The following is a 144,179-nucleotide window of genomic DNA, read 5'->3' as shown; positions in this document are numbered from 1 at the left end:
TATTGCTGACATAGGACATTGTCACCTTCTGGGGACAGACTGCCTGCTTTGACTGAGAGTTTGGACTTTGGACATTATGTTTGCAACTTCTTTTGACCATCTGGATAAGTCCCTCGATTTTGGAATATCCGTGTGTATTTGTTCCTTCATTGTTGTTTGGAACTTTTAGAACTTTTTTTAGAATTGGCCTCATTCCACATTGTCATTAATACTTGAGTAAAGTGCTGGCCTTATTTTGTCTTGAAAATTGGATTATGTTGCTTGACCTTCATTTCTCACTATTGACCATCTAATAATTTCTAAGGGGGTAATTCATAGAATTCAGTGCACAAGTGGCGCATGCGACAGTCTGCGCCAGCCGCGTGCGCCAAAATCCATTTCCGCGCACAGCGTATTCATGGATTTTAACATCCATTACCAGCCGCGGCGCAGAGTGGTGCAGCGACCCTGCAGCAGCGCCAGTTACGCCCCCAACCCCTCCCAGTGCGCCATGTACAGCGCACAAATCCCGTACATGGCGCACAGGCCCCCAACCACGAAAACGCCTGTAAAACTCCCCGTGCACCCCTCCAAATACACGTACCCCGCTGCGCGGGAAGTTTCACACGCGATTGGTCCTGTGCGAGCAGTGTACGTGCATTTCGGGGGGTGCGTGGGAAGTTTCACACGCGATTGGCCCTGTGCGAGCGGGGTACGTGTATTACTGGGGTGCGCGTGAAGTCTCACACGTGATTAGCCCTGTGCGAGCAGGGTACGTGCATTTCAGGGGTGCGCGGGAAGTTTCACACGCGATTGGCCCTGTGCGAGCGGGGTACATGCATTTTGGGGGTGCACAGGAAGTTTCACACGCGTTTGGCCCTCTGCGAGCGGGGTACGTGTATTACTGGGGTGCACGGGAAGTCTCACATGAGATTGGCCCTGTGCGAGCAGGGTACGTGCATTTAGGGGGTGCGCAGCAAGTTTCACACGCGATTGGCTCTGCGTGAGTGTGGTACATGCATTACTGGAGTGCGCGGCAAGTTTCACACGTGAATGGCCCTGTGCGAGCGGGGTATGTGTATTACTGGGGTACGTGGGAAATATCACACGTGATTTCACTGTCAGGGCGGGTACGTGTATCCAGTGGGGTGCGCGGGGAGTCCCACACGTGAATTGGCAGTGTGGGTCCTCCCAGGTGTGCCCTCTACACCCTCCACGGCCCCTGCAGGCAACCCACACCACAGGGGACTACCATGCACCCCTGGTCATGTCCCGCACGCAGCCCATCCACCATGGGCATGCCCCCCAGCCAGCCCACATGTCACCTTCCACTAGTGATCACCAACCCATGTCCCCCAGCACCCCCAACCCCAGCCAGCAGTGATGGGCACCTGCCAGCAGGCCCCGACTCATGTCCCCCAGCACCCCCACCCCCCAGCAGTGATGGGCACAGGCCAGCAGGCCCCGATTCATGTCCCCCAGCACCCCCACCCCCTAGCAGTGAGCCTCAGGCCCCGACTCATGTCCCCAGCACCCCCACCCCCCAGCAGTGAGGGGCACCAGCCAGCAGGCCTGACTCATGTCCCCCAGCACCCCCACCCTCCAGCAGTGAGCCTCAGGCCCCGACTCATGTCCCCCAGCACCCCGACCCCACAGCAGTGAGCCTCAGGCCCAGACTCATGTCCCCCAGCACCCCCAGCCCCCAGCAGTGAGGGGCACCTGCCAGCAGGCCCCGACTCATGTCCCGCAGCAACCCCACCCCCCAGCAGTGAGCCTCAGGCCCAGACTTATGTCCCAACAAACAACATGTCCTAACAAAACAGACCCATGTCCCGAAAGCCAACCCTAATCCCCCTTGCCCCCCAATCCAAGCATGCAACCATCCACAGAACCCACTCCCAAATTACCCATGTCATGATAGATGAAATGAACCAACACACCCATGCAGGAATGCACAACGTAGCCACACAGTGGCAACACGTGACTGAGGAAATTTTCAATGAGACATGCACAAAACCAATTACAAAACACAACACCAATTATGAGGTAATAAAAAATGTATTGAAACATAAAGAACTGACTTTGAGGAATAGTGAACTGAAAATTAATGTACAATGACCGAAGTAGAAAGAAAGTTAAAAAAAAGAAAAATCACGTAGAATAAAAAAGTGGTCCATTGCCAATGTCCATAATAAAAACATAATCCAAATTTTAAAAAAAAAACATTGATCCATGGGAATATAGAAAAAGAAAGTATGTACAAGTCTGCAACTATATACAATGTAAGTCCATATGGTCCATGATCCACAAACAAAAGGAAATCTACAAAAAAGTCCTAGGAAGAAAAAACTATATACACACGAAGTGGAGCAATGTCCATTAACTCCAAATTAAAAGAAGAACAAAGGAAACCTAACACTATCTAACTATATAAAATGGCGGCGGGCAAGTCCTTCGGCTCACTCTGTGATGTCCCGGGCCAGGGCATCATCGAACTCCATGTTGATGTCCCGGAGGCGGGCCTCTGCCCTGAGGTCTCGTAGGGATGCACACATGGCCTCTTCTAACTCCCTGCGAGTTGCCTCGAGGCACTCTGCCCGTCTCAACGCCTGACGCATGGAGAACTCCGCCCTGACCATGGTCAGCCGTGCCTCTTCCGCCCGCCGCCGCTCCGCATCTATGCGCTGGCCCAACCGCAGGCACACGGAAGACACACCAATTGCAGGGTTCTCCTGCCCTCTGGGCGATGCCTGACCCTCTGAAGTCGATGGCCCCGAGCAATCATTGCTCCCACCTAGAGCCTGCTGCTGTTGCTGCTGTCCATGTGCCCTGTCCAATGCCTGCACATCCTCCATCTGCTGGACTCCAGTTGTTGGGGTGTCCACCCCTGCTGAACCGCCGACTCCCGAATGTGGCAGGGATGGGATCTCCACCAAGATGGCTGTGTTGGTCAGGCCAGGTCCACATGGGGCCCTGGTGGAATCTGGTCCGGAAGACGGCAGGGAGAACGACTGGCGCATAGTCTCCACAAAGGAGGAGAGGTCCGCCAGAGTGCACAACACATGTAGGAACCCACCGACAAGGGCCCCTCCCAACAGTGCCACGTTGCGACGCTGCTGTTCATGATGGCGTGCGTGCTCCGCCCAGGAAGCACGCACGTCATCACGAATGTCACACGTGCGCAACGCGACTCCAACCAGGACGGAGCCCATACCGTCAAAGGACCCCTCGTCCGCAGGTAGTGGAGAGGCAGATGGCGTGGCACTCCCCCCTAACTGCGGATGGGCCTGGGATGGGGCATCCCTGCTGGTGCATGGTGGTCCAGTCACAGGGTCAAGGACACCGACATGCACAGGCCCCTCCGCGGTGACCTGCGCTGCCTCCTGACCCTGGCCCTGGACTGCACCACTTGCACCAGTGGTACTAACCCCACCAGGGCCCATGTGCGGCTCAGTAGCAAGCTCCTCCTCCTCTGTGGAGACCACCAACCTGGATGTCTCCACACCGTCTTCCGCCATTGCAAGCCCCTGTGGGGGCTCACCCGGCCCTTCCGCTACAGCCGTAGTGGCAGACGCAGCACCAGCCCCCTCGCTCCCAGATGTTGGCAATTCCTGGGAGGGTGGCTGGGCCTTGCGTAGCCGCCCGGTGGAGGCATCCCCGCCGCTTGGCTCCAGAGCGCCGTCTCTGCCCTCTTCTTCACTTGACGCTGCGTAGAGGGAGACATAAAACACAAGCATCAGGGTACAGTACAATATTCCCCTAGACAGGAAGCAATAACACATGAACGGCACTGTCAAATGTCACTTCCATCCTGTCCCTCCACAACAAATGGGTGAATGCCCGCAACACACATGCAGAAACAGTCCCGGCGCCTACAATCAACATCAGCATCCATGTACAAGGGCCACTGTTAACCAAAATGTTGCCTTCAAACTCACATGCATCATAGCTCACACTGGTCTCATGCACACACATCACCGGAGGGTCATGCATCATGGCTTGTACACCACAGACACAGTGGATAGACACAGTGGATACAACTGTGACCGCACTGCATGAGTGAATCTACACATCATCACGGACATGTGTCATGATATGATATGATATGGCATTAATAACACACATATACACAAGTGTTTCAAGGCACGACGAGGCAAGGGGGGAACAAAGGGAGGACAGATAACGATCTTACTAGGCCAGGTGTCATTCAGATCGTGCAAGTTAATGGGAAGGGGGAAAGGAAGAGTGCAAGTGGGGGAAAAAGAGAGGGGGAAGTGCAGTACATGGGAAGTGGAATAAATAAGATAAATAAAACACATTAAGAAAAAAACAGGCAAGTGCAGGAAGTGCGGACAAGTGCTGGAAAGGGGACTGAAGGGAAACAGAAACAGTCCCCAAGTGCAGGGGTTGCCAGGGAGGCAGTGCAGGTCGGCAGTTGACAGGGCCTGGGCCAGAGATCAGAGGGGTGTCCAGGTAACCAGTGCAATTTCAGTCAGGAGTTCAGCAAGGGAGGGGAGGAGAGAAAGCAGAAGCAAAGAGGAAGGTTTTGAGGTGTTTCCAGAACCGGAGGTGGTTCTCCTCGAGTTTCAGGGAGGCAGGAAGGCTGTTCCACATGTGCACCATACATGTACATGACAGCAGCACCCATCCCTCACCCCCCTCCATGTCCAAGAACAGAGACTGGCATGCATTCATGTGTGCATTCCGCATACAGCTCCCCATGTTGCATTGGAACACATGCACTATCTATGTGGTTCACACATTACTGGTCTGACATGCATGACCATGATGTCCCTGCACACACACATCCATACATGCCCTATGTCACACATACAGGCAAGTATCAGACTACCAGCACACTGCAACATGCCCTGTCTCACACATCAATGCTTGGCCACTTACCGCTCAACTACAGACGGGTCTGCCTCTGAAGGATCTGGGCGTGGAGTGCTGGGGCTACGTGTTCCAGGAACCTCATCTGGATGTTACTCATGCTGCCCCGGCCCCGCTCCGTGAGGCGCCGGGCCTTGTAGAGGGTCCTGGACTTCAGGTCCTCCCAGCGCTTCTTGACGTGCTTGATGTCGTGGGTTGCCACCTCCTCCGCGTTGATGGCAACCACTGCGTCCTCCCAGATCCTCTACCGTCCTTCCTTGTTGGCGCGTGATGTTCCGAAGAGGGCATCATAATGCCCCAGGACATGCTCCACCAGGACACCAACTTCCTGATCACTGAAGCTGGTGGCCCTCTGCCTCTCTGACTGGGGTCGCCAGTGGTCTCAGATGGTGTTTGCCCCGACATGGTGACCCCCGAGGCAGGCGTGGGTGGGCAACTGGGTCCTGGGGCTGGGCTGTGGAATGATGGTATCCCAGTCGGGAGTCTTTTGTTCCAGCAGAGGTGGACACAGCAACTGGACCCCTGCAGATGGATGATGTGCAGGCACCAAATAGCAGGGCACGTGGGCAGCAGGCAGGCAGCAGCAGATGGCTGGTGGGAGCGTGCTCGGGGCTCTTGGGGGCAGGAAAATGGCCTTTTGGGCAGGAGCGTGGTCTTCCGTGTATATTCGCGTGGCCAACTTGATACGGAGTGATTTGGCACGTGAAAAAATTCAGAGTGTAATTCGAGGAAAGGCCTTTAGTGATTAAGCGCGTCAGTGACGTTATGCGCGCAGTTGTTGCCCACAACACAGGTGCATAGTGAATCAGCATGTGAGAAAACTGCACGTTACTGTGCTATTGGAGGAAAGGGCCTTAGCGCGTAAGCGCGTAAGTGACGTTTCCCGTGTGGGCTGGCTTAAAAGATACGAGTATCACGCTATTTCCTTGTACGTGTTTTTTGTGGAGATCAAGCGGGTGTATCTTGTACTTCTTGTCGGTTCACACACGATTACTTCACAAAGTTTCCAGTTCGTACTCCCTGTTTCCTCAGACTGCGTTGTTTTCTTCTTTTGGCAGGGGTGTTGCCAACGCGCACACGTGCGTCTTTTTCACGTTCTTTTTCAAGGCAGACAGTGATCGTGCATGTATTTCCCAACTGTGGTTGCCCCCGTGTGTCGTGTACCCCTTCAGAGGTCATTGTAGGATGCGTGTAACACGCATACGCTTGTTTTTGTGCTTCTGGGTGCCACAGCGTAGTGCAGGTTTATTTTTCCACGCATGTGGTCTACCGGGGTTGTGTGCACGTGTGCTTTTGTTTTTGGAGTGCCTGTGCATTTGCGTGACCCGTGAACTTCCCCCAGGGGTCACATACAGCCTTGCCAGAGCACTAGGGCATGAATTCCATCTAGTACCCTACCCATTTCACCCCAATTGCCCAGGACAATTGTTTACTGCAACTTCCATACGCACAACAACATCAGTGCCATGGTTGGGAGGCGATCAAGCAGTAAGGGAGGCAAAGGTGGCCGACCTACAAAAGGGGGGCATGGTGGGCGCGTTAGGGGATGTGACCAGGATTTGCGGGGTGCCCCTAGAGCCCTGTGTGTGGAGGACCAATTGGGGACACCCATACCCCCCCAATGGTTTTGGGAAACGTATCTGACACCATCCCAGCTCAGCCCTTGTTGGACCGGCCCATTTTGGCACCTGAACCGGCACAGGATGACTCCCAGGCTGACTTCCGGGTCAGCAAGTCTAAGCCACGTGTGGTGGTGAAAGTTGCTGTCACCAGGCCACGTTGATCTGGGGCAGCAATGTCATCTTCTGCCCCAAGTAGCCAGGGTGGGGAGGCTGCAGGGGCAGCTGCAGCTCAATCCACCCCAGCTCAGAGTCTCCCAGCTGGGACAGTGTCGGTCTAGGTCCATCAAACCAATGCTGGCCCTGCCAACATCACCCTGCAGCCAATGCCTGCACCAAGACCTATGGTCATTGTGCCTTTACAGGCTTCAGTTACCCAGTCCAACTGTGCTTCTGCCCCTACTGACCCGAGCGGTTCAGGATCCGCACCACCTTGGAAGAAGAAGAAGGGTGCTCTGGCACTACAGGCTGAGACCCCAGACATGGCTACACACTCCGGCATGTCAAGGAAGCCTAGCTTTAATGACGCCGAACTTGATGCACTTGTCGCCTATGTGTCGGCACATAGCCGTGAAATGTTGGTGACTGCAGTGTGCAAGACCACACATGGTCAACGCAGGGCACACTGGCAGACCATCGCGGACCACATTAGTGCCCTTGGATTTGTGAGGCACACAGCTGATGATTGCTACAAGTGGAATGACCTGAAACGCAGAGCAAAGAACAAGCTGGCTTCCAATCATGCCTCTACTCTGGTGACTGGCGGTGGGTCTCCACCAGAGGACAACCAACTCACTGAATATGAGTCTGTTGCTGGAACCTTCGTCACAGAGGAACAGATCCAAGGCGTGGGAGACCTACCTGATTACGAAGGATTGTCCGGTGAGTGCCCATGCATGTGTGTGTAATCCATGTGTATGTTGCATGGGTGACGTGATCAGATTGAGTGCCAGGTGAGGGTGTGTAGTCCTGAGTGGTATGGGTCACCCATGTGCTTCCTCCAAAACATTCAGCGGCTTTGGATTTGGGTATGACAGTATCCCTTCTGACCACAGTAGCCAATTAGCGCAACATTACTGCAGTTGCCCTTGTACTGTTATCTTGCAACAACATTGCTCTGAATTTTTCTGTGTTCATTCAGCCTGATTGTTTCAATTCTCCCATTTTTCAAATGCATTTTTCAGCCCTAATGCCGCATAAATGACATGCTTCTGTCATTGATTACACCCCACATTGGGACACATGTATTACCTTGTTATGGGAATGATTAGACCATTCAGGCTGATTGAGTAAGGGCCTGCTCACAAACATTTTTGGGCCCTGTTTGAATGTGGAACATAATAGTCTTTTTGTGTCATGTTGAAGTGACCAACCATTGATGTATCCATCTGCATGCCATCACTGTATCATTGTACACTGGATGTGTTGCAGTGTGTGGCACATGCATATTTTGACAGAGTATTTTGAATTTTTCATCTCATCATGTCCATCTCACATGGATGGGTGACAGTACTCATTCACTGACATATGGCTGTACTTGTGATATGTACCATAGCTATGATACATGGCATCTATGTGCTGGCATGTGTCATGTATGTGTATTGGACATGCCACTCAAAGGCTAATGTGTGATGCCAGTGCTACCCAGCATGCAGCAAATGTGTTGCTTTTCCATCTTGGTGTCCTCAGTGTCTGCTTTTTGCCTCCCCTTCCAACTCATTGACAGTGCATGCATGCCAGGGTTATAGTCATGAGGGACATGTGTAATTCATGCACTGGATCTCTGGCTTGTCAGGCCTATGTGTGTGCTCTGGTGCTCATGCCTGTTTCCATTTGTTGTCTTGCATGTTTTTGCAGATGATGATGCACTTGATGCTGTTGAGGTGGAGGAGATGGTGCAGACCCAGGAGGAATCTCAGGGATGACCGGGCACCAGTGGAGGACGTGGTGTGGTGGTAGGTGAAAACCCAATCTTACTGCAGACCATACTGTCCAGGGGTGTCTCTGGTTGCACCTTCCCAGACCTCTATGATTCAGGTGCTGAATCGGATGATGAGACTTATGTGCTGTCGCAGGTGAGTGTTTCTGTTCTGTCCAACCCACCTGCACCAGGGGTAGAACACTCTATGGGGATGTCAGTGTTGGTAGGTCCGCCTTTGGTGGTTACGGATGCACTGTCACACTCCAGAACATCTGATCCTGGGCCAGCAGATCAGAGGGGGAATGCAGTCCTGCAGCCTCAGGCAGTGCCAGCACAGCAAGGTGCAGATCGCCTTGCCCCAAACAGGTGTGGTGCCCGCTGACACGGTGGCCGTATGCCACCAGGCAATACTGTATGGGAAAACTCCATGTACGGTACAGCAGCACAACAGGGAGCATCGGTTGAAATGATGGCTCAGGCAATGGAGAGGGTGGCCACATCCATTCTCCCCCCTGAAAGGCAGATGGAGCTCCAGCAGCAGGCAACAGACTCCATTTGCCAATCACACAGGGAAGACATGTTGGCATCCAACAGAGACCGACGGGCGGCACTGGAGACTCTGCGGGAAGCCATTTCTGTAAAGTCACAGGGCCGCAGCGATGCCCTGAGGTTAGATCTCCAGTTCCTCAGGCAGACTCTAAGCGAACTAGAGGCTTCCCGAAATTTAAGGTCAGAACAGGAGCTGGAGCAGCTCACACGTTCACTCTCAGCTGAGCTGCAGGCAACTCGGGAGGAGATCCGGGTATCACGCGAGGCCATGCGTGCACAAATTCAGGCAACACGTGAGGTGCTGCATGGGGATCTCCGCACTATCATCTTCCAGAATCGGACCTTCAACACCTGCATGCTTGCTGCCATGGAGGACCATACCAGGGCTTTGCGTGGGCTGCCTCCCATAGCACCACCACCTCCTGATGCAGCAGCAGAGGGTGAAGAGAGCGACAGCAGCAGTTCTCCCAAAATAGCATAGCCGTGCAGGCCATGAGCCCATGGAGGTTGTTTTTTTTTCGCAACATCCACGCAGGCGTGTGTTGGTGTGCACCCTGTCCTCGAACCTCCTGGGTGGCCTCCCCCTCTGGCCCTCACATGGCCATTTTTTATGTTTTTATTTTTTTGTTCACAGTGTGTTGCCTTGTGTGGCTCCCGTGGGCATCCACTGTGTATCCCAGCTGGGCACATGCAGGCGTGTCCTGTCTTTGGGTTAGATGCTTGGGTTCCTGACACACACACCCCTCCTGCTTCCCTTTCCATGGGCTTGCAAGGGGTGTGACCAATTCACAGTGACTTACACAGTGACATTGGGCTCCCATGAGCTGTGTGGGCAGTCTGTAGTCAAAACTGTGTGTACATCCCTAGTGGGGATTGTTGTTGTATTGAACACTGCATGGTATATTGATATGCGCTTGTGCATCCATGTCTTCCTCCTTATTCACAGGTACCTTCTTCATGTCTTCACAGGCCGTCTCCTTTGCAGATGCAGTTCATGTTGTATGCAGTACACTGACACATTTGTCTGACAGGAACACTCTGCAGTTGGAAGGGGTCGATGTGCTGGCTTATTGAGGTTGTAAGACTTGCACTACTTTGATTTGGTACTGTCATATTTTGGCAATGTTTCATCCTGTGTTGCTGTATTGTGTTGCTTGTAAGTATTTGGTCATGTGTGCTGTTTGTTATTGATTACTGGGAGCATATTGTCTGTGGCCTGTTTCCATTTGGGACAGTGCAGTTTGTGATACTTGTATCATGTGTTGTGCATTCCTTTGTTTGCTTTCACATTGCATGACATGCCATGGTGTGTTGGGTAGCGGAGATGGGGAGGGGTTGGGTGACATGGCGCTGTTTTCATGTTGTATTTTGCAAGGGGGTAGTCATTCATGCAGCATAAATGTTTGTCTTTTTGTGACACAGCATTGGTTGTCTTTCGGTAGGTAGGGATACACACAATGTAATACTTCCAGGTGACCAAACTCAGGCTGGTATGGTTGTGACATTTGACTGTCGATTATGTCATCATCATTGATTGTCAGCTGGTATGTGCCAGGGCTGTGTGCACTCCACAGGGTTGTGATTTTAGGTGAAGTAATTAGACACCAGCTGCGTACGGGCTGCCTCACCACGTACCCTTTCCCCTCCCATTCACAGCAGCCGTGCATGTGGTTGGGGATGTGGGGGCACCACCATGTCCACGGGCAGGCCCCGGTGGGCTGCAACCTTGTGCAGGACACATGCTGCCACTATGATCCTGCACACTACTGGGGGCGCGTACGTCCCTTTAACAAAGTTTTTTTTACTGAATTTCATAGGTTTTTAGTAGCACAACTTAACAATAATATCTCTGACTTTATGTACATGTAACATGGAACATACTGAACCCCCTCTACTGAATTTGATATCCGCAAACTCTTCTAATGTCCGCGGACAACAGTAACACTACCCAAAAAGTCTGGGGGGTATGTTTAATTGTTATATCATAACATATGAACATTGTACAAATTCACAAACTAGCAAACATACACATTATATGTAGCAATAAATAAGAAGTGTAACCCATATATATAACACATCAACCATTCATTTAAATACAATATGTTCTAAAATGGAATATACCAAAAGAAGAAAGATAGGCTTCCAACATGATTACCTCACAGAAACTCCACAATTAAAAGCAACAGCAGATCTACAGACCAGTAAGAACATACCTTACCAGAAGCCAGTAAGTGTAGTGCATTTTACTCATATATTTCTAAACTTTCTGTATTAGACACAAAAAAGTGATATTATTTGTTTTTCTCACAGAAATGTCTAGTACTCTGGAGTGGCTAGAGGAGCATTTCCCACGTGAGGAAATGTCTGAAGATAGTGAACCTAATGGTAGACACTTTTCAATATAAACCAATTAGTAAATATTATTTTATATACATTTAACATATACATTTGTTTTTGTACAGACCATACAAACATTGAAAATAGTAAGCAAAAAGAAATATTGGATAAGACTCTCCAGCACATGGAAGAAAAAATGAACCTACTCATGGAAAATTTCAACAATTTAAAAAACTTTGTGGAGGATCACTTGGAACAAACATCTAGATATCATTGTCCCACATGTACCTGTCCCCCCTCACCATATCCCAGTCAATTATCCCCAAACTCCCTCCATGAACCAAAACATTTTGATGAGACTTCCATCCCTTCTTCACCTCATATGAATCCTCTTGAAACCCCCAATTCTCCTGTGTTTGTCTCAGTGTCTGCTTCACCATCTCTGTCATAAATGTAACATCCATATATAATAAATTAAAATTATTATATTGTGTCCTAATTCATTTCTTGTTTTTTTTTTTTTGAAGCAGTTCAAATGTCCGTCGACAGCGCGGGTGTCTGGAATGTCCGTGAAAAAACAAAAATGGAGGTGTCCTAAGAAAACTATACCTGTGCGTACTGTTCCCTAGCAAGATGAAATTGTTCTAAGAACACACAAGATGTCCGGGATATCCACAATTAACCAAAATGGTGATGTTCTAAGAACATTATGCCTGTCTGTAATGTTCGAAAACAAGCCCAATCTGTTCTAAGAACACATTCGGTGTCTGAGATGTCCATAATCAAACTAACACACGCGGTGTCCTGAAAAGTTTGTAAATAAACAAAAAGGGGGTGTCCTGAGGACGCTAGACCTGTTTGTGCTGTTCGTAGGCAGGTTGAAACTGTTCTAAGAACACATCAAGTGTTCCGGAATGTTCGTAAATAAACAAAATGGGGGTGTCCTCAGGGCACTATGTCTGTCCGTATTGTTCACAGGCGAGTTGAAACTGTTCTAAGAACACAGGCAATATCCTGAAATGTTCGTAAATAAACAAAATGGGGGTGTCCTGAGGACGCTCTCTGTATTGTTCGCAGGCAAGTTGAAACTGTTCTAAGAACACAGGCAATATCCTGAAATGTTCGAAAATAAACAAAATGGCGGTGTCCTGAGGACACTGTCCGTATTGTTCGCAGGCGAGTTGAAACTGTTCTGAGAACACAAGCAATATCCTGAAATGTTCGTAAATAATCAAAGTGGGAGTGTCCTGAGGACGCTGTCCGTATTGTTTGCAAGCGAGTTGAAACTATTCTAAGAACACACGCGGTGTCCTGACATGTTCGTAAATAAACAACATTGGGGGTGTCCCGAGGACGCTATACCAGTCCGTATTGTTCGCTAGTGGATTGAAACTGTTCTAAGAACAAACACCTGTTTGTAACTATTCGTTTTGCTTGTGTCGCACTTTTAATTAGTTTCAGGACCCGAACAGTGTCCGGAGAACACCAACGTGCATGCGCAAAACAGTTCCCGTGCATTTGGTGTCCTGCGGACACCGGTTCCTTTCGCGGACATGTTCGCGAAGCTATCATGTGACCGTGCCCATGCTGAGCGTGTGTTCTGACTGCGGACACTGTTCGTGTCCCCGAACAATTTAAAACTACCTTTTCAGGCAATCCACAATGTTTTTCAATAATAAATCACCATAGCACAAGTCCCAGACAGTAATCATGACTTTCTACATACTTTTTGGGACTTTTTGAACCTTGTTTTGGTGTTCGATCTGTCTGCGGACAGCACGGGTGTCCGCAAACCACGCACAAGCACCCTTATAAAAGGCCACATCCCAGAGCTCAATCTCATTGTGTTTCTGCGTAGTAGGTTGACTTCCTCTACTACATCCTCTGTTTCCGATCCTGTCACCACAAGGAACACTCCTGTGGGACAGCGTATTCTTCCAGCTGCCTCACAGGCCATTCTCAATGCTGATGACCCTTACCTTTCGAGGGTCACAGTTGTGTGTATGTACTGTGACGCAGTACTCTGCATGGGGGAGAGACTTCGAAGTGCTTTTGAGACTATGGTCTCAGAGCACGAGAAGATCTGCTCACTACCTAAGTAAGACCCACCCTACATCTTCGTCTCTCCACCTGCCCTTTCTTACCCCTGTGGTTGGTGTCCCCCCTTATCCTCCTTTTCCCTCCTCTCCTAGTGTGTCGTGTGTAAAAAAACAAAAAGAAATATAAAAGAAAATAAATTTAAAAAAAGAGCCGCCTTTCACGGTTTAAAAATAGAAGTGGAAAATAAATGGAGCAGGGCCTTGTGTATTTTTTAGAAGTCCGCGGACAGTCCGTGAACATCTAAACTTTTGGGGTGCTGCCCTATCATAACCATTGCAGTTTTGTCTGGGAGGAAGTGGTGGCTCTAAAAAGAGCCTTTTGGTGGTGTTTGTTTGTGTTTGAAAAACTTGAAATGGTCAACACCTACTACAAAATGGAATCTGTAATTCCAAAAAAGGTCGCCAAGCATTTTGTACATTTCTCAGAAAAATCTGATTGCCAGCATAAGTAAGATGGACTCCATCTCTGCGAAAAATGTATGTACTACGAAACATAATATTTTCATTGTGAAAAGAGGACATGCCAACATCTCTTAGAAAGGCACAAACAGCCTTATTGACATTGCGCCTTGCTTTCTCCATTTGTGGACCAAATGAAGAAGAACACAGCCACATTTGTCTCTGTGCAATCCGAGAAAGAATTACTTGAGAATTCCCAAGTCCAAATTGCAAAGAAATTCCAGACACAAGTCCTAAACTGTTCCCGCCACAATCAATTACAATTATGTCTGGATGATGCTCTGTCTCCAAAGTAGCACAGAGAGGTAGCAAGTCCAACCACTTCATTCCACGTTCTCCATGCCAGTGCACTTCCACATGTGGGAATCCAAGATCTACAGCTACTCCACAGCTTTCTGCATGCACCTTCAACCAATGTATCCACGAGTCTCCCAAAATCCAAACAATCTGTTTTCTGAAACACACAGCCATAGCTATATGTTCTTCTCTCAGGAAAAAGAATATCAGACAAACTCTCTCCTGGCACAAAACACCCATTAAACTTTACTGACCAATCCCTTGCTCTGCTTACCTTGTTGTATCTGTGCAAGTTAAAATTAAAATAAAATAAAAAAGACACAATTATTAATTTATGTAACAGTCAGTTAGAGTAAGCCTCCTTCAGAAGGGGCAATATAACAGTAACACTCAAATACACTTCACAAATACACATTCTTAAAATGTCCCCAGCACCCTCGGGTGACTTCTATAGTTAGGGTGCTGGGGACATTAATATATCACTGTTGCATTTAGAATCAGATTTAGGAATCCATCAAAGGAAAAAAAGATTATGTAGAACAACACAAGAGATCACGCATATATTCCTAAGCAGGTAAGTACTTTTGGTAACCCCCAATGCAAAGTTAGTTAACCCCTTCCTGGAAGGAAGACACAACACCTGAGCAGAGGAGGTAAGAGTCATTCAGGGACCCAGGCCAGCCAATGTTAAGTTAGCAAAAGTCAAGGTGAACTGAAGCACTTCTTGCAGTTAAGTAAAAGTCGTGCACAATTTTTTTAGAGTCTTTGTAGAATAAGAAGAAATTCAAAGTAGGGCGACAAGCTGATTAGGCTTGTGAGGTAAAAGAGCTCTTTGCAACTCTACAGAGGCAACTAAGACAAGTCTCCAATGAGGACAAGCAAGGTGGCACAAGAGGTACTTTCTCTCAGACTTTGCAGTACCTTTAGGCTGAAGAAAATTGCAGCAAATGACTTCTGTTCCTGTGCAGCTCTGCAGATCCTGGTGTTCCTGGGCCTCAGTCATGGGGACAAGAGGAAGGACTTCTGGGAAATCCTGCACTGCAATGGAATGGTCATCGCTCGCAACGGGCAATCTTGAAACAAGAGGCACATCAGTGTTTCAGCTCCTTGCGTCTACCACAAATAGCAACACTGCGGTTCCTGGCCATCGAGATGAGCTTTCCTTGCATCTGGGGTCCTACACTCTGCTGAGGGGGCTTAGGCTCAGTCAGTCCTGCTTCCTGGGAGTCCGGAGGATCTTCCCGGAGCTCTTGGCTAGCTTAAAAGCAACGCACACAATCTGGTGTTCCTCTCCCTGGCTATTCGGTTCCAACAGTGACTGCAGTGGAAATTCAACCAGCTCCAAGAGGATGTCCAGGTGGCTTACTTTGGAGTTGATTGGTCCCACCAACTTAAAAGGAGAAGTCGTCTTCCCAGGGGAATCTCTGTCGATACGAATTTGGAGTTTCAGAACAGCAGCAGGGCTTCACCAGGTAAACCAACGGTCCAGGAGTTGCAGCAGGCATCCTCTTCAAATTCTTCTTTGGAATCCTTCATCCAGTGGTCAACTCTGCCTTCCAAGCCAAAAAGCCTCGCCCTTTATGCAGATTTTCCCATTCATTCCAGCCTAGCTGTCAGTCAGCCAGCAGGGTGGCTGTCCTTGCTAGACAGCCAGCTGGCCAATCACCGAAGAGTGCATTCCTGTCTCCTAAGAGACTAAGCACAGGGAGTTTCGGCACCTCCATCGCTTCCTGCCCCCGCCAGATACCCTGGAGCAAGAGGTGGGCTTCACGCATGAATCCCGCCAAAGGCAAAATGAACAAAGGGACCAAACCTGGTTTGGCGCTCAGAGTAAATCTCAAGAAGGACCTTTCCACAAAGAAATGGCAAAAAAAGAAGACTGGGAAATTTTGACAAAAATGGCACCCATGGGTGCTTTACTGCAGCTGCAAATGCAGCCCGCAGTAAATGCACACCACGTTAGTTAAAATTAAACCACTGCCACCAGCCATTCATTGAGGAAAGGGTAACATAAAATTGTTAAATGAGAAGTTAGACAAAGAAGATACTAAGTAAACCCTCCAGCACCATATTGTATGATAGTGTGTTGGGTCAATTTCACTTTACTGCTCTTGGAAACAGTAGTTTATCCAAGATACGTTATTTAAACCTTTGGGAATCTGAAAGACTTCCCTGTGCCACTGCACTGAAGGTGCTGTGTGACACAATGTAAAAGATGATGCCTATGGAGTTTGTCGGACTCCATAACCAAAAGAAACCCAGAGTTCAAAATTACATTAAAATACATGAGAGAGTGGGAAAAAGGTTCTCACTCTCTCCAAGTTAAAAATATAAGTCCTCAAAATCCAGCAAAGTTGCTGGAGGTCTCTAAGGTAGAGAGTAATTAGCACATTTCTGAGAATTCTCCCTAACAGGCGACACCTGAGATCCAACCACAAAGCAGCCGTTCTTAGGGTCATCCCCTTCAAACAGGGTAGTAGGTTGAGTTCCACTGCAGCATCCTCAACATCTGCTCCTGTCACCACAGCGGACAATCCTGTGGGGCAGCAGATCCCTGACTCAGCCTCACAGGCAATACGCACCACAGTAGATCCTTACCTTTCAAAGGTCACTGTTTTGTGTGTGTACTGCCATGTGGTACTCTGCAGGGGTGAGACGTTCCAGAGTGGTTTCGAGGCTGCGGCCCGAGACCACAAAGGTAAGTGTCCCCTACCTTGATGAGGCCCACCAAACATCATCCTCTCTCCATCTGCCCCTTCTTATACCTCTGGTTGGTGGCCCTTCCCTACTCTCTCTGCCCTCCCCTGTGTGTTGTGTTTGAAAAATCCCCAAAAATCACAAAACACAAAAATAAAATATAAAACAGCTCTTTTCAGAGCCACCATTCATAGTTTAAAAATAAAAGTGCCAATGAAATGGTGCAGGCCCCTGCGCAGTCCACAAAGTCTGTGGGCAATGCGGTAGTCCACAGAGTTCCAATGCTTGCGGGGGTTGGCAGCATGTAAACCATTGCATTATTTTCCAGGAGAAGAGCCTTTTTGTTTGTTTTTTTTCTTCTTGGAAGTTTTGAAGTGGCCAACACCTACTGCACAAATGCTTGCTATGCTTGCAAGAATGGCTGGAAAGTATTTTGGATATTGCACAAAAAAGGTGATTGCAAGCATCAGTAAAATGGTCGCCATCGTTGCGGAAAATGTTGGTGCTAGGAAATATAATGTTTTCATTGTGGAAGGAAGACATATGAACATCTCGCAAAAATGCGCAAACAGCCTTTTTGACATTGCAACTGTTTTTTGCCATTTGCGGACCAAATGATGAAGAGCGCAGCCACATCTGTCTTTGGGGAATGCACAAAAAAATTACTCGAGAGTTTGGAAAGATGTCCATGACCTTCTCAAGTGCCACCTTTATCAAAAACAGCAGAGAGATTCCAGTAATGTGCCTTAACTGTTCCCTCCATGGTGAACAATAATAATAGCTGGATGATTCTGCATCACCAAAGTGGCACAAAGGGGAAGTAAATCCAGCCACTTCATGCCATGCACTCCATACCAGTGCACATCCACATGAGGGAATCCAAGATGTGCAGCTACTCCACAGTGCTCTGCATACACCTGCAACCAATGTATCCAATAGTTTCTCAAAATCCAGACACTCTGCCTCCTGAAACACACAGCCATAGTCACATCCATCTGCAACAAAGCCTCTCCCACACTCTCTCCTTGCATATCACACCCAGGGTACCTTGTTGAACAATCCCCTGTCCTCCACAGTCCCATTTCCATGCCTGCCATCCTTAAAAGTCCTGAATGTGAAACGTGTGATCCGCAAACTACCGTGTAGTTTGCAGATCAATCGGCCAATTCCAGGGCGTGGGGAGAGCAATTTAACCCAGGGTAGGAGATTTCCTCTATTGTAGTGGCTCTGAAAAGAGCCTTTTTTAATTTCATTTTCTTAGGTGATACTGATCAAACACCTTTTTTTTGCCATACTTCAACCTCTGCAAAGCATCCCTTAGATTGTGAAAAAACGGAGTATTTCCAAGAATGGACAACAAAACGCCATCTGTGGTAAAATAGTGCACCCTAAGGTAGTCAATGTTGTCATTGGAGAAAACAGACATCTCATCACGTCACAAGACTATACCCATGCCTCTATTAACAAAGCACCTTCCAAAATTTTGCTAGGGATTAAAGACATTGGGGTTGTTCCATTGTGCTGTTGGTAGGATTTCCCCCCATAAAAACACCTTTGCTGTAGGGAAAAGCAGCAGTAGTTCTTCTACCAACAACTTCAATACAGGAACCACACTTGGAGCACTGATGTAGCCCAATGCTCTCCTCCACAGCGCACCACCAAAATCAGGACTACCAAAAGTAACCATGTTTGTGCAAAGAGCAAGCACTGCCTGAAAATTGTGGCCAGGCACACTGCATCATAAAGCCTCCAGGCCTTGTAAACCAAGATCAGCAGAAACACCTCTTGCCTTTGCATACCTCTCCAGATTACATACAAAGGAATCTCCCACTATCCATACAATAACTCCAGCCATCTTCACTACACAACCAACACAGCAATAAAAAAAAAGTATTACCCCCCCTTCCTGTAAAGCACACCCTTAACACCTGATTGGCTAGTCCCCCCAGTCCCATTTCCTTGCCAGGCATGCTGAGAAGCCTCGGATGTAGCACGTGTGATCCGCAAACTACAGCTGTGTTTGTGGATCTCGTAACACAGGGGCGGCCCTTCTTCCCTTTCCACTTCACTCTTTGCAGCACTCTCTCATTAGCTACTGGTAAGCAGTCCAGCAACCATTCACTAATCACATCCAAGATATCTACATCTAACTCTGTCAACTCAGTACAACACTGCAGATGTACTGCACAGGTGTCCTATGATTCCCAAGCACCTGCATCCAAAAGTACTGTAAAACTCTCCAAGATTTCTACTTCCAGATTCATCCACATCTACATCCATCAACACAAACCACAGGAATGCATATGTTTTGTGATGCACACAGAAAATTAAAACTGCATGTATGTTACCCAAGCATAGCAAGTACATAAATTGCATGCAAATGAACAGGGTACCTGCCACGTGCCCTGCATAACCTACTCAATTATTATACTTCAATTTGTCCCATCTCCTCACATCAACTGACAGTATCTTCAAATCATTGTGACCGTTCCTCAATCAGTATATAAAAGCCTAAGACAAATTAAAAATTTAAATATTACAAACCATGGACTCCTGTCCAGTTCGCAAATACACAAGACTACGAGGACATCCATTAGCCTACATTTCCAGGCCTGCTTGCAAAATCAACTTCCACTACATCAAAATGTTAGCAACACACCATTCTACTACACAAAATCTCATTCAGAGACTCTACTATGCAAAAAGTCCTGCTTCAGCACTGAAGCATATAAATCACATTCTCCTACACGGCACAGCCAAAGAACTCCTGGAAGAAATAGACCACATCCAAAGCAAATATTTTGGAAGTGAAGAGCACTTACAAGATCCAATAAATCCAGAGAGTAGTGACAACCTTGCAGATGGCAACCTTCTATTATACGCGTACAAAAAAGAAATAGCAAAGTTTAAAAGCACATCTGCTGAAGTATCAAACCAAGTATGTGTTGTTGCAGAACTTTTTATACAAAGAGCACCAAAACTGTAGATATAACATATAAAATAGAAGACAATGAGGAATCCCAATGGTTCCAATTAGCTTTCGACCTTATAGCAGAAAACAAATACGAAATTATTAACTCCTCAATACTTTGCACATACTACAATGGAAAACCTGTTAATAACCAAATGCCTTCACGGGATATCAATAATAACTTGGAAATATTCCCACTTCCAAAACCACTCCAACAGCTTAATTTGTATGAGAGCATTGTAATCCAAATAGCGCACCCATTTCAAGAGATAATACGCCTTCAACCGAAAAAAGCCAAGTCGCCTCCTTCTGAATGACTGCAAGGCATTTATGGCAAAGTAGTTTATTTGCCATTAGACCTTAAAGCAAATGTAGACAACGGCCAATAGATCAATCTTTGATTATCCTAGTGAATGGTGTACCTACAAAAGACAAAAAGATTTGGCAGCAACTAGTAGACTTAAACAAAGTCAGAGAAGCCCTGCATTATCTTAAAGTGTACAATGAATATACAAACAAATAAACATTGAAGAAAACCTGAGAGAAACCACTGAAATAATTCAGGATTCCTCATCAACTTGCCAATTTGAACTTCTAGATCCTACTATAGCCTCCAATATTTTAGACCAGTATACAATTCATCCACTGCACTCCAAAGACACCATAGATGATGCACCAGAAACATATCAAATGCGGCGAGCCAAAGGATCTCCAACCAGCATATGGGAAAAATGTGTAGAAGCACGGGCCTTTCCTGTACTCTTCCCTACTGGAAAAGGTGGAAGGTATGATGAAAGATGCACACAAATAACAGCATCAGAATACCACTCTTTACAAATGTATTCTGAAGATGTTATGAGGAATCATTTTAGATGGTCCCTGTGGCATAGATGGCGACAGATTGCTTCTCTATCCGTTTCCACTCCCAAGATGGCGGCTAATGTTCCATGTGCAATTCTAGTCTCCCAGATACTTCCTGGTCACTTGGCTCTGCCCCTAAATCTTCACTCGCTTCATCTATCGGCTTCCCAAGACTTTCTCCTACTGCTGTAAACCAACGCTCATAAGTTTGCTGACCTTTTCTAATCTATCGTTTCTCCTTTTTTGATCCCCCATCTTGTGTATGCTAACAAGCTGTCATTACAATTTAGAATGCGGGATTCACTACGTCCTAATTTAACAACACTCACATCGGTCCACACATCCAGGAAAGAGAGTTGTTTTACTCTGAACTCTCCCCGCCTTGAACTCTCCACGTCTTCGCTGGTGCTCTCCCGCTCTGTGCCTCCGCAGGGTAGGTCTAGCCCAGACACACATCCATCAACACACATCCTTAACTATTCTGTGATTTATAGGCTTCTGCTTTATTTTTCATGCTCAGCTCTCTCCCGCTACTTAACTCCTGCTCTATCGTCTGGTCGCCAATCACTTCCACACTGAATCCCCAAAGATCAGGTAACATTGGAGACCTATAGAATAATATTGGTAGCTAATGTGGGATATACGATTTACCACTATCCTCTTTCATTCCGTACCAGAGGCAGAGAGGGCAACCCGCACAACTCCTCTCCAGTGACAACATTCCTAGACCAGCAGAAATACACGAGGACCTCCTCAGTTGGAACATCCCAGGTTTTTTTCCCCAGAGGGTTTCCCGGGGCTCTCTGCCTTGGCCACCTTGTTATCAGGGTAGGAGGAGGTAGAGATACTCGGGAGATGTTCGCATTCTCCTAAAGTTCAGTCAGGATCCATGTTAGTGAAGGATCTTTGTTTACTTTGTATCGTTACTGTAAACTGTCTGACTTTATTATTGAAAATCAACATTATACCAGTGATATTAACAGAAGACCCCAGAATCAGACAAAACGTTGAATACATATTCCACCTCCTCTTTGAAAGTGAACTAGCAACTTTATGTTACAGAGTTCACCACACATTGAAAAGAGGTTCCAATTTTTTTAAACATGTCTGCTACACAGCTTATTCAAAAGGTGCATTCTTTCTTATTACGCATGGCAAACATGTGTGGAACGAATGAATACTGGTTCCAAAGTTATGCAGATGTATGGTGCGTGCACACAACCTTGGTCCACCCACATGGTTCATCACTTTAAGTGGTGCAGAGTATGCATGAGAAGACTTGCATGATTTCCTATGCATATCAAACGAAAACAAAGCAGGGATAGACATGAAAACACCATGAGCTCTCTTGACCCTGTAAATGTGTCAAGGTACTTCCATCATCGCTTTATTGTCATGCTGCACTTCCTCTGTAATAAAACAAATTCTCCCCTCAGAGAAGTTCAACACTTCTTTTGGAGAAAAGAATATCAATCCAGAGGAGCAACACACATCCACATGCTTTTGTGGATTCAATATGCTCCTAAATTTGGTCAGGACAGTGATGCCACTGTTTTGCAGTCCATTCACAAATATGTCACTTGCGGAATCCCTTAAGAAAGCGCACATAGTGATGTACATGCACACATTTTAGTGGTTTGAAAGGCACAAATGTGCATGTATTGTCGGCGCATAAATAAAAACAAAGACAAATACTACACTGAATGCCGCTTTGGTATTGGAAGTGATTTGAATCCGGCACCCACCCGAGTCAAGCCCAGCATGTAGTGCACAACTGACACCCTTATTTATTTGTATCTATACGTTCAATATTCTGAACGATATACCACCCATATTACACCCTTCTGCTGAGACCCCCCTGGTCACACTGAACCAGGAATCAGGCTGGTTTGCAAAGGTAAATATTTATTTGTTTATTTAAGATTTAATCACAGTATATTTTAATAGGTAAACAACAATCACCAACGGGGTGACAGAACACAGAATAATATTTTTTAATACACTAGGAATCAAGTAATGAGCACCAAAAACATATGCAGCACAGAAAAGAATACTTTTGTGTTGGTGTGGAAAGATGGCACTAGTTAGTGGTTCCCCCTGCAACACCCCTCAGTCCCCCAATATGCAATTAAATAGATGTGAGGAGAGAGCAGGTATTCAGGAATAGCATAAATAGACAGAATGTCAGTCCCACCTTCCACCTTCAAGCACAAGAGAAAAAGGGAATTGACTTTTCAGCTGGCAGTATGGCTTTTAAATTGTCTTTAGAATTGTCTGTGCAAAAACACCAACTGTGGACAAAAGTACTTAAATTGTCATAAATTCCTATGGGAGCCACTTTGAACAGTTGCACACAGTCATAAACAATGATTTAGTCCAGAGAAAGCATTTGAAATCTTAAAGTCCAAGTCGGAAACAAATTAAAGCTATTTCACACGTGTAATAATTTCTCAGAATTGTAATTCGCGGCAAACTTTTCCTTGCGTGATATTCGCGATAGTGGCAGAATCACACTGATTTGGATAACTAACGATATCAGGTATAAGTAGGAGTTGAAATTTAGTTTCTATAACAAAAACTGAGGGAGTTATACACGTTTTAGTAAAGGTTGTTTTTGTAAAGTAAGCACGATAATGGAAAACAGAAATGCACTTTGAAAATGAAATATGGGTTTGCTTACACTATATTATGACTATGAAAAAGAGAATGTCACACATGAATTTTTAAAGTTACGTAGCCAGCATAACCCTTCACGTGTGATACTCTAGTTTCCATTCTGGGATTTACTTTTCTTACTCAAAATCACTAATGACTTATGATTTCATAAAACAAATGAGAAAAATCAGCTCAAGAAAGGTACTGACAATACTATGATTCTGAATTTACAGATAGGATGAATTGAGATTGGGATAAGACTAGGCAGAGATATTAGGGTCACTTTTCTACCTATTAATACTTACAGTCCTTTGTAATTAAATGGGACCGTCAGTTCTGGTTATTGAATTGGGTCTGGTCTGGGACGGACAGCACTTCAGCGTGGTACTGGATCAGCTAGGCTGGTCTCCGGATTTTCACAGGATCTGCCCTCCTTGTTTGTGGATATTTCAATCAGCTGGATAGAGAGTTCCTCAGGCATTCCTAGTGGTGGCAGGCCAGAGAATTTCAGGATACTGGTTCACACCACACAGGGCTTCACTGGGTGGAGAGAATAAATTAGAGAATTTGGGCCTTGCTGAAATCAATAGTTCTCTATTGCTTGCAAGAGTTTTGGCATCTGGATCTGGAAGGATGTTAAAGCTGGATGTAGAATGCTGGATCAGAGTGCTTCGCCGGAATCAGGAGAGTGACTGGAAGTGTGAGTCCCTATGTGTTGTCAGCTGTCTCTATTTAAGCTTTAAAATGACATCACAAAGTGGCTGTATGGGCCGGCATAGCAAAGCTTGCCCCTGTGAGCTGGGATAGGATCAAAATTCATCTCCGCCTTGCAATTTGAGTGATTGGATCAAGGCCAGATGATGTCACATTTTATGGTTTTCTTTACAGTCCTCAGAGACCTCCCTTTAGCCACTGGTTTCAAAATCGGATTTGATACTAAATGTACATTTCTACATTGGTCACCTTTATACAAATCCCACCCAAAGATGCCATATTTTATGTAGCAGCTATTCCTCAAAACCCCGCAGCGGTGGGATCTTGTCTCAACTTTCTACAGAATTTTGTCCTTTTTGCTATGAACGCAATTTCCAAATTTTATGCAAGTTCCCCAAATGTTTGTGTTTAACTTAGGGATGTGTGTGTACATTTTCACAATTCTAACATTAATACATTTCGCATAAAACCACATATATTGCCATTCGAGTCCAGAACATGTCACACAGTTTTACCGCCTCTTCACACGTGCAGCCAAACACTAAATTAACAACTCTGTCCTTTTTATATTTTTATATTTTTCATCACTTTGAATAACAAGTTATGAGTCTTTTAAAAATTGTTCGTTGTTCATTCTTAACAGCAGATGGTCCACCCATTTTCGTCTCCCTGCAGTCCAGGAGCATCCCCATCCTTGTTTGTTCCTTCCAGGAGAGTTTACGACCACCTTCACACCTCCACTTCCTGGGCTGAAAGGCTTGTCATTGTTCCTTCTCTTTCTGTAGACAAGAGTCTTTTCCACCCCACAATTAACATCTCCCAGTGAGTTTCTGCTGAGAGGAAGGCCCTCTTCCTAGGAGAAAAACCTGCTTTTCCAGTTCTTGCAGCTCAGCCAGGCTTATTAACTTCTTAAATCCAGCAAAACCAAATGTGTTGCATCAAACATAAATACATTACTTTCTTAGCCTTCAAATCTGTGGGATCAAAACACAACTAAAATCTGTATTCCTTTTTGGCAACAATCCTTTTTATGTTTGATAATCCAGCAGATTTTTAGTTTTAGCTCACTTTAAAGTTTCATCAGTAACTCATCTGACAGCTGTCATTCAGATAGCCCACGGTACTGCACCCAGATGTTGGCATGGGCTGTCGGTTTTCAGACAATCCAGTTTGTCTGAAGAATGTTTTGCTCTTCACATTAGGACTCTGTATGTTTACAATACTTCATTAGATACATGAATCTTAGCACCAGGCAAGATTTGGAATGTTGAGAAGAGTTGTGTTATTGGCATTTTGGAGTTTTTAGCAACAAAGCAAATATCATTTGTAGGCACATTTTGGGGTTTCACTTGCAAAGTGCTGCTTCTCTCTCTGCACTCTGTTTGCTGGTCATGGAGCCCACTGGCACATTTTCTGCAGGGGGTTCTCTATTCCACTGCACATGCACCATGGGTGGCAGGTTGTGCATCCTTCTTTTTGATTGCTGAAGCACATAGTTTTTGTAGGTTTTTGTAGGTTTTTGGCATGCACACGGGTTTTGCCGCCATTGTTGCAATTTCTTTCACCATAACTGGCAGGGAGATGCCGCATAGCATAGTAGAGTGGGTCAATACATCCCACAGAGCCCCCCCTCCCAACTTGGTTTTGACCTCCCATCAAGGGAAAGTCGGGAGATTGGGATGTTCTTTTTCTGTCCATGTGGCGAACTTCAGTCGCTTCTCCTTCAATGCTGGAGGCGACCCGTTCTCCTCCCCAGTTCTGGTCAGGATTATTGCTGTTTCTGATTGGGTGTATTTGCTGGTTCTGGTTGGGAGTATTGAACGGCACTCCGGGCTCCTTGGCTCTTTCCTCCCGGTCCCCGAGTGGTCCTCCTTGGTAATCCTTTGGATGATTCTTAGTCCAGATGCTAGAAGATAGAAAATAACATGTTTATGGATATTTCCCACTACTGGGTCCACACGTTTTCTGGATATGTTAGCAGTTGGAAAGACACTTGTTTTGGTTATAATTGACAATATTTCCATTCTATGTTCATTAATGGTTTTAACAGGTGGATTCTGTAGGTGAGTCCTGGGATGGTCACCTTTCCTCCATTTCTGAAATCCCATTAATAACAAGGGTCCAAATTAATCTCAAGTTGGTTGAGGAGGTCCCGGCTCATATAAAAGGCCGAAGGAACACCTCGCACAACCCAACAAGTATCTATTATGCTTTTATCATTTCTAGACATTTTGATCATACAACTTCTAAGCAGAGGATGTTTGGAGCAGGGTGATTCCAGGTCCCTTACCCATTGCTGCACTGACTCTACGGCAGGTAGGGTCTGGTCTTTTGGCAATTTTTTGGAATAATGCTTCGCTGATGAAGCTTTCTTCGCTATTCAAGTCAACTCGGGCGAGGATAGACTCCTTCCCGTCATTTAACTGAATCGGGAGGAAGAGCTGTTCACTCTTTTTCAGAATGTCAGCTAAGTTCTGCGTTAGTTTGATATCAGTTTTGGCTATGGACTTAGGATTTTCGGATTGTATATCAGTAGAAAATGTCAATGTATCTCTCTCCAAGTTGGAATGCAGTTTGGTTTTCCCACGGCTATGACTGTGACGTTGGGTGTGTCATTGTTTTGAAAGTAGAACCTAATTAGGTCCGGTTTCTGTTCAACCATGTGGCATGTACCATTTAAACTAACATGGTTGATGCTTTGGTTTAATTTAATCAGCCTGTAAGTCTGGGTCCAGAGGACCTTGTTTACACAATCTATGAGGGGAGACAGCCTGCAGAGGATGTAATTCGCTAATAGACCGGTTGTTCCCTCTGGCACCACAACTAGGACCGGGTGCTTCATTTTGTGTCGCCCAGTTTTAATTTTCAGCTCTGCAGACCCTTCAACAGGAATTTCCTTCCCGTCAAATTTCTGGAGCTGTCCAGGAAGAGGGGTGAGAGGAATTTGGTATTTCTCCCCCTTCCCGAATTTAGCTGCTCAATGACTCTCTTTGACAACAAAGTTGCTTGGGATCCAGTGTCCACAAGTACTGGAATTGTGCATTGCCCTTGCACCGGATGGAGGCGTAGAATCTACCTTCCTTCTCCTCCAAGGGGCAAAGGTAATGGGTGCTCTGGGTAAGCTTGATGGTCAATTTGCTTATTTCTGACTCTGACACCGGGATAGTTGGGTCCAGAGATGGTATCGGAGTTGAAGAATCTAGCAGAGAATTTTGACACACCACTATTTGGGGAGTCTCGGGCTCCCCTTGTTCTGTTTCTGTGCTGCCCCCCCACTTTCTGGAGGCAGTCAACATAAGTGATTGGTGAGGTTTTTGTTTCCTCTTGGGCTGGTTCTGGGTTGCTCCCCCCTTCTAGGAGGCGGTCCCCAGAATGGAGTTGGATGGTTTGGGTATCCGAGCACACAGTTTCATACTCAGTGATTTGAGGAGTCTCAGGCTCCTCCCTTTCTGATAAGGGGCTGTCCCTCCCTTTTTGGAGAGAGTCCTCAGAAGGGCTTTGGGGAGCTAGGGACTCTTCTGCCTCTGGTTCTGTGCCACCCCCCCTTTTTGAAGGCAGTCCCCAGAATTGGTTTGAACAAGGTGATTTTCTTGCTGGTCATTCTGGGGTTTGATGATGGGCGGTTTTAACTCGGTCCCCAAATCTACCCAGTCTTGATCAGGATCACTTGGGACCCATTTTTCTTTGGGAGGAGACCCCCCATCCCTGAAGGAGAAGATCCTTTTCCCAGAATTCTCTGAGGACCCCTCTCCTTCAAATTGGAATATTCACACCTCCTCCACAAAATGGTCCTTTTTGGATCTTTATTTCTCCTACCCACCCTCTGTTCCTTAGGTTGCAGACTTTCAGGAGCAGGAGATTCTGGTTCCGGTTGCTGGGTTTCCAGTGGATTTTAACCATTGGGAAAGGAAGCTTGCTCTAAGGCTTTACACCCCACTTCCCCCTGTGCCTCCTTCCTGGGAACCAGTGGGTTGTCGGGGTTCTCTCCCGTCATTGCTCTTGAGCATCAGACCCTTGATCGGAGTTCTGAGTCACCATGTTCATTGGAGGGTTTTGCTGCGCCCTCAACCTGCGACCCAAAAAATCCTGTGGCAAGTTCTCGACCTGGCGCTCCAGTTGGTATACCCGCTCTGGCTGGTATGGGGTCCTCTGGTCTACCCTGGATCAATCACGGGAAGGTTAACTGTCCCTTCTCCCATAAGACCTTTGGTTGGGATAGTTTTGGTACCCCTCCACTCTTGGCCTCCCCTCTCCTGGATTGGGCTGTCTGAGCTCAGGAATGTGGGGAAAGAAAGAAGGGTTGTTTTGGGGGTTGAGGTTTGGTGGGTACTGGGGAAAGAAACTCAACACAGCATTTGGGGGATTACTGACCTCCTGGGGAAAGTGAGGAGGGAAGTTTCCTGGGTTGGCAGCTGCCTGGTTGGATCCCCCCCTTGGGCTGAAGGAGTCCACACATAGCCCAGGATGGGTCTGTTGCCCTTTTAACGGGGGCTGATGTAGTCAGGGGAGTTAGGGGTCACATTTGTGGGGTTACCTCCCTGACTCCCTGTTTGGGATTGGCATGAGGGCCTTCTGGGTCTTGGGTTAGTAGGATTCTGTGCAGGAATGTTTTTAGACCCCTCCATCTCCACATCTAAAATAGGGGCAACCTTCACCTCCGCCACCATAGCAGCAGCAGGGGTGTTGCTTGGTTTTAGGTTTTTATTAGCGCTTTTACTCTCTACTGGCTTCTGCACTTCATAAATGCGGGTTGTTGTTTCAATGACCCAGTCTAGTGATCTTTTCTCATGAAAGTCCCTCACCAGCTGGATCATAATGTATTTAGGGAGGGCGTGAAGAAGTTATTGATAAATTCCCTACTGTCTGTGCACACCCTCCTTGTGGTCTGCGCAAAGGCACGTTTCAGCTCTTGGACAAATTCTTGTGGGGCCTGGTCTTCCCCACATTGCATGTTGTAGGCTGCGTTGCGGGCCTCTTGAGGGTTTTTATCGATTGAAAAATGTGGGTGGTTCTGATCCTCCAGCCCTGCAAAGAAGCTGGAGTACTCAGGTGAAAATGTCCACTTGACATACTGAATACAGCTTTGGCTGTCCTTCAGGTGGAAAGTCTCCATCATTTGCTGAAACAGCTCAAGGTGCTCCCAAACTGAATATTTAGCATTTTTATGGTATGGCGTGATGATGTTTCTAATAGCCTTGATTTGCTTCAGGGGATCTTTCAATTGGGCTCTCTTAATTTTGTTGGCCTTTTTAGTTCTGGTCACCATGGTCCACTCATCCTCTGATTCAGAGGCACTGCTACCAGAGGTGGCTGTCTGGTCCTGTAGGATCTCCCTGATTCTGCGAGCTTGGGAATGGCTGGCAGAATGTGGGGGCCTAGTCTCTTGAGACCTGTGGTGCTCAGAAGAGTCTTCTGACTCTTCCTTGCTCCCGGATAAGCTCAGTATCCCCCCCCCCCAACTGTCCTAGCTGGGAAGAGGTTTTTAAAATGCTTTTTGTGGGCCTATTATCATGGAATTCCCCATCAAATTTGACTGACTGATCTCTTGGTAGGTGATATTTCTGAGGATCCAGTTCTCTGATTCTCCTCTCCCTGCTAAGTGAGGCTGGCACTAATATTTGGGAACCTGTACATAGATGCCCGCCGATCCATTTCTGGGAGGCGGTTATCTGTCAGTCCCATATTTCCCATTGTGTTGAAGTCTACCATCCCTGTGGCCCTTGGGTCATATGAGCCAGTGGACATGGAGGTGGCATAGTCCACGGAACTGAAGGGATTAAAGTACCTGATGCCAGGGTTCCTGAGGTTATGCTCAGGGGTTTCTCTCTCCCATCTTACCTCATCTTTTTCAGCCCCTATTTCCTGATGACATGCCAATATATGACCTTTTTGCTCCTCTATTAAGGCCTTACTGGTCTCTATGAGTTGTTCTTGCATGGCTATCTCTTGGTGGAGCCTGTCATTCTTTTCACAGAGAGCCTCATTGTCTTGCTGTGCTTCCTGCATGAATTGGGAGTATTGGGCCAATTTGTGCTGCAGGAGACTCACCTCCTGAGTTTGGTTCTTACTGGTCTGGTTATTCTTTTTCAAGGCATCCTCCTCCCGCCTGGTGTGCGCTAGAAGCTTTTTGTAATCCATTTTGATTTCGCCAAGTTCCTGAAGATCCAGGTATTTTCTTCTAACTTTGTTTTTAAATGGCTGACTTCCTGGCCGAAGGTGTCCCTCTCCTGACTTAGAGTGCCCCTCTGCTCAGCCAGGATGTCCCTCTGTTTTTTAAAGGCACCAGCTTTCTGGCGTTCCTCGTCAAACTCTGCTTGCGATTCTATGTCTTTAATAATTAATTTATTATTTTCCCCTTTCAAGGTTTCCAGGTGGTTTTCTAAAGTAACCATCTGCTGTGCGCATGCTCTGTTAACGGTTAATTGCTGTGCCAGTTTTTGTTGACTCTGTTTTAAAGAGTCCAACCTTTCCTGACACTCTTTTTGCAGTGTTTGCATGTGGGTGTCTTGCTCTGCATTCCTTTGTAGTAAGAGAGGCAGATCTTCTTGGAGTTTGGCGGCATACTGCCTAGCCTCTGGTTCAGATTATTGGCTATCTTGGAGCCTTTGTTCTGCAGAGTCCAGATTGATCTGGATTTTCTGCAGTGCTTCCCCTTGCCTCTTTGTGAAATCTACATGGTCTGCGTATTTTTCCTGTATGACTCCTATGTGGAGGTACAGGTAGGCCGCTATTTTGGCAATTTTTCATTGCTCCTCTTTTATTTTAGGGGTCATATACAATTCACTAAGTGCTTGATGTAATGGCCCCTTGTCCTGCCAGATATCAATATTGATTTCAGTGATTTGCTGTTTTATTCCCTGCAGCCATACCTGTTCATCCTGTTCTAGCCATTCACCCCAGACAAACAATCTGTGCAGTAGGTGTTCCATTGCAATATTGATTTCCACAGGGGTCGCCATTCCGGAAATATTAATTTCCTTCTGGCTTATCTCAGGGTTAATTTACTTTTGCAAAACAGGCCCAACTCCTTTGAGTATTTCTTTTGAGGGGTGCTTATACAGTGTAGCACAGTATGGCAACCCAACAAGGTGCATGTACCCCGTCGGCTAGCACGCTGTGTTAGACGGTCACGAGTGGTATGTCTAATTCAGGATCCAGCGACGAGCCCCTAAGCTGTAAGTGATTTCAATCCGGCACCCACCCAAGTCAAGCCCAGCATGTGGTACACAACTGAAACCCTTATTTATTTTTATTTATAAGATCAATATTCTAAACAATATACCATTTATATCACACCCTTCTCCTGAGACCCCCCCCCCAGCCCCCCGGTCACACTGAACCAGGAATCAGGCTGGTTTGCAAAGGTAAATATTTATTTGTGTATTGAAGATTTAATCACAGTATATTTTAATAGGTAAACAACAATCACCAAAGGGGTGACAGAACACAGAATAATATATTTTAATACACTAGGATTTAATACACTAGGAATCAAGTACTGAGCACCAAAAACATATGCAGCACAGAAAGAATACTTTTGTGTTGGTATAGACAGATGGCACTATGGTTAGAGGTTACCCCTGCAACACCCCTCAGCCCCCCAATAGGCAATTAAATAGATGTGAGGAGAGAGCAGGTATTCAGGAATAGCATAAATCAGACAGAATATAATTCCCACCTTCCCCCTTCTAACACAAGAGAAAAACGGAATTGACTTTTCAGCTGGCAGTATGGCTTCTAAATTGTCTTTGTCATGTGAATTTCTCAAAATTGTAATTCGCGGCAAACTTTTCCTTGCGCGATATTCGCGATAACGGGAGAATCACACTGTTTTGCAATGCGGTTTTGGGTTCTATGGATAGCTACAGTTGTCAGGTACAAGTAGGAGTTTCTATCAAAAAAACTCAGGGACTTATAGAAGTTTTAGTAAAGCTCGTTTTTGTAAAAAAGGCGCGAGAATGGAAAACAGAAATGCACTTTGAAAATGAAAGATGGGTTTACTTACACTATATTATGACTATGAAAAAGAGAATGCCACACGAGAATTTCCACAGTTACATGGCCTGCGTAACCCTTCACGTGTGATACTCTAGTTTCCGTTCTGGGATTTACTTTTCTTACTCAAAATCACTAATGACTTATGATTTCATAAAACAAATGAGAAAAATCAGCGCAAGAAAGGTACTGACAATACTATGATTCTGAATTTACATATAGGATGAATTGAGATTGGGATAAGACTGTGCAGATATATTAGGGTCACTTTTCTACCTATTAATACTTACAGTCCTTTGTAATTAAATGGGACCATCAGTTCTGGTCATTGGATTGGGTCTGGTCTAGGACGGACAGCACTTCAGCGCAGAACTGGATCAGCTAGTTTGGTCGCCGGATTTGCACAGGATCTGCCCTCCTTGTTTGTGGATATTTCAATCAGCTGGATAGCGAGTTGCTCAGGCAAGCCTAGCGGTGGCAAGCCAGAGAATTTCAGGATACTGGTTCAAAAGGCCTTATCACACCACAGAGCGCTTCACTGGGTGGAGAGAATACATTTGAGAATTTGGGCCTTGCTGAAATCAATAGTTCTCTATTGCTGGCAAGAGTTTTGGCATCTGTATCTGGAAGGATGTTAAAGCTGGATGTAGAATGCTGGATCAGAGTGCTTTGCCGGAATCAGGAAAGTGACTGGATCAGTGAGTCCCCATGTGTTGTCAGCTGTCTCTATTTATGCTTTAAAATGACATCACAAAGTGGGTGTATGGGCAGGCTTAGCTAAGCTTGCCCCTGTGAGCTGGGATAGGATCAAAATTCATCTCCGCCTTGCAATTTGAGTGATTGGATCAAGGCCGGATGATGTCACATTTTATGGTTTGCTTTACAGTCCTCAGAGACTTCCCTTTAGCCACTGGTCTCAAAATCGGATTTGATACTAAATGTACATTTCTACATTGGCCACCTTTATATAAATCACACCCAAAGATGCCATATTTCATGTAGCAGCTATTCCTCAAAACCACGCAGCGGTGGGATCCTGTCTCAACTTTCTACAGAATTTTGTCCTTTTCGCTATTACCACAATTTCCAAATTTTATGCAAGTTTCCACAAATGTGTGTTTAACATAGGGATGTGTGTGTACATTTTCACAATTCTAACATTAATGCATTTCGCATAAAACCACATATATTGCCATTCCTGTCCAGAACATGTCACACAGTTCTACCGCCTCTTCACACGTGCAGCCAGAAATTAAATTAACAACTCTGTCCTTTTTATATTTTTCCCCACTTTGAATAACACGTTATGAGTCTTTTAAAAAATGCTCATTGTTCATTCTTAACAGCAGATGGTCTGGCCTTTTTTGTCTCCCTGCAGTCCAGGAGCATCCCCCTCCTTGTTTGTTCCTGACAGCAGAGTTTACGACCACCTTCACACATCTGCTTCCTGGGTTGAAAGGCTTTTCATTGTTCCTTCTCTTTCTGTAGACAAGAGTCTGTTCAACCCCACAATTAACATCTCCCAGTGAGTTTCTGCTGAGAGGAAGGCCCTCCTCCTATGAGAAAAACCTGCTTTTCCAGTTCTTGCAGCTCAGCCAGGCTAATTAACTTCTTAAATCCAGGAAAACCAAATTTGTTGCATCAAACATAAATACATTACTTTCTTAGCCTTAGAATCTGTGGGATCAAAAACACAACTAAAATCTGTATTCCTTTTTGGCAACAATCCTTTTTATGTTTGCTAATCCAGCAGACTTTTAGTTTGAGCTTACTTTAAAGCTTCATCCGTAACTCATCTGACAGCTGTCATTCAGGTAGCCCAGGGTACTGAACCCAGATTCTGGCATGGGCTGTCAGTTTTCAGACAATCCTGTTTGTCTGAAGAATGAATCTTAGCACTAGGCAAGATTTTGCATGTTGAGAAGTGTTGAGTTATAGGCATTTTGGAGTTTTTAGCAACAAAGCAAATGTCATTTGTAGGCACATTTTGGGGTTTCACTTGCAAAGTGCTCATTCTCTCTATGCACTCTTTTTTCTGGTCATGGAGCACACTGGCACATTTTCTGCAGGGGGTGCTCTATTCCACCGCACATGCACCATGGGTGGCAGGTTGTGCATCCCTCTTTTTGTGTGCTGAAGCACTCCGTTTTGTAGGTTTTTGTCAATCACAAGTGTTTTGCCGCCATTTTTGCCGTTTCTTTCACCATAACTGGCAGGGTGATGCTGCATAGCATAGCAGAGTGGGTCAATACATCCCACAGTAGCATTAGTCCAGTTTTAGCAAAAGGACAAGTAAACAGCTTCATGTCTTCTGTTAGACACAGTGTGAAAGGCACATCACCTAAGAACACATAATGCATTAAAAGACCCGAAGCATCAAAGTACATCAATGATTACAATGCAATCATTGCCCACCTCTGGAATGCAATCATAGATGTGCAGTACATTCCAGACAATTCCACTGCAGTTGCACAATATGTCCCAGCCTACCTAACCAAAGCTGAGAAAACAGAGCTTAAAGACCTCTGGGATGACATATCATCTGACAAAACACTGTCACAAAAATGATACAGCTTTGGCATAAAAATGCTCTCTCATAGAGAGTGTTATTGCTATGAGGCCACAGACCATTTAACCGGCACAGCCTTATATTGGAAATCTGAAAACATAGTCTGGCTAAGCCTTGGTCCTGCTGCATCCAGAAAAAACAGAGTTCTCAAATCATACCAAGACGTAGAAATAATAGCCAAAGAAGAAAACAACAGCCAGGACATTTTGAAAAACAATGTATTGGACACATACAATGCCATCTCCACGACAGGCAGCATTACACCCTCACTCCTTAGATGGTAATGTTTGCTTTTGACACTCATATGGTTGGCTGGAGAATACCTACCTAGCAGCATGTACTTTAAAGAGGAACAATACTTAAATGCCTCTAGAGTGTGGCCACTGGCATGTGGATTGACAAAAACAGCGGTTATTGGACAGCCCAGGCAGTCACAAGGGACTGAAATCAAGTTGTGAGTCCAAGGCACATACCTACTGCAGTGAAGGAAGGCTCAACGCATCCTCGTGGAAAGAAGACCACTCACCTTAGTTGACCCTGGTCAGCCAAGACCAGGGAAGGGAGTGACGCTGTCGTTATGGCTGATCTCTGACCGTGGACTGCTTCCACTTTCAGACCACTTCCCAGTCTGCTTCGCAGAGCCCACAGTCTTTGAAGGTGGTTGTGTGGATTCTCCAACACAGTACTTCCGCTATGCAGCTCAGTGTAACAACAATGCCACCAAACACAAACAGGTAGAACTGCTGACTGCTTCCACTTTCCATCCACTTCACAATTAATTTCTTTGAGGCTAAGGCACGGTTGCAGGCAGCCCTAACGGTACTTCTTAATTAGTACTTGCTGCCCATCACGTGCATATTAACAATGGCTGTTTGTGTAGAATTGAGTATGTTCAGTCACTTACTAACTTAACAATTTATCACACTTTGAAAGGGCGTGGGTCCCAAAGACAGCTGCCCTCGTGATCTCCTTCACTGACCACTGATTCACCCGCTCCCTTAGTGATTTAATCAGTTACTCAATTATAGATGAAATGCTGAATGGGTGTGGATGTAAATGCAGGATGACCCTGCAAACACCAGCTAACAGAAAAGAACAGCAAACACTCTGGGGCACTCTGCCAATTGTAGTGAGCGGTAGCAGGCTGTGCAGAGCCTCTATGCTGGGGTGAGGTTCTGCCACCAACTGCAGGGTGCGACTTGCACTATCTGCATTAGCCTGAAGCAGGACCGGCCACCGCTCCTGCCACCCCCCACTTATCAACACATCAATCACTATTGGTTATGCTTGAGCCTTAAAGTAGCTATTGTTCTTTGCTCCATTTCTGAACTCGTCACCAGATGGTAGATGGTACCACCTAGTATAAAATGCTGGACACTGAGTAGCAAGCGAAAAGAAGAAGGCAGAGGCACTGGGGAACACCGCAAGCAGAGGGAGCCATGCCCTGAGGCAAAACCCGAGTCTACCTCTGACATGACCATCAGCCTGTCTGTGTCAGTCCAGTAATAGTCAGCCCCTCAGACTTGGTGTCTTCACCGCCTCCTCGATTGCTGCTGGATGCTGCTGCCACACTGCCTCACTGCACCTAGCAACCAGCATGCTGCAGCAACCAGCACGCACACTGTGCAGCCACCTGTGGAGATAACGCTGCTGTGCCTCAAGCTGTCAAGGCTCCTGTGAGACTCTTCCTCCTTCCTTAGAGAAAGTGACCCGCAACATGAACAACGTGCTATCAAATTGCACCGCTGCACTAATTTTCAAACAAATATACAAAAGCAAACAAGGATTGAGAGGGAGGCTTAACTAACAAGTAGTGTGTTTGGGGGAGGTTGTTCTCCTGCAAGGAAATTGTTTGAACAGCCGGTTAAAATGGTGCATTTCACAGCACGCTTTAAGTGACAAATTGGATAAGAAACAAGATAGTTTTCAGTCTGTTTTGAAGTGTAACTCATGAAAGAATCAATATATGCATTTCCCAAATGCACTTAATATATGCCTGTATAAAAACATTTTCATGCTGCATGCCCATTTCTTTCCATAATGGCTGCACTAATATATGCCAATATTCCCATATATGAACATATTCATGATTGATATGCGCATAATTCCAAGGAAAATTATAGTATAAGAAAACATGACCAAACTGGCTCTGCCAATGTATATCATTGCCCGCGCATAAGAACCTTCTCCTGTTGGCTTTGCCATGAAAAATCCATGCCACAATCAGAAAACATGTCCAAACTGGCTTCACCAATGAAGACCAGTCTAGACACCTAATACCACTTCTCATACTGTTTTAGTATAGATACCCAGTAAAAATGCAATGCCACAATAAAATATTATAGCTATTCTAGCTGCCCCAAAATGCCAGTCAAGCAACATAATCACATTTATCATGCTTGCTTTTTCATATATGGACAGTAAAAAATGTTACGGCACAGAAAGAAATGGCCAGATTGGATGAACCAAAATGCCAGTCTAGCCATGTATTAATACTTATGATGCTTGCTTTATCATATATGCCCATTAAAATCTGCATTGCCACCGAAAGAAATGGCTAGACTGGCTGCACCAAAATGCTAGTCTAGCCACCTAATAACAATTATCATGCTTGCTTTATTATAGATGGCCAGTAAAAAATGCCATGCCGACCCACTGGGCCCACCAGTGTCTCACACACATGCACACATAATCACATACATTAGCAAAGTATCATTCCGTGGAAGATTGCAATTGAATTTAAGTCTTTCAAAGATGAATCTTCCATCTGTTCTCAGTTCCTCGTTCCTCTCAAATGGCCATTACCATTGTGGTCACATTTTATTTTTAATAACATGAACTTTGTATGTTGACCTATTCTTTTGAACAAGAAAAGCTCTATCAACTATAGTGTGATCATATTTCTTCTTCAAGTAGTGATGTGTTACTTTGCCTACAATATTTACACTTAATACAGAATGTAGTACATTTGGTCTAAAAGCTTTAAAACACATTGGGCCTCATTATAAGTTTGCCAGTCCGGCAGTAACAGTGCCAGTAAGGTACCGGCACTGTTACTACCGGACTGGCTAACTACGAGTTCTGCTCGTGGGTGCCTTTTCACTCCCACGGACTGTCCTGGCGGGCGTACCGGCACCCGTGAGCAGAGCATGTTGGATGCACCGGCACCATTCACGAATGGTGCCGGTATATCTGGCTTTCCCATTCACATTGAGCCCTGCAGGGCTCAAATGGGAATGGGGAAGAATATTTTCTGGCGCCCGCGAATGGCCAAGTGCCGGGTTCGGCAAGGCCGTAATGACCCGGAAATTGCCCATAATTGCCCATTATACTGGCGGCAGCCGTGCTGGTTTTATCGCCAGTATCATAATGAGGCCCATTGCTTTGTTACTTCCATATTTTTGTTCAGCTAAAATAATGAATTTCCATTCCTCTAAGGGCACTTGCCTTTTCCTAGTCCTTGCATTAAAATAACGTTTATTTGTAATGTACTTAGATTGAACATTGCCTTTGGTGATGTTTCCCTATTTTTATTTTGCTTTCTGTTTGTATACCTCTGTTGCATATTTAACACAATGTTATGTATTACGTTGATTTTAACTACTACTTATTTCCTTGAACCTTACTATACTCATGTGAATTTGCCATCATGTTGTATATGGATGTGTGCCAAAATATGAATAGAGAGGAAATAGTTAAGATTGGTTCCACATTTAGTGAAATTAAGATTTACATCATATTAGTGTCTTCTGTCACAGAGTGTATATTGTATGTTTTTACTAATGCAAGGTGGAGATTTGGTTGTATATTCAGTATACTACAAAGCTCCTCCTGGGAATTAAATATTGTGTCAATGCTTTCAGAGCTGCGTGTATATCTGCCCCATGTGTCAAGAGGGCCACCACCCACTAAGAGAATACATCGACTATAACCAGGACATATTCCAGCCATGCCACTTTTGGCATCTCAATAAAGTCTGATTGGAGATGCTCAAACCATTTCCATGGGCCATGGTGTGGCCCTTATTGTACATTAATTGATTTTTCTATATTATGATACTGGCATAACAAGTATCTCTGAGAAATGTGTTCTGCAATTTGTGAAAAACCTGCGCCAAACCATTCTCTTATTATTCTGTTCACAATTTCCCCTTTCCCCTTTCAACATGAGTGCTACGCGACGTAGCAATCATACAAAATATCCAGTCTGTTTTTGAGCAGCAAGTACATTCACTTTAATGAGTCATCCTGTGGGGCCTAGTGCTCTATGCATTTGATGACTGCTATTTCTTTTGGGAGCTTTATCGATTCTAGGAGTGCATTGCGACAACTCTGTGGATGTTGGCACTTCTCCCCTATGGGGAGACATTTCCCATGAAAGTGGGGAACAGTGGCAGAACATGAGATAAGAGTGTCTCGGACTGCACCCATATATACGATCCAGAGTATCAGAGGGTCTGGGACCCTATGAGAAACAGAGACATTGCAGAAAGAATCATATACCTGGCAGGAGAGTAAACCAAGCTACTGCAGTCTTGCATTGCGAGTCTGGTACCCACACCATTATAAGAGCCAAAGTATAAGAGGGTCTGCGCGCAAGAGAGAAACAGAGGTATTGTAAAAAGAAGCATACAGTTGGCAGGAGAGTAAACAAAGTTATTTCACCCACGCGTTGCAAGATTGGGACCGGCACCCACATGAGAACCAGAGAATAAGCGGGTCTGCAAAACTGAAAGCAAAAGAAACAGATCAGAAGAACACCTGTGCTTGGCAGGAGAGTACACCAAGCTGGCATAAGAAAGCATTGCGGGTCTGGGCTAACACCCATATAAGAATCTAAGAGTACAGTAAAGTTCATCCAAGAAAATACAGCATCTGGGACCCACTGAGATAAGCTAGAAGCAATCCAGGGGAAAGGACACAGCCCTTGTATCCTTGGAATAATACATTGGCAAATATTTCTTTTGTCCTTTTGACCACCCGAGATATTCGGAACTTGTATATTGGCATTAACACTTTTAGTTTGGAAGAGAATACCCTTGCACATTAGATTTAGGTCATTCATTTTAGGGTCAGAAGTAGGGTTTTGGGACACAACAGTAATAAACTATTTATTTGACAACATGACATTTTTGCTAGTTTTCTTTGTGGCAGGAAAATCCCGCTTAAATTTAGAGACGAAGAGGCTGTTTTCCCATCTCTTTTCCTGGTTAATAAAATGGAGCCTTACTTCTGCTCACTTGCAGCACACTTACATCATTCACATTGTGCATGCTTTTAATGGCGGTTTGGTGTGGTTAAATATCCTTGTTCATTCCACAAACTGCAATTAAAGTGTGCTATTGCGAAGGCATAGTGAGGGTCTGGGTTGGGCTGGCGGCATCGGCCCATCAGCCACTGGCCGATGACCTTTGGACCTGGGGCCAGTTTTTTTCCTGAGGTGGGCTGGTTTTTTAAGTGTTTGTTTATTATTAGGTCGGCGCCGCGCTGCGTGAATGGTGCATCATGCATGGTGCATCATGTCCCGTGCCAAAAACTAGAGTAACAGGGGATACCAGGAATATCCAAATACTGTGACCTGGCCTGGATAGAACATACGCAAAATTAACATAAGAGGTCAGAGTAGTAAAGTGTTCCGGTGGCCACTGTTGGTGTAGTTACAAAACCTACATACTCATTCTGAGTACATACAACAACCGTAAAGTACATGCGTCTATCATATAACAATTCTATGAGGTGAAACGATTAAATTCAACCCAGTAGACGCTCAATCAATTAAGTGTTTATTATTTATTAACATTTTAAATAAATCACTAGAAAAAGTCATATTTTAGTAAAAAACATACAACAACATTAGTATCAGCAATATTTCTTGAGATCAATCCCTACAATTCATTATTGGACTGATCTGATACACCATTCTCATCCGTAAATCACATCCAACCACACTACAACCATACCACATACATACACGACATGTTTCTTTCTGTATAACATCCAGTAGACAGAAATTCTTCAGGGGCACTATGGTCCAGCGGAGTCAGATGGATTGTACATAGAGAAGAAGGAAATATGTAGAATACACCAACAGAGCACACATTTCGTATTCTGTGATTTTATAATGGGAGTACCCAAACGAGGGTGACTCACAATATCACGCTGATGGGGGCACCGCGTCACCACGAAATCACCCGGCGTCCAGGTACTGATTTTTTAGTAGAAAAAGCCTCAACCTGTGTTCAGTACATGAGTGATGGCAACTTGATACCTGTCTATGTAAAGTGGTCAAACTCTTTTCACTCTCTGCATGAGTTCGACCGTGTCACGAAAGGACTCTTCTAATACAGTAGTATAGACCACGGAAGCAAGGTTAGTCGTGACCACAAAGGTATAGAATTCTCAATGACTAACTACCGACAGACAACCAGGGTGGCCGCGTAAATCCAATCGGCCGGCGTATCATGTCCCGTGCCATCACCGTGCCCCTGGTCCAATGGCGGCCTGGACCGCTCACTGGGCGTGGCCCGAGCGAGCAGCCAGCACGCCTTGGGCGCCAGGTCAAAAAGGAAACAATTACAACAATTTGGAAACTGACGCTGTCAGCCTGTCACGCACCCATCCTCTCAGGCTCTCTCGCTCTCTGGGTATTGGGGGCCGGCCCACCCAGCCAGGGGGAGCCTCAGCGGTTCAGCCTGGAGCTGCAGTGCCGCCGGTCCTCCTGACCTGGAGGGTCACTGGAGCGAGCATATTCATCAAAGAAGGGTAACAACAAAACACACGTTGTTGTTACCTTGCTTTGATGATTTGCAATGCATGATGCATGCATGATGCATCATGCATATGAGAGGGCCGGCGGTGCAGCAGCCCCCCACCCCCTGGAAGTTGAACTCTGTGTTTTACAAAAAAAAAAAAAAACAATACAACACCGGCAGGGCCTGCGGGGGCGGTCTGCCGACTGCAGCACACAGCAGGAGGTTGGCTGGGCTGCTCGCTCTGGCTCCTCTGCTTGCAGGGTTGGGGCTGGGGGCGGGGCTGCCCAAGAGTTCACACACAACAAGTTGCTTTCAGCTTTCAGGAAGTATCAACAACGAATTTGTTGCCTGCAAAGTTGAAAGCAACTTGTGCTTGTGGGTGGGGACTGGGGCCGCGAGAGTGTGGACACGTGGCATGGGGGTGGGGGTGAGGGTAATCTCTGATATAGTGGGCCTCCTCCTGACCCTGGCATTTTTGGCCACGAGTCAATGAGGCAGGCAGCAGCCCACACTAGTCAGCCAGCTCAGTGCCCAGGCCATTGTTGCCCAAGACTGACCTCGACTCACAGCCAGCCCAGCAGCAGGCAGCAGGACTAGAGTGGCTGTGGCGCCCACAGAACCAGCAGCCTGCCCTGAGCCTGGTCCAGGCCCCAGAAGCAGCAGCAGCAGCCAGCAGCAGACTCACTAACCCCGGTAAGAGCTTAGCTCAGCTGCATGGGGTGTGTGATTTGTTTCCACTGTCCGTATATTGGTCATAATGATGATTTCTGCATCCTTTTACATATTGACAGATCTTCCTGTTGCCTCAGTAGGTTTACGTGCCCCCCCTTTCGTTTTCACCCAGGCGTGCAGAACACCACATGCGGCCTGCGTAACCGCGGATGAGAAATGTGGCACTTGGTTGGATGTAGGGCCCTGCTTATGTGGTAACTCTTCACATCCCGCATTACCACAAGCTTTATAATGTGCTGATGGGAAACATTGGTGGGAGAAAACGCATTGCCCTGCACTCGCCAGTCTCAGAATGGTCAGGAGCCACTCATGGATGTTTAGTAATCCTGATTGGACACATTATCTGAAGGGCCCTTATGCGTAGGTGAGGGTGTGTGTGTAATGACACTCATGAGAGAGTGAGATCTTGAGGTAATAGACCACGTGAAAACGTGGCTTGTCGTTACCTTACTCTTCCTGGCATGTTTTGCACCAAATATTTTGATACCTTCGCTTCATGGGACAACATAATGTCTCCCGTAGTAGCAACCCCCTCCCACAGTTTACCTACTTTGTTATTTTAAAACCCCAGAAGCAAGAGTCAGGAAACCAACACGTAAAATTGCATAAGCGTATCTAGAGTGGCAGACTGATGCCCAAGAACTGAGAGATTCCATTTCATAAGGGGCATGGCTTATTTCTGTAATACCCTGTTGGAGTGTGTGTGAGGGTGGTGGTGGGTTGTGGGATTTTGAGATCTTCCTAAACGGTGTGTCGAGTCGCCATGGGAAGAGGAACTGGCATTGCACTGTCTTCTGATAAATGTATGCACATGGAAAGAGAGGGAGGGTGGTGCAGTGGGAGGGGTTCATTCTTCTTAGAGAGATGTACAGCCACCTATGTATAGGCAACTATATCCAGTAGATCCACTGTGCCGGTCTTGCCAATGTGTGCAATGTTTTGCCCTTCCCCTGCCAACTATATCCCGGCTTTCTGAGCCCGTAGCCCCAGCCCTTTAGCTGCGAGTGTCCGGCGGGAGATGCCGTCGCTCTCACCAGCAGCTGCAGGACAACACTCCCAGGAGTCCCAGCCATTAAGCTAACTGAACGCAGAAAAGTGTCAAGCAACATCGCAAAACTATAATAAACATTCGGGAAAGATGAGGTCAAAGTCAAGTTTTATACAAGATCAGATGTACTTTATTTCTGGTCGAGTTACTACCATTGATGGCAGTACAGTTTGAACATTGTGGGGCCACCTTCCCAGTGTTATGAAAAGTATTTATTGAATGAATACACACAGCTGGTTTATAATAGCAACACATCTACTTTGCTTATTCCCTTGTAACTCATAGTTTTGTTATGCCATGTGCATTCTGAAAATAGAAATAGAAATCTTTAGCACATGGGTATGCAACTTTTCGCTCTCCAGAAATATTAGACTACAACTCCCATCAGCCTTAGCCAGTATAGTTTACAGTGAGAGCTCGGGGTGGTTGTAGTCCAAAACATCTGGAGAGACATAGGTTGCTCTACCACCGCCCTACCCCAACTCTCTTTATCCCCACCTACCCTACCCCCACTCTATCACTACTCGAAACCCACCCCACCCTACCCGTCTCTCCTAATCCCACTGTCCCTAGCCCCACTTCATCTATCCCCACTCTCTCTACCCTTAAGTACCCACGTTTCCTCCACTCTCTGTATCCCAATCTCTAACCTCAATCAACCCACTCTACCCCCATTATCTCTACTCCCACTAACCCCCACTCTCTACTCCCAACCCCCAATCTCTCTACATACCGCATACTTACCACCACCCACCCGCCTACCACTCTCTGTACCCCCACTCTCCCTAACCTCAATCACCAGACCCCCATTCTCTCTGCATACACCCCTGTTTCAACCACCACCCTCCTCCTTGCACCCTGGCACCTATAGATGCAAAATGCAAATAACATCAGTAAACACCAACACTATTGGCATTGCCAATGCTTGTTAATTCTCTTGGTTGGATGTGGAGTGCTTTCATAGAACCAACTTATGGCACCCTAACCTGGCTCCAGGCACACGGATTTATGACATTCTATTTGCAAATGACTGATGGAATATAACACAGAGAGACAACAAAATGGCCAGGTAATATGCAATGAGCCTGAATGTGGTGCTGCACTGGAAAGTGGATGCCTACATTTACTGCTCTGAGTAAAAGTGAGCCCACTGTGCATATGCCGGCCAAACTGAAGAAACGTGTCTGTGGATGAAACAGGCTCTTTTCACAGGCCACAGACAGGTTTCTTATTCTGAGGCGCACAAGGTGTCATCTATGTGTAGTGAGTACCAGCATGGCATCCTCTGAAGAACCCAAATAATCCCACAAACAATCCATTTTCTGTTCAGGAGGTTCCCCGTGTTCTGTACGTTTAGCAATCTGGCAGTTTGGAAGGACGCAAACCAAGCATTTAGTCTAATCAACTCAAGAGAACATTGCACTATTATTAAAGCAGCAGAGCCTTAAAAACGAAGTAAAGTGGTGACAAGCACAGCAGGTGGTTTTTAGAAAGATATCTACTTGGCTACCAAATGAATCCCAGCTTTCCACTACTAGCGTAAGACTTTAGAAGGCATTGGGCATGCCAACATTCCTGCTAGGATGGACTATGTATTCTACATTTCTAAGCCAGTCTTCCATATAAATGGCAAAGTGACTTCATATTTCCTGTGGGAAGGCCCTGCACGACCAAATTAGGCCCTTCTTTAATATCGGAGGAGGATAAACAAAGCCACCCAAACTTTGGTTTCCATTCATGTTATGTACTATCTACTAGCATGGACAGGTGCTTAGAATGTACAATGTCAGCAAGATCCACAGATCTATGCGTGATCTGCAGGCTCAAATCCCGGGAAGGCCAATTCAGTCCTTCATCCTTTCAAGGAAGATAAACGAGTACCAACTTCGGTTGCGAGATCATTGTATGTAAAGTTGAGTATGCAGTGCTTATCTCTGTCTCCCTGTCAGCCATCAAACAATGGATACGTACGCATTCTTGTCACCTAATTCACACAATAACTAAAATGCTGTTCTGCTTGCGACCACTTCTTAGGCCTCTCTCCACTCTTGATCACCTTTTCCTCATTCTTTCAATTAGTGCTCCTTTTTGGCTTGGAATCTCACCTTCTAGCTGAAAACGCACATTTCTACTCTGATACCCGTCATTGCAGTCAGCTCTTTGGTAAAAGTGAACCATAAATACGTTGAATGAATTTCTGTTGTTTAGCATCATCCGACCCTATAGGTTGCCATTCGAAATGGCTAAAACACAACCACACTACAAGTAGCTTTAATCCCGTGCAAGTGAGCTGCAGGTGTTGAATATGCTGCAAAGATGTGGTCTGCATGTGCATCTCCTCTGGACTGCCTCGTTTCAGCAGGACCTTGTTTGCTGGTACAACAAGCAACGCGTAGACATTGCAGGACTACCTGTCCAAGCCCAGTGTCAAAACCTCTCTATGTATTGGCATCAATTAATGAAGTTTCTGAGTGACCACAGAACATGTGTGGACTAGTAGTGTGGGCTGCCACAGGAAAGAGGGCGCGTGACATGGGCACATACAGGCATGAGCCCATTGATGAGGAGCATGGACATCTTCTTGTGGAAGCAAGGAATTTAGATGAGGCAGTGCTCCAAGGCCAACCCCTGTTTTACCTTCTAGAGTTTTAGTTCTTTGGCTTTGAGAGTCCTTTCCTGGCACTGTCAACTGTTATTGATTTGATATGGCATTTATAATGCTCCTATACACAAGTGTTTCAAGGCGCGATGAGCCAAGGGAGGGGGAACAGAGGGAAGACAAAGACAGCGATCTTACTAGGCCAGCTGACTTTGAGATCGCAGCCAGCTAGTGGCAAGTGCAAACAGAACATGTCAGTCACTGCTATTTCTTTATGTGTATTCTATTTGCACGTTGCACCCTGCCATTGCTGCCAATGCACCTCTGAAGTGACCCGCTTGCTCTGCCACTATTCCAACACTGTTCAGTGGTCATCATGATCTGCTTCTCTCTCTACCTCTGTTGTTCTGACGTTGGTTACACCAACACAACAAAACCAGGCAGACACAAGAGGGGGAGGGGAACTGGGAGTGTGTCTCTCCATGCTGTCATAAGTTAATTCAGAGAGTGATTACTTAAGCTCCTTCTTTGCCGATCGCCGATTGCCGTCTTGGCAGGCACTGGTCTCACCTTTTGTTTCGGGTTATTCCATTTTTTTTCTGTTGGATTGACTGAATTACCCTTTTAGAGTTCCTGCAATGGGTCTGAACGCCTTGTCCTGCTTCATGACTAGGTCTTGGTTTCTCGAGTGACTGACTTTGCGCCTGTTCTATGACATTGGGTCTAGTTTTATGTCCGGTTTCCTTGCCACACCGAGTTTACAGTCAGAGCCCCCTTTCGTTGTAATGTATTTTTCCAGTGGTTGTAGCCTGTAATTTTAGTACTCTACATGGTGGGGTTGTTTGCTGCTGTCTTCATCTAGTTTGCAGCTGCTGCTATTGCTTTCTACCTCCACTGTTTTGCTTTTCCAGACATTGGTAAAATGTCCTACTTTCTGGCAGTTGGCACCAGTCTTGCCTTTGGCAGGGCATTCTCTACTGCCTGTGATGTGAGGGTCGCTCCCGCAGCAGTAGTGCGCTTTCTTGTGCCTTCTGTCTTTGGTGCATCCAGTATTTCCGCCCTTTTTACTTTCTCTTGCTCCTCACTACGTTGAATTTTGTGCATTCTGTTTCTGCAGGTCATCTGTACATTGTTTTTACAGTGACATTGGGTCTAGTTTTATGTCCGGTTTCCTTGCCACACCGAGTTTACAGTCAGAGCCCCCTTTGGTTGTAATGTATTTTTCCAGTGGTCACTGGTCACCCTGTCTTTGACGTATTTGCAGTTTTGCTGCTAGGTGCGCACCAGGTTTAGAGTTTATTTTGATCAATGGCTTCTTTCCAATCCAGATTTCGTTTTTAAGATTGAGGGCAGCAGGGGTGAACCTAGGGGGTGGGGTCTGAACCTGAGTGAACCATCATGTTGCCATTGAATACTGTGCAACACATCATGGGCTTGGTCGTGCACTTGCATTTGGTTTTTGTAGCCTGTAATCTTAATACTCTACATGGTGGGGTTGTTTGCTGCTGTCTTCATCTAGTTTGCAGCTGCTGCTATTGCTTTCTACTTCAACTGTTTTGCTTTTCCAGACATTGGTAAAATGTCCTACTTTCTGGCAGTTGGCACCAGTCTTGCCTTTGGCAGGGCATTCTCTACTTCTTGTGATGTGGGGGTCGCTCCCGCAGCAGTAGTGCCCTTTCTTGTGCCTTCTGTCTTTGGTGCATCCAGTATTTGCGCCCTTTTTACTTTCTCTTGCTCCTCACTATGTTGAATGTTGTGCATTCTGTTTCTGCAGGTCATCTGTACATTGTTTGTACCCAGTGCACTGTTGCTTCTTCCACACATTGCAGAGCCTGTGTGATTATTTTTTGTCTGTATCCATTTTTCCCTCTCCCGTACTGCAGAACTGAAAGGCCTCTCCACATTTTACCTGTTGTCTTCCATACTGGCAGGTGCTTACTGTGCTTGCTGGTTTCCACAGAAATTCACAAAGTAATCCACAGTCTGACCTGATTTTTGCAGGCACTTGTGGAATAGCAGATGGTGCTTGAGTATGTCGCCTTTCAAGTCAAAGTGCTTGTTACTCTTTTTAGTGCCACTTGGTCATTGTCTTATATTTCTCCAGGGTCCTCTTGTTAGTTTGGCTATTGCACCACCTATAAGCTGAAACTATTGCATTAGAGTACAGCTAGGGAAAAATGGAATGAGGAGGGACACAAAGCTTGTAGGTGTGGTTTAGTTATTTGCCGACCTATTGAGTTCCCATGGCCATGCTCATCCCTATGGCCAGTCCCATCCAGTTCCTGGCCCTCCATGCCCAAAATACCACCTCATGGGAACTCTTTCAGCTCGTGTAATCAAGCCTTACTTTCAAACTTCGCACTCGAAGTTCCTGCCAGTATTATTGCAAAGTAGTTTTCTGAGAGTTAATGACTTAAATGAAGCAGTAAAGTGCTACTAGTGTAATACAAATGTCTTAGCCAGGTCTGCTTTCAGCCACTCAAATTATAAGCTCTATGCATGTCCTTCACTGAAGTCTTCTTAAAAACAAGCATTGGCAAAGCCAAAAGTTTTGGTTTGTATAGAAAACATTAGGCATTTGCCTCGTGGTGCTAATAGTTGCCTGAGTACTCACACAATTTTGCACCTGCTATCAGCAATGGGCAGTTAAACCCACCTGGCAAATGCCTTTCCCATATATAAACAAAAGGCAAACTGTTGGCATTGCCAATGTTTGTTTTTCATTTGGTAGGGCCCTGAACACCACCATTTGGCGTCTATCCCCAGAGATGAAACAAGGAATACATCAACCTCCAAATGAAACAAGGAATACATCAACACATCACAAATCATCCTCTATTGTTTTTTAGCTCAATTTGACAATTTTTATACAGCGTTTATGGACCTGGATGCGTACTCAAACCATCCAAACTCTCCGCCAACAGAGACAGTGTTATCGTTGTGGGATGTCGTTTCCGCATGCAGGCTCATGTCCGGCTTTATCACAACGGTGCACGAACTGCGGGAGAGAAGGACATTTTCACTCGGTATGCCGGGAAGGCATACCATTTCCCCCTGCGAGGCCCCAAACGCCTGCCAGGCTAGCTTTCCGTCCGCCACCTCCACGATACTTTCAACCCAGATACTACCAACAAGGTCAGGGACAAAGGCGATATGTCAGGGCCATCGACGAATACCAAACACCGGGGTATCCACTACAGCCGGAGCAGGCTGATCGAACCAGATACTTCACGGACGAATATGATCATCCACCAGAGGAATACGGGCCTGAGACTCTCTACCAGGAGGAGCAGGGAGCCGCATATGACATGCCATATGACCTATATGACCATGACGAGTTTGTCAACCTCATACTTGACACTGAAGAGGCCAGAGAAGCCCCAAAAATCCCCATCAAAATGGGAAACAGACAATTCCAGTTCATGATTGACTCTGGCGCTACCGTCAACATTATGGGCGAGCAGGACTATGCCGCACTACCGGACCCACTGGCACTCGAACACTCTCGCTCAAGGATATTTCAGTGGGGAGCTACCACCCCCCTACCGACAGTAGGATGTTTCACACAACGCCTTCTCCTAAATGGCCGGAAAGTCGATACAACAATACACATTATCCGGTCGCTTGCCAGAAGCCGATGCCTACTCAGCTATCACACGGCATCCCGCCTAGGCTTGATTGAAATACATGTGAGGCCGGGAGACTCCATCACAGCGACTTCCGAGAGCGTAATCACGAGAAACACAGTTGGCTCCATCGCATGCTACCAGCCGCAGATCCTGGTCACACAGTCTGACATCACGAGAGAATTCCCCAACCTCTGCACTGGGCTGGGCAAACTCAAGGCCCCTCCCATCCGGCTCCACATCAACACATCAGTGAGGCCAGTACCGCAACATCCCCGGAGAGTAGGCTTCCACCTGCAATCGGCTGTATCAGACGCACTCCAACAACTGCTGGCGGATGGCATCATTGAACCAGCCACAGGCCCGACACCATGGGTCTCCCCGCTCGTGGTCGTACCCAAGGAGGGAGGAAAGATCCGTTTGTGCGTGGACATGAGGGTGGCAAATACTGCCATTCAGCGTGAGAGGCATCCGGGCCCGTGCATTGAGGACATGATCGTGCAACTGAATAACGCTCGGATGTTCTCCAAACTCGACCTCAACCAAGGATACCATCAACTAGAGCTGCATCCGGAATCCAGGCCCATCACGACGTTTGCGACCCACGACGGTCTCTACAGGTACCGGCGGTTGAACTTTGGAATCTCGTCAGCTGCGGAAATCTTCCAGGAGGCCATCCGGCAGGTGATCAGACCCATCAAGGGCACACTGAACTACAGTGACGACATCCTCGTCTTTGGATCATCTAAGGAGTCTCATGACAAAGCTCTACTGGCCGCGTGTGCAGCACTCCAGGAAGCGGGCCTCACTCTCAACATCGCCAAGTGCCGTTTCAGCAAGACAAAGCTGAAACTTTTCAGACACATCTTTTCCAGCGAAGGAATGATGCCGGATCCCGACAAGGTTGACACAATTACCAACTTGGATGAACCGCGTCAGGCTGCAGACGTTCGCTCGTTTCTCGGCATGGCTGGCTACTGTGCGAGGTACATACCACACTATGCGTCCCTTACCGACCCTCTGCGGAAGGTCCTTCAGAAGGAAACGGTCTTCGAATGGACCCCTGCGTGCAACCAGGCATTTTCCAACATCAAGCGTGCCCTGATGGAAGCACATCGCCTGGCGTATTTCAATCCTTCTTGGCACACTGAAATAGTGGTGGACGCTAGCCCTTTGGCCTTGGTGCCATCCAAGCCCAAACCAGCGGGGCGGACGTCCACCCGAGACACGTGGTCGCCTATGCAAGCAGAGCCCTGTCCACCCCAGAACTGGCTTACTCCGAGGCGGAGAAAGAGAGTATAGCCGCCGTCTGGGCGTGCGAACACTTCCATGATTTCATCATTGGGAAAAAGTTTACTTTGGTTACGGACCACCAGGCCTTGCTATCGCTTTTTGGCAACCCACACACCAAGATGCCCCCTAGAATCGAGCGGTGGGGAATCCGTTTACAAGAATACGACTACGACATCGTGCATCGACCCGGGGGTGACCTTAACCCCGCGGACTACCTGTCACAACACCCGGTCGGGGCTCCACTAACCCACAAAGGAGACATCGCCTATGTACAATACATTGCATCCAACTCGCTACCACCGGCGCTATCCCTGGAGAGAGTTGCCGCCGCATCAGCGGCCGACCCCACCATGGCTCTCGCCATCAGCCTCACACTGACCAACAAATGGAGAGATCACCACAGGGCAATGCTGGCACACCCAGGGGTGTGCAAACAGGAAATTGAAAGGCTAGCCAGGGTACATAGCAAATTGGCCGTCAAGGACAACGACATCCTCCTCAGAGGCTGCAGAATCGTCATCCCTGCCACGCTCAGGAACGAGGTAGTCAGCACAGCCCATGAGGGACACAGAGGAGCGGAGAACACCAAAAGACAACTGAGGTGCCATATCTGGTTCCCGTTTCTAGACGCAGCGGTAGAAGAATGGGTGAAGAACTGCCATGCCTGCCAGTGCACAGCTCCTGCGGAACATCCACCCCCGCTCCAACACACACAGATACCTGAACGGCCGTGGGAGCGTGTAGCCATGGACTTCTATGGGCCCACAGAGGAGGGTGACTACCTCCTGCTCCTAATAGACGAACACTCACGTTTCCCGATCGTCAAAACAGTCACCACCACCGTATTCCCTCAAGTAGCAGCGGCAATAGAGGAAGTGTTCAGCGAGTGGGGGATCCCCAAAATAGTCAATCCGACAACAGGCCCCCGTTCAGTGGATACGAGTTTGGAACACTAGCAGAACACCTAGGGTTCGCACACATGAAGATAACTCCTCGTCACCCACAAGCGAATGGGATGGTGGAACGTTTTATGGCGTCGATCAAGAAAACAAGACAAAGAGCCAGAGCAGAAGCAGTCGATCCACACCAGGCACTGTGCCGACTCCTACGGGACTACAGAAACACTCCTCACGAAGCCACCAACAAGACACCTGCCGAGCTGATGTTTCGATACAAAGTGCGAACCCGCATACCGTGCAATCCATCTGAAGAGGAACTGCCTGACATGGACGTGCTCCGAAGGGACGCGGAAGCCAAGGAGAGAGCAAGACGAGAGACAGACGCTCGCCGCCACGCGGTGATACAAGATTTCCACATTGGGGACGAAGTACTCGTCCAGCAACCAATGCCCAGAAAGACAGATCCGCGGTTTGCTCCAAGCCCAATGAGAGTAACCGCCGTGAAAGGCACGATGGTGACGGCCGAGGATCAAAGCAGATCTGTCACCAGGAACTGTCAACAATTCAGACACTACACCAGACGAGAGGGAACAGAGCCGTTTCAGCGGTCGACCTCTCCAGAACCACGAGAACCGCGGGATGACCTGTGGATCCCTCCGGGAGGAGACCCAGGAGAGACAAGCGGAGAAGTGAGAACCACGGAACCGCAAGAGGCAGGTGACCAAGAGGAGAGGCCACGGAGAGTCGTAAGGAAACCTATGAGACTTGTTGAGGAATGTTGATTTCCATGTTTGAATATATAGTTCGGGGGTGATGTTGCCGAGCACTCAGGGGTTAAGGAGTGCTGCCCCCACCGTTGTGGGGGCGGAGCCATGTTACGGCGGAAGGCTGGGGAAAGGGAATTATGGGTAAGGCGCGCGAAGCGCCAGTCATTGTAATGCAGGGAGAGAAATAAAGAGGTGTTCACTATTCCGGTGTGCGCGTCCTCCTTTTCCATGGCCGCTACCCAACAACAAACAGATATGTGAGCAGAGTGTGCACGCACAAATGGGCTGCGCCACCAGAAAAAAAACTGCTTGGTGAAGTTCCTCCTTTCAGAGGAGTGTTACACATCATTTCAAACAAAAACGGGTACGTGCTCATATGTGTTGTAGTGTTGAATTGGCTTTCCCTTTTGTGGTTCCCATACACTAAGTATTACAATAGGCTGGTCTTTATGCATTGTGGTTGACATGGACAATTGGGAGGCTGCCACTTGGCTGTTCAGGCTTCGCATAGGTGTTTAATTGAAATTCCACTTGGCTGTTTAGACTTGGCCCAGGAAAACACTACGATCCTTAGAATGCTTAAGAAAGTAATTATTGGACTCAGTCGGAATGGGTCCTGTTGGAATCTCATACCAAGAAAATGCAAATAACTAATTGGGCTACATATTGTACTTGCTCTTTAACATAGTACACCTGGCTACTCGTATGTATCCTCTAACTCAGTGACTAGCAGTTTCCTGATGGTGTGGCATTCATGCATGGTGCAAGGATGAATAATGCCCCATTCCATAGTCCATGTTGACACTCCAAGATATCACAGCATAACATATTTTGCTGCATAAGAAAAGTTTAGCAGCACACAATTGCATCGATTGCAGAATTTTTGCAGTGCCTCTTAATCGGGCATTAATGAAAAAGTCAGTGTTGTAGCCATTACAACTTATTTTTCTTTTCCTAAAGTAGGTATTTGGTTCCAGGATGAACACTGTCAGGCCGATTCATGGATTTTATGTGCGCTGAAAATTTCGGCGCAAGCGTGCGAAAATGTGCGATTCGCAGTGAAAGAGCGAAAATCGCAGTGCAAGTGCGAATATCGCAGGGAAACCAGCGCACATCTATTCATGGAAGTCCGTGCGCGAATAAAATCAGGGATGTGCGCTGAAAAAGTGTGCGGCGCATGCCGGCGCACACGTCATCTAACGGCGTGCACTAAGGCCACAGCGAAAGCGCACATAGCGCGGCGCACATAACAAAATTAGGCGTAACACGGGGCGTAACACTCGGAATGGGGAACAACTCGTGAAAATGTGGGCGTCACGGGGGAAGTACAGGAGGCAAATGCGCGGAACGCCCACACGCTCGCCTACAACACGTATTCATGGAATCGAATAGGGCAAACCAGCGCATGGGCAAAGACGCGCACAGACCCAAACCCGTCCGCCACACGAAGGCAGGCGGTAGCGTCCCTGCGCTGGAAAAAAATGTGCGCCAAAATGTGCGCTAACAAAAAGCACAAATATACAGCTCTGATGAATATCCCACACTGTGGCCCCCTAGGACGAATGACGTGCAAAGGGGTATGCGACAAACAGCGACACCCGCTGTGTGAAAAATAGCGTGTGCTTGTATTTCGGGTGTGCACAGGAAGTTTTACATGTGATCGGGCCTGGGGGAGTGGGGTACATGTATTTCAGGGGTGTGCGTGAAGGTCTACACGCGATCGGGCCTGGGGGAGCGGGGTACATGTATTCCAGGGGTGTGCGGGAAGTTTCACACGTGATCGGGCTTGGGTGAGCGGGGTACGTGTATTACTGGGGTGCGCGGGAAGTTTCACACGCGATTGGCCTGGGCATGTGTATTTCAGGGGTTCGTGTGAAGTTTCACACGCGATTGGGCCTGGCCGAGCGGGGTACGTGTATTACTGGGGTGCGCGGTAAGTTTCACACCCTCGCCTACAACACGTATTCATGGAATCGAACGTGGCTAAGGCATGCGCCCAAAAAGATGGGCCAATCCGGAAACACGTACGCCAGCAGGAAGCAGGCATACGTCGACCCGCGCAGCATAAAAGTTTGCACAAACAACAAACAAGCTCAGACGCCAGGATGAATATACCGTTCCTAGCAGCAGTGGCCGTGGGATACCGCAGGAGGATGAGGAGGATAGTCAGGGCCAGAATTTTTACACCCAGAACCAGCCTTTTTGGGATGCCTGATGACCACGTGTATGGGAGGTACAGGTTTCCACCTCACATAATACTCAACCTGGTCAGTGAGTGGGAGGATGACCTCACATCACCCACACTGTGCTCCCAAGCACTCAGCCCCTGGAGAAGGTCCTTAATGTACTGCACTTCTTGGCCACTGGATCATTTGAGCGGACAAGTGCCATAGTGGGGGGGGGTGTCACAGGCCACACAGTCACTCTGCCTACACCAGGTCTTGGCCATCATCACTACATGCCCATCAGTCCGCAGGCACATATACCTGCCCAGAACACCTGCAGAAAGGCAGGCTGCCGCCCAGGATTTCTACGGGGTGGCACAATTCCCCAAAGTGCTAGGTGCCATTGATTGCACCCATGTGGCTCAACGTCCCCCCAGGTCATCTGAGCACATCTATAGAAACCGCAAGCATTGGCATTCCATCAACGTCCAGGTAGTATGTTATGCCAAGGGAATCATCACCTCAGTATATGCCAACTATCCAGGGTCCACCCACGACAGTTTCATTTACAGAATGTAAACCCTAAACCGAGACCTAGAAGCTGGGCGGCATGGCGATACATGGCAGCTTGGTGAGTATAAATGCCACTGCACATGCATGCATGTCAGATACTGAGTAATGTCACAACCCCACTAATGATACCCATCACCACCTCCCCAGGGGACAGTGCCTACCCTCTGAGCACCCACATGATGACGCCAATTCGGAACCCCACCACGCCACCCCCGGTAAGATACAACACAGCCCACATTGCAACCCGGGGCATAGTGGAGCGCACATTCAGAGTGCTCAAGTCCAGCTTTCGCTCCCTTGGCCGTTCTGGCGGGCAGCTGTATACGCTCCCCCAGTAGTGTGCAGGATCATAGTGGCAGCATGTGTCCTGCACAATGTTGCAACACGCCGGGGCCTGGCCGTGGACATGGTGGTGCCCCCACATCCCCAACCACATGCACGCCTGCTGCGCATGGGAGGGGAAAGGGCATGGGGTGAGGCAGCCCGTACGCAGCTGGTGGTAATTACTTCACCTAAAATCACACCCCTGTGGAGTGCACACAGCCCTGGCACATACCAGCTGACTATCAATGATGATGAGTCAAGTGACAGTCAACTGTCACAACCATACCAGCCTGAGATTGTTCATTTGGAAGTGTTCCATTGTGTGCATCCCTACCTACACAAACACCACCAATGCTGTGTCATCAAAAGACACACTTCTATGCTTCTAAAATCATTAACCCATTGCAAGATACAACATGACAACAGTGCCATGTCACCCAACCCCTCCCCAGCACCGCCACCCAACACACCATGGCATGTCATGCTATGTGAGAGCAAACAAAGGAATCCCCAAAACATGACACAAGTGTCACAAAGTACAGTGTCCCTAATGGAAACTGGCCACACACAATATGCCCCCATTAATGTAGAACTGACAACACACATGACCAAATACTTACCACAATAAAATGCAGCTACCCAACCCCAAACATAGCATTAACATGACAGTACTAAGTTAAAGGATACGTAGTCTTACAACCTGGTGATGCCAGCACATCAACCACTTCCAACTGTACAGTGTTGGTGCCACGCAAATATGGAAGTGCACTGCTTACAACATAAACTCCATCTCCAAAGTAGACGGCCTTGTGAAGACATGAGGAATGAACCTGCAAATTAGGAGGGAGACATGGATGCACAAACACACATCAATACACCATGCAGTGTACAATACTACAATAATATGCACTAGGAATGTATACACAGTATTGACTACAGACTGCCTACACATGTCATGGGAGTCCAACGTCACTGTGTAAGTCACTGTCACTTGGGCACACCCTTTGCAAGGCCATGGAAACGGGAAGCAGGAGGGGTGTGTATCTCACGAACCCAAGCATCTAACCCAAACTCAGGACAAGCCTGCATGTGCCCAGCCGGAATACAGTGGATGCCCACGGGAGCCACACAAGGCAACACACTGTAACAAAAAATCAAAAACCAAAAATCAAAAATCAAAAATGGCCATGTGGGAGCCAGGGGGGTGGGGGAGGCCACCCAGGAGGTCCGAGGACAGGGTGCACACCAACAGCTACCTGTGTGGATGTTGCAAAAAAAAAAAACACCTCCATGGGCTCATGGCCTGCACGGCTACGCTACTGTGAGAGAATCAGAATCGCTGTGGTCGCTCTCATCACTCTGTGCTGCTGCCGCCACAGGAGGTGGTGTTGCTATGGGAGGCAGCCCACGCAAAGCCCTAGTCTGGTCCTCCATGGCAGCAAGCATGCAGGTGTGGAAGGTCTCGTTCTGGAGGAATATGGTGCGGAGATCCCCATGCATCACCTGACGTGATGCCCGGACCTCCTCCCGAGTTGCCTGCCTCTCTTCTGAGAGCGTACGTGTGACCCGCTCCAGCAGCTGTTCTGTCCTCGTGACAGTGGAAGCCTCAAGGTCCACAAGAGTCTGCCCTGAGTTGATGAACTTCTACCCTCAGGGCTTCCCTCTGGCCCTGGGACTCTAAAGAAATGGCTTCCCGCAGAGTGTCCAGGGCCGCCCGTCTGTCCCTGGTGGACGCCAACATGTCCTCCCTGAGTGATTGGCAAATGGAGTCTGTTGCCTGCTGTAGTTGCTCCATCTGCCTTTCCGGGGGGACAATGGAAGTGGCCACCCTCTCCATTGCTTGAGCCATCATCTCAGATGATGCTGCCTGTTGGTTTGCCATACCATATATGGATTGCTCCAATGCGGTATTGCCTGGTGGCGTATGGCCACTGTATTGGCGGGCACCACACCTGTCTGGGGCAAGGCGAACTGCGCCTTGCTGTGTCGGCACTGCCTGAGGCTGCAGGACTGCATTCCCCCTCTGATCTGCTGGCCCAGGAACAGGATCAGATGTTGCGGAGTGTGGCCTTGCATCCGTAACCACCAAAGGCGGACCTACCAACACTGACATCCCCATAGTGGGCTGTACCCCTGGTGCAGGTCCCTCGGACAGAACAGAATCCCTTCCAGAAACACCTACCTGTGAAGCCACATAGGTCTCATCATCCGAATCAACACCTGAATAGAGGTCTGGGGAGGTGCACCCAGAGACAACCCTGGAGAGAACGATCTGCAGCAAGAGTGGGTTCTCACCCACCACCACACCCCGTCCCCCACTGGTGCCCGGTCATGCCTGAGATCCCTCCTGGGTCTGCACCATCTCCTCACCCTCAACAGCATCAAGTGCGTCATCCCCTGCAAAAACATGAAAGACAAAAAATGGAAACAGGCATTAGCACCATGACACACAATTAGGCCTGACAAGCTACAGAGCCAGTACTTGATTTACACATGTCCCACATGACTATAACCCTCCCATGCATGCACTGTCACTGAGTTTGAAGGTGAGGAAAATGTCAGACACTGATGACACCAAGATGGAAGAGTAACACATTAGCTGCATGCTGGCTAGCAGTGCCATCACACATTGGCCTGTGAGTGGCATGTCCAATCCACATACATGACACATGCCATCACACAGATGGCATGTACCATAGGCATGTCACATATTGTTTGACAATAGGGCTGAGAAATGCGTAGTGAAAGTGGGGGAATTGAAACAATCAGCCTGAATGAACACTGAAAAATACGGAACAATGTTGTTGCAAGATGCCACTTCCAGGGCAACTGGCGTGATGTTGCACAAAATGTCTACTGTGGGCAGAAGGGATACTGTAATACCCAAATCCAGGGGCGCAGAATGCTTTGGATGAAGCACATGGGTGACCCAAACCACTAAGGCACACACACCCTCACCTGGCACTCAATCAGAACCCCTCACACACACATCTTCCACATGGATCACACACACATGCATGTGCACTCACCGGACAATGCCTCGTAATCTGGCAGTTCTCCCACAACTTGGATCTGTTCCTCTGTGACGTAGGTCCCAGCAACAGACTCATGTACAGTGAGTTCAATGTCCTCTTGTGGAGACCCACCTCCAGTCACCAGAGTAGCGGCATGACTTGAGGCCAGCTTTTTCTTTGCCCTGCGCTTAAGGTCATTCCAGCGCTTGTAGCACTCACCAGCTGTGCGCCTCACAAATCCAAGGGCACTTATGATGTCCGTGACGGTCTGCCAGTGTGCCTGACGTCGAGCAGGTGTGGTCTTGCACCCTGAAGTGATCAACATTTTGCTGTCATGTGCGGACACATATTGCACAAGTGCATCACGTTCGGCATCATTGAAGCTAGGCTTCCTTGGCATGCTGGACTGCGTAGCCGTGTCTGGGGTATCAGCCTGTAGTGGACGAGCACTCTTCCTCTTTCTTTTGGAAGGTGGTGGGGATCCTGAGTGGCCTACGCTGCTCTGGCCACTAGGGGCAGCAGTACCGGTGGACTGGGTAGTTGGAGTGTGGGAATGCACACTGAGCATGGGACTTGGTGCAAGCATTGGCTGAAGTGTGACTTAGTCAGGGGGAACATTAGCAAGATGGACTGGGACCAACATTGTCCTGGCTGGGAGAGTCAGAGCTGTGGTGGATGGAGCTGCAGCTGCCCCTGCAGCCTCCCCACCCTGCCTACTCGGGGCAGCAGATGACATAGCTGCCCCTGATCCACGTGGCCTGGTGACACCAACTTGCCAGTGGTGCCAGATTGCCAGTGCGGCCAGGCTGGTGGAGGACACATCCCTGCCAAGGTCGGGAGTCGGACGTCCAGCAGGGGTGGCCACCTCAACAACTGCACCCCAGCTGGAGGAGGATGTGCAGGCAACAGGAGCCAGGGCACAGGCAGCGGCACAGCAGCAGCAACAAGGTGGGAGCCATGATGGCTCGGGGCCTTCATCATCAGAAGGGCAGGCATCGGCCGGAGGGCAGGAGGACCCTGGACAGGAAGTGTCTTCCGTGTGGCAGCGGTTGGGCCATGCGATAGATGCGGAGCGGCAGCGGGCGGAAGAGGCACGGCTCATGATGGTCAGGGCGGAGAACTCCATGCGTAGGGCCCTAAGGCGGGCCGAGTGCCTCGAGGCCATTCGCAGGGACCTGGAGTTCCAGATGCCATCGTCTCTGCGAACCCTCGGGGCCATGGAAGAGGACCGCCTCCGGGACATCGAGCAGGAGTTCGATGATGCCCTGGCCCGGGACATCAACATGTGAGCCGTTGGACTTGCCCGCTGCCCTTGTAAATAGTTAGATAGTGTTAGGTTTCCTTTGGTTTTTTCTTTATTTTGGTTGCGCTTGGACAATGCACCACATTTCTGTATATAGTTTTTCATTAGGTAGTATTTTTGATAGGTTTCATTTCTTCAGTTGGGATCATGGACCCTGGATTGTTCATCTGTATATAGTTCACTATTGGATTCATCTTTTTTTTGGGATTTCCCCATGGAGCAATGGTTTTCACTTTTGTTTTTCCCTTGGATTTGCTTTGTTGGACTGTGACTTTGGACACCTTTCCTTTGGATTATGATTTCTTGTTTTTCATTATTTTACGGACATGCAGCTTTTCTTTTTTTATTCCCATTGTTGTTTGTTTGATTTTAATTCCATTCAGGTTGCTTTTAATACATTTTTTTCTTCATACTTTGATGTGTGATATTATCTCATTGGTTTCATGCATGTCATGATATGGGTTTTCACATTCACTTGCAATCATTGTGTGTGTGTGACGGACATGTGTTCATTTACATACTTGCCATTGGGGTTGTATCATGTAATTGCCTTTTCTATGTGGGTGGATGCAATACTTAGTTGGGTCTTTGGTCTGGGGAGGCTGGCCATAAGGGCCATGATTGAGGATCATCATGACCTGGGGGCAAGGGGACATGAGTGGGGGCCTGCTGGCAGGTGCCCTGCACTGCTGGGGGCTGGGGGTGCAAGGGGACATTCGTGGGGGCCTGCTGGCAGGTGCCCCGCACTGCTGGGGGGTGGGTGTGCAAGGGGACAGGAGTGGGGGCCTGCTGGCAGGTGCCCCACACTGCTGGGGGGTCGGTGTGCAAGGGGACATGAGTGGGGGCCTGCTGGCAGGTACCCTGCACTGCTGTGGGTGTAATACATGTTCCCTGCTGAAATCGCGTGTTAAACTTGCCTGCACCCCAAAAATACACGTACCCTGCTGAAATCGCGTGTGGAACTTCCCGCGCATCCCAGTAATACACGTTCCCTGCTGAAAACGTGTGTTAAACTTCCCTGCACCCCAGAAATACACGTACCCTGCTGAAATCACGTGTGGAACTTCCCGCGCACCCCTGTAATACACGTACCCTGCTGAAATTGCGTGTTAAACTTGCCCGCACCCCAGAAATACACGTACCCTGCTGAAATCGCGTGTGGAACTTCCCACGCACCCCTGTAATACACGTACCCTGCTGAAATCGCGTGTTAAACTTCCCTGCACTCCAGAAATACACGTACCCTGCTGAAATCGCTTGAGGAACTTCCCGCGCACCCCTGTAATACAAGTACCCTGCTGAAATCGCGTGTAAAACTTCCCTGCACCCCAGAAATACACGTACCCTGCTGAAATCGCGTGTGGAACTTCCCGCGCACCCCTGTAATACACGTACCCTGCTGAAATCGCGTGTTAAACTTCCCCGCACCCCAGAATTACATGTACCCTGCTGAAATCGCGTGTGGAACTTCCTGCGCACCCCTGTAATGCACGTACCCTGCTGTAGTCACGTGTTAAACTTCCCCGCACCCCAGAAATACACATACCCTGCTGAAATTTTGTGTTGAACTTCCCGCGCACCCCTGTAATACACGTACCCTGCTGAAATCGCGTGTTAAACTTCCCCGCACCCCAGAAAACACGTACCGTGCTGAAATCGCGTGTGGAACTTCCCGCGCACCCCTGTAATACACATACCCTGCTGTAATCGCGTGTTAAACTTCCCCGTACCCCAGAAATACATGTACCCTGCTGAAATCGCGTGTGGAACTTCCCGCGCACCCCTGTAATACACGTACCCTGCTGAAATCGCGTGTTATACTTCCCCGCACCCCAGAAATACACGTACCCTGCTGAAATCGCGTGTGGAACTTCGCGCGCACCCCTGTAATACACGTACCCCGCTGTAATCGCGTGTTAAACTTCCCCACACCCCAGAAATACACGTACCCTGCTGAAATCGCGTGTGGAACTTCCCGCACACCCCAGTAATACACGTTCCCCGCTCGGCGTTTGCTGTTTGCCAGCCCTGTATACTGGTCCAGGGTTGGCGCAGCCCTTTGCGCTGAATTGGGAATTTTGATGGCTTTTCCTTGCGCGAGGGCATTCTTGGGGGCGTAACTGGCGCTGCTGCAGGGTCGCTGCGCCACTCTGCGCCACGGCTGGTTTTGGAGGCTAAAATCCATGAATACGCTGTGCGCGGATATCGATTTTAGAGCACTCGGCTGGCGCAGACATTCTCACGTGCACACTGTGCACCAGTCGCGTGCACCACTTTTGTGCAAAATTCTATGAATTACCCTGTGTGTCTAGTACAAACAAATTGCAAGCACACTTTGTCACAGACCACTGTGTGCAAACCCCTCCACCCACAGCCCCCAAATATGGCACTCACACATCAACACTTTATTTCACATCACCTCCACCTGTGTGTTAAAACCTCTGGTACACTTTACATACATTCCAACATGGCCAACATCCCATTATTGTATTGTCCAGTCGCTCTACTCGTACCTTATAAATAAAATCCCAGAATGTAAATGGGTCTGATTGGAACAAGGCATGTATGTTAAACCAAACCAGAGGAGTAAAGTTCCTCAGTGAACAGTGCATGCTGTGTGTTCTGCTGTCGGTTCTACCTGCCTCTTTTTTTTGTTAGGTGCACGCTGTATTGATTTAAGTGTAAATGTGCACCCTGACCATGCGTTGACATTTTCTTCTATTCCAGGTTTCTGTATCCTTTGGCACAGGCCTGGGAGCAGGGCGGCTGGAGCCCACCAACACCAAACAGGAGCAGTTTATATTGCCTTGTTGAGAACCTCAAGATGACCGCAACTGCAGGCAAGTCAAGGTCAGTGCAGATTCTTACATTCACAGTAATTTGGTAGTATGAATGCTACATGTGATGATCCTTTCTTGTATGAAATGTATATCATAAAACAGTGATATCATAACTATATTATTCTTGGTCTACTGAGGAGCAATGCTATGTGATGCCACTTTCGGTTTAGTCAAGGGGTGGAATGTTGTATATCATCACTTCCTGTGATGTCATGTGGGAGGCGGGGTCACATGACATCACTTACTGTGATGTCATCAGAGGTCAAGGCTCATGTTATTATTCCACTACCCCTGGCATTTTTGTGAAATTACATCCCTTCCATTATGCCACTGTATAAAGGAGTCTGTTGTAAATGCACATGCACAACAAGATTGAAGGTGTTTTGTTTTCCAATCTGTAATGCCAAACCACAGCCCTCGCAAGGAAAAAGGCAGAATATGCCATTTCTATAGGGGCTGTAGTTCAGATGATTTTCTGCTATGAGGATTCACCTTTTGCACTGTTCTGTTAGGTGAAGATCTTCTGCGTCAGTCCAATTACTTTAATACCTTAGTTCTTTCAATGCTCATAGATTTGCCAGTGTTGCAAAATATATCAGCCCCTGGACAGACTTTCTGGTGATTTCATTTCAGAATGAATTCTCCCCCTAGACAAGAACATATTTCAAAGGGGGAGATTCCAGTTCAGAATAAATTCTCCCTTGGAAATGTTATTTCAGAATTAAGTCTCCTGTGGGAGACTTTGTTAAGGAAGAGGGTTTATTTTGTGACACTGGCACAGCTTGGCTTCCTTGATTAAGAATTCAAAGTACATGGGATGATTTAGCAAAGCAGTGCATTTCAATTAAGCTCCAACCGTGCATGTAACTTAAAGAAAATCCAGCCAATTACTTATTGCAAGCATCTACATATGTATAGAGTGCTCAATTTAAGGTGAAGTATTTTCCGGATGGACGGTTTCCCCAAGAGTGTTGCATTTTCTAGTTTGCTAATATGATTGGCCCTCGATAAAGACAGTTGGATTCATGTTGCACTGTCAAAAGGCTATTATTTTAGAGGGAAAGGACCAGAAATGGCTCAACGATAAATGTATTGGACAATGAAAATTGCTAAAGGATAACCAATTTTAAAATTAAAATATTATTTGTTACCCTTCTCCTGTGTTTATCTTATCGCAGCAAATTGCATCTTACTTTGCATTTAGATTAAAATTCAAATTCAAAACACAATATAATATTAAGACCCACTACTACACCACTTTTACTTAATGCACTATGGGCCTCATTACACGGATGGCGGTGAACCATGGCGCTATTAGCGCCATGGTTCATGCCGGTAAAATACCGGCACCGCCTTGGTGGAAAGGGGAATTACCGCCCTATTCGAAGGTTGGCGGGGCGGTAATTCCCCCTTCCACCATTGCCCTTCCCCATTCCCATTTTTGCCCCATAGGGCTCTATGGGAATGGGGAAGGCGCGTAATTAGCTCCACTGGTCCCTTTGCGGGTTGGTTTTTAATGCCTGCAAAAAGCAGGCGTTAAATTCCCCAACCCGCAAAGGGACCTCGTAGTAAGGCGGTAAGGATTTCCCAGTTCCGGCAAAATACCTGTACTGGTAAACCCTTACCGCCATCCGTGTAATGAGGCCCTATATTTCGTGTCAATGCTTGTGAAGAATAAATTGAGGGACTTGACTTATTTCATTTAGCATGTTCACATTTATCACCCCTCTGCTTTAAGGCCAGGTCTGAGGAATGGTGAACATTTAGGAATTGTGTTTTTAGACCAGACACCCTTTCTCTTGAGGGAGTTTTGGGGTTGTGAATGAAATTAGCAATATCCACTCACTTTAAATGATTATATTTCTTATTCACACTGGGAGCGGTTTTGTTCATTTCAAACTTTAACAAAAAAAGCCATAGGGGAATATATCAAATTATTATTTTGTAAATCACTAAGGGTCTACTTTCCAACCCCAACCCATTAACTAAGGGGAAGAATTCATCCTTCTAATTGTCTCTCCTTGCAAAAATCCCAGCATCTGTCTGTTTGCCTGGTTTCTTTCAGCACTCTCATCCACAGATCTACCTCGGGTAATTTTACATCTTCATCAATCTTTCTATAGTTGCACCCAGATGATTTGTAGGCAGCTCCCCCTTTTCCCATTGTTCATCCACTTTTTGATCTCAAAACCGCACCTCCAAAATATTAAATGAGGAGGTGATAACATTTTGGCCCTTACTTATGATTGGACACATAGGCCCTCATTACGATACTGGCGCTAAACCATGGCGCTATTACCACCATGGTTGGTGCCGGTATCGTAACGAGTCCGCCAATGTTCAATGGGGAATTACAACCCCATTCCAAGGTTGGCGGGGTGGTAATTCCCCATTGAACATTGGCCCTTCCCCATTCCCATTTTTGACCCATAGGGCTCAATGGGACTGGGGAAGGCGGTAAGTACGGTACCGCAAATTGCAGTACCGTACTTACCTCGAGAGTCCCTTTGCGGGTCCCTACTTTAACAGCTGGTCTAGACCAGCCGTTCAGGTCGGGTCCTGCAAAGGGACCTCGTAGTAAGGCGCTAAGTGGTTAACGGCGCCGCAGCCTTTTACGGCGCCGTTAACCACTTAGCACCAGGGTCGTAATGAGGCCCATATGGTCCTCCCCACTCCCAGGGCCCAGCATCTTTCTACGGATAGGCTCCTGAGGTTATGAAACCTAAACTATGGGAGTGATGAATCCACCCATATCATGCATGGCAAACACTTGTATTTTACAAATATACATTACACGCTATACATATTTAGATTTCTCTAATCATGCCACACTTGATTAAAAAATTTCTGTTTGCATGAGGTTGCATGTATGAATTTGATTTGTCATGAATTACTCAGCAATCGTAACAGTTAGTGTCACAAAATGCTATATAGTTAAATTATTCCTCAAGATGCTAGCTCCCTGAATCTCAATTTTGTAACATTTTCTGGGAAGCGAGAAACACATTTTAGGTTTAAGGTTCCTAATCTTGATAAGAATTAAACCAGCACATAGGCCTTGTCATAAGCTTTAAAGTGATAATTTACTGGTTCCTGTGTGACAGGTCATTCCTGTGAAAACCAATCGAATGTAATTCTATATGTATCCCTGTAGCAAAATAGATAACATACACATTTTAACTTAATCACTTTGCACATTAAGAATAGTTTCTCAGAGGCACATGTACTCCAGTCCTCTGCTGCTCCATTGTTGACTTTGGCCTGCAATTAATCCATCCACCTTTCTTCTCTGACGGCTAATGCACCCACCATCCTGTTGCTTATCTTAGAGAGCATGCCCCAATAAAATTCCTTCCTGGTCACTGCCTGAGTGTTCTGAATAGAAACTGAAGCCGTTTCTCGGGAAACAGAAACTGAAATTTGTGTAGGATCCATCTCCTTTGACACGTGGGCATTCTGTTTATTGTTAATATTATTGTACCTTGCCATCAATGTTCAATTTTCCATCATAGTATGTTCACATTACTCTAGCAAGGAAAGCTTTGACTCGACGTGTGCATTATTTTAGGCTGCCAAATACACACATTTCAATTATAGCAATTTCTGTGTGTGCAATGATCACTTTGGATATCTGTCACCTTTAATGAAAAAGTAGGCATCTGATTCTTGAGCTTTGTCAAATGTATGCAAGGCCCACTTACTAAGTGTATGTATCTTTCTTTCGAAAGTGCACTTTCATGTGGCAATTGAAAATGAAATGCTGTCTTTTTGTCTACCAGCTCAATGTATAATTTCCAGGTTTTACAGCATAGGCAAATGCATCTAATTTGCTAGAGCAGAATATATTCCAGAAGCCATGCCTGCTTTATTCTGTTGATTTTTTCTCAGTTGCATTATCAATGTTTCTCCATCCCTTCAGTCAAGAACAGCCAATACTGAACGCCAAGCCCAGATTGAATGAAAGTGAAATGGATCTAATAAGACTAGCCAGGCAAAAATATGTTTCATTTTGGAGTCAATGTTCCCAAAGGGAGTTAACATCTGTCTAAATCGACAGACTGTGTTGTCAATCTTCCAGGATATTCAAAGACTAAGATTCTTGACCTCATGTGACATTGAACTTGTTGACTTTGTGCATGAAATGAGATTTGATAAGGCAAAAATAACAATCCCATCAAGGGTGATAAGGGAATTATTACTGTCAGCTACAGATGAATTGAGATTGCAAGGTTTTGATCTATATGAATTGCAGGATAAATATGGGCTAGGAGATCCGATGACTCAGTCCTTATTTTGTGCACATTTAGATCAGATAGTCAGAGAGTGGTGGCTACACAACAACACACTAATAAGGTACAATCAAAGGAGGATGACTCAAAAAGGTTAGCAGGAAACCTGGCCACATAGGGGTAGGTGATGGGAGTAGGTTTTTAGCATATGCTCTTGGAACACACAGTAATTCAATCATCTTTTAGAAAATTAATCTAGTGGGGTACTGTTGAAGGAGTTTGGAGTCATACATATGCAGGAAATGTTCCTAAGAGAAGATGTTGCTTCAGATGGTTACAAATAATTTTTACAGAACAGAAGACAGTAAAGGGGAGACCAAAAGTAGGACTGTTATTGCTGGTATGTACTTCAACTTTCTAACAAATGGTATATAGGGATAACAAAGTGATCGTTATATTGGCTATTGAAATATCACAAATCACAGAGAAGGTTAGCAGGAAACCTGGCCGCCTATGGGGTAGGTGATGGGAGTGGGTTTTTAGCATATGCTCTTGGAACACACAGTAATTCAATCATCTTTTAGAAAATTAATCTAGTGGGGTACTGTTGAAGGAGTTTGGAGTCATACATATGCAGGAAATGTTCCTAAGAGAAGATGTTGCTTCAGATGGTTACAAATAATTTTTACAGAACAGAAGACAGTAAAGGGGAGACCAAAAGTAGGACTATTATTGCTGGTATGTACTTCAACTTTCTAACAAATGGTATATAGGGATAACAAAGTGATCGTTATATTGGCTATTGAAATATCACAAATCACAGCGAAGGTTAGCAGGAAACCTGGCCGCCTATGGGGTAGGTGATGGGAGTGGGTTTTTAGCATATGCTCTTGGAACACACAGTAATTCAATCATCTTTTAGAAAATTAATCTAGTGCGGTAATCTTGAAGGAGTTTGGTGTCATACATATACAGGAAACATTCCTAAGAGAAGATGTTGCTTCAGATGGTTACAAATAATTTTTACAGAACAGAAGGCAGTAAAGGGGAGACCAAAAGTAGGACTGTTATTGCTGGTGAGTACTTCAACGTTCTAACAACTGGTGGATAGGGATAACAAAGTGATAGTTATATTGGCTATTGAAATATCACAAATTACAGAGAAGGGAAATAAGAACTTGCCCATTACATATGTGTATTGGAACTATCTCGATAATTGTATAGAAGGTATACTTGCCCACATGGAAATCATTCTTCTGATTTGGTATGCATAAAACACATGGGAATTATTAAATGTTTATATTTCTATGCAGATTGCCAATTGATGAATTAAGAGGTAGCCATCCATTCCAATACTCACTGCTATTTTTGAAAGAAGCAATCCACTCAGGGACTCAAATGGGTACAATTTCTTGAGGATTGGCATTCATCTCTTTTTCAGAACAATATTCAAAATGCTATATTGAGTATATTGAGTATACATGGCACAGTTGAGGACAGTGCTTGTGTATTGAATTCATGGTTGCCACTGAGAGTCAATCATTAAGTATGAGCCATTATGAGGTAAAAAGTGGCTATCCAAGTGATCATCAGTGTCTATGTGTCTACTTTGGGAAAGATTCCCAGGGGGTTAAGGAAAGGTTTGGAACAGAAGATTAGGGTTAGCAAAGGTAAAATAGACTGATTTGGGCACCAAACACGATTGACTTTTTTAATAAGTAAATAGAGTCATCAGTAAGCTATATGACAGGGCAACATCGATTATCCTATAGTAATCCAGGGGCCTTTCCAATTTACATTGATCATGAAGGTGGTGTTAGGCAATACAAGGAAGTCCATAATAAGGGATAGGCCCTATAATAACTCTATCCAGATATTAAAGAGAGGTCAGAGGAAGAATATAGATGGGTAAAAATGAACATTAAAAATAAAATGGAATTGCGGAAGGTAACTAAAAGGTTGAAGCAAACTTAGAATTAAGAATCTACATTTAGCTGAATATCAAATTAACAGAGAAAACATGTTGTCTTGAATAGAGCAGAAAAAATATTTACATGATTGGAAACTGACTAATACTATGGACAGTTTCCCAATGCTAACACAAGTAAATCCAATTGCAGAACACACCTGGGTACAACACTTTAAGAAACTTTATGATGATCAATTGGAAGGGGATGTGAGTGAAATAGCCATGGAAGAAGGAAAGTGGAAATTGGATATTAATCAGGAAAGTATTGAAAAGATTATAATTAAACATAGCAAATCAAGAGCTCCAGGACCAAGCAGACTCTGTAACCTGGTCTTAAAAGGCAACTATATTTTATGGGGGTGTATTTTGTCTGATCGGTTCTGGGAAATAATGAACATGGAACAAACTACCAAAAGCTGGAACCAGTCAAATGTGGTGACTGTAAAAAAGGCAACAGAAACAAACTCTTAAACTTTCGCCCGATTGCCCTCCTGTATGTGGATTCAAAATAATTTGCATCAATTATTTTGAAAGAGATTCATATCTAGACAAAAGATGAAAGTGTCTTGTGTCCTAACCAGTTGTGCTTTTAAGAAGGAGTGGCTACGTTAACGGCTGATTACATAATAGATCATAAACAGAAGCAGTCTTGGTTACATAAAGATCGGTATATATTTGCAGCTATGTTTGGTCTGTCATTAGTCTTTGACTGTGTGAACAAAAATCACCTTTGGACCAAGCTAAACCATATTTTCATAATAAAGGCAAAACAAATTAGCATGGAACCTGTCTCCTGTGATGAATCCTGCAGAGTTCTCAAAAAGACCCTACCTAATGTCTCCTACCAGGTGGCCAGGGGAAGGCAGCCACTACCTGATACTGATCTTGGGGGTGATATTAGCCAGGAGGAGCATATGGTAGAGAAGGGCCCCATGGGAACAGGAGGCCTCCATTGGGTGATATGTGGTGTTTGTTGTCCTCAAAGAAGGAAATATCTTAATACCAGAATATGTAATAGCTTGCTGTCAGAGAGACTGTTTATTTCCCAAAGCTTAATGTGGGTGAATACAATCATACCCAGTTATGTATCGGGAGTAAGAAACCCCCTTTGGAAATCACTGACATTTATAGAGGTGAAAGCTCCGATGACCCGTAGGGGAACAATGAAGATAGGTCTTTCAATATTAACAATTTATTCTGATTCCAGTGTAAAGCAAAACCCTTCATCAAATCCTTATAATACTCCTTGATATAATTAAGGAGAGACATGCATTTGGTAATGATATTTCCATGAGAAAAGATAATTTGAACATTGGGGGACTTCAAGTCCCACTATACCAAAGTACTGGAACGAAGAAGAGGGCTACAGAGGCACGAGACTGCAAGTTGCAGCCTAATAGTGTTACTGACCCACACCTGAAGGGAAACTGGGAGGCATTAAAGGCCCCCTCAGGTGCATCCCATAAAGAGCAATAGCAGGAGCGAGAGGAGTCATGGTAGCTCCACGTTGCAGCGGAAGCAGAAGCAGCACAAGAGCAGAGACGCTAGGATCATCATCATGTGTCGAATGGATGCCAGCCTTGAAAGAGTCGCTTCTCTCTGAGACTGTAGCTGCAGACGTCAAGCGGTGGGAAGCGTGAAGTTTAAAAGCTTCCTCCATAATAAATCTGGCCCTGGAGGCAGGTGAGCACCGGCGAGCCTTTGGAGCGAGGAGGGATCCTATACTGAATGGCGCAGCCAACAGAAAACTGAGAGAAGCAATTTGCCAGACCAACAGCAGTAGACATGGAGACAGAGGGGTGAATGGACACACACATCAGACTCGGTGAGTTGACTAGCATATTGTGACACCAGAATTCTCATGACCGACCGCTGGCCAAGTCTGGGTGCATTAAATGCAGACTTAATATAAAGAGAGTAAAGTGGCAAAACAAACATTATTTTGAAAACCAAACTGACACAAAGCAGACTAATAATCCTTTTGACAACCAAGCTGACTCAAAGAGGATAGGGTGACAGAATAAGAACCTAAAAAGCAGACCAGAAAGGTGTAATTGTGTTTATGTGGGTCAGAATAATTTCCAGTAACAAGGGAGGGAAGTATTATGAGAAATCAAGATAAATAACTATTGCCAAAAGATAATAATATCAAGGCAAGTTAAAAAGAACCAACATTGCCAAAGTCAAAAGAGGGCAATTAAGAACCCATGTGTTTGTAAATCCTAATGCCAGTGTGCAAACAAGGCTATACGAGGAACTGGCTTAAACTCACATTGCAATAGCCAAAGAAGTGTAATAGTGTGAGGAAACCATTGTCAGTATTTGCTTAATGTGGAAGTGGGGAAACAAGAGTGTCAGGAAGGCTCTCCTTTTGACCGAGGAAATTCAGGAGGAGTGTGGCATAACCTGCATCCCAAGACCTTCCTCTTTGCTTCTGCTTTCTTTCCTCCCCTCCCCTGCTGATCTCCTGGTTAATTCTGAAACTGCACTGTTTACCTGGCTACCTTCTGATCTCAGGCCCAGGTCCCCTCCCCACCAGTTGCACACCAGCACTGCCGCCCTGGCAACCCTTGCACTCGGGGTCCATTTCTGTATCCCTACAGCCCCTACTATCATTTGACACCTGATGTCTGCACTTACTCTTGACACTAGATGGTCACACTTTTATTTATTGTCTTTATTATTTGTTTTCATTTATTTTACTGTTAGCCTATGTACTGCACTGCCCCCTGCCCATTCCCCCTGCACTTTTCCCCTTCCCCTGCACTTGCACGATCTTAATGTCACCTGGCCTAGTAGGATCGTTGTCTCTGTCTTCCCGATGTTCCCCGCCCTTGCCTCGTTGCGCCTTGAAACACTTGTGTATAGGCGCGTTATAAATGCCATATCATATCATTTTCTGTGGCAATCACAAGTATCTAACAAACAACACTAATGTTTTTCTTGTCTTCCCCAAAGAAGAAGTCAAACTTGAAGTTGTAAAGCAAAGGAAATTGCTAAATTGTTGGAAACAACCCTTTACCACAGAAGTACTAGTAGTAGTTAGTATTCTTCATGTGTCCTGGCAGGAAAGTACACCAGGGCAGAGGATCTTGTAGCAGTAGATCTTCCAGGTGAGTGAACCAGGTGGAAGTCACTGACGTACAGTGGTATGGCTCAAAGTGAAGAAGAAGTCGTAGTACCACTATTATATTTTGTGCAAAGTGTTGAAGAAGATGTGTCAGAACCACTGTTTTGGTTTGTGAACCATTGCAAAATTATGCAGGCAAAGACATTGGGCCTCATTACAGGCATGCCGGTCCGGCAAGAGTGGTAGCGGTAGCACCATACCAGCACCGTTTTCTGGACCGGCACATCACTAGTCACAATGGCAGAAACACCATTACTGCAAATCCACAGTCAGGGTGCTACCGCATCTGGCACCACCGTGAACGTAAACAGCAGAATGTGTAGCCGGATGGGCCTGAAGCACCAGCACAGCAGTAATACGGACACATACCGACTACCGACTACATGGAAACAACACCATAAATATGGCGTTTGCACCGTGAAGACCGAGCCTGTAATACTGGTACTGCAGACCAGGTGTTAAACAGTGCCAGGTGTGCAGTAACAGGCCCCAGGTGCCCACAATCAGCCCAACTGCACACCATTGATGATTGGGAATGTAGAAAAGGACCACACCCACACCCAACCACCCTCCCAACACAACCATACTGGCAGTTGCAATAGCAGCAATTGGGCTGGGGGCCCTGCCACGAGGGATAGAAGAGGAAGCAGCAGAGATGTAGCAGAGGCGGTGGAGACGCAGGAGGCAAATGAGGAACAAGAGGGCCATGCAGAACATCAATGGCTAACAGGCAGGACCCCAGAGATAGCCACCAATACCCCTTATCAGGGCCACGCCCTGGAACCTGACCCCAAGCCAAATACACACCCTATACCGGCTTCACAGGAAGACCATAACCTCAATTGTCACCCTGATAAATGACTTAGCCAGCCTGATAAACATACGGACTGCAATCCCCTGTTGCTGACGGTAGTGCTGGCACTGCATTTCCTGGCAACCAGCACCTACCAACATACCATGTGTGAGCTGCACGGCTGTCCCAACCCTGTTTCTCAAGGGTCCTGTTCCAGGTCCTGGATGCACTCCTACGCAATGTGGCAGACCACATTGCCCGACCCCGAACCTCTGCTCAGGTGAATGCCACCAAAGTCGCCATCCATGCCCTGGTAGGCATGTCCAACGTCATTGGTGCATTGGATTGCACCCATGTGGAGCTCGTGGCCAGACATGCCATTGAGGTAGTGTACCAAAACCAGAAACTATACCACTCCCAAAATGTGCAGATGGTCTGTGATGCTGACCACCTCATCACCCATTGTTGTGATCGGTTTCCGGGATCTATCCATGACTCAATGTACTGAGGAACTCCACGCTGCCAGGGTACATGGCAACCTACACTGGAGAAAGCACCTTGCTGTTGGGTGAGTAGACTGACTAATGCATGAGCTCTGTGTATTGGGGTGGTGTACATGCACAGGCACCAGAGCATGTGCTTAATGCAACCTAATACACACAAATTGCATCCTTGAGTTGAATGGCATGGAACGCATGTATGAAATGGGCAGACAGTTCGCACCCAATCGCAATAATCGGAAAGCCAGAGAGGCATCTCAAAAGTAGAAAGACCTAGGCAAACTTGCCTGCGGTGTGGGCCGCACACCCTTAAGTCCCAATTGGGTTTCAAAGAAAGTATAATGTTTTGTGGATTCACATCAACGAATCATTAGTTCTTTGAAGGGGGAGGACAAGACTTCAAAGTCGGGAACGTTTCACGAACTTTCACCGCGGCCAAAAAGATTTCCTGACCGCATTTGCACAGTACCTTTAAAGTGAAGAAGAGCTGTAGCTGAGGCAGTTGTTCCTGGCAGTTCCTGCAGATCTCGCTGTTCCTGGGCTTCAATCGTGGGGACAAGAATGAGGACATCGGGAGATTCCTGCACTGCCCAGGGAAGAGGCCACAAGCTTGGCAAAATGTCAGCTTAAGGTGTGTGTGCCTTAAAGACCACAAACTGGTATATATCCAACTGGCTATCCGGTTTTCCACAGCACTCTGCAGAAAATTCAACCAGTATGGGGATGGTGTCCAGGCGGCTTACAAGTTGGTTGTTCCCACCAAACTCAAGGGAAGAAGTTAACCTTGAAGGGCTTTTAAGTTGATGGAGTTTCAGGCAATTCGGACCTGCAGCAGGGCTTCACTGGTGGACCAGGAGTTGCAGCAGTCATCATTCTTCAGCTCGTCTTCGGTTCTTTCATTCTAGTCGTCGACTCTGCTTTCCAAGTCCCAGAAGCCTGCTTTTAAACAGTTTTCCCCCTTTAATTCCAGACTGGCTGTCACTCACACAGCAGGGTGGCTGTCCTTGCCAGAGAGCGAGCCGGCCAGTCATAACAGAGTCCATTCAGGTCTCCTAGGAGACTAAGCACAGGAAGATTCGGGCATCTCCCTCACATCCTGTCCACCCCAGACACTCAGGCGCCAGAGGAGGGCTTCAGCACTGAGGCCCGCCAAAGGCCAATGAACAAAGGGAGAAAACCTTGTTTGGCGCACAGAGTTGGACACTAGAAGGACCTTTCCTAAAAGAAACGGCAAAAAAAGTTGACCAGAGTCAGTTTTTACAGATAGGTCTTGTTCGATATTGAAAAACATGGCTGACCCGATTTTTAGCTACCAGTGTTCGCGGTCGGGAAAAATAATGGTAGTTTGTTAAAAACCACTGCCACCAGCCAATTCAAGTAGAAAAGGGTACGTTTTGACTGTTACATGAGTGTTTAGACTCAGGGGATTCTAGGCAACCCCTCCAGTACTCCAAAGGAAGATAGTGTGTGCTGGGTCTGTAAATTTAAAAAGTCTCGTAAAGTCAATTTAACTTTACATGCTCTGGGAGACAGTAGTCAGAAGTCAGTCCCAGAGAAGGTATTTACACCTTGGGGTGTCTGAAAGACACCACTGTGCCACTGCACTGAAGGTGCTGTGTGACACACAAGAAAAAGATGATGCCTATGGAGTTGTTTTAGAACTCCATAGCCAAAGGACACAAAAGTAAACCACACATCAAAATACATGAAAGAGTGGGAAAAAAGGCTCACACTCTTCCCAGGTAAAAAAAATCAAATCCTAGAAATCCACAAAAATTGCTGGGGGTCTCAAAACGTAAGGGAAATTAGCACATTTTTGAGAATTCTCCCTAACAGCGTCTCAGATGGGCATCCATTTCCCTGACGCAGGGGTAGGGTGAATTCTATGGATTGGACATACCAATGGGGCTGAATGCATCCGGCACATCCAGGGTTTAGTCTATGTTGTCCCCGATGTCGACACTGGCATCTCCTGCTGCATCTGAGTCAGTGACATGGTAGATGGGCTGCTGGGGTAGGGGTTGTGACCATCACCATGCAATTGTCCTTGTGGGGAATCCTTGCACAGGGGCCACTGCCAGTTGGACTGTGGCAGCTGGGGTGTTGTCCACGGGAGCTGCCTGTTGGACTGTGGCAGATGGTGTGTCCTACACAGGAGGTGCCTGGTGGACTGTGGCAGCTGTGGCATGGTGATCGTGCAACATGCCATGGTGGGGGCGTGCAGTATGGCATGATATGCTGCACTCTTGCACAAGTTTTGTGGCCACAGCTGCAGGCACTGTGAAGATGGCACATGCAACACAGCTGTACTAGGACTGGTGGTGTGTATACCTGCTTTTGGCTGGGAGCAGTGGCAGGCCGGACTGATTGTGTGTAGGTCGTTGCAATGTGATGAGGAAGTTGTTGAGGGGGGTGATCGGCACAGGCGTCCCTGGAGTTTATGGGTAACTCAGTTGCAGGCCCAGATGTGAGTGTGGGTTCCATGGTAGGGTTGGCAGGGTCATGAAATGGACATGCCCTCTAGATTGGATGGGTGAGTGGCCATATATGCATGCAGGTGAGGGCTACCAGTGTTGTGCTGTGGTGGCAGTGGCGGCACGGCAGACACACATGTAGTACTCAGTGCCAGGGTGCCTAGTGTCTATGTCATGGATTGTTTTGTTAACTTGGCAGTACAGGGTGCCTATGAGGTGTTCATTAGGGTCATCAGGTACAGGTTATTGTTGGGGGGCTTGGGTGTATGGGCAATGCTTTGCCCATGGTGACCATGCAGGTGTGGGTATACAGTGTACATGTCGTACATATGATTACAACACATTTATATGAGGACAATTATACAACAACTTTTTTAAATGCATTATCCAGTACTTTGTCCACATATTCTAGGACTGGACTTAGAATATATTATTACACCTGTGGTAGAATATGGGGCAAGGGGGTGTTTGCTGCTTTTTTGTACATTGTTTCAGCATGGACGTTTTGACATGTTGATGTGTCGCTATGAGTTATTCGCTGTGAATACATGGACCAGCAGGCATGTATGGGGGTTCCTGCAGGGTGTGTGCGTGATGCAGTATGCAGGTCACACTGCGCCACATTGAGTGGTTGGCCGTATTCGGCTGGTGCAGAGGGTGTGGTGTGGCTGTCCACATGACTGTGGATCTACCGCCTGACTTCCTGGTGCAACAAGGTCATTGGAAGTCACAGCGATGCAGATGTTCAGGTAGCAGATTTGGGGAGTCCACATTCCCATGGAGTTCCATGGGACTCCATGGTATGGTATGGTAATGTTTATTTGTAAAGCGCCTTTACACAAGGCAAGTGTTTAAAAGCGCTCAAGGAGGGAGGGCACAAGGGGAAAAAATGACAGTCATTCAGAACTGTTGAATTTCCGAACGATACAAGTCAGCACAGGCAGAGTAAGTGCATATAATACAATTAACAGTGTAGATAACTGCAAACATGTCTGACGACGATTCTGCAGTTTTTCCAAGTGCATTGAGGTGCCACCATGCAAGGAAAGGAGACAGGGAAGATAGATAGATGATCTTCAGAGCATGGTACTTTCAGATCATGCAAGTGCACAGACGTTACAGGTACAGCAGAGGTGGGGGAACCAAGTGTGCCCAGTTAGTCAGAAACTGGGTAAATTCTGAGAGAATGCCACGCTCATGGGTCATTGACCAAGTGCAGTAGCAATGAGGCAAGTACAGGCCCGAAGGCAATTGTGAGAGGACTGGTGAAGGTGCCAGGGACCTGTGAGACTATACCCGGGTACACCCGGCAGCCAGTCGGCAAACTGTGTGGGAAAAGGAGGAAGACACGGGTAGAGCACAGAGAGAGTTTAGCATGGTAGAGTGAGAGAGAAGGAAGAGGAGAAGAGGAATGTCTTAAGGAGTTTCCAGAACTTAAGGAGATCAGAATCAAGATAGTGGGCGGCAGGCAGGCTATTTCAGAGGGAGACACCTGATGAGGATAAAGATCTCCCTCCAAATCTCTGCTTGGAGAACCGGCTCACTCGCAGAAGGTTGGAGGTAGATGAGTGGAGGGCTCGGGATGGACAGTATTTGGGTAGGCAGTGTTGCAGATAGGTAGATCCCAGCCCCCAGAAAGCCTTGTGGACAATGCAAAGGGTCTTGAACTTGATCCTTGCAGTCACACGAAGCCAGTGGAAGGATATCAGCATCAAAGAGATGCAGTCCCTGGGCTTGAGTCTAAGGATAAGTCTTGCAGTTCTGTTCTGCATGAGTTGCAGAGGGCGCAATGCATAGGCAGGGAGGTTGAGCAAGAGGCTGTTGCAGTAGTCCAGCCTAGCGAGGACCAGGGCTCTGGAGACAGTGAGCTGCTGGGGTAAGATTATAAAAGGAAGAGTACCCCTGAGGAGGTGCAGCTGGTAGTTGGACTTTTTAGAGATGTTTGAAATGTGGGTGGAGAAGGACAGAGTGGAGTCGAAGAGGACCCCAAGGTTTTTTGCATCGCAGGTGGGTGCAGGCGTGGGGCCAAGTAAGGCCGGCCAGAGTGAGAGTGGGAAAGTATGAGCAGGAGTTCCAATGCAACATTTGCCGCACACCATGACTGATTTGCGGACAGGCAGCCAGATATGAGAACGTTAGAGGAGGTGGGAATGGTGAGTTTGAGCCACCAGTGGCTTTGCTAGCGGCACTGGTGCTTCCATGCCAGCTCAGCCTTCCAGGGCCACTGCACCCGGCAGGGACATGCCTGATGGCCACTGCGGCCTTGGCAGCCAGTGTGATCGGTCCTCATGATGAGTGTGCCGGTCCATTGACATGTGTGAGGGTGCCCTTATAAGCACCCTTATTTCGGGACTGCCACACTCAGGATATGGGCCACTGTGTGGTGCCTTGTCATGTGGTTGGTTATGGGGCATGTATGGGAGGCAGGGCATGTGACTTGATTTGCACCATCTTGAAATGCTGGGAGGGCAATGATAGTGCTGGCTCAGATCTGGCTAATGTGGCCAGTGCTATGGTCATTTCAGTGCAGTGGTGGTACAGGGGGGGCAGGGTGGGCAGGTGTGTGGTTTACATTGGGGAGCTTTGTATACACACTGGCCTCGACAGGGGTCCCGGGTCTGGCCTCCACTGCACCAACTCCTTCTATCCCCTCCACAGGTAGCACAATGCTGCACTTACCCCCTCAGGGCAGCATGTTTAGGGGGGGTGGATGGTCCACCACCTGGGGACGTGCAGTGTCTGTGGTATGCTGCCATGATGTTCTGTACCCTCAAGCAGATGTTGTCCCACATCTTGTGACAGTCCCTCACACTAAGTGGGGTCCTACCAACGGCAGTCACCTTCCGTGCCACTTCCTCCCATATGCCCTTTCTACTCAGCTGTGTGCTGCGGTGCTGGTCTGCCAAGAAGAGCTCCCCATCATGATCCATGCAGTCTACAAGCATTTTCAGCTCTGCCTCTCCGAAGCCTGGCTTGCGCTGGCGGGTTTGTGGGATGCGTGATGTCATCTTCCTCACTAGGTTCCAGCACTCAGTAGGGGTGGATGGCTTCCAGAATAGGTAGATTAGAGTGGATTGTGATTTTTAAAATGGCTGCCATGCTCTTTCCGATTCCGGTGTTTCTGTTTCCCAGATGCCGCTACATCTGGCATGCACGCGCCAGTGTTACCGTGATGGGGGACCCACCGGTTCCACAAATCCAGGATGCGCGCGTCCTTCAAGGCGTAATGCAACCTTGTTTCTGGCGGTTCGTGTTGCCAGAACTAGTGGGACCGCCATCAAGGTAACACCAGATTTTTTCCCCATTACTCGTAATGAGGCCCATTGTTGATATTCATAATGAACTATGGAAGTATTCTTGTTTCATGAAAAGAAGTGGTATTGAACTCCTTGGGCCTCATTAGGACACAGGCGTTAAGGGGTTAACGGCGGCGTAAAAGGTGTCAGCGCCGTTAAACCCTTAACGCCTTACTACGAGGTCCCTTTGCGGGACCTGACCTTAACGGCTGGTCTAGACCAGCCGTTAATGTAGGGGCCCGCAAAGGGACTCTCGAGGTAAGTACGGTACCGCAATTTGCAGTACCATACTTACCGCCTTCCCCATTCCCATTATGCCCTATGGGGCAAAAATGGGAATGGGGAAGGGCCATGGTGGCATGGGGAATTACCACCCCACCAACCTTGGAATGGGGTGCTAATTCCCCATTCCGCCATGGCGGACTCCGGCATTGACCATGGTGCTAATAGCACCATGGTTTTCCGCCGGAGTCCTAATGAGGGCCCTTGTCACAAGTGCAAAGTGGAAAAAACTGTTGCACATTGTGAACCACTGGTGAAGTTCAAGTTGGAACAAAAAGAACTTTAATGGAACTTTGTGGTGAGACAGGATTTCCTTATCGTTTTTTGGAACTATTGGGAAAGATTCTGCTTGAACCTGGGAAAGGGGAACTCACCAGGTTATAAAGAGAAACAGATACGAGGTTGTGGACATAACAATTATTTTTGTTATATTGAAATGGCCATATGTTACGTATAAGTGTGAGGGACAGAAACCTTTTGTCACAGTTTTTCAGGAAGGGAAATCCTCATCAGGGTAGGGATAGTGGTGTATTTATCCAACATTTTGGATTAATAAAATGGCATCTTTTGAAAAACCTCCACAAAGTTGTCCACCTCACATTTCTTACCCCTCAAACACTGCCTTCCAATTCGGGACATGAATATATTCTGCCCACTTGGTAAACAAGCATGCTACTGTCAACATGTACTTGTTTCCTCTAGAGGAGTGAATAATTGGCCTGATAAAACTGACCTTGCAAATCTGACCAAGGCTGTGTCTTTCCCATTTATTTGTAAGGGAGCTCTGTGTGTCAGGGAATCTGGCTCAAATTCTGTACACACAAGACACCCCATTAAATAAATGTTGAGGTCCTGCCCCATGTGTGGTCAGTATTCAACCTCATGTAAAATGTTCAATGTCATGTAAAATACATATGAGCGGCAGTGGCCATGTGACTGGCATGATTCAATATCAGGCTCTGAGAATGAGGTAGGTACCACACACTGGTCACATCCAGCTAGGGAGCTGCGATCCAACAAACTGTCTTGGATTCAGAACATTTTGGAAAACGTCATCAACACCCAGAGATGCTCCTTACCGGTATAATCCGATTCTGTTAGAGGAAATCTCACTGAGTCTTCAATATGTTGATAGACTTTTCCAGTGATATTGTCCTCTTTTTGTGCAGTGATCAAATCTGCATCCGGGGCATCTTTACTGCACTGGGCAGTTTAGATTAGACTGTTCACACAAGTTTGTGACCTGGTTACAGCTGTGACTTGGAATTCACCCAGCAGGGATTTCGTTTCTATGAAATCTCCTTGCAGAGCTCTGGTTATCCGGCCCCTCTTCTGGAATATCCTCTATCTTTTCTAAATGTGTGGTCATTCTCTTTTTTAAATGTGTGGTCATTCTATTATAGGTGACCAGATCATCAACTGACTGGATACGTTTCCCATGTTTTAAGGGTTTGTTATAAGTACAAAGCATGCCTCGATTCTTCCAGTTAATCATGTTTTCTACAAACCCATTCTTGACATAATCAGAGTCTGTAATTATGACCAGTTCTTTGAGTCGGTTGTGTACTGCAGAGAAGATGTTTTGATGTATGGCTATTGACTCTGCCACCTGACTACTTCAGGTCCAATTTTGTAACCAGCAGAGGGCTTTGTGGTATCATTCACCCAGGCATTCCCACTAGCACTTTTTCCCCATTATTGCCAACATGGTACAAGCACCCATCCACATAAACCGTCGGTATCCGCTGGCAAATGCCTTCTTCATAGATCTTGTGTGGGAAAGTTAGGTACACCTCCATATTGTCTTTGGTCCTGAGACTTTCATCCTCAAGACAGTTTTCTTGAGTACAAAAATACAAGTCTGCGAATCCTTGTGTTGGCCATATTTAACCTCCACAGAAAAGCCTTCCTGGTCAAAATCCTTAGGAATCCTTAAGAATTACTTACATTAGCCGCAGAGTATGTTTTCAAAGTTCTGCACTTTTTAGGCCTCATATTAGCCAAATGCATCTCCTTTGTCTAGGACAGAATGTATCCCACATGTTTCTCAATACATATTACACAATTACATTTAGCAGAATGATAGATCACTATTAAAAGGCACGCTTCTATTTTATTGGATTAAAGTGGAACACAATGAGGAGAAGACAAGCACAGGGCAAGAACTGTCCTCATATATTCCTGCATACCAGCAATGCATATAATGTCTCCTTCATCCAACACTTCCATCTCTGTGAAATATAACTGTCAACTCATCAAGTATTCCTCTTTTTCTTATAGTACAGCAGGAAACAATTACCAGACAGTAATGCATAAAAAGCAAGAATAAAATATAGTAATACAGATTTGCTTGGAAGTAAGGGATGTAGCCGGACTGCATGTAAAGGATGAATGGAATATTGCTCAATAGGGCCAGAAGCAGACAAGGAAGAATGAAGGTCCTGGCTTTTGCAACAGAGGGCTATGTTCAGGAGACAGCGAGACTATGGGCCTCATTCCGAGTGCAGCGGTAAGGGGTTAACAGCGCTGGTAAGGATGCTGGTGCCATTAACCACTTTAGGGGGAGCCGCTAAAAGACCAGGGAGCTAATAACGAGCCTGTTATTAACGGGCCCATTATTAGCTCCCTTCCCATTCCCATTGAGCCCTATGGGGGCTCGAATGGGAATGGGGATGGCTTCCCTGAATGGGGAAATGCCGGGTACTCCAAGGTTGGAATGATCCGGTAAGTCCTCATTCAGGGAACCCCGACCCAGACCCGAATTCGGAGGCAGGCATGCCGCAAATAGCGGCATGGCTGCCTCCAAACTCATAATGAGGCCCCATATCTTTGAGGAAATCACAAATATCACTACACAGACTTCACCAACATCCAATTAGGGCTCTAAAACAATCAATACACTGTGCTAAACAGATGTAACATGTTAACAGTTCATTCAATTGAGCGACTAGGTCTGCGCAGCACTCCTCTCAGTGATGGATGGTCACTGAAGAAACACTTTCCACAATGATCCTATAATTTGTGTTAGAACCTTGTATGAATGACCAACGTAGCTTCAACCATAATCACTGAATTCTGGAAAAAACATTCTCGGCATTATAAATGCACACTTATCTACCACACTATATATTCAGTATCCACATCTTTATTAGATATTTTTGGAGAATCCAAGAATGCACCAGTATCCACCATACTATATATTCGGAATCTGTATCTACAACCTGCATTTACGACTGTCCAAATTTGCATAGATTCATTAATTGTTCACCTCCAAATAAAACAGAGCAAATGGGGAAAGCAGCAACTGACCGGTCAGCAGTCAAAAAAGGAGAAACATTGAAAATAAGAAAGTGTTATTTGGGGGAAATGAGCTGCATTCTGGGTCTTTGTGAGAAATAATGGAATGCACAACACAACATGGTTTAAGTGGCCTGCATTGTTAAAGAACAAACGTGTACACTGAATTAACAAACAACTGTACCCAAAGATAAAGAGGTTATTTTATTACTATCAGCCTCATCACGAGTTTGGAGGTAACCCTTAAATGCGTCAATAACGTTATTACCTCCACATATAAGGGTCTGCCAAATCAGAGAATTTGCGGATTTTCGGTGCTATTACCACATGCTAATACTGCCGACGGTAGTAGCACAAAAAATTCCCCATTGGGCCCAATGGGGAATGGGGAATTACTGTTCCGCCAAACTCGTGATCCAGTGCTAAAAGTGCCCGGGGGGTTTGGGGGTAACGCTAATAGCCCCAGAGGTATCACAGCGATATTACTTCCAGGATACCGCCCAACTCGTAATGAGGACCCAGGAGTGAATTATAAGTAAATGGTTACCTAATGTTGCACTTTCATGCAAAAGGTCCCCTTGGTGCATTTGTAATGCTTTCTAAAACATAGTACAAAGCAACGGTATGAAAGCGGGCAAAATCGCCTTAACTCATTTGTTTTACGCTATGAAGCTTGTGTTGCATTGCCGCAAAATGTTAATGGAAGGCGTAAAAGCTCTGAGTAAGGGTTTTGCGCCTTCTATCAACCTCACACACCATTTTCATCCATTTGTACGGCGGAGAGCAGGGGCGGAACACAACTTCCATTTCTGCTGCTTCCCTTCCTCTCTGCCGCTGAAACACCCCAGTATTTGGCCCGGCATGCATTTTCATGCTAGACCAAATGTTGACGATCCCTATGGAGCCTGTCAGCTTTATGCATTCCACCCTGCACATTTGCACTTTGCCATGCAAATTATCAACATTTGGAGGCCAAGAGACGCCTATTCGGAAGTACACACGTAACGGCTTCCCACTGCCACATTACAACCAGGGGCAAAACATGCTCCTATCTGTTTGAAAAAAAAGGGTGCAAAAGTGACAACAAATGATTGATTGTGGCATCTACAAGATATATCTAAAGCAGTAAAAAAAAATGATTTCATAGGAATTCATTGGTTTAAGAACAGTAAAAGTGTGTGAACCTTTGATTTGAAGTTGGAAAAAAGTCCCCCTGGAATCCCTAAAATGGAATATCTGATGACATTTCATCCAATGTTTAAAATGTTTTGAAGCATTGGAAAAACAGGTGGTTTTTACATATCCCATTCATTTTCCACAGGTACACAATGAAAACCACTGGGTGGATTTGAACCAAATTTAAAACCAAGTAGTTTTTATTTTGAAATTTGAGAGAGTAGAGGGCGCCCTGTGGCAAAACACGTGTGTATATCTGCCATGCTGCATTGCAGCACTGTGGTATGTTACTAATGACAAAATGTATCATTTTTTTTTGTTGCTCGATGCAAGCGGTTCCTCCAATAATTCCACAAGAATGGAAACAAGAAATATTTTCAAATGAAATTTGGAGGAAGGGGAGGTTTCACTTCAGATGAGGTTTGGCCAGGGTGAAAGAGGACCCATTGGAAAGTTTTGCACTTTGGGGAGGGCTAGAGAGGCCTGTTTCAGTCTGATTGTTTCCATCTTTTTGAGGAAATCTTAGGGCATTACCACAGTTAAATTGCAATTTCATCGCAGGGATTTAAGTGCCTTACTGCCAAAAACGTGGAAAAACCGATAATAGTAGAGGGGCAGGGGCAATTTAAGTTCAGTGGAATGTGGGAAGACCAATAAAGGAAGAGGGATACACATGTATAAGTCGAGGGTGTGGTAAGATGTTTTAAATTGATGACATGTTCCTCTTGCCTTGCTAATCAAAATAACATTCTGGTCCCGCAAGAAACATTCTCATGGGAATGTTCAGCTGGGCAATGGTTCTCATGGAATATTCCTGTGGAAAATTCAGGGTGGAAAATCGTATGGGAATGAAAGAGGTGGAAACAGAAAAAAAAGAACATACTTGCCAAGGTCCTTTACATTAATTGTTGCAGGTACACTAATTTGTGCATTTGTAGAGCGCACAAAGCCCAAAGGCAACTAGACGCTGGCACTTAAGAAGTTGGCTACAATTAATTATGGTTCCAAATGACAGAAATACATTTACAGGGTAGTGAAGTCATAAATTACACATTCAAAAGCATAAATTCAGAGAATAATTATTGTTGCATCAGTTGAGAATGCGTCATGTTTGTCATAGTGGTAGTGAGGTCAACAGTATTGGCGCTGATGGCGATGTGGCCAGGTGACTGCCTGGGGGAGTCTGACCTAAATAGTAAGGTTGTTGAGTTTTTTCTGAAATACCAATAAAATGTGTTGTTTATGAGTTGCGTGGGGAGTGTGTTCCACATTTTAGGTGCAATCACTGGGAAGCTTGAGCCTCGTACTTTCTATCTTCTGTAACTAGGTATGGTGAGCAGTTTTGTGTAGAAAGACCAGGTAGGTCTTTTAGATTGAGTTTTGCAGATCAAGTTGGTTAGGTAAGCAGGTGCATTTTTAGAGATGCATTTGTGTGTGAGCATAAGAATTTTAAATTTGATTCTATCAGAGACTGGGAGCCAATGGATGTTCCTCCTAGTGGACGAGATGTGATCGTTGAAGGGGATATTCAGTGCTGCTCTAATAGCGTTATTTTGTACAATTTGTAATTTTTTGATGTTTCTAATGCTATTTCCTGCAAATAGTGAATTGCAATAGTCAATCCTGGAGAGTATCAAGGTTCTGGCCAGGAATGTGGAGTTTTGCGGAGAGAGGAATGGTCTGATAGCTCTAATCAGTTTGGAGTTGACATGTCTATTTAAATTGAGGGAAGAGTCAATGTAGACCCTGAGAATTTTTATTTTGTCAGCAACCAAAATAGTGTTGCCATCAATGTTAAATGATTTATAGTCTTGTGGGAGATTGTTTAGCTGGGTTTTGGTTCCGATTTGGATCTACTCGGTTTTGTTATCGTTGAGACACACTTCATTAAGGTCCATCCAAGCCTGGATTGCAAGGTAGATTTTGTTTACATTTTTGGAGTCTGTGTCATAACAACCAGTAATTGGGATGAGGATTTCAGTGTCATCTGCATAATTTGTATACCTGATACCCATTTTGGGTATACCCACCCTTGAAGGGAGTGACAATGAGCAAGATAGATTGAGATTGAGTTTGGATTTTTTTGGGCTATTTTTTGTTGTAGTAAAGAGACTTTGGGGGTCATTATGAGTATGGCTGTAGGGGCTTAACGGCACTGTTAAGGATGGCGGTGCCGTTAAGCCCCTACCGCCATATTCCAAAGTCCCGTAGCGGTTCCCAGCAGGAACAGCTGGTCTGACCAGCTGCTCTTTGCAGGACCCGTTAAGGGACCTTGGAGCTAATAACGGGACCGCAATTAGTGGGCCCGTTATTAACGCCTTCCCCATTCCCATTGAGCCCTGTGGGGGCTCAAATGGGAATGGGGAATGGTTTACTAAATGGGGACTTACAGGGTCCGCATAGGTCAGAATGTCCCGGTAATAGCACCATGGCTACCTCCAAACTCGTAATGACCCCCTTTGTCAGCTAAGGCATTTTGGATGTTGGCGCAACAGTGTTCATTTTTGATAGTGTGGTCAGGGGTGGGTGCTGGTGATTCTAATTCACAGATAATTTTAAATAATTCCCTGGTATTAGATTGAGCAATTGAAATTCTTTGGTTATAGACTTCACTTTTAGCTTTTATAATTTATTTTTCATAGTTGTTCACTAGGGTTTGGAAGAGGGCTTTGTTCGTGGGTGTTGGAGACTTGAGCCACATGTTTTCTGCAAGTCTTTTGCTAGTGCGCATAGTGTGGAGTTCCGGGGTGAACCAAGAGTTAATGTGTGTAGTAGGTTTGGCTCTCCTAATTTTCAGAGAGCTACTTTTTCAATAGCAGCAGACATAATTTTATTGTTGTTACTGACCACTATTGAAGGGTCAAGGTCAGACTGCGGCAGGTCCAGTATGGGTGTCAGGAGTAGTAGCATTTTGTCTCGTTTAATGTTTTTATTAGTTCTACTTGGTAGTGCCGGTATTTATGTAAGGTGTTTGGCCTTTCTGGTGGTGATAATAGTAGTGAAAATTATAGTGTTGTGGTCAGATCAAGGTGTATGGGTGTTAGAAAAGATGTCAGTGATGCAGTTGTTGTCTGCTATCCAGTCTAGGATACGTCCTTTTTCATGAGTAGATGAGCAGATTCTTTGACTAAAGCCTTGGGCTTTCATGGAGTTGGCTACGAGGCCTGCCTGGGTGTCCAAAAGGTTGTTCAAAACTAGGTTGAAATCACCCATAATTATGACTTTAGATAGAGGTTTCATATTATGTGCCAGAAGAGAGGTGATGTCATCTTCGAATGTGGACAAGGCACCTGGGGGCCTGTTGGTAATGTGTAAAGTGAGCGTGCAAGTATGTTTGAGGGTGATTTTTAGAGTGATGATTTCACCTGCAGTGAAGGGGAGTTAGGATACGATTCTAATATTCCATACTTTCTTAGCTATTCAGGCTACTCCACCTCCTTTCAATTTTGTTCTATCCTTCCTGAATATGGAGTATCCGTCAGGGATGGCTAGCGAGAGAAGAGGGCCTGAAGCAGCATTGAGCCATGTTTCGGTAACTATTAAGAAGTCAAGGTCATTAGTTTGAATGACATTGGCAATGTCCGATGCATGGGCAGTAATGGATCTGGCGTTGATAAGTGCTCCTTTTAGTAAGGTGTCATTGGTTGTGGCTGAGACCGTAGGGTTGAGGTGAACTTCTAAAAGGTGAATGGCTTCTGCTGTAGGTGTTGTTAGATGGGTGTAGGTAGAGATAGACAGTTCTTTGGTGCTGCTTGGATTGGCATTACGGTGTGAGGTATGCACTACATTGAGAAGGCTGTGAACCTTAGGCTTTTTTTGGTTATGAATGCCAAGCATTTGTGGCTTGCTAGGCAGTTGTTAGGAGCGTGAGGATAGTCTAAAACTTCTAATGAGTCCCACAACTGGGCGGGTGGCAAGTGGTGAAGTGCTGGGTTGAATGACAGATGGCACAATTTGTTGTGTAGCGCTGGCGAGTGGTATGTAGGCTGTGTGGGTGAATATCTAAGCTGTCTGTGAAGATAAGCGGTGTGATCTTATTTTTATATCTGGGGGGAAAGTAGTTGGTAGACATTGGTGTCATGATCTCTGCTTCCAAAAGATCAGGACTTGCCCGACTCCCTTGGAAGCAGACCAATAACCCCGGTTCCGAGTGCCAGCCAGTCCCAATTGGGACCTTTTGGACCCTGTCCTGGCGCCAGTGGCACCAGGCTCATAAAGATGCCCAGTGCCAGCGCTGGAAGCACCGGGCTCATAATGCTTGGGTGGACTTACCTGCAGCAGACCATGCTGCTTACTTACCTGCCAGTTGAACCCCTGATCCTCTTCTGTTTGGGACTACTTTTCCTGTTGGGTGGGACAGGAGCCACTCCCTAGGTTCAGAACACTGGAACTCTTCTGGAAAGCAGGAACTCTTTTCTTACCTAGGCGTGACTGTGGAAGGAGACACCTAAGCACTACAGGAGGCTATTTAAACCACACCCGATGGATGAATCTTGCTTTGTGTTATTCTGCATTCTCTGCAGCAGAACGCTCATCGTGTCTTCTGCTTCTGATCCTGGGCCTAAGGCAACAAAGGCTTACCATCCTGAATCCAGTCTTCAGCAGCACCTGTAAAGACAAAGAAAGAACAGGTTAGCACTACGGTCTTCAGTGGCAGCGCATCTCTTACCTGGTCCATCGGCTGTCACCAACTCTTCGCGCTGCATTCCGGCATCTGAAAGACAAAGGCTTTCCTACTCTTCACATGCTCCGGAGGTCTTCGCACTGCATTCAGGCATCTGAAAGACAAAAGCTTACCAGCTCTTCGCACGCTCCGGAGGCCTTCGGCGCTGCATCCCGCATCTGAAAGACAAAAGAAGGTGCGTTTAAAGACATTGGGCAACTTTATTACTCACGTGCCATTACTCCTTCCCACGCCGAATCCAGTGGGTATTCCAGCCCCCTTCAGCTTCTCTAAAGCTCCGAACTTGTACCTGCAAGATAAAAGGGACAGTTAGTGCGCATCGTGAAGCAGGCTACAAGCGCTTACTTACGTGCTTCCAGGCGCTTCTATTCCTCACGCGGGTTCGATCCTCAACTCTCATCAGCCCGCCATCCGCCATCGCCGGAACCCTGCAAAACAAGAGATATCATTACAAAAGACTTTTAAGACATTTGAAGTGCCCAGAACTTACCGTTCGTGCAGTTAACGACGGACAGCAGTCCTCTGAGGTCAAGAGGCCTGCACCCTTATCCAGTGAAGAAACTGGTTACGGCACCCTGCCCCGAGGCAGATGGAGAGCTCGGCGTTCACTTACCTAAGGTGAGGGCGTTAACCTTTGGGGTTCTACAGGAGAAGAGAAAGGGAAGAGGAGAGAGGCACCCAATAACCCCAGTTCATTAATCCCATATTTTCTATCTGCAGACATCTTACTCTTCGAGTCAGACATACAGTGTACAGAGGTCCAGCCCAAAGAGCCAACCGTGTGTTACACATCACCTTTGAAGATACGGCATTCACCCAGTCAAGACCGGCGCCTCTGCAGGAATCAAGTGAGCGTTACAGAACACAAAGCCTACCGCAAAACTCCCACCCAGGCGCTATGGAAACCTCGGATACCGACCAGCTAGCCCAGTTACTTGGGGAACTAAGAGCAGAAGTGCATGCAGCCCGTCAGGAAACGAACGCTCTAAGAAGGGAACTGATTATTTCCAAGGAGCGAACAGACGATCTCGCTAGACAATTGCTACAGTCACAAGCCGGACAAACTCCGTTACCCGCATCAGGGGAAAATCTTCCTTCAACATCCTCTACGAACCCAGTGCAGATCAACCTACCTGGGAATGTACCTCTGGCTCCGCCTGAACGATTTTCTGGTGACCCAAAGAGGTTTGCAGTATTTATTAATCAGTGCCGGTTGCACTTCTTATGCCGGCCAGCAGCCTTTCCAACTGATCAAGCTAAGGTAGCTTTCGTGCTTTCGTACCTTAGTGGCAATGCGGCAGACTGGTCGATCCCTCTAGTTAATCAAGATGATCCGGTTCTCCATGATTTTCAAGCTTTTCAGCTCAGTATGGAAAAACTGTTTGCAAGACATTCACAGGGGCAGGCCTTGGACAATGAGCTCCTTTCATTGCGACAGGGTAATCAAGACCTTTTGGCTTATATTGCTTCTTTCAACAGACTGATAGTGAAAACTCGATGGCCTGAGGACAAAAGGATTACGCTGTTTTATAGAGGTCTACGTGGAGAGCTCAAAGATGTGTTAGCCCAAGTAGTGAATCCCCCGCAAGACTGTTCGGACTATATTGACTTAGTCGTTCAAATTGACCACAGACTGCAGAACAGGAAGGCCGATCGTTCCAAGTTTGATGCTCGAGTATTTTCCAAACCACCAACTCCTACCAAAGGAGTAGACTCCGGGGAACCCATGCAAATAGGGGGCCTGAAAGGACCACTAACACAAAAGGAGCGGGAAAGGAGAAAACAGCTGCAATTGTGCCTCTATTGCGGAAACTCGGGGCACTTTCTTCGAGACTGTCCGGTGAAACCAGCCAAGAAGGCAGTAGGAGCTGCAGTTACCAGGGTCACAAACTCTGAGCAGGGAAACGACCTCGCCCGACAAGAATAGAGGTCCTCTTGCCGAGCGTTAAAACCAGTTCAGTGACCTTGCATTTCGTGATACCTATGGTCCTCATTAGCCCTGAACATCCGGATCGATTACATGCGATTGAAGCTTACGTCGACAGCGGTGCCATCGGCAATTATGTGGATCATGAAATGGTTTTGAGGATGAATCTGACTCTTTGTCCAAAGGCTGTAAAGGACGTCATTACTACGGTGGATGGTACGGAGATAGCCTCCGGACCAGTAACGCATACCACCCAAGAAGTGACGCTAGTAACTCAAGATGGACACCATAAGAAGATCGTGTTCGATGTGATCAAGGCCCCTCAGTTCCAGATTATTCTAGGAATTCCTTGGTTAGAGAAGCACAATCCTCAGATCGATTGGCGAGCAAGAACGGTTCAGTTTCCAGAATGTGTCTCTACTTGTCACCCTCGACCTGGTGTTGCACTGGCAGCAATTTCCTCGGAGGCTCCCCAGTTACCTCCTGAATACCTAGAATTCCAAGATGTTTTCCGGAAGGATCAGGCTAACTCTCTACCTCCTCATAGGTCTTATGACTGCCAGATAGACCTGATACCTGGATCTACTCCTCCTTGTAGTAGAATTTATGCCCTCACCGAGCCTGAGAATCTTCACCTCCGACAATACCTGGATCAATACCTAGCGAATGGGTTTATTCGTCCTTCCAAGTCCCCTGCTTCCTCAGCTTTGTTCTTCGTTCCAAAAAAAGAAGGGGACCTTAGAACTTGTATAGATTATCACGCCCTGAACCAGATCACCGTTAAGAATAGATATCCGTTACCTTTGATCCCTGAACTCCTGGACCAAGTCAGAAAAGCATGCATATATACAAAGCTGGATCTTAGAGGAGCCTACCACTTGGTACGAGTAAAAGAGGGCGATGAATGGAAGACGGTCTTCCGCACCAAGTATGGGCTATTTGAATATCAGGTCATGCCCTTCGGACTTTGCAATGCCCTGGCCGCCTTTCAATATTTTATGAACGATGTCCTCAGAGAGCTCATAGATGTGTGTGTTGTTGTTTACATTGATGACATCCTCGTTTATTCTTCATCGGAAACTGAACATCGGAAACACGTGAAAATGGTCCTCGAGAGATTGCGTCAACACAAACTTTTCGCTAAGTTGGAAAAATGTGTTTTCAACGTGACTGAAGTTGAATTCTTGGGATTCATATTATCACCTAGCGGAGTGCGTATGGATTCAAAGAAGGTCGATGCAATTCTCAAATGGCCATCGCCATCCTCCATAAAAGGTGTTCAAAGCATGTTAGGCTTCGCTAACTTTTACTGCAGGTTTATCCCCAAATTATCTCGAATAGTCCAGCCCATCACCGCCTTGTTAAAGAAAAACAAACGTTTTGAATGGTCTACCGAGGCGGAACAAGCTTTCCAGAATTTGAAGACTAGATTTATCTCTGCACCGATCTTAAAACATCCTCGCCCAGAACTCCCCTACATCGTTGAAACTGATGCTTCGAGCCTTGCCATGGGGGCAGTTCTATCACAAAAGGACCCAGTAACCAATCAGTTGCATCCCGTGGCATTTTGGTCCCGCAAATTCTCGCCTCCTGAAATCAATTAAACTATTACTGATAAGGAACTTCTAGCTATCAAGTCCGCCTATAAGGCTTGGCGGCATTATCTTCTGGGGGCCCGACACACCGTTACTGTGATTACAGATCACCGAAACCTGCAATATTTGAAAACCGCAAAAGCTCAATCCTCTAGGCAACTCCGTTGGGCACTATTCTTTGCCGAGTTTGACTTCATAATTACCTATCGACCTGGTACAAAAAATGGTAAAGCTGATGCCCTTTCTCGGATGGGAGTGGAAGAACATTTGATCAATCCTAAACCTGTACCTATCATTCCCGAACAAAGAATTCTAGGTGAAATCGCCACACAATCCATAGAGGAAGTTAAGGATAAAGCCAGGCTACTGGTAACTCCAGCAGACATACAGAATTGGCATCTGCAGGGAAAGGACTTTACGGTGAAGGACAACCTATTATATTTCCAAGAACGGTTATACCTGCCCAGCACAGATTTACAGAAAAAGGTAATCTCTTGTTATCACGATTCTTTAATGGAAGGACATCCCGGTATGACCAAGACCTCGGAAAAGATCAAGCGCTACTTCTGGTGGCCGTCTTGGAAAAAAGATATCAGAGACTTTATAATGTCCTGTGGAGTATGCGCCCAAAACAAGAGTCAAAAGGAAAAACCAGCCGGCCTCTTACGCCCTATTGACATCCCGCCTCGCCCTTGGCATACGCTTTCTATGGACTTCATCACAGATCTACCTCCATGCTCCGGATACAATACGATCCTAGTAATCGTGGACCTATTCTCTAAGATGGCGCATTTCATTCCACTCAAAGGCTTACCAACAGCAGCAACTCTGGCCCGAGAATTTCTCGAAAACATCGTCCGACTGCACGGTTTTCCTTCAGTTCTAATTTCGGATCGAGGTAGTCAATTTATTTCTCATTTTTGGCGAAGTTGCTGTCGGTCGGCTCAAATTGATGTGAGACTTTCGACCAGCCACCACCCTCAAACCGACGGACAAACCGAGAGGACCAATCAAACTCTGGAACAGTATTTGCGCTGCATGCTACAACAAACTGAAAAAACTTGGAAAGATATCCTTTGGATAGCCGAATATGCCTACAATAACTCTGTCCACTCGGGAACTGGGAAGACCCCGTTTTTTTTTTTATACGGTAGTCACCCTCGAACCTCGGAGTTGGATCCACTCCAAGATCTTGGAACACCAGCAGTAGACCACCTGCATTCTACAATCTCCCAAGCCTTTACGGAAGCCGTTTCTCACCTTCAAAGGGCTAAAGAACAATACAAGAAAGGAGCAGACCAACATCGGAAGGAAGCCTCCCAATATCAAGTAGGAGATCAAGTCTGGTTATCCACCAAATATCTACCTCTAAAAGGACCACGCACATTCAACCCAAGATACCTTGGTCCCTATTCCATCACTACCATAGTAAATCCAGTAGCGGTGAAGTTGGACTTGCCCCCTCACATGAAGATACATCCGGTCTTCCACGTCTCTCTATTAAAACCTGTGCAACCTCAAACCCGACTAACTACATCTCCAAAACCTATTCTAGTTGATGGAGAATTCGAGTTTGAAGTCAAAAGCATCCTGGATTCCAAGATCTCCAAATCTAAACTATTTTACCTGATTGACTGGAAAGGCTACGGTCCCCAAGAAAGATCCTGGGAACTTGCATAATATGTCCACGCGCCTCGTCTAATCAAAAGATTTCATCGAACATTTCCTAACAAGCCCAAACCCCCGGAGAAGCCCGGTTTGGGAGGGGCCTTGAGGGGGGGTGCTGTCATGATCTCTGCTTCCAAAAGATCAGGACTTGCCCGACTCCCTTGGAAGCAGACCCATAACCCCGGTTCCGAGTGCCAGCCAGTCCCAATTGGGACCTTTTGGACCCTGTCCTGGCGCCAGTGGCACCAGGCTCATAAAGCTGCCCAGTCCCAGCGCTGGAAGCGCCGGGCTCATAATGCTTGGGTGGACTTACCTGCAGCAGACCATGCTGCTTACTTACCTGCCAGTTGAACCACTGATCCTCTTCTGTTTGGGACTACTTTTCCTGTTGGGTGGGGCAGGAGCCACTCCCTAGGTTCAGAACACTGGAACTCTTCTGGAAAGCAGGAACTCTTTTCTTACCTAGGCGTGGCTGTGGAAGGAGACACCTAAGCATTACAGGAGGCTATTTAAACCACACCCGATGGATGAATCTTGCTTTGTGTTATTCTGCATTCTCTGCAGCAGAACGCTCATCGTGTCTTCTGCTTCTGATCCTGGGCCTAAGGGAACAAAGGCTTACCATCCAATCCAGTCTTCAGCAGCACCTGTAAAGACAAAGAAAGAACAGGTTAGCACTACGGTCTTCAGTGGCAGCGCATCTCTTACCTGGTCCATCGGCTGTCACCAACTCTTCGCGCTGCATTCCGGCATCTGAAAGACGAAGGCTTACCTACTCTTCGCATGCTCCGGAGGTCTTCGCACTGCATTCCGGCATCTGAAAGACAAAAGCTTACCAGCTCTTCGCACGCTCCGGAGGCCTTCGGCGCTGCATCCCGCATCTGAAAGACAAAAGAAGGTGCGTTTAAAGACATTGGGCAACTTTATTACTCACGTGCCATTACTCCTTCCCACGCCAAATCCAGTGGGTATTCCAGCACCCTTCAGCTTCTCTAAAGCTCCGAACTTGTACCTGCAAGATAAAAGGGACAGTTAGTGCGCATCGTGAAGCAGGCTACAAGCGCTTACTTACGTGCTTCCAGGCGCTTCTATTCCTCACGCGGGTTCGATCCTCAACTCTCATCAGCCCGCCATCCGCCATCGCCGGAACCCTGCAAAACAAGAGATATCATTACAAAAGACTTTTAAGACATTTGAAGTGCCCAGAACTTACCGTTCGTGCAGTTAACGACGGACAGCAGTCCTCTGAGGTCAAGAGGCCTGCACCCTTATCCAGTGAAGAAACTGGTTACGGCACCCTGCCCCGAGGCAGATGGAGAGCTTGGCGTTCACTTACCTAAGGTGAGGGCATTAACCTTTGGGGTTCTACAGGAGAAGAGAAAGGGAAGAGGAGAGAGGCACCCAATAACCCCAGTTCATTAATCCCATATTTTCTATCTGCAGACATCTTACTCTTCGAGTCAGACATACAGTGCACAGAGGTCCAGCCCAAAGAGCCAACCGTGTGTTACACATCACCTTTGAAGATACGGCATTCACCCAGTCAAGACCGGCGCGTCTGCGGGATTCAGGTGAGCGTTACAATTGGTGGGCATTGGTGTAATGGCATGGCTTTGACAAATCCCTTGTGAAGGAGTATTAAACAGAAATCATATTGTGCCTTCTTTTGATTCATATTGGCCTAAGCCTAGTCGCTTTGCGAAGAAAACCGCGTTTCAAGGTTCTGATTTTGGATCAACTTCGCCGCCATTTTAGAATCATCCACCATTTTGATTTCTGTTCGTATATTCTCTGATCTAAAATGGTGGACTGTGTTTTCAACTTGCAACCAAGCCTGTCGACCTTTGAGTTCTGTTAATGTTTAGGCTGACCGAGGGACAACTGTTTGGACTAGGTAATGAGGCCTTGTTCTGAGTATGAACTGGTGTCCCAGCATTGTCTGCGCTAGCAAGACTAATCCACGAATACACGTCTGGGACAATGCAGAGTAAACATCAAGCGTGGACACAGGCCGAACCCAATTGTAACATAGTTGTAAAAGATGCTTGTTGTAGGATTTGAGAGCATACGTTGTCATTGTATCACTGCGGAAATATAAACTCATGTAATCCATATTCATATTATTGTATAAACTGTATGTGAACTCGGCACAAACTCTAGACCGCAGATTATTAACATGTAGAGGGACTGGACAATATTGTTAGAAATGTATAAAAGTATGAATGTTCAGATGTCCAGCACTCTCTCTCCTCTCTCTGACGGGCTGGTACTCATTGTGGGGTGTTGAGAGCCAAACTGTACAGTAGAATAAAGATTTGTGAATCTTTATAGCCCGTGTTTGGTGTATTTCCTTTTGTGGTACCCAGCCTCGATATTTCCTTTTGCTTTAACAGATGGTGCCTGAATAGGGACCCTTAAGATTGGTGCCACCTCATTGAAGAGTTGACACGGCTATCGGACCGGGATCAGACGGTGAGAAAGGGGGCCCCTTCCTGGATGAGACGCAATACTTCAACAGTACTGCACAACCCGATCCCTGGACGGTAAGCGCGTGATCCGAGACTGCATCTTGACGAGGGTCTATATATCGAGGCAGGCAGTTTTGCCGAAATTACCAACCACGAGGGTCCTTTGTTGTCCTTAGTAATCTGATCGGACCTCCCTTAGTTCTTTGATCAGGTGAGTCGTGCCCCGATTCCTAAGTATCCTGATAATTTGATTTGGTGTATTGTCCTCGCGAGAACAGTTATTGACCAAGTAACACCAGGAATCTGATAAGCCTGAGAAATTGTCTGCCTGTTTCAGGGCATTATTCCGCAGAGACAGACAATCTTTGGAATTTGGCCGTCCGGCACCACAGGAGGGATCGCCGGCATGCACTATGTACTGTAAGCACGGCAGTGGTAGTATAATGTTTAACGATATTTGGCACAGACAAACCAGACATGCTTCCGAACTTCAGTGGCAAATCAGTAGTAGCTTTGAGATTTCTCGTATAGAATACTTAGAATCTATATTATTAAAGAAAATGGCTAGACCTGCAGCGTTTGATGTATTGCAAAAGTGGAAAAAATAAGCTATGCAGCAGCTTAAAAGTAGAGAGAAACATGCGCGCCGACATATGTCGAATGTCGAGAAAGCATTATTATATGATCAACAGAAACAGTCAGAGTCAGTTAGAAACATGATAGGGCTTTTCAACTTGGCATTCAGAAAATATATCCGTCTAAACATTTTCATGCGTCTGATGAATTAATTGGCAAGCTTTTAAATGAACGAAGGCCTGGTGCCACTGCACCACCTCTGTATCTACCTATTCCTGTTGCTTTACTTCTTCCTGCTGTTGTTCCTCCTCTTGTAGCAATTCTTGCTCCTCCTATCGTTCCTCTACCTCCAGTTATTGCTCCTCTTCCTATTGTTGCTCCTCCACCTGTACCTCCGCCTTTACCTGCTGCCATAGGTTTGGTAGATTTGTCTTCTGCACCAGTGTTTGCATCTTTGTTACCGATTGTACACGATTTGTCTACTCTTTCTTTTCCAAGTGGTTCTGTTCCACTTGTAGTTGATAAAGGAGCGTAATCGAAGATTGCAACTCGTAATACAGTCTCTAAAGAAAGAAAGCGAGATCTGAATGCATGGGCTAGACAGTGCATGGAAAAAGATGAACAATCTGATGTTTTTGCTACACTCTCTAATCTAGAAAGTTTTCCTGAGAAAAATGTTTTTATTGAAGGACTGGGAATTCATTTATCTATAATGTGGAACAGACTGAATGATGTAGATCTCACACAAGAGTTGAGTGATCTGAATGTTTTAGCATATTAAAGAGACACTGCAGAGAAAGTATTTGAGCACAGCAAGAGGGTTTTTGAGAATAGAAGGGAGTTAGAAATGTTACAGAATGAAGAAATAGATGGTGATAGTTTGGACTGTATGCTTGTACAGAAACCTCTTTGTAATTCGATGAGTGAAGAAACCCGAATTTGCACAAGAGATGCACTTAGATGGATTTCAGACATGTCGATATCTCCCGTAGAAGTATATGACACGTTTAGTCACTATACGCCAGAAATTCAGAGGAAAGTGATACAGGTTATGGTAGAATACCTAAAGGATGAATGTATAAACAGGAAGATTTGTTGTCCCGCAGAATTGTTGAATATCTATAAGAGAGCTTTTCCGTTTGACATTCCTTCAGCTACTTGAGCGCTCGATTTAGCTCTGTTGCTCAGTAAGCGTTCAGAGTTACCTACTTCTCAGTTGGCTATGAGAGAGGTTCCACCGACATATGTCCCTAAAGTTGAGGTCCCGGCTAACGCCGCAACGGGTGTAGCCGCTTATGACATTGATCCACATTATGTATCACAGTTTGTTCACATCCCGTTCTCAAGACAGGAAGTGAAAACCATCAGAAAATCCATCCCAGATATTAGAAAGAATATGACACGGTTCTATAAAGAAATAGAATCTGTCTTGCAGTCGTCAGTATTCACTCTGTGTGATATAGATTTGTTATTTCCTGTGCTCCTACCTGCTGATTTGTGGAAACAGATTAGGACAGTAGACAATGTACCAGTGTTAGGGGACATATGGGATAATCTGACTAAACAGGATAGAGATAGACCAGCTGGTGAGAGACCACCACAGGTAATACTGACTTTGCCTGATAGAATAGTGACAAAACTCAAAGCCTTAATTCCTGAGAAAAGAATCATTTGGGACAAACTTACTGCTTGTGTTCAAGGAAAGATTGAGGGTGCTACCGAATTCTTAAATTGGTTTGAACAAGTATTTTCAGATTTTGGTGGGCAAGATTTAAGTACAGAGTCTGTAAAACGATTATTTGTTGACAAATTTGTGCGTGGATTGTTGCCTGGCATCCAGTCGAGATTATGACTTCTGAGAGCGCCTGGCAAGTTAAGTCTCAGTCTGAATATGGCTCAGTATTATGAAAACCAAGTCAATAATGAGAAGGAAAGGATTGAAAAAAAAGGGAGATTTGAAAACTAAGGTTTTATTGCAATAGATTGTTAGAGGTCCTAGAGGGGGTAGAACACAGTTTAGGGGACAGTATGTTCCACAAGGTAATGTGCCATTGGGTCCTGTACACGTGAACCAATGTGCTTATTGCAGACAAGAGGGTCATTGGCGAGCACAAAGCCCGATCCTCCAGGAGAGGTCGAATAACACATTTGACATCATGGGTAGACGATCCAGAGGCCGCCCTGGGGCTGGGGGTCCTGGTAGAAGCCAGTTTTCTCAGAATCCCCAGTCTTTTTCGCAAGACAATCAGCTACCGAGTATAGATAATAGAATTTTTTTATCATCCTTCTACTGCTTATCTCTCTGAAGACCTTCCTTTCGATGGTATATTGTTTCGCTAGGATTGCCCAAAGCAGGTTTTGGAACCTATACCTATTCCCGTTAATCAGAAAGGTCCCTACGTTGAAATGATAGTGGGAAATAGGAAACATCTATTTTTGATAGATACAGGAGGACAGAAGTGTTCCATTGATCATTCACGGGTTACAGACATTCCACTGTCAGGGCAAACTGATGGTTCTGTAGGGTTTTCTGGTACACCAGTGGTTAGTCCGGTTTCTCTGCCGATACCGATTTCACTGGGTCCATTCACGAGTCACTGTCCATTTCTTTTGACATCGAACTGCGGTGAGAATTTGCTGGGGTTGAATCTGTTGAAGGAATTACATGCAGTAATTCATTGTTCTTCGGTTAGAGTACGTTTGACGATTTCACCACAGCAACCTTTTGTCTCACAGTTCCTGACTAGACCTTTTCCGCTGGAATGTAGTGTTGTTCCGGAGAGTTTATGGGCGATTGATGACAATGATGTCGGTGTTTTACAAATAGAGCCTGTTAAGATTGTTTTGAAACATGGAGTAAAGTTGCCACATATTCCTCAGTATAAGATTTCGATTGATGGTGAGCAAGCTTTGAAGTGTATAGTTTCTGATTTTGTACACCATGGGGTAATTGAAGAAATTGCAGGTAGTTTGTGTAATAGTCCAATTTTACCAGTGTATAAGAAAGGAGATAATGCAATTCCTTTTTGTTTTATTATTGATTTACACGCTATCAATAAGATCGTTGCACCACAATTTCCTATTGTGCCTGATGTGACAACGATATTAACTATGATCCCAGCTTCTGCTACTCATTTTAGTGTCGTGGAACTTAAGAATGCTTTCTTTAGCATCCCTATACACAAAGATAGCAGATACCTGTTCGTGTTCACCCTAGGGAGACGCTCGTTTACATTCACCCATGCACCACAGGGGTACACAGAATGTCCGAGCATCCACAGTAGGGCTTTGAAAGAACAGCTTGATACACTCGAGTTGCCTGTCACTTGTACATTGCTTCAGCATGTTGACAATCTTCTTTTAGCTGTGTATCCAGAAAGTGCCTGCAAGGAGGGCACGGTTTTGTTGCTTATTCACCTAGCAAAGCATGGACATAAAGCTTCACTGAAAAAGTTTCAATATTGTCGACAGGAGGTCAGCTATTTAGGCTATTTCCTGTCAAAGGAGGGAAGAAGATTGAGGCCTGAGCGGATTAAAATCATTACTGGCATGTCTGTCCCAAATACACAGAAGGAAGTCAGAGCCTTGATAGGAATGGCTTCTTACTGTAGGCAGTGGATCCCGAACTTCTCAATAGTGATCAAACCAATGTTGGCTTTGACAAAGAAGGGCCTTTCTTTGCCATTGCCATGGAACTTGGAACACCAGAAAGCTTTTGATTTGCTCAAGACTGCACTGTGTTCATCACCAGTTTTGGGCACACCAAATTATGAAAAGGCCTTCGAGTTGTATGTGCATAAACGTGATGGATGTGCTTTGACTGTGTTGATACAGGAACATGGGGGAAGAATAGGCCGCGCGGCTACTTTTCCTCCGCCCTTGCTCCTGTTGCATGCGCTTTGCCGAGATGTCTGAGAACTGTTGCGGCTGCTGCTGCGTCTGTAAAACAAAGCGAGGGTATGGTCCTAGGCCATGCTTTAACCTTGTTGGTACCTCACTCTGTAGACGTTCTATTAAATAGAACACAAACACAACATCTCACCTCTGCATGATTAACGAGATATGAGTTGATCTTGTTTGCACCGCATATAAAAATTAAGAGGTGTTGTGTATTGAATCCGGCTGAATTATTACCTCTCCCGCAAGATACTGCTTGCAGTGACGAAATGTCACATGACTGCCTTTATGCCACAGAACAAGAAACAAAAGGCAGGATTGATTTGAAAGATACACCGTTGAACGATCCACTAGGGGAGCTGTTTTGCGATGGCTTCTGCTTCAAACTTCCGGATGGTACATCCACTGCTGCTTATGCCATCACTACACTAAGCACTATTATGGAAACCAAAAGAATTTCGCATAACTCTGTGCAGGCCGCAGAGATTATTGCATTGACTCGAGCTTGTGAACTTTCCGAAGGGCTTAGAGTAAACATATATACTGATAGTCAGTATGCTTTTGGGGTAGTTCACAACTTCGGTAGACTTTGGGCAGAACACGTTTTCTTGACCTCACATGGAACAAAAATTCAATATGGCACCTTGATAATTCGGTTACTTTCAGCGCTTGCACTTCCCACTCAGCTAGCAATTATGAAATGCGCGGCACATCAGAAAATCATAAATGATGTAAGAAAAGGGAACGCTTTCGCTGACCAGATAGCCAAACAGACTGCTACTGATCTCTATTCAGATATGTACACTACAAGGGAAGCCACAAATGCCTGTACCACAGACGAAGGAATTGAGTCTATAAATAATATTCAAGCCGATGCCACTTTAGAAGAAACTAAGAAATGGGCTGAGGGCTTTGCGAGGTTGGATGATGATGGGTGTTGGGTGGATAACCTAGAGGAAAATGGATGCTGCCAGATGCATACATCACTATGATGGTTTCAATGGCTCATGGTCCCACTCATATCTGCGCTAGGAAGATTTGTAAAATGTTATTAAATGTTTGGGTAAATGTCAACATCCCGAAAACCGCTGAGTGTTTTTGTCCAGAGTTGCATGGTCTGTCTACAGCACAATATGGGGAAGGGTAAATCAACACCAAGGGGTAGTTTTGGTCCACCTTCTGTCCCTTTCGAGGTGATCCACTTTGATTTTATTGAAATGGAGCGTTGTAAAAATGTCAAGTTTGTCTTAGTTGTTATTTGTGCCTTTAGTAAATGGGTCGAAGCCTTTCCTGTAAAAAATGCCACAACAATGACAATGGCGAAAACCATGTTTAAGGAATATTTTCCTAGGTTTGGTTTGCCAAGGGTCATCTGGTTGGACAATGGTCCACATTTTATCACTGCTGTAATTCTACAGATATGTGCAGGATTACAGATCGATAAACGGTTCCATTCGGCCAGACATGCTCAGAGTGCTGGGTTGGTAGAAAGACACAATGGAATTTTAAAGAACAAGCTCGCTAAAATGTGTGCCGCACCAATTTCAAATGGCTGGACGCCTTACCGATAGTGTTACTTTCGATGTGGACAACCCCGCAGACTAGGACTGGGCTCTCCCATATGAGTTGGTAATGGGTAGGCCAGCTAACATTTGAAATCTTCCGAAACGTAGGACATTGAGGGATATTGAGCATGTACTTCTTTATGAGTATTGTGAGCGGTTAACAAAAAATCTGTATTTGTTCATCAACAGGTGCAAGAAGCCCTCTCAGCAAAATACGAGGGGCCAGGTCGTAGGATCCGACCTGGCGACTGGGTGCTTACTAAATCATTTGAGAGAGCATCCTGTCTCGCACCGAGATGGAGAGGGCCCCACCAGGTCCTCCTGGCCACACAGATGGCGGAACAAGTAACCAGCAAGAAATACTGGATACATGCTTTGCATGTCAAGAGGATAACTTTCCCTTTGCCATGCGACAAAGAAGATATGGAGAAACTTACTTGCTCTGCTCAAAGCGATCATTCAGCATTGAGCAGTACTGAGAGTGCTTTGGAGACACTCCCTGAGCCTGCGGGCCTGGGGAAAAGCTGCTTCATCGCCACACTGTCCTGCAGATCCTTTTGCATCCTTTTCTGGTTCTGCTGCAAATTCATCAATTCCATCAGGAAGCAACGACACACTGTTCGCAGACCACACTGTACCAAGTGTCACAAGGTACAATCTGCGTCCACAGAGCTAGACTTACTGCACGGTTCGGCTGTGCCCACAAGGAAAATGACCATAAAGGCTTGTCCTTCACCCCATCCTTAGTATCTCAATGAAAGTATCTGGCTGGGGATAGGGAAAGACTAAGAAAACAAGTGATCAGGGGATCACCAGCAAACAAACTACAGAGTTTTCATTTCAAAGGAACAATGCCTGTTATCGCCTCTACTCGTACGGAACAAATAAGTGACTGTGTGGCCAACAATGACAATGGATGATCAAACACATGGGGCCTCATTACACGGAAGGCGGTAAACCATGGTGCTATTAGTACCATGGTTGCCGCAGGTACCATACCGGTACCACCATGGAGAAAAGGGGAATTACCACCCCATTCCAAGGTTGGCGGGACGGTAATTCCCCCTTTCTCCATGGCCCTTTCCCATTCCCATTTTTGCCCCATGGGGCATAATGGGAATGGGGAAGGAGCTAATTGGGTATCGCAAATTGCGGTACCGTAATTAGCACCAAGATCCCTTTGCGGGACCCAACTTTAACGGCTGGTCTACACCAGGCGTTAAGGTCGGGTCCCTCAAAGGGACCTCGTAGTAAGGCTGTAAGGGTTAATGGTCACTTGTACCCTTACCGGTGACCGTTAACCCTTACCGCCTTCCATGTAATGAGGCCCTAAGTCTTTTAAAACATATTGTTTTCTTGCAATAATGTTAACCGGTTTCACAATATTAGTTGATTTAGGATTTTGGTATATGGAAGACGCACATCCGCTTGAAACATTCTTGCCTACTGAAAATGTTCCTACTGCACCTGCACACTCTATCTCCTAGGACTCTCAACACAGACAGAGTTACCACAATAACACACTACTATTAATCATGAACGCAACCCATGCCATTTTTAATAAAACAGACTGCTGGGTTTGCTCTCATTTACCGTAACATGGGGAAAAAGGGTCGGGCTGTTATATTCATCCTTTGCCTCTAACTACTGCATGTTATGCTTCTCTATGGGCACTATTCTTTGGCCGATGGGATGATAACATCTCGGGGAACTTTGATGGAACGAATTTGAACGTGTTTGAAAGGCGAGTTCTAACGCCCCGGGGATGCTCACTTTCGCAAATAGGAGCAAGCTTAATGTTGCTTCTATTAGGCCTTCTGATAGATTGTCTCGACCTTTCCAATCTTTGATCTCTTTTAAGATGGCTACTATAGGCAATAGGGATGCCACGCCACCTTCCTATACTGTCAACCATAGCCCCAACTCTGTTTCTTTCTGCATCCAAAGGAATGGTACTCAGTCGATGGGTGATTTCAAGGGTTGTACTGGTGTTGCAAACCTGACCAGTGGTGACAGACCTTTGTATGTAGGCAAACCTGTTTACTTCGTTTGCGGGAATGAAGCTTTCCCATGACTACCTAGGGATTGGCAGGGAACTTGTTATTTAGGAATTCTGCTGCCAGGGGTATTTATAGCCAGTACCACAGAAATCTCTAGGGCTTGTCCAAAGCGGGACGAGAGCGGTGATACTCCTCCACAAATTCTGGGTGATGTAGCAAAATTCTTTGTACCATTTTGGGGACAAATTATGAATTCTGAGTATATTAGGAGACTAACGATAGTACTGGAGAAATTCATCAACCGGACCACTGACATACTCTATAACATGACTCTAGAACAGAATGCAATCAGATTAGTGGCGCTACAAAACCGGATGGTAATAGACATCATCTTGGCTGAGCGTGGTGCTGTATGCAAATTAGTGGGGTCTGCTTGCTGCGTTTTCGTACCAATATCCTCCACAACCATCTTTAAGGCAATACAAAATCTGCATGTCCTAAGTTCTGAAATGCATGTTCCCGAGGGAAATTGGGATCTTAGTGCTTGGTTTTGGGACTTCTTACGATCTTGGGGATGGAAGCTTCTTTCAGTCTTATTGATTATTCTGGGTATTCTGTTCTTCTGTTGTTGCTGAATACAATGTCTTCCTGCCATATGTTCAATGTTATGGGGATGTTGTGCACAGACTATGGGAACGTTAGGACCAAAGGTACACGCACCAGAAAGAATGACCAACGAATTTGTGTTGAAGGATATTTTTGCCTCAGATCTTATGGCAATTGATATATCTGATGAATGTGATTCAGGTTGTATGGACATTTAGACGTGGAATTACTCTTAAAGCGACTAATTATAGTTTAAGCACTTGGCTTAGGCCAAAAGGAGGGTTTGTTAAACGGAAATCATATTGTGCCTTCTTTTGATTTTTATTGGCCTAAGCCTAGTCGCTCTGCGAAGAAAACCGCGTTGCAATGTTCCGATTTCGGATCGACTTTGCCGCCATTTTAGAATCATCCGCCATTTTGATATCTGTTCGTATACTCTCTGTTCTAAAATGGTGGACTGTGTTTTCAACTTGCAACCAGGCCTGTCGACCTTTGAGTTCTGTTAATGTTTAGGCTGACCGAGGGCCGACTGTTTGGACTAGGTAATGAGGCCTTGTACTGAGTATGAACTGTTGTCCCAGCATTGTCTGCGCTAGCAAGACTAATACACGAATACACGTCTGGGACAATATAGAGTAAACATCAAGCATGGACACAGGCCAAACTCAATTGTAACATAGTTGTGAAAGATGCTTGTTGTAGGATTTGATTTGAGAGCATACGTTATCATTGTATCACCGCGGAAATATAAACTCATGTAATCCATATGCATATTATTGTATAAGCTGTATGCAAACCCGGCACAAACTCTAGACCGCAGATTATTAACATGTAGCGGGGCTGGACAATATTGTTAGAAATGTATAAAAGTATGAATGTTCAGATGTCCAGAAATCTCTCTCCTCTCTCTGACGGGCTGGTACTCATTGCAGGGTGTTGTGAGCCAGAGAGCTATCTGTTTCTATGTTCCTTTGTAAACTGTACAGTAGAATAAAGATCTGCAAATCTTTATAGCCCGTGTTTGGTGTATTTCCTTTTGCTTTACCAGGAGGGATTTTTAGGTAGAGTGTGGGTGTCTGTGAAAGGTGCTATAGTATTAAGGAAGGGCGTGGGGCAGGGGATAGGGTGGTGACAGTCGCACTGAAGGCAGGCAAGTCCAGTTCCCAATTGAATAAAGGCTCCTGCCATAGATGGCATATTCATTTTAATTAGGGTATTCATGGGAGGAGTATGGTGAGGGTGTTTCTCCTGATGAGAGCTAGATTTGGCTAATGGTTGTAGTGTTAGATACATTAGCATTAGTTTGAGGCCCGTGGGGCCTGTCATAGCAAGAATATTAGTGATTATGCCAATCAAACATATAATGGGTAAATAAATGTTGGGAATATTAGATTCAAAAGGCTGCACATAATTCAGTAATCAGAGCAGTAACAAAAGAAGGGTCAAGACAATTCTCTGCCTATAACAGAGTAACTAAAGCAAGGTGAATGCCAATCTCAGCGTTCAAACAGGTCAATACATGATTCAATAGCAATTAGGTTCAATAGTAGTATGTGCAACTGCAAATGCAGGGCAGTTAGTTGCAGACTTTGTCTAGTTTTTACTTGGTAGGAGGTGCTAAGGCAAACAGCTAATACTATAGTGGATGGTAGGTGCAAACAATCATTAAGTCAGTGGGGCGATCATTATTGCGGTCAGCTAGATACACCATTAGACCATTAGTTAACATATGCATAGCTAAGTGCAATATTCAATAGTGTGCTAGTAAGGGAGAAGGCACCTTATATGTAGAGTACATAGAGCAAACAATACCAAAGGGGACACGTGATCATCGTGTATGAAAGGGGACACATAAAAGATATGCAAAACATTACCAATCCATAAGAGGGGTTAGCAAAGCTGTAATGTGAATTTCAATCAACTATTGGCAAGCATTAGATTAGACAATTGAATTGAAGGTACGTACGAGTCGAGAGTCAACACAGCACAAGTTTAAGCATAGCTATGATAGCAATCACACGCATTCAGTGCGCATCAGGCAGTAAAGTCAAGAGGGGTAGAGAGGAATGTTCTGGAATCAGGGCATGAGACAGGCAGCGGAGTACCTAGTTTCATTAGGGAGCACAGGCAGACTTACAGCCTAAGTAGGCAGTCAGCATCCGGTGCTGGGGCGAGGTCATGGCCAGATGTGGAATCCCACAAGGTGGGTGGGCCCACGGCCCTTAGGCCAGGACAGGCACAGACAGGCCTGTGCCTTTTGTAGAGTGCCTTGTGTCGGAAGGCCGGCTCATGCCTTCCGGCTGAGCTAGGTGCAGGAAATACAAACAACGAGCCAATAAGCAGCAAAGCTTGTTAGGAACGGTTGCTAGGCAACCACTAAACAAAGAAGGCAACAGGCATTTTCTGGAGCTCCTCGTGTATGGACACATTTTCGGAGACGAAGAGAACGGTCGAATATCAGCTGTTTGGTGTCCGTCCACAAGGTGATGGCAGGGTAAAAATGCAGGATACATGGTCAGATCATCTTACCCTGGAGGCACGGTCTGGGTGATGCCACTGGTAGTAAATCTTCTTAGAAATCCAATGGCGAAGTTGCGGGCTGGGCTCCTGCCTACCCGATGAACATGGCGTCTAAGTAGTGAATGGCACAGAAAGGTATGTGCCTATTGTAGAGTGCCTTCTGTCGGAAGGCCAGTTCATGCCTTCCAGCTGAGCTAGGCGCATGACATACAAACAACAAGCCAATAAGATTAATAATAATAGGGGACATTGGCCATGGCACATAGGCATTGCTCGTGGGTCATGGTTGATTATTACTAAAGGTGTCAGTAGCAATGGCCAAAGACCATGACCAATGGGCCGCAGTCTTTTATCCTTATTGGTGAAAAGTGGCAGGGACAGAAGGCCATGGCCAGTAAGCCATGGTTAGTTACACCTAAGAGGGGCACTGGACACAGCTGTAGGTCATTGCCATAGGCCACAATCCTTTATCATAATTGGTGCAAACTGGACAGTGGGCAATGGCTTCTTACTCTGATTTGTAAAAAGTGGCAAAGTCCATGGCCATAGGCCATGGTCACTGGATATGGCCAAAGGCCATGGGCATTGGGCCATGGTATCTATTCATATAAACGTCAAAATGTGTTTGTTTGTGGCAAAATGTTGTTCCTCATACAATTCCACACTGTTTGAACAATCTGCACCAAATATTGCATAGTTACCTGTTAGGGCCCTCCGGACAATACTGGCTTGATGAGATTTGGACACCACACCCCTTTCCCCGGATTTCAGCAAAATTTCAAAATGTGTTTGTGGGTTTGTGGCAAAGCGTTGTTCCTTATACAATTCCACACTGTTTCACCAATCTCGGGAGGTGAAAAGTCTCAGGAAGATAACTCAAGGGCAACGTGCTCGCCTTGGACGCAAGACGACACGGAGCAACACAGGTTCGATCCCTGGGTCCGTGCTTAGAAACCTCTAGGTATTAAGCATGTTATAAATAACCAATCATATCATATCATTCTGAACCAAACGTTGCATAGTTATCTGTTAGAACCCTCTGGACACTACTGGATACATGACATTTGGACATTCCACCCCGTTTCCTGTATTTTAGCACAAGTATCAAAATGTGTGGGTTTGTGGGTTTGTGGCTTGGTGAAGCATTGTTCCTTACACATTTCCACACCGTTTCACCAATCAATCTGCACCACATTTTAAATAGATATCCATTAGGACCCTTCAGACATTACTAGCTCCATGACATTTGGATACCCCATCCCTTTCCCCGGATTTCAGCTCCTTCACACATGAGACAGTGACTTGAAATCAATGAAACATCAAGGTGGTCGTAGAAAGACCGGTCCCAAAACGAGGAACACAACTAGAGGTCCAGGCCCTAGGATGCACGGTTTCCAAGATATTTGAACCACAATGCACCCCAACAAACTGCATCGCGCCAGGGTGAGGCAACAGGTGGGGAGAGAGCACAGAAGGTCACAGTTTGCAACAGCACACCAGCTCTTGCCTCCCCCCAAAGTCTGCTCCGGAACAAGCCACACACACCCATTCTCAGTGCAGTTTATGTCAAGGTGCAAAACACATCAAGCGATAAGCGAATTGGAACATCGACCTACAGAATCACTGTTATCATGTCTATCTACTGAACCCTTTCCTGGAACGGGTACTGCTGCTAGTTTACTTCTAAAGTGGACACTGGTCATGGTTGATTTTCTACACAAGCAATTCATTTGAAGACTCCCTTTATTTTTTTGAGCATGTATAAACTGATGTCTGAAACAGATCTGCATTATTTTACATTTACTTTTTTTTAAAATGTATTGATAGTGTGATACAGTTATAATTCACATCTTTTCAAACTAATGTACAAAGTATAATATAATTAATTACATATGCCATGACTCCCTTGTCCATTTAAGTCAAGTATCAAATACCTTGAAATATATATATATATGTATATATATATATTCACTGAAAAAACTTTGTTAACGGGACGTTATGGTTAAGTTGGGCTAATAAAAATCTTTGTTAAACAGACGTTATGGTTTCAAGTAAAACCGAAAAACCCCTGAAAAGGCTTATAAATGTGGTGCCATTTGACAAACCGACACAAAGGTTTGCAAAAAGATTATAGATCTAGATTTAGGTGTTTTCGTAAAGTCTGAATGGATTTTGTCAAGTGGGGGCTAGGTTATATGACGATTGTATGTTCCTACATTTGACACTTTTCAAAAAATAAAACATGGGTGGATTTCCAGGAAACTTGCGTAAGGAGCATTGGCAAGTACCTACAAGCATGGTTTTGCAAATGTGCCAGTGTTTTATTATTTGACAAGTGTCATAATGTAACTACAAAAAATAGCAGTATACCTTTAGTGACTGAGGGGTAGCCTGTGGCCATGGGCAGTGGCCAGATTGTCATCAACTGCTGTCCGCGAATCTAAGATGGCCGGCATTTCCAAAAATCTGACGCACTTCACGCTCCTCACCATCCAATCAGCGAACGCGTCGCATGTCCGCGGACACAAGCCGATTAGCCAATCAGGACACTGTCCACGGAGCGGACAGGGAAGTGTGTCCGCGGACCGGACATAGATATCACTAATTTTTTGTGACCTACTTTTTGGTCATTTTTTAAAAAACTACTGGACGGATTTTTAACAAATTTACAAAAGCACACTTTACAACTCCGCCCCCCCGGGACGGATCCTCACCAAACTTTGCAAAAAAAACTATATGGTCCACTATGAATGTTTTTGCAGTTTGTTGAGGTTTGGTCCGGGGGGGGGCAAAGATATAGGGAGGGTCCCAAAATTTATTTTTTTCCCATAGACTGAATGGGGGAAAAACTTTGTGCACGGTTACAGGTGTTAGTGACCATTGACATTACATTTTCCTATGGGTCTCTTATTGATTAGTACGGTACCATGGTTGTGACATGCTGCGGCGGTTGTGGGCAGGGCCTAGAGTCTTGGGTGCATGGCCGTAGGATCCAATACACCTGTAGTATTGATTATGGTTTATATGGTTGTGGGGAGTGTGTGCTGTGTTGGGTGCTTGGCTGAAGGCAAATTGGTATAGGTTGGTTATTGACACTTTCTTTACCTTTTTCCACATAGGTATATCATGCCATACTGTGTCTGCCATGGTTTTCAAATGCCGGGTGAGGGCTTCTTCGGACGGCAAATGCAACTGCTGGTGAGCGGTTGCCTGTCCATAATAATTATGTGGAATAAGTCTGTAAAACCGATTTGTCTGTATGCTGAACTCGCTATTTGGAGCAACGTCACTTCATTAATGGTGGTGTAAACTCGAGGTCTTGACGACTTCTGGGAAATAACTGTGGAAACAAAGTGACTGCTTCAACAAAGAGTTAAATAATTTTGTATGCCAGAAAAACAACGTGTTCCACTTCTTCACCATTTCCTATTGCGCCCTTACAAGCATTGTTGTGAACGTACTGAAAATGGGCTTACTCTGATGGACTCTGCTAGTTTGTTGTTAAATAAACCTACTTTGCAAATTCTTTATTGTTCACGTTTTCTTTAACCTCCCACTGTATTATTTCAAAATATAAGTTATTAGGTTGTACGTTGCTGTATGTTTATTTACAAGTGTTGCGTCATGTCACGTACTTGTGCTTTGTGCAGCCTACCATTGAAAGGGAAGAGGGCTATGTATGCAATAAATGCCTTACTTTTCTATGGCAGAAATATTGAAAGAGGATTTTGTTTTGTAATCTAAACTGCCAAATCCACCCCGGATTACAACAAGTAAGCATACTTTTTAGTAGCACACTCTACTGGTTTGCTAATTTAGACTATTACTGGCAAAGATTATTTAGCCTATGTACTTTACTGAGAGATATGCAGTACTTGGAGTGCATGCAAAATTGTAATTTGTTTTCTCTTACAATGTGAAAGGCCGTTATTAACGCATTATTTCCTTACTTTACAGGCGCCTTTCTTTTTTGGCACAGCAGGTAATAAGGGAATTTGCGAGCGGCAATGAGCAAAAAGGCAACAAACAGTAATATTGGTTGGTGGAGGTACGGCGACAAATTTTATCTGTTTGTTATGTGCAAGGTAGCGCCACTGTTTCTTATGCTTTCACATCACACCACTGCTACTGTTTGTTAGGGAGGAAGGACGCCTTCAGCTAATGTGTTCTTCAGATAAGTACAACTTTTGCTACCGATGTATAATGTGTAGTGCATTGCTAATCGCTGCATACCAATAATTGTTGGCGTTGTGTACGGCAAATGTTGGAGGTGGACATTCCTACATAATTATAAAATGTATTTCCACACTGCCCACGATGTATAGATTGTACAGTTAAATGTGTACTGATACTGGGACATGTCACGGTGCAGTATGCCAGCATACCTTCATGTGGCATTTTTCGCAAGGTGTATGCTGTTTACCAAACGACCCTTGGTAAAGGGACGTTATGGTGACGTTGGTCTCCTGAAAATCTGTGACATGCAGTACACAATTCTTTTCTTAACAAAATCTTATACTTACATTGTCCTACTAAAAACCCATAAAATTCACTAAAAGGAAGCTTTGTTAAGGGGACATTATGGTTAATGTTGCGCTACTAAAAATCTGTGAAATTCACTAAAACTGTTTTATAAACATGACATAATACAAACGTCACATTATACTTCAAAGTAAAACCGAAAACCCCCTGAAATTCGCCAGTTATGGTAGCCTAGGCAACCATAACTGCCCGCACCACTGTTCACTGCTAACACTAACACCTAGGACATCAAAGATGACATCACAAATGTCATTGATGACATCACTGATGACATCACATGTGTAGTCCCTTCGTTTCTCTTCACTGCCATATCTAGGCAAGGTGGTTTTATTTACTGACAGTCAGAAACTTTACTTTCAAAAGGTATTACAGTTATAGATATTGCTATTCTCACATGTTCTTACAATACTTTCCTTACATTTCAATCCCATTTTATGATGTATATATATATGGGGGAAGAAGCAGGCCTGCAACACAGCTATCATTTGTGTGTGTGCATACAATCAAGTAGATTATGCACAGTTCCTAATGACACTGCCTCCTGTTTGCTTACTTTTCTCTCCACATATAATCCTCATATTTGCATGCATTGTACTCCATTTATGTTTTGTGGGTATTATTAGAAATATGTAGTATGTGATGAATTATTACCAACTTAGCACATTTTACAGACCACAAAAGTCTCATACTGAGGCCTTCACCGTTTTATTATACAACTTTGGAAAATACAAACATAGCACCTTTGTGGTGTATGCTGCAGTCTATACCTACATTTCTGTATGAGTAGGTTCCTGTACTAGAAAGAACACTGTAATGGAATTGTGTTTAGAACACTACATTGCGTGATGAAGTATACAGTTTATTACACATGTCCCGATAATCCCTGATACTTTTTTGCCAAACTTTCATTCACAACCCCTTGTCTGTAAGGTTAACACATATGTGATGTCATCAGTGATGTCCTGGGTGTTAGTGTTAGCACTGCACAGTGGTGCGGGCAGTTATGGTTGCCTAGGCTACCATAACTGGCGAATTTCAGGGGGTATTCGGTTTTACTTGGAAGTATAATGTGATGTTTGTATTAATTTACATTTATAATTTTTTTTAGGGAATTTCACAGGTTTTTAGTAGCGCAACTTAACCATAACATCCCCTTAACAAAGTTTTTTGGAGTGAATATATATATGTTACGTGATCAAGCGCTCAGTCGAGCGTGAAACACGTTGTAAGCGGGCCGTGCCCTAGGCGTCCTGCCCCTGTTTGGTTTGCTGTTTCCCCAGCCGTTTGCTCTGCACATTATGTGCAGTTTTTCACCATTAAAATAACTTCCTGTTCTACCGTGTGAGCTCTATATATTGTTTCTCTTCCCTTTTGGGATTGCAGGATTTCACTGGGTCCACGGAGAGTGCGGCCCGCCCCCTCTCCTCTGTTTTTTTTCCATATATATATATATATATATATATATATATATATATATGTATATATATATATATATATATATATATATATATATATATGTCCCCCAATTTGATTTAGCTATTCTGCCCTATAATTGCACTCTTTCGATTATCAGTGACTGTTGCCTCATCCAGGCATATATAATTGTATATAGTATCTCATCCAGGATACATAATTTTCATAAGATTCCCTACTATGTACAACAACATTTTCTAAGTACAGCTTTGTGTTTCACTGAGCTCAGCCTCAGGACAGTGTGCTTTCTTTTGGTTTTGCACAATCAGCAATATCTTTCCTCTCTAGTAATTCATTTTTAAGGATGGGTCCAATACAGCTAGAGTGGGAAGATGGCTAGTCATTAGTTTCTGATCCACGGGCTGGAAAATCTGCTCAGATACGGCCGCGCTAGATTCATCATGGATGTATATGTGATGACTTCTTGTTTGGAGGCTTAGTTGTTCAGCTGCTCTAAGTTATTTCCGAAGTCCCAAATCGTGGCTTTGGTGCTAAGCTCATTTCTTAATAATGCACATTTCTTATCCCAATCTACTTTCCATTACAACTGTGCTAATAAAGGAAGTGCATCTATTCTTGAATTTACACAGGACACTGCTACTGTGCTTTACCATTTAATTCCAAATTAATCTATGCATACGGTCGTTATTTTATATGCGTATCTTATGAGTATTAGTCTGCAAGGCCTACGTTTCAATATAGTGGTAAGCAATAGCAATTCTAGTTCCAATCTTAGGGTACAAAGTGTGCTGGAGTTTGGCATCCAACCTGACATCTCAAGATTGTCCCTTCCAATCTAGTTAGCCTTTCGTGACTAACATTATCATTTCATTCAAGACCATAGAGTGTGTTAGGGACTATTTTGTGGTTATACAGCTGCCTTAATTCTTCCATGCTGTAGCAGTTACATTCAGATACAATACTCTTGATTGCACCTATTTTCGGCACGTCTTTAGTCTCTATATATTCGTGGTGGTCGGCTTCTGACATTTTTCTCAAAGTATAAGCAGCCAGATATGTCTATTCCTAAACTACTTCTATGGGTGTATCTGCAGTTGACCATGCTTCTAATATATGCTTTATTCCCTTGCCAAATCACATTATTTGGTTTTTCTTTAGATTCATTGTTAGATCGTTCGTTATGTTCACAGTGCCATCAAGGAACGTTGATGCATGACCGGAGTGTGCTCCAGTATTATGATATTGTCATCGTAAACTAGCATATTCAGATGATCCCTTCCCCATTTAGTAGGGAATTCCCATACTGCCTCAAGAGTCATCGGTAGATCGGCAATGTAAAGGTTTAATAGCAGTGGTGCTCGTACACATCCTTGTATCTGTCCCACATTGCTGTCAATCACTTGTGAAAAGATGTCAAGGTGATACAATCTCACTCTTACTGTCGTCTATGAATATAACTGTGTAATCATATTCAATAATCCCAAAAGGATGTTCCAATGTATGATTCATTCTAGAGCTTCCTCGTGCTGATAACAATCAAATGTGCTTCTCTAGTGGAAATAGACCACGCATATTGATGGTATCTTTACCCTTTAGCTCTTCGTACCAATGATCTGACTGTTAGAATTGTGTGCATTGAAGAACAATCCATGTGAAATCCTGTTTGTTTAACTTTGTGTAAACCTGTTTATGTGCCCAGATTATCAAGCTACTTAGAAAACTGCTGGCGAAGATTTTACTAGAAACATCGAACATTACTAGGAGTTTGTGATTTCTGGGATTTGTCTTTATCCAGACATAAAAATGGGTATGAACAGGAATTGTTTCCACAACTGATGGATATTATTATTCCTAGTGATACTTTGGATTACTTAGTAGCAACTGTGCCCACACATTGGGTTCTCCTTCAAGACCTTGATAGCGAGACCATCTGGTGCCCAGTCCATGTTAGTAGGATTTCTTCTTTCAGCAACTTTCCCTCCATATTTTATGAACCCCCAAACTTTTTGATTTTGCTTTTTAGACTTTTTCCTGACTTTTTACAGTGACGTGAAGCCTGCAGCCTCACTTCACTGGCCTTTTGCTCAATTGTTATGGAGAAACCGATTAGTCCTTCAGACTTTCAGTACTGGGAAACTGTGTTGCCATAGTCTTTTTAATTCCTATCTATTTTGGGTAACATTTTCATGTTGCACATTGCATCTTCCAATGCAGTGCAATGGTGATACTTTAAATTCACCCTCGACTACACACAAAGGATTTTTTTTGGGGACTTGTAAGTGTGCCTAAAGACAAGCAGGTGTCAATGTTTACTGTATTTTTAGTTAGCCTTCTCATCATAACTGCATTTCACACTAATTGTGGCCAGTGTACTAACATGTCTGTGCCACAATGTTTGACACTTTCTTCCATCCTTTCCAGGTCAGCAATTTCATTTTCTGGTCATGCACTTGCCTTGGAAAGCATTGTTTTTCGCAGGCTAGTGCCTGCCACATGTGTGGGTCCCATGAAATGGGTTGGGATTGCCTGGCCCCAATCCACATACTGGTGCCAGTATGTCTGGTGTGCATGCATGAGTCAGACTCACAGTGGTCCCTGATTGCACCACAGCTGGTGTACATGTGCAGGGCAGATCTTTATGTTGGAGGGATGAGCCTGATCACTCCCGTGACCTTGGGATAAGAAAAGGATATCCTGGAGACATTCCAAAGGATATGAAGAGGAGCTAAGTATTTTGTGTAGCTGTGAAGACCATGGAAGACCTGAAGACGATCCTTGAAGAGGCCTGTTGACCGATTCTTGCTGCAGTCCATGTGGAGCCCAGTCTGGTATCTGATCTCAGAAGACCCTCGTTGGTGTTCCAAACCTCTGGACCAATGGGAACAACCAGTCTCGATGTCTTCTTGGAGTCCTGCAACTTGGAGTCTTCGGAAGTGTCCCTAGGCCATCTAGTGGGCTGACCAACTCCTCTATGGCCTATCGCAGTAGAAACATTGCTGTTCCTCATTTTGACTCAGAACTTCAGGGGTCTTCAGCTTGTCATGTAAGTTGACTTACTATAAGATGTCAGCATCTCAGCATTGACGGGTCCTGATGTAGAAGGCTGTCTTCAGCTGTGAGGTGTATTATTTTAAAATGTTTACTGTATTTTTAGTTAGCGTTCCTGTGTTAACTGCATTTCACACTAACTGTGGCTAGTGTCCAAACATGTCTGTGCCACAAGATTTGTCACTTTCTTCCTTCCTTGCCAGGTCAGGAATTTCATTTTCTGGTCATGCACTTGCCTGGGAATGTCTTGTTTTTCGCAGTCTAGTGCCTGCTACATGTGTTGGTCCCAGTAAATGGGTTGGGTCTGTCTGGCCCCAATCCACATACTGGTGCCAGTATGTCTGGTGTGCATGCATGAATCAGACTCACAGTGGCCCCTGAATGCACCACAGCCAGTGTACATGTTCAGAGCAGATCTTTCCATTGGACGGCTGAGTCTGATCACTCACGTGACCTTGGGATAAGAAAAGATGTCCTGCAGACATTCCAAAGGATATGAAGAGGAGGCAAATGTCTTGTGTAGCTGTGAAGATCATGGAAGACCTGAGGATGATCCCTGAAGAGGCCTGGTGACTGATTTTTGCTGCAGTACGGGTGACCCTTTTTGGTGTTTCGACCCTCTGGACCAATGCAAACAACCAGTCTCAACGTCTTCTTGTAGCCCTGCAAATTGGAGTCTTCAGAAGTGTCCCTGGGCCATCCAGTGGGCTGACCAACTCCGGTATGGGCTACTGCAGTAGAAACATTGCTGTTCTGCATTTTGATTCAGAACTTCAGGGGTCTTCAGCTTGTCCTGTAAATTGACTTCCTACAAGATGTCAGTATCTCAGCATTGATGGGTCACGAGGTAGAAGGCTGTCTTCAACTGTGACATCTGTGACTCCTGCTGTTGCCATGCATCAGTGGCAATCGTGGTAACTGGATTTCCTATGGGCTTTGGTTACACATGTTCCGAAAGCCCTCCAAAAGGTACAAAAGTATTTTACTTACTTGTAAAATCCTTGGGTAATCTTTTGGACCCATCTTCACATTCCCAGGAATTATCCCTTCTTTTTATCCCAACTCTGAAAACACATTGTGAACTTTGGACACAAGGCCCCAATCAACTTATGGTTGGACATTATAAAATAGGGTTGTAATTCCTGTGGCCTGTCAGTCCTATAACTAATTACTTACCTTCAGGGGTCTCCATAGTAACTGAATAAACATCATAACAGATGCGCACCCGTCGCGGACGGCATCTGTGAGAGCAGAACGCTGAACAGTAACAGGTAAGAATTCACTCAACAGCAGTATAGCGGAGTCTGTGCTACAATCGTATATCAAAGCCTTATTTTAGTTTCAGAGAAGATAAGCTTCGGAGGATCACGTAATTTACTCAACGGTAACACGTTGACAATAGATCTTACCTTTACGACTGTGTATGCATCCAAGTTAATCAACAGTTGAACGCATTTATTCACCCACAGTGATCAAAGTCTCTGCACATAAGGTATGAAACATAGTGCTTTGGTAAATATAATTGAAAAAGAATGATGTAGCAATGAAACAATGTGGTAATTATTCTTTCTAACCTCATTTGTTTAATTTCTGTTTTCCTTTCACATGCTCTGCTGACTTGGTATGTACAAAACGTTTGATTTGATTTGTGTGGTTTCACCAGACTTTATAGCCCTGAAGATGGAGTAATGCGCCAAATTGCATTGGCTTTTACCCACATTTTTTGCTAAGGAAGCTGTTTGCCTTTAAAATATGGTTGACACATGTTTTCTATTTGAATTAAAATTACAGACAGCTTCGCATTTAATGCAAATTATTACATTTTTTCATGAAAAAGCGTGGAGCATATCAGCAAACCTACGCAAAAGAAGTTGAGATCTAATTTTGTAAATAAACACGCAGCTCTTTTGGAGAATTATGAGAGCATCTGACATTACTGGGTAGTTTCACCGGGTTTTCCTTGTTTGCTATTTTATGTGGATAATTATGTCATGGGATCATCTTACACGAGATCACTCCTGTAAAACACACAGAGAAATATCTGAATAAGAATATATTATAATTTAACAGATTATTTGGTGCCCACCTCTTCTTCCGCCATTTTCTCCCGTTAACTGTCCCATAAGGACATACGTATTCCATGTAAGCAGGAGGGGGAGAAAAAGCAGAAAGAGAAAGAGGATTGGTCATCTGATAAATCTTTCGCCCAGAAGGCCCACAAAATGTTTAAGAAGGGTAAGTCACATGATGCTGAAAAGGGTAGTGGGACTAACCATCCGAAATAAAATAGTGGTTACTCTAAACCTGCCTTTATAACATGGTCCAGTGAAACTTGTGTTGATTGTGAAGCAAGTGACCATGTGAAGGGGGATCACAGATGTAAGGATAACAACTGGGGGTTCAACTCTGTGAATCTGTCCTTCTCCCATGATGAGGAATACATTCTCAGAGGGGTATCCTTCTCTTCAGATTCCTAGCCCTGTGGTATTGGATCTGACATAGTAGTTTTAGTTTCAAGGGGATCCTGGGAACATAGAGTTGCCGAGGCTTATGCCTCCATACTTGATAATACAGAGCATTATTTTAAGGATAGTGTGCTGGTGGATGGTGTCGACACCTCTGCCATTAAGGAAAGTGGGCCATCAGAACAGTAGTGGATTCCACACTGGTAAACTCAGAGGAGCTGGCCAGAGCTCCTCTGATGCCCTAAAGTAGGTAGATGCCCCCCCTCCCAGGTTTCTAGTTATTCCTTTAACTCTAGCATTGAATCGTGGAGCAGTAAGGACACCTGTTAGTGTACAGAGATAGGTCAGTGGAAAATGTTTGCTAGGGAATGGTGTCAGAGACTTAGATCTTGTAGGTGACACTGCAGAAATACCACACAGTAGGTCTCAGACCAACACTGCCATGGTCAAGTCTATGGCTCACTCAGAGCCAAAGGGGAAAACTAAGGCTAAAGGAGTTTCAGACAAATGAAAAGAGGGAAGATGAATATTCCCTCTAGCTCACCTACCACTGAGATGGAGGCAGCTGGTCAAGCCCCTGAACCTGATGAGGAAGAGGGGCTTCCTCACGTGCTCAACCCTCATGACCACTCTAAGTTGCAAAGTTTGCCTGCAGAAGGGGGTCCATGCAGGAAAGAGTTTAGTAAGAACCAACATGAGTCCCCATATTTTGAAGGCCCCAGGACACAGGCCTGTTCCCAGAATGCAGATGAACCTCCTGGGAAACACAGACTCTATTGGGAAGTTGAGCTCCTGTACTGTGAGCCCACAGAGGCCAATAAAGCAGAACATATGAGGTTGGTGGTTCCCCTTCAGGTGAGACTATTCCTCTTAGAACTGGTGCATCAAGTCCCCCTTGAAGGTCATCTTAGGATCAAGAAGACCAAAGAGAGGTTATGCATGCATTTTGTACTGTCCTAAAATGGGAGTCCAGGTAGAAAGCCATTGTAGGAGTTGTGCCACCTGCAAGATTTCTGGTAAAAGTGGTGCAACGATTCTGGCACCTTTGGTACCACTCCCTATAGTGCATACCTCTTTTGAGGGCGAAGGGTTTGACGGTGTTGGTCCCCTTGACCTTTCAACATCCTCAGGCAGCAGGTTTATTCTGGCAGTAGTTGACCATGCTACACAATATCCTGAGGCTATCCCTATGAAAACAGTGACTGCCAGGTCAGTTGCTAGTGCATTCTTTGGGTTCTTTACAAGGGCTGGCTTTGAAAAATAAGTTGTGTCTGGTAGAGGTAGCAACTTTATGTCCAACTACATGCAAGCCATGTGGAAGGAATGTGGACTTTCCTAAACCTTTTCATCAGTTTATCATCCACAGACAAATGCTTAGTTGTAAAGCTCAACAACACTCTCAAACGCATGATTGGAGCTATTTAGGAGCCCCAGAGGAGAAAGTGGGGTCTCTTGATGCCATGCTTGCTTTTTGCCTACCGACGGGTACCTCAAGAAGGGGTTGGCTTCAGCCCCTTTGAATATCTTTTTGATCACACTATCAGATACCCCTTGCTATACTCAAGGAAGGATCAGAGCTCTCCACTCCTGTCACTACAAATGTGGTTGACTATGTGCTTGGTTTGAGGAAGAGGATAGCCTTACTGATGGCTAAATTGAAGGCTGATAAATCTTAAATCCTGTAAGCCCTAGGACTTTTCAGGACAAATGGACAGACGCTTACAAAGTAGTGCAAAAACCTGATGAGGTGAACTCTTTGGTGGACCTTGGGAGACGTGGTCAGGCTCCTAAAGTGTTTCATATGAATAGACTGAATGCATTACTACCCAGAGCTGAAATGACAATCACTGCTCCTGGCTTCAGACAGGGAGGAAGAGGAATCTGAACCTCTCCCTCATCTGCTCCAGTGTTGCCCTTCAGATGGCTCCATTGATGGTTTTAAATTGACCCCTCAACTGACTTCTAAGCAACAAGGTGAGGTGAAAATGTTGCTTTGGCACTTTTCCCCCTTGTTCTTACTTACTCTTGGTTTGACACCTTCTGCAAACATGACATTGACACATGTGATAATGTGACTACCAAATGTAGGAGTTATAGAATGTCAGATAAATTTAGATCCCATATTAAGTCTGAGGTCAACAAAATGTTGGATCATGGGATATTGAGCCCTCTATCGGTCCTTTGTCCAGTCCTGTGGTTCTGGTTCCAAAAGCAGGTACATCTGATTTGAGGTTCTGTGTGGACTACACAGCTATGAATGCTGTCACCAAGACAGATGCTCAAGCCCTGCCTAGAACTGATGGGTTGGTAGACAGACTGCATGGTTTTAAGAATCTCAGCACCATTGATTTCACTTCAGGGTATTGGCAAATTGCCCTAACATATAATGAAAAAGAGAAGACAGCATTTTCAACTCCTGATGGTCTTTACAAGTTCAGGGTAATGCTTTTTTGGAGTTGAATAAGGTACCTGCCACATTCTAAAGGATGGTTAATAATGTTCTGAATGGATTAGATGATTTTTGCATTGCATATATGGATGACATAGCAGTCTTTGGCCCTACTTGGGAAGAACATGTGAAACACCTGGCGATTGTGTTGCAGGCGCTTCAGAAGGCCCACCTGAACATAAAGGCCATCAAGTGTCTAATTGGCCAGGGCTCAGTGGTCTACCAAGGACATGAGGTTGGTGGGGGCACAATTCAGCCACTTTTCAGTAAAGTACCTGGTGTTCGGACTGGACAACCCTCACTAACCAAACCCAGGTGAGAGATGTTTTGGGCCTCACTGGGTAGTACAGAAAGTTCATAGCAGACAATGACACCATAGCTGCCCCTCTTACTGCCCTCACTGTTCTCAGATCACCTGACTATCAGAGACCATTCATAGTACAGAAATATCCCTCTGACTCTGTTATAGGAGTAGTACTATCACAGCGCTAGATGACAAAGGCAGGGAGCATCGTATATGTTTCATCAGCCTCTAGCTTAAGGATAGAGAGATCAAGTGTTCTACTGTGGATTTTATTTTCTACAATTGTGTGGAGCGTTGGGAAGCTAAGACCCTACCTAGATGGGACTCACTTCACTGTGTAGACTGACCATAGGCCCTTAAAGTTGGTGATGAACATGAAGGGAGAGCATCCTAAATTGCTCAGATGGTCCATAAGACTTCAAAGCTTTGGGTTCGCCATTGAGCATAGGCCAGGTGCTCAACATTGCAATGATGATGGGCTGTCCAGAATGTATAACCGACTGTAACAGGAAACCAATCCAAATGTAGATTAGTTCCCCCTGTCCCTAGTCTGGGGGCGGAGGGTTGAGTGTTTGGAACATTTTCTCTTTTAGTAACTTTCCCTCCATATTCTATGGACACCCAAACTTTTTGATTTTGCTTTGTACACTTTTTCCTGACTTTTTACAGAGAAGTGAAGCATACAGCCTCACTTCACTGGCCATTTGCTCACTTCACTTGTTATGGGAAACAGATTAGTCCGTCACTACTGGGAAACTATGTTTCCCTTAGTCTTTTTAAATGTTATCTTTTTTGGGTACGTTTTTTATGTTGCACAATGCACCGTCCAACGCAGTGCAATGGGAACATTTTGTATCTTTCTAGACTATAAAGACAGGATTTTTTATTTACTTTTAAGGGTGCCTAAAGACAAGCTGGTGGCAGCAGGCAGATTATTACCCTTTGTACTGTATTTTTAGTTAGCCTTCTCGCATTTACCACATTTGGCAACTACCTGTGGTTAGTGTGCTAACATGGCCGTGCAACACGTTTTTTCACTTTCTTTTTCGGCCATTTTCTCCCTCAGCCTTCTTATTGCCTTGCCAGTTCAGGAATATCCTTTGATTGTCATCCACTTGCCCTAGAAAGCCTTGCTTTTCGTGGGCGTGTGCCTACCATGTGTGATGAGTCCCAGGAAGTGCATTGGGGTTGTCTAGTTCCAATCAACATTTGATACCAGTTTGTCTGTTGTGCATGCATGAGTCAGTGGTCCCTGATTCTTACATTGATGGTGTGCATGTGAGGGGAAGATCTTTCTATTGGAGGGCTGATTCAAATCACTCATCTGACTTTGGGATAAGAAGTGTCTTGCAGCCATTCCAGCAGATCTGAAGAGGAGCAAAGTATCCTGTGTAGCTGTGAAGACCGTGGAAGTCCTGAGGACGATTCATGAAGATGCATGGCGACCAATTCTTGCTGCAGTCCGGTTGAGCCGTGTGTGTCTACTAATCTCACTAATCTAAGAAGACACTTGCTTGTGTTTCAACCCTCTGGACTGATGGGAACAACCAGTCTCAATGTCTTCTTGGTGCCCTGCAAATCTGAGACTTCAGAAGTGTCCCTGGGTCACCCAGTGGGTTGGCCAACTCCGGTTTGGGCTACTGCGATAGAAGTGTAGCCATTCCAGTTTTTGACTCAGAACTTTAGGGGTCTTCAAGATATGCTCAAAGCAGCCTTCCGGAAAGATGTCAGTATCCCAGCATCCTCGGGCCTTAAACTGCAACCTCTGTGATTGTGCAACGGTGGTAATCGCTGCAACCAGATTTCATGCATTTAGTCAGGGATACTTAACAGTCCTGCATTGGTGCATGCTGCATTGTTCCATGAGAAGAGGTTGCACACAGCTCCTGTATCCAACAACACTCTTCTTGCACCCACAGCTGCTTGATTTCTTTGAGTGGAAACAGCAGTGGGAAACCTGACCTGCCAGATCTGAGGAGAAATCAGAGTACAGCTGGTAAGTCAAAATGAGGCTTAGTGTTACCCCTATATCCATACTGTGATTTCTTGTAGAACCTTATTGGCATCGATAACACTTGTTCCGAAAGCCCTTCAAAAGCTAGACAGGCATTTTACTTGCTTGCAAATGTGTTGGACAATCTTTTGGACCCATCTACACATCCTGAGGAACCATCCACTCTCTTTTTCCCAGATCCTAAAACACTTTGGAAACTTTGTGAACTTTGGGAAAAAAGGCCCCAATCAATTTAGGGTTGGACATTATAAGATAGGGTTGTAACTCCTGTGAACTGTCAGTGCTATAAATGATTACTTACCTTCCCTTTCAGGTATTGTGGAGGTGAATTGATTATTCTGCACTGACTGTGATTGTATATATGTTTCATATTAGTAGTATTGTGCGATATTGTTGCCTCTTCCAAGTCATTTTCCTAGTGTATTTTTGGGCATAAAATGGGTATCATATCTGTATAATATATTGCCTAAGTATAATTCTTGACTAAGTCCCAGAGACTAGAGTCTAGAAATCCATTCTAACACTGCATAATGTTTAAGTTTATTTATCAATAATTCTTCCACTTTCGGATGTTCATACTTTTATTGTGTCTCAAAGTAATATGTTTGCTTAACAACACTCCCTGAAGTTTAAATGTCTATGGCGTTAGTGAGCTGCCTTGTAGTTGTCCCAATGTTGTTATTCACCAAGGCATTGCTTCTTTTCAATGTGTCTACAGCTTTTCTGGGTTCTCCTTTTTTGGTAGCAATTGAATTGTGATAGAGATGGATGCTCTCTTTTATCGTTTCTCATTCCATTTTTCCCAAAAACGTTAGTTATGGAAATTATATAGTTTGCTATTTCGTCAGATCCAACGTCTAGTAGTTTCTCACCATCCTCTTAATAGAATACCAACTCCTTATTCAAGAAAACAGTATTTTGCCTAACCCAACATACATCTTTGCATTGTCCGTTAACCGTGATTTGTGTTTGCTTAGTGATAGCCGATGAGTCTTCCTTTCTTCTTAGATTTAATTTTAAGATGGCGTGGTCACTTAGATCTGTATACAGTATATTCAGAGTTTTTACGATGGAATAATAATGGTGGTCGATATACTATTAATCTAAACTTGCATTTTGATCTATGTGTCCCAAGGCCCTTACATTTAACATGATCAAAGACATGATCAAAGACTGCTTACTAGCAGCATGATGTAGCATTTTGTGAAATGTATTTCCATTTAATGATATGATATGATATGCGGTTTATAACGTACATATACACGCGTGTTTAATAGACAGACCCTTTTGATAAAGAAGGAAGCTTTAGAAATAATGCTAGTCTTTGGTATGCACTCTCTGAAAACAATAACACAGATCTTCAAACCAAAACATGCTTTACCACCAAACAAAACAGATGATATTATTAAGCTAGGGAGGCATATATATTATTAAATCATCAAAGGCATAAAGGGACCTTGAACTCAGCCTAAAAGACATGAAATCCTGGCTGTACAAAGATATTCAATGTTGATTTCTGCTTGTAAGGCGTAACATTTTTGTTGCAACATTGCTCTGAGACCAATCAGTGTAAGAGATGTTTTTATGAAAAAATACAAAAAAATAACAGAAATGTAAGTAAAAACATGGTCTCATAATTGACAAGGAGTTCAGTCTGCTTTCCACCAATCTGCAATTATTCTAGTGTGATGATATTTACAGCCTGCCCAACTCTATGAACGTGGTTTACACAGTATTATTTCATTAGGGTTTGCAAATGTTCAGCGGCTGAGTGCGCATTACTTCCTTCCAAGTTGTAATCACTGAAAAAATAAATAAATAATACAACATCTTCAGAAGAGATTATTTAACAACTTTCAAGTTTGAGAACATGTGGTCACCTGCCCCTGAAAATATTTTGATATAGGGTGTTAATGGGACCTTCATTACCAAGGAAACTCATGAACAGTATCTTCAAAGAAACAGGCGTGTATTTGTAACAATGCATTCCAGTATTAATGCTTGAATTAACACTGGAACATTCTGAAAATCACAGAAAATGCGGAACAAGTATAAACACAGATATCTTTAAATATCATGCTTTTAAAACATAGAAATACAGATAAATGACAAACCATTACACCTCGATAAAAGAGAAGTATGCTTATGACCAGCAAAAGGTGCACTGTTAGAATATATTATAGGGATTCTCCAATATTTTATCATGTAAAAAAACACTTTTATAACTCCATTTCAGGTTATTCTAATAAAATGTAACTTGCAAACAGCTCACTTTTAAAGGACCAATGCAGTTCTTTTATACAACTGCAAATTCCATTTTAATAACCTCATATTTATTTTGCCGACTAGTTATTTTGGTGATGTAATCTTGCTGAAATGATGGATACAATGGAAGATATATTCTCTTCTACCGTAAATGTGAAGCAATAATGTGAGAATAACCTTCCTAACCCACATGATTCCAGCACTTTTGGCCAATCAGATGCTAAAAGTATGGTTTTTTTGATGTGTCAGACAATTCAAGCAAATCAGGGAACACCTATAATGTCATCAGGAATGTCTGATAAGGGGAGATCTGAAATTAATATAATGACCGACACTACTCATACAATGAAAGGAAGATGCAGAGTTAGGAAATATTAGAGCAGAAAGATAGAGACCCCACAAAGAATGTAAGATATTCTATTTGGATACACAATGAGACAGAGGTGGAGAAGGGCCATTTTTACAAGAAGGGCAATTAAAGCATTTAGGGCAGGCCTATTCTGGGTTGTTGCATATCCAGAAGGGAGTCCAGCAGGAGCAGTATGCAAGCACACAGAGTTGGCTCCTGGGGATAGCTGAAGGCCCTGCTGATGTTCTGGCAGTGAGTAGAGGTTTTAAATAGGGAATTATTAGAAAGATGGATCAGACTGTGCAGAGTCGTGTTGCCTACTGAACACTTGAAAATGTTAAATGTAAATGAAATGATACTCTAGAAGATTATTTTAACGTTGCACGTCCATAGAATGGTATATGTTGCCCTTGCTTCTCACTGAAGCAAAAACATATCCGAGAGCTACAGTAGCCAATGTATCTTACAAAAACAATGTGATTAAAGGACCATTTGCTCTGCTGTGAACCTAGTTTAAATAAAAGTCCTGAATCAACGTATTTACTAGTCTTTGAAGGGACTAGAAAAGAGGATTGTGGACGGGAGAACAGAATCCAAATAGACACTTTTGAATGAGTTGGTTTTCCTAGAAAATAGTGGCATTTCTTTTTTGTAAATTGTATTTACTGAAATGTTCGATATATTCCAAGCTCATCAAAGACTGTGCAGACTGCTTTGCGCCGCTCTTTACGGCCTTCATCAATGCGTCCTTTAAATCAGGCATTATCCCAGCTAGCCTCAAAGAGGCCTGGGTCCGCCCCTCCTAAAAAAAACTACCCTCGACCCCCTACAACCCAACAACTACAGACCGATAACTACAGTGTCATTCCTCTTGAAATTACTGGACAAAGCCGCACACTGCCAAATCCAACACTTTCTGGAAACCCACTCCATCCTAGGGACCAGCCAATCAGGCTTCCGGAAAGGACACGGCACCGAAACAGCCCTGGTGGATCTGAAGAGTCAGATCACCCAAATCATGGATACGGACAAGCCAGCCCTCCTGCTCCTCCTAGATCTCTCAGCCGTATTCGATCTGGTTGATCACAAGAACCTCACCTCACACACTCAGCCAATTTCTCTAAAGAATCAGCCCTCTGAACCACCTCCTTCCTCGAGGGAAGAGCCATGAAAGTCTTCTCGGACACTGCTAACGCCACACTCTCTACAATCGATTGCGGGGTCCCTCAAGGATCCTGCACTGCACCCACACTTTACAACTTTTTCACTAAGCCTCTCTTTGACAAACTCGACTCACATGGTATCACGTACACGAAATACACGGACTACACACAAGTACTTCTACCTCTCTCAGGATCATACCACGAAGACGCCAAGGCACTCCACACGATCTACTCCATCATCCAGGCTTGGATGACAGTTAATGGCTTCTACCTTAATGGAGACAAGACTGGAATCATGATACTAGGTCAACAGAGCACCCTAGACAAACTGGACAAACTGTACGCCAAGAATTGACAACTCCATCATCCGCGTATCCACAGCTGTCAAGACACTGGGACTTTACCTAGACTCCTCACTATCAATGACCAGACAAGTCAGCGCAATCACTTCCACACCTGCGCACACCACCAAACTTATAAACGCCATCAAGCCATACCTCTCAAAACCTAACTGCCTTTCAATAGCCAGAGCAACCATTGGAGCCAAACTGGACTATTGCAATGCCCTCCTAGCAGGCATATCGGCAAAAAAAAACCTAAACAGACTACAAGTCACACAGAACAATGCTCTCCGGGCCGTTCTTAGCATCCCAAGAAGAGCGGTTATCTCCCAGGCCAGGCACTCAGCCCATTGGCTCCCGGTCAAAGAGCGGATCACACTCAAAATCCTCACCCTCACACACAAATGCCTCTCTCTTTCCGCCCCATCCTACCTATCAGAGACCATCTCCAAACCCACCTCCTCACGTCCCACCAGGATGCAATACACCAACTTACTCCATATCCCACCATCAAAAGAGCCAAATCCGGTGGCCTAAGCTTTCCCTACATTGCTGCCAAGTCCTGGAACGCTCTACCTGCAGAAATTAGAGCGGAGAACTCACTCCCGATTTTTCATAGGAAACTTACGACCTCCTTCCTTGCACAACAATATGTGACACTCGCTAACCTATGTAAATATAATGCACTGTAAATTTGTACAAATGTCATACCTGCTCCTGTAAATTATGTATTATTCGTGTATATGCAACTAAGATGTATCCTATACCCCCGGACCGAATATATAACCCACTCCATAGCCAGAAAATGCCAAACTCTCTGTAGCCTATCATACTCAGTCGGAGGACCTCTCTGCCTCCACCTCTGTGTTGTGACCAACCATGCAGCTATGAGGAGAATCATAAAAGCTTTCTTTTGGGCCTTTGAGGCCAATTGATCCTCTGGATTGACACAACCCAGTCTCCTCTCCCAAACACCTAACCTTTTCTTAGCAGAGAAAAGTTCATGCAGATAAGAAGTAATACAATCCCAGAAGGTTTTAAGGGTCGGGCAACTCCACCAAACGTGAACCCAATCGCCTTGCACCACGCATCCTCTCCAGCAAAGCGGTGGCAAACTGTAATACATCTTATGTAGCACAGCAGGAATACAGTGCCACTGAAACCTTATTTTATATCAGGCTTCCCTAATCTGTATTGATCAAGTTAACATGGGTACATTCTCCTATCAGAACACCCAGTGTTCCTTTGGAATATCACTCACAAGCAACGTTTCCTATTTTTTTTACGTAAGTCATTCTGGAAGTGACCCCTCCTCCACAAGAATCTTAAATATGGAGAACTTTATTACCATTGGGTGTGGGTGGTAATAAAGTTCTCAAATATCGTCAACTTTCTAGAAATTGCCACTCTCACTGCAAGATTAGAAAGCCAATATCGGAACTGTGCATATCGTAACCTTTCTCCTTCACCCCAAAAACAGTTTGTAATCCTCTAAGGACTTTACCACCCCACCCATCAGATCCTTCACCCTTAAACAACTTACGCTCTGCCATTGTCCAAATGCCCTACATTTCATTCCCAGAGAAAATTGAGGATTCACAAATAATGGGATGAAGGGAGCAAGGGGAGTTAAAGAATTCCTTGGGAAACCAACCTATTCAAGACCTCTAGGAACTGAGAAAGTACACTGCTAGGTTCAACAGTTGGTGGTCTATCACCTCTGCCCAACCATAATATCCACTCCAGATGGTTCCATGCCACAACCCTAACCATTTCTACCCAATGTTTTGACCGATTCCTGGATAACCAATCCCAAAAAATCCAAAGCTGAGCAGCTTCATAATATTTCATAAAGATGGGGAGGCCCAATCCTCCCTTAGTACAGGGAGCCATTGATGGTGTCAAAATAACGCAAGGTTTCTTATTTCACCACAGAAACATTGTAACCTCCCTATTCAAAGACCGAAAAAAAAACTTGGGAACCAGTACAGGAGGAGCCTGAAAATGATATAGCACTCTTGGCATAATCACCATTTTGACCATGGCGATGCAAGCCGACCATGTGATAGAGAGCAGATTCCATTTCCAGAGCTCCACAATCACAGATTTTGACCATGCAGGAAAATTACCCTCACAATAGACGAGGAGAGAGAGTAATTGTTACCCTTACATATCTAAATGAGGCCTGAGCCCATGTGAAAAGATTGTTCCATACAATCATGGAACCAACATTTCATTTCTCTGACAACTCTAAAAGTTCTGATTTATGCATATTTTTCTTATGCCCCACTATACCCCAAATGTCCCCTTATTCCTCAATTAGTGCCACCAATGATGACTCATGATCTTTCAACGCCACCAACATGTCATCTGCAAATGCATTTACTTTATGTACAACTCCTCCAAAATCGGTACCTATAAACACCTTGGGCATCCAGATCTTGGCCAAAAGTGTTTCTAAATATAACACATAAAGTAGGGGAGAGAGCAGACATCCTTGTTTCATCCCACGCATAAGGGGGGTATGCCTAGTCCATTAATTGACAATATGAAAAAGGAAGGACCATTCTTCCCGGTCAAATGCTTTCTCAGCATCAAACATTTATAAGATGGCAGGAGATCCTGTAATAGCTATTTTGTTCAATCAAATGACATGCCCGCTGAATATTATCAAACATTTGTTGAGCAGGAACAAAGCTGGATTCATCAGGTGCAATCAGCTTAGACAAATAAGAGTGCTTATGATTCACCCAAATTTTAGTGAAGAATTTTACATCCATGTTAATTAATGCAATGGGTCTAAAAGACCACAGCTCTTTAGATCCGTCTGGGGTTTTGGGAAAATAACTACCTTAGCCTCCTCCATTGAGGGCAAAACACTCCCATCTCTTTCAAATAATTAAATAGTTGGGTCAACCAAGGGAGGAGTCCAGACTTGTATTTTTTGTAGAACAGTGACGGAAACCTGTCAGGGCCCAGTGCTTTATTAAGCGGAAGAGTATCAATTGCCCTTGCTAATACTTCCTCAGCGATATCCAGCTCCAATGTCCCTCTCTAGTGCTGTTAATTTCAGTTAAGAAAGGCCCTCAAGATAATCTATCTACAAGGAGGACTTGTTGAATTCCGATGTATACAGAGCCTCATATAAATCTGCAGACGTATAATGGACTCATCATATAGAGACCCCACCACCTCTTTCAATTTCAAAGATTCTTTGGGTGGCCGTAGGTTCTTTCAGTTTGAATTTCTAATAACTGATCAGCCATGTTTACACTGATGTAGTACCTCTGCTTTACCTTTAGCAAAAATGTATCAGCGCAACGCGTGCAAATTAAATCCAATGTACCTAGGATGGACCTAAGCGTCTTTAGCAGCAACTTTGGGTACTCCTTGGTTAACCCTATCATTGTTTCCTTAAGTTGCTCTTCCAACTCTTTTTCCATGTCGCCCCACTATGTATCCCTCCTTGCTTTAGCGGCACTTAATTTTCTCCAAATGACTACCTTAAAAGGGTCCCATAAGACATTCCTCTGAAGCTCCGGCACATCATTCTCTGAGAAGAAGAAATCTGACTTAACCCAATTTCCTCTGGCAGAATGGAATCTTTCACTAGTTCAAAAGGGTCATTCTATCTCCAAAGACTGCCCCCGATCGCAACTGTCACAAAAATTGGTCAAACAGGGAAATAAACCTGAGGTCCATATGACCCACCCTACCCATTTAGGTAGCCGAGGCCCAAAAAATGTCAATTCTAGACATAGACCTGTGTACATGTGAAACATATGTATATCCCCTCTCACTCCCCTGTAGATCTATCCATTTATCCCTAAGTGCCAACACATCAATTGTCTGAAACAAGCAGCCCTATGGGCCTGCCACACCCATCTGCTCCCCTGCACTCCTATCTATACATGGGTCCCAAGCCATGTTCAGATCCCCAGCTAGCACGATTTCTCACACCACAAACATTTTCCAACAGTGTTAAGACCTGCTGTAAAAATCTGTCCAGGCAAAATTGGGCACATAAAGAGATACCACAGTGTGTGGAGCATTATTTATAAGCATCTTCGCAACGTTCGGTGTGTTCCCAAAGGTTGTTAGGCCCACAATTTCTTTTGAATAGCATTGGCTTGAATGGTCAGGGAAAACTACTTTAACCTAAACAACTGCCTATTCCTCTTCCTAATATGTGTTTCATGCATTGAAAACACATCAGCACTTTCCTGCTTTAAAAACACCTCCAACTTCTTTCTTTAAATGGGGGACTTCACACCCCATACATTGTATTTCAAACACTTGAATGTTGTATGTAATTGACTCGCCAATGCTAACCCACCCCCAGAAGAATAACTGTGGCAGGAACCTATATCTGCCTCTAAGTAAACCCACCGCCCTCCAAGAAACCCCCCTCCACCAACGTCTCATCACCTGACCAAAAATCATAACAGCCCCAGTCAGGTCATGGTTCCTAATAATCCTGAAGACATCTTATCACCAGCCTTGACACTTATCTCATTCCGGGTGAAAAGAACCAAAGGGTAACTACCACAATCATGTTTGATCCCAGGTGACACCTCAGTAGCACAACACCAAACTTTGCCGGGACTTGGTTTACAAAATACTCAAAGGCATCTCCACCACCCCCTACTGAAGGCCCCATCCCCCAAAATCTACCTCATCTCATCTCCCCCCTCATTAGGATATTGTGAAAAAAACAGCACACGTAAGCCACCAGAGGAGAATTCCTTTCCTGAAAGTCAGACTCACAAACCACACACGCTTTAAGAGTATGCGTTCTTTCTCCTTCTACTGCATGATATTTGGCCGCATTCCCAAAGTTTCTTATGCCTCACCATTGGATGACAGTCAAGGATCGAACTGTCCACATCCTCCTCAATCTGTAGCAAAGTCAGACCCTCTTCAGCTGTTGTAAACAGCCTCTGTTTGTTCACCCACTTAAACAATAAACCAAATGGGAATGTCCATTTATACTTGATCTTTCTCTGAGCTAGAAACTTCGTAACCAGACCCATCTGTCACCCCTACTCGATGGATGCGATCAATCCCAATTTCTTCTCCTGGAGTATCTGTCAGGAGCTTCCCAAAACAATGTTGAACTGTCTGCCTCAAATCCATATCCTGTATTGCTTCCGGGACACCTCTTAGATGAATATTAGATCTGCGGGATCTATTCTGCAAATCCTCACATTGTATCTGCAGGTTATGCGCAAGTTTGATAACTGCTCCAAAGATTCATTGGTAAGCCTTAAATTGTCCACTACTTACTGCAAGGCTCTCTCAGTGGAGTCTATATGTACCTCTAGTTTCCCAAATTTCACCTTCAGCTCTCAAGTGTATTGTTTGATCTTCTCTTAACGTTCAGTAAATTGGTTTCTGGAAGGAGGACGTTATTACATCCTGCATATCCTGCAAGCACTACATCATCCATACTGTTTGCCATGGCGCCGGTGGGCAAATCTAGGGATTCTGCCCCCGAGTTCTCTTTCCACTGACTACTCTCCTTTTCACATGGAGACTTCCCTCAACACTATGTCAAATGACCATTGGCCGGTGAGTGAACTTGAGCCTGAGTTCAGCACTGGAGAGCCTCTTTGATTTTGGGCCTCTACATCGACCAAGCACATCCGCCACCCCAAGAAAAGTCCTGAATTCTCTAAGCTGCAGATAGTGCTGTTCAAAAGAGGAGGATCCCCTAAGATGAATTTACTCAGGATCCACAAGCAGCCTGCAGCCCCTAGAAAATCCAGACCAATCAGTCCCTTGCCCCACTCCTGTAGTATGAAGTGAAAAATGCAGGCTAACAGCATAGGCCCACAAGAGTCTCGCCCGCCCGACACACTTCAGCAGAAGTAAACTTGCACACAAGTCGATACTACAAGAATGGCATGCACACTCTTTCCCTGCAGTCCTTGTTAATCAGGGAATACCTAATATATGGGTTACATCCAAATCACAGGGCCTGATCAAGCGGCCGGATCATTCGTCTGCAGCCTGGCTCCTCACACCTACCTCAGGCTATGCGCCTCAGGCCGAGACTCCAGAGCCGTAGCGCAGACCCTGCTGATGCCCAACAATGGAACCTCCTGAGGAGAAGCTGTCCAGATGCAGAAATACGCCTGCCTCCCAACAGCAGCGACACAGAGCAATCACGACAGCCACTCCTCCCTCAGAGCCAGACATATATCTCCAACAGGGAGGCCCATCCATGAAATCCAACATGGCCACCTCTTCAAATCTCAGCTGTAGAACTAAAACTCTGGTGGTCAACCTTTTCCACAACACAGAGCTCTGCAGTTCTTCATAAAGACTTCCAGCGAAAAGCGCACAGGAGCGCCAAAACCCACGCTCCCTGCTGCAGTATCTCCGACGTGGCAGTACCAATGTGTTTGAACGTGCTCAGCACAAAGCACTGAAAACTCTTAGTTCGTGTTCTCTGCTACTTCTGGACACAATGTCCAGTAGGCTTCTCATAAGGCTGCGATTCCATGACAGGTCCACAACAGTCCGGGGTATAACCCCCCCTCCCTCTTAAGCAGAATCGTCCTTGATTGGGGGGGGGGGTTCAGGCTCACATTAGAGGAGCTCTATTCCCACATCCTCATGGTACGAGGTACTGTCTTAGAATCCAGAAAAAAAGTGATATTTTAATGCAACTCATTAAAAAAATTCCATTAAAAGCAGCATAAAAATTAAGGTGTTTGGCAGAAGTAAATTCATGAAACTAGTAACTGAGCAACTTCTGAATTCTGTCGCTGTTTTGATTTCCTAATCTCAAATTCATGGGGCAATGTTAAAGTGATTTACCTTTATTTTCAAATACATTTTAAATACAAATTGATTGAACAGATAATGTTAATTGTCTCTTCGTACATGTAATGATAAGCAGTCGTATTCAAAATATATGTTAAGCTTTTTTTTAGATCGATGAGTGTTTGTTTTCAGTATGTATAGTTAATTATTCATAGAAAGATAGAAACATATGGATTGTATTTGTTTACAATTGTTATTTATTTTACTCGACTTTGACAACACTATTTCAGGTGTGTTTCCCTTGTATTAAGTGTAAAGAGACAAATATAATGTGCAGTGCTCTAATTCCAATATAAGACATCCATTGTTATCACACAGATTGTTTCTTGTCATAGAAGGGTAGTGCAAGATTGGGGAGTTCCAGACCACTGGATTGTGATAACTGTGTCTATAAACAGAATTTAAAATAATGGTTGCGAGTCTGGTTTGGGGGATGGGCTGTTACATTTCCCTGAATGTGGTCCCATTGAATTGAAAGCATTACTACATCTCCAGAAACCCTTCACACCGTTTTCTTTGCCAGGCAATTATGCCTTTGGTGATTCTCAGGAGGAGTAACAAAGGAGAGAGAGCATTGATAGGGCTGCATATTAGGAGTAGGAGATGACAGTTGGGGTTGCCAGTAAGATGGAGAGGATAAACGATTGAGGGTGGTGGTTGTCATTGGAAAGCAAGTAGGAGAATGGGAGAGGATAAAGGGGAGGATTTGTGATAGTCTGTTGAGTGTGGGAAGGAGTTTATTGTCAACAAAAAAGTAAAGCCCGTGATGGGCCCTTACGCTTGTTTACGAGTCTTGCACCACCCATATCAAGGCGTATTGTTTATTACATCACCAGCATTCATCAAGGGGAAGTAACTAGTACAATCACACAGGAACACAGATGAAGGATGATCTCTTAAGCAGATGTTGTCCTTATTCTATATTTAAACCGAAGGACTCTCTCCTGAGCACAGTTAACCCTGCTTCTATAACCAAACAATTGTGCCAGTGACTGGGCCCTGATGAATTCTGCTGATGCCATGACACGAAAGCCTGGCCTGGGATTCTGTGTTTTTTTGTGTTTAAAACATTAGAACAGTCTCACCTCCATCGACAGGACATTAAAAAAAAATAATAATCATTTCAGACACCTGTAAATATTCATGCATCACACGAATGTTGGGCTAGACCCACCAATATTTACCCGTGCCTTTTCAGAAGATTAATTTAGGTTTACAAGTCAACCACTGCCATTTTATCTGAACACAGAGGTGATTCTATTAGTTTTGATGATACGTTTGGGAGTGGGTAATAGATGTACAGCCACACTCATTATCAAAATATGAAAGATGCAATTTAATTTGTAAAAGGAAAGCAATGTAAAATATAAGTGATTGATACTGAGGACAGAGGATACATGAATCGAAAACGCATCTGCAGCAAACAAATGTCATGCAATTAAAAGGCAGCAATCAATGTAAAGCTAAAAGCTAAAAAGGATCAGGCGAGAGACATGCAATTACTGGGTGGTAATTGGCAGCAACATGATTATTCACGCTAAAGGGGTCTGGATGGACGGAGATTTTTAATGAACAGTAATTGACAGTAATGTGAATAATTAGTGAATTGCAGTGTAAATTAGAAAGGTTCAGGCAGGGCATCACAATGGGCTTAGTTGGTGATTGGTCATGGAATAAAATACAGAGTATCACATAACAGCGATAGACTGAAAAGTAGTGCTGTTACTCGTGGCAAAGCACCATGAAAGCAACACAAATGTATGGGTACATTAGGCGAAAATAAGGACTATGCAGCAAATAATTTAAATGAAACAAAAACAGATTGGATAATCCTGTCCTTATTTCTTAGGTAATGTCTGTGATGTCACGTGTGTTTCTTCTAATGACATTGCAAGTAAGACATTTTTTTTTTTTTTTTACTATTTGGAGTTTTCGTAATCCTATACCAATAAAGTGATACAGACAGCAAACCAAAGAGGTTTTTGCACACCGAATATCGTTAAGCATACTATTTTGAATACTTTGGCCCTCGTTAGGTGTCCGGCAGCACGTATGGTGGTAATTCTGCTGGAGGTAATTACTGTTACCACCATAGTGTCTGGCTAAATTACCAGCACATTATGAGTATACAGGATCATGCACAAACCATCAGAGGTAAGATATACAGGCAAAAGTCAACCCAGAAAGGTAATATTTCAAATACTCTGCAGAATTATTGTTACTTATGGAAATGAAGAATTACCACATAGTGGAAAAACATCATGCTGCAAACGGAAATTTTAGCGGTTGCCATCTTAAAAAATAAAATCCATTCTGAATTAATAATTTGCTGCTGCCATTGGGGGCAGAATTTGTTGCAAACATGTCTCAGGATAAAGGCAAGGGGAAAGTGGCAGAAATATGCCTGCAAATGTGAGGCAGAGCACCAGGTCCTTGCAGATGAAGTTTTGAACTCCAGGGAGGAGGGGTTTGGGGCAAACCAACCCAAAACCTCTGTCACAGGAATGCAATCGGGTCTGAGATAAGGCAAAATTGTGGTGGCTGTTAGAACTGTGACCCATGACAAAAAAAATCTGCAGGAAGCAATGGAATGACTGCAAGGCTAGGGTCTGCAGAAAGCTGTCCATCCATAGGAGGCGGCACAATGGAGCCACTCAACCTACCTACATGGGTTATACAGGCAAAGCAGTACCCTACACATGAAGGCATCAAGGCCATAACAGTAGCTGAAGTGGGAGCATCCAGTCAGCCTGAGACTGGTGCGAAGGAATGTCACTTTTCAAAAACAATGAATGATCTGACTTTGAGGTCTATGTATGTGGCTGTCTAGACAATCAGATAGGCACAGTCCCCAGACCAACAGCCTACCATATGGCAATATGACCAGTGAGATGGCAACAGCATGAATATGTAGTCCAAGGTGGGACACAATGTCCAAATGACTATGAAAAAAGAAACGTACAATGGACACGTGACCCTATGCAGTCAGAAGACACACCCATCATGGTAGGCCATGGCCATGTGCCAGCAGAAACCCCTTGTTGCCCCCTCCATCCCATAAAGACTGAAAAACCAATCAACCCACAAATAAAACACTAAAAGCAATGACTGGCCTGACACATGTAAATGTCATGCGATCAAGACATCTGCCAATGAGGTCCTGCATAGATGAAGGGTAATGTCCCATCACCCTAGTGTAACCATGCAGGTGAATTGTATGATGCTCAACAAACTATCCGGCCAATCCCCATGGTCTCCCCACAAATGAGACTTGAAACCTAACACCATGTCACACAAAGTCAGCCTTCACATCCTGCAATATGCAGAGGCCATATGTTGCAATAACAGGATACCCATCGTCCATTACATTAACCCACAATAAGCACATTAACTCTGGTCAGCATCCATCAACAACTGGTACATTTACATAAAGTTAGAGAAGCCCTGCAATATCTTAAAGAGAATAATGAATATTACAAAGAAATTAATATTGAAGAAAACTTGAAAGATACAACTGAAATAATTCAAGAGACACAAGAAGCTTGTCAATATGAGCTCCTAGATCCTGCAACAATATCAAACACTTCAGACCATTATACAATTTATCCATTGCACTCTAATGACACCATAGAAGATGCACTAGAAATGTACCAAATGTGTCAAACAAAAGGATCACCAATCAGCATATGGGAAAAAAGTATAGCAGCACAAGCTTTTCCTCTACTCTTTCCTACTGGCAAAGGAGGAAGATACGATGATAGACCTATTCAAATATCAGCATCAGAATATCGCTCATTACAAATGTATTCTGAAGATCCCAGATTTCAACAAAATGTGGAATGCATATTCCACCTACTCTTTGAAAGTGAACTAGCAACTTTATGTTACGGAGTTGCACACATATTAAAATCAGGATCACACTTTCAAAATATGACAGCTACACAATTATTACAAAAAGTTCAACAAAAAGATGAGGTTTTACAAGCAAATCTTACAAATATATTAGCGAATATGTGTGGTACTAAAGAGTACTAGTTTCGACGTCATGGAAATGTACTTTGTATGATCAGAAACCTTGGCCCACACACTTGGTTTGTTACATTAAGTTGTGCAGAATATGCATGGGAAGATTTACATGCTTTCCTACGCATATCAAACGAAAACAAAACAAACATAGATATACTAACACCTGGAGAACTTTGTTCACAGGATCCTGTTAATGTTTCAAGATATTTTCACCATCGCTTCATTGCTATGCTACATTTTATTTGTAACAAAACTGTTTCTCCCCTTGGAGAAGTGCAACACTTCTTTTGGAGAAAAGAATACCAAGCCAGAGGAGCACCACATATCCACATGCTTTTATGGATTAAAGATGCTCCTAAATTTGGTCAAGACAGTGATGCCACTATTTTACAGTTTATTGAAAAATACGTCACTAAAAATACATATTGCATAAAAAGAAAAGAAGAAGAAAAATATATCAATGATTACAATGCAATAATTGCCCACTTATGGAATGCAAACATAGACGTGCAGTACATTGCAGACAATTCTACTGCAGTTGCACGATATGTCACAGCATACTTAACCAAATCAGAAAAGACAGAGCTCCAACACCTCTGGATGACCTGTCATCAGATAAAACAGTGTCTCAGAAATTATACAGCTTGGGCATAAAAATGCTGTCCCATAGAGAATGTGGATCCTATGAAGGAGCTGATCGATTAACTGGTATTGCATTGTATGGTAAATCTGCAAATATAGTATGGCTAAGTCTTGGTCCAGCTAAATGTAGAAAAAGAGTTCTAAAATCATACGAAGCTATAGAAAGAATAGCCAAACATGATCCCAACAGCCCAGACATTTTAAAAAACAATGTATTGGACACATACTACCCAAACAGGAGTACCACTTTGGAAACCAGGAGCCTATACCACATAGCCCAAAACTACACATACAAAAATAATATAAAACCTGATGAACAAAAGCGTAAATACAAAGTGACAAACTGTGAAGGCAGCTTAGTAAAACTCACCAAACCAAATTTAATTAATCATATCAAATTGTCATTAAAGACTCCTCAACAAAAAGAAGTATATTACATGTCCCTGCTACAACTCTTTAAACCATGGAGAAAAGAAGAAGAAATACAAGATAACTAAGACTCATATGAAGACGCTTTCAAAGCAAATGAAAGCAGTATAACTGATATAAACTTTGCACAGTAGAAAACAATGTTGCACAATGAACAGCAACACGAAGAAGAACTCCAGGCCCAACTAGATATGGACACTCCTGACAGTAGTCAACCTTCTATCACAGGAAGCCAAGAACCACTGGGAGACCCAGTGAGGCAGAATTAGCTATGATAGAAGTAGAAAACACATGTGTCTGTATGAAGATAAAGAAGACTTAACTATACTACAATCAGCGCTGAACAATGAGCTACGTAGCATTTTTCAAGAAGTAACAAAAGAAATTGCACATGGTGTACAACATGAAAACAAAGAATGCACCTGTCAAAATTACAAACCTATACCATTGTATGTCAGTGGTGAAGCTGGTTCTGGCAAATCATTCCTAATCACAATCATCAGTAAGTTCCTTGAACAATTGACAAACAACAAACTGTCAGTTGTTGTCACTGCCCCCACAGGTTTAGCTGCCTAAAACATAGGTGGTGCCACTTTACACCGATTACTACTCCTGCCAGTAGAACACCAAAACAAATTGGATTATTACGAACTTTCTGCAGAAGCTGCAATGGAACTATGCAGAGTATTGAAACAAATGAAAATGCTACTAATAGATGAAGTGATCATGGTGTCCAACCTAATGTTGCCTTTGATTCACCTCATATTACAGGAAGTACTCAAAACAAACTATGAAGAGCTCTTTGCAGGAAAACACATTATTGTTTTCGGAATCTTCTTCAATTGACACCAGTAAAAGGTAAGCCTATTTTTAAAACATTAGGACACAAACTCTGCCGTAAAACCGTGGGCAGCATTGGAAATGTCAACTTTTGGCAACATTTCCAATACAGAGAATTAACAGAAAACATGCGCCAATCTGCTTATGCCAACATCTTAAAAAGTATCAGAGTTGCTATACTTTCTAAACAAGCAGAAGCAATATTGAAAACCCGGCACATTCATGCACTTTATGGTGATAATGCATGTGCTACAGATGTTATGGAACAATTAGCCCACAACAATGTCAATTGTATGACCTTAATGCCAACTCTTGCAAGCTGTTTCAAATTCAATGAAATCATGTTAAGTAAAGAAATCCAACCAATAATGGAAATTAGCGGCACAGACAAACTAGATGTACATGGAATGACACTACCCATGTGTGACCAAGCCACAGCAAGACTAAATAGTTTAGAAAAATCAATCTCAAACACAGCAGGCTTGGAAAAGATATTGAAATTATCCTTAAACTGCAGAGTAATGCTGACACGTAACCTTGACGTGGACCAAGGACTAGTTAATGGAGCACTGGGTACAGTTGTTGGCTTTCAACCCTACCCACGTGACAACAAAATTCAGTTTGTCAATATTCTCTTTGACAAACTTTCAGAAGTTAAAAGAATAGGACGCTCAACAGCTTGATTCCTTCTCTTCAAAGACATGTATGTACACAGAGAACAATTTTCTCTGACTCTTGCATACGAAGTCACCATTCATAAATCACAAGGTCTTACCCTAGACAAAGCAATGATAGACATTGGTAACACAGTCTTTAAAGAAGGCATGAGCTACGTAGCACTATCACGCTTATGTACACTTGACGGTCTATTTCTAATCAACTTTGATGCAAGTAAAATAAACGCTGATATTCCTTGCATTTTAGAATACAATAGACTTCGTTCACTATACACTCCCCATCTAAACACATATTCTGTTCCACAAAAAGTAAAACATTACAAAAGAAAAATAAATCAAACAGAAAAGCAACAGGATGTCACTGCAAATCCTCCAAAGAGAGTAAAAGAAAGTAATACTTCATCAAGTGCCACAAGCAAAAAAGAATCAATTAGGGAAAGTAAACCAGGTACTTCTTCAAAGAAGGAAGACAAACTCCAAAAAAAGCAGTCAGATACAGAACTACCTGGTCCATTTAAACTCTCAAATATAGTTGGTGTAAGTTGCTACGCAAATGTAGCAATGAATATTCTATTTCAATTACCACCAATTGTTGAGAACATTTACTTACACAGTAAAGACCCATTGTGTTTGCAAATGTTAGTACTTCACAGAAATGCAGCAAACAATCCTGACAACACGTATAGTGTTTATGGAATAAGACAACAATTGGACTACTGTGCTGGAATGGTGAAATTCACTATAAACTCACAGGATGATCCACAAGAATTTCTAATGTACTTACTATTAGTACTGGAAAACAAAAACATACCTATAAATGAAATCTTCCAGATTTCACACATGTGGAAACATACATGCACCCTCTGCAACAATGTGACACAAGAACAAATCCCCAATGGTGATTTGTGTATATATCAATACCTAATCGTGAATCCATTCCATTTCAGCAACTTGTACAAAATGCAAACCATGGTAGATTATGTTCGACCTGCAATTCAGATAATCGCTCCACGTTAGTAATACAAACACATAGTAAATACGTAATACTAATGCTTCTACATTACAATGCAGATGGTAGCAAAAAGAACTGCAAGCTGACTGGATTCACACATGGTCAAATATCACTTGGTAGGAAAACCTTCGCAACAATAGGTATAATCTACCATGCAGGAGCCACAACCAACTCATGGCACTACACTGCATATATAAAAAAGAAATGTGGATGGTTTGAATGTAATGATAGTACCGTTACTCTAAAGAGAGATTACCAGCAAATCTTACAAATGCTTATTTAATGTTCTTAAAACCAAAATTTGATAACTAAAATGTACTTAAACCTTAAGTACACTTGTAGTAAAAAAATATAAACTGTCACAATATTCCAAAAGCTATCTAACTGTCCCAAAATTTAAAAAATATCCAAATAGATAAAGCAATACCACACAATTATATAAAAAAATAAACAGTTAGAATACACCTACTGGTATTTAACTGCTCCAAAAGTTTACAATATCCAAACAAATACCTAATATTTTACTGCTCCCAGAAACTGGAACAATCCAATGTATAAAGCATTAGCCAGAAACAACAAGTAAACACTGAAAACAAACAAACAAATAAACTGTAGCATAACAGAAAAAAGTTTTTTTTAAATCCAACATGGATTTTTTTTCTCCCACAGACCCAATGATTTTAGCAACAAACACAGAAACTGAGCAAATTGCAAAGCACTCTGGTTTGTCATCTACTAAATATGAGGGTCAAAAAAAAGAAAATAATTGTGATTGTACAATGTAATAAGTCTTTATAAAATACTAATACTAACATGCTATTTTCTTTTATCACAGAAATGAACAAGAAAAACATGGACTCCCGTTACTAAACCAAATAGTAAGTATAACATGATAAATACAACCATCGCAGCATATCACACCCATAATGGCTTATAACTTTGTTCCTTTTAAATTTGTTTTTGACCCAAAGTTATAAGCCACTATGAGTGTGATATGCTGCGGTGCTTGTGGCCAGGGCATAGACTCTTGGGTGCATGGCATATGAGTGTGATATGCTGCGGTGGTGGTGGCCAGGGCATAGAGTCTTGGGTGCATGGCCAAATGGCCATGCATCTAACATTCTATACCCTGGCCACAACCAATGCAGCATATCACACCCATGGATTCAAGCATTTCAACCATTTTAATGTCCGCGGACACAAGGAAGTTCCTAGAACCCATTCAACTTGCCAGAGGACGATACGGACAGCGTCATCAGGACACCCCCATTTTCTTTATGTACGAACATTTCAGGACACCGCAAGTGTTCTTAGAACACTTTCAGCTTGACAACAAACAATACAGACGTCTTCAGGACACCCCCTGGGAACATTCCAGGACCCCACGCGTCTTCTTAGAACACTTTCAACTTGACACTGAATCCATTCTGTTTATTTACGAACATTTCAGAACAGCTGTGTTGTCCGCAGACAAATCGAACACAACAACAGCGTCTAGCACATAAAATAAATACAACATTGCACCTATCTCATACTCCCCCACCCTCCCCAAACACTCTTACACACCAACACACTCCACTAAATACAATTTTTAAACCAAGTTTCACCTCGCTGTCTGCGGTCGTCCGCGAATGCAAGATGTTGGGCGCCACCAAAAATCTGACACGCTCCACGCCCCACGCTGTCCAATCAGTGAACACGTCGGATGTCCGCGGACATCGCGCAAACTGCTCTTCCAATCAGGGCACTGTCCGCGGAGCGAACCGGAAGTCCGTCCAGGAAGCGAACAGAGATATCACTAATATTTTGCCTTACATTTTGGTCATTTTAAAAAAACTACTGGAATGATTTACACCAAATTTGCAAAAGCATGCTTTCGGGACCAAGCCCCTGCTCCTGCCGCAAATTTGGTGTAAATCCATCCAACGGTTTGGGCTGTAGCGTGCACAACGTTTTTTCCCATTATGTCTATGGGAAAAAACACACGTTTTGGGACCCCCCTATAACTTTGCCCCCCCCAACCAAACCTCTCCAAACTCTGCAAAAAAATTCAGAGTGGGCCATATACCTTTTTTGCAAAGTTTTGTGAGGATTCGTCCAGAGGGAGCGAAGTTATAAGCCACCCAAAAAATGTTCTTCCTATGGAA

The sequence above is a fragment of the Ambystoma mexicanum genome, chromosome 5q, assembly GCF_040938575.1.
Source record: "Ambystoma mexicanum isolate Mex_15411 chromosome 5q, UKY_AmexF1_1, whole genome shotgun sequence".
NCBI classification, from domain to species: Eukaryota; Metazoa; Chordata; class Amphibia; order Caudata; family Ambystomatidae; genus Ambystoma; species Ambystoma mexicanum.
Note: the sequence above shows the minus strand (reverse complement) of the source record.